The sequence below is a fragment of the Haliotis rubra genome, unplaced genomic scaffold (assembly GCF_003918875.1).
Source record: "Haliotis rubra isolate DU_JTF1 unplaced genomic scaffold, ASM391887v1 Scf200, whole genome shotgun sequence".
NCBI classification, from domain to species: Eukaryota; Metazoa; Mollusca; class Gastropoda; order Lepetellida; family Haliotidae; genus Haliotis; species Haliotis rubra.
In genome coordinates this window covers 38,511-165,309 of record NW_025766004.1, presented here as the reverse complement: position 1 = coordinate 165,309, position 126,799 = coordinate 38,511, and the positions used below count along the sequence as shown (strand labels likewise).

The 126,799-nt window shown below is 38.3% G+C and overlaps 3 protein-coding genes and 3 long non-coding RNA genes across 6 annotated transcripts; 2 read left to right on the top strand and 4 right to left on the bottom strand.

Moving 5' to 3' along the window:
* Positions 1–7,635: 7,635 nt before the first annotated feature.
* Positions 7,636–15,282, bottom strand: LOC124275638 (RCC1 domain-containing protein 1-like). The gene is made up of 7 exons (XM_046711244.1): positions 15,255–15,282; positions 14,476–14,676; positions 13,717–13,902; positions 11,297–11,492; positions 10,545–10,666; positions 9,299–10,024; positions 7,636–7,934 (listed from the first exon to the last, which is right to left on the bottom strand). Exons 2-7 carry the CDS (start codon positions 14,666–14,668, stop codon positions 7,756–7,758), a joined length of 1,602 nt encoding a protein of 533 aa, XP_046567200.1. The 5' UTR covers positions 14,669–14,676; positions 15,255–15,282; the 3' UTR covers positions 7,636–7,755.
* On the top strand, positions 14,341–18,665 carry LOC124275639. Its single transcript, XR_006898326.1, has 3 exons — positions 14,341–14,351; positions 14,763–14,764; positions 18,572–18,665. It is a non-coding gene; the product is annotated as an uncharacterized LOC124275639 (long non-coding RNA).
* Positions 18,666–23,265: 4,600 nt separating this feature from the next.
* On the bottom strand, positions 23,266–85,300 carry LOC124275634 (F-box/LRR-repeat protein 7-like). Its single transcript, XM_046711242.1, is given in 9 exon segments — positions 23,266–23,920; positions 25,513–25,567; positions 25,570–25,691; positions 26,805–26,881; positions 26,883–27,008; positions 28,130–28,296; positions 29,920–30,186; positions 33,829–34,309; positions 85,023–85,300. Coding segments are annotated over 9 exon segments (1,524 nt in total). The 5' UTR covers positions 85,080–85,300; the 3' UTR covers positions 23,266–23,748.
* On the top strand, positions 39,960–120,349 carry LOC124275635 (zinc transporter ZIP13-like). Its single transcript, XM_046711243.1, has 9 exons — positions 39,960–40,656; positions 98,793–98,897; positions 100,943–101,049; positions 106,460–106,666; positions 108,835–108,924; positions 111,136–111,249; positions 114,497–114,566; positions 115,823–115,922; positions 117,671–120,349. Exons 1-9 carry the CDS (start codon positions 40,359–40,361, stop codon positions 117,741–117,743), a joined length of 1,164 nt encoding a protein of 387 aa, XP_046567199.1. The 5' UTR covers positions 39,960–40,358; the 3' UTR covers positions 117,744–120,349.
* On the bottom strand, positions 47,459–51,853 carry LOC124275637. The gene is made up of 3 exons (XR_006898325.1): positions 51,753–51,853; positions 51,094–51,104; positions 47,459–47,482 (listed from the first exon to the last, which is right to left on the bottom strand). It is a non-coding gene; the product is annotated as an uncharacterized LOC124275637 (long non-coding RNA).
* On the bottom strand, positions 92,952–115,779 carry LOC124275636. The gene is made up of 4 exons (XR_006898324.1): positions 115,769–115,779; positions 113,498–113,507; positions 105,445–105,452; positions 92,952–93,154 (listed from the first exon to the last, which is right to left on the bottom strand). It is a non-coding gene; the product is annotated as an uncharacterized LOC124275636 (long non-coding RNA).
* Positions 120,350–126,799: the final 6,450 nt, after the last annotated feature.

Sequence of the window (126,799 nt, the reverse complement as noted above, 5' to 3'; positions counted from 1 at the left end):
CTCCAACTTCTAAATGCCTCTTAAGGAAGTATACACAAACCCTTAACCTACTACTAGTGTGGGCCATAGCCACAAATGAAACGAGGTGATTCATTCGTCGTGTTTTTCACACTGGCAGTAACTGGCGAACTGACAAAAACATCTACTTTTTTAGTTTTAGTTTGTTTGTGTGTGAATATACAAGGATGCTGCTAATACGCATGTATTCTTCTGATGTTGAAGACGCTATGGTTACAATAAGCATGATGGTGCAGTAAACTTTTAGCATCGGGTTATCTTCCATTTGGGCATTTGAGTGTGAGTGCGTGAGTGAGTTAAAGGTTTACATCACATCGACAATATTTCAGCCATATCGCGACGACAGAAAGTCAGCAGTGAGAACAAAATATATGTATACTTTATGAAAAGCTGTCATCGAAAGACTGTATTACTACTAGATTATCACATATAGTATTAAAACTAGTTTGAGAACATTAAAACATTAAACTATTCATTGACAAACACAGTATAAAAGTGGGCAAGATATCGTGGGGGGTTGCTTCCTGCAGGTTAAAATGTACAAATATATTACTATTAAAAACGGTGACATATATGAATATTCTTTGAATGATGTGGGCTTGTATACCCTCTGAGGGGCATTTGAATTTATTTTGTTGAAACACTTTTGCGTGGCTCTCTTCCATATTACCAATGATTACAGGCATAAACCACAGACCACATTGACAGGTGATGTGTCATATTAAGACAAACCATACAAGTAACATTGGGGCGGCTGGCTTAGCTAGCAGGCTTAGGCGCCAGGCTAATGATCCAGCGAGTTTGAGGTGCCGGGAGTCTACCAGACTCTTTCCGAGTTGTCACAACCCCTAGTGTACAGTACACAACCCTGTGCACTTAAAAGAACCCACGAATCCGTTGGTATATGACCAGATGGCGGCCACATGAATATGTGCAAACACCTAGTTGCGGGTACAGCAGCGTGCAGTGAACTTGGACAAAGTACTGTGACTGTGTCCCAGTCTACCCAGCTGTGAATGGGTACCTCGTAAGGATGAGAAAGCCACAATAACTCGATGCGCCTAGTGGCAGCAGGAGTTGTATACTCCACAGGGAGTTGAGATTGATAATAATATGTGCCGCTGAGAATGACATCCAATGATCGAGGGAAAAAATACCAGCGCCTTGAGCATGCACCAGTTGCGTGGATATGTGCGCTATATAAATATGCTATAATAAAAAAAATATATGCGATGGCCTTTTCGAACAGTTGAAACATTTTTGTATAACAAGACACCTTATTATCGTGACTAACGTGAACAGATGACCAGTTTCAGTTGAAATCTACAAAATATATTATTACAAAATGAAGATAGTGTTATGATTTATGAAGTGACTAAGTATGGTTGTCAGCAATATACCAGTAAAATCACAGCTGAGCACAACACAAATGAGCTTCACATTTTGTACCCACTTTGTTGTAGGGAATCGAACTCGCAATTCGGCGTGACGGGCTAACGCTTTAACCACTCGACTACCCCTAACCCCACAATTATTTACTGAGGACATTGCGGTAACATATAGAAAATATATAATTTATGTATATTAAAAACAATTGTTGGATATGTCAGGTTCCCCTCAATAGTGTATACTCTTCCGTTTACAACACAAGTCATTTTTTAAATAATAATATGCATTTTTCTTCTCGACACATCACAATTGTGTAACTTTAAATGTTACATTTCTGGATTACCATCAACTTCATGAACTGTTCAATAAATGGTTGTATAAGTATACTAGGTCATTGCAGTAGGTGGAATGGAACTACATAACAAAACCTTTGAACTTCTGGGGTACATTTTTAACGACCAGCCTTCAAAAGTACAGCGAGACATGCATGACAATCGATAGATATAACACACTGACCAGAAAGGTTTATTGGTATCCTACCACCAAATATAGACACTCCTCATATTGATCTGAAATGCTTAATCATACAGTACATTTCCAATACATTCCTTTTGATTGTGATAGGTGCTGTAATTTCCGATTCTTTACTAAGTTTACTTGGGTTCGAAATATGAATATTTCCTTAGGTGGGGAAACATTTGTGAATTTTTAAATTTTCAAATGTTTTCATTGCTTATACACGTTTCCTTCATTTGAAATCAAGGCTCATACCGATGAGGGCCTGGCTAAGAAAACATTTTTCTGCAAGCGGACAGGTTTCCATTGGGTCACCAGCTTACTCAGTTCACTTCACCTCATTGTCAGTTCTTTAGACAAATGAGAATGGGAGAAAATAGCTACAGATGTTACAGGCTTAAATGTTGTCATTCACATTGGGGTTTGATAGCTGTTTAGGTCATGCTTTATGTTATTAGTCTCTTCTGGTTTATTGGGTGTTAACTGACGACAACATTACAATTTGCGACATGTTTCGCATCCTTGCATTATACAATGCAGTTCTTGATTCATGATTCCTGTATTCAATCAATAACAAAATATACTCATGCCAATAATGGTTGTCACCCCCCTCAACACCCCAACACCCCACACCCCCTCTCCAATAAATAAAATTGAAGGGGGTGACAACCATTATTGGCATGAGTATATCTGTAAAAATACTTGTGATCGAAACCTGCTTAAAGCTGCATTACTCACTTACGCACAGAATTGTAAACTTTTCAAAGTTCTTTGAAGTATGCTTGTTTTCAAATGTATTGATTTAGCATTTTAAGCAACGCTGCAGGTTATCTGGAGGTCTGGAGACGTATAAACGTATCAACGCCTTGAACAGATACCTCCCACCTTTTCTCTAATTCCACTACCCCATGGATAATTGGAGAATGTAATCATGCAAATTAAAAGACCTCACATGCTCACCGTACATACAATGTACTTGGATTAGACTTTCCATATTGCATAATATCAAGCATAAATTCATTATCATAAATACACGTTGATCAGTTTACAGTACAAACATTATATAAATTTAACCATGGTGAAATATAGTGATTAGGATGTAGTTGTGTGGCATTTCAACAATAGGGAAAACAAGATATCAACATGACACCCATCATTATTTGAACTGTGTTTGCAGAAAAGCAAACCGAAACATGAGTCTCATTAACCTATTCAGACAATGACCTACTTTTCAGCCGATCCGAATCTTCCCGTGTGAAAGTGAAAAGAGACACCACAAACAACTATGGTTACACTGAATTCCAATTCCTTGTTTCAAAAGAAAATGGTATTTACAAGTAAATTTTAATTTTAAACTTTTATCACATCGTATTTCTATATTTTATGGCGAGGTGTAGGCAGCATGACCTTAACTAAGACGTCACAGACTGCCCCTGTTTGATGAGGTCGTAAAATGATTCACAATTCATCTGGCTCACTGGTTACACCTCTTATGTGTTTTTCGCGCTTATTCAGTGTAGTTGTGTAACGCACAATGTGATTGATATAATATCAAGTCCGTGCCAGACAGACAAATGCACGACGTGTTTGTAAGGATTAGAAGGAGCGTAGTGTTGCAATATACAAGTGCTTAGATGTATCAAATAATACTGATTAATATTTATGTATCCAATTGAATGAATTGGTCTCAACATTCTGGACTGATTATTGTACTCTGTTGCGCAATACGACGAAACTCAGTCAGCAGGAAACGAGACTGTTGTGTAATCAATGTTTTGACTTGTTAGTTCATTTTGACCTACCTTTAGTACCCGTTCTCAGGCAAACACACGCAAATCAAGTCATCAGAAAAACGGGAGCTTATGGTACAAACAAAACATAGGTAACTTCATTCGCTACTTCTGTGTTAGTCAGAAAATAATCAATGTATCCTGCATAGATGGATTTCATCTTGAACAGACCCAGCCCATACAAATGAAACAAGGAACAAACAAGCACATGCACAAAGTCCAAACAAATGCCATGAAAAGGCTACACAGCATGCAAATTGAATATGGGATCTTAAAACAGTTGTCTAATGTGGGAGAAATTCAGAAATATAGGTATGGTCTTGCAAAACCAATAAGCATATCCGGGGCATGTTTGGATCCATAATTACAGGATCCTGGCAAGTTATACAAAGTCTCTGAAAATAGGAAAATTTGATAGGAATAGATAACTCTGTTTATTCCTAATTAGCCCCAGACTTGCTTCAGTTTGATCTATTGCATTGCAGAAAGGGTTGGGCGGAAAGTTGAGACAGACAACTAGCATGTCTAAGGTCCCAGCGATACAGAGCGAATGTGGTCCTTACCAGGAGGGAAACGCATTTCAAAAAACCTAATCTCCTAGTAATATTAGTATTGGTGTTTTGGAAAAAACATGTAGATCTGGGGACGCAGAAGATTTCCTTCATTTAAAACACGCTCTGCTGATGACAGCTGGTGACCTTCTAATATCTGTCGGAACAACTCAGTTGACTACAGACGACTTGGTAGTCCTCATCTGGCTGAGGCTGTCAATATTTGAGGACTGACGTTGTATTGTTGACGGTCATCAGCTGCTGAAGATAGTGATTCATTTGAGCCAATTCCATGATGCGCTAACTATTGTCAATTTATTAACTCTCTGCTTGACTGACAACGTTGTCATGAGACATACTGAAATCGGGAAATAAACGACAGTTGGTCTTTTGGTATCCATCTAGTCGAGGTCACGCACTATTGTCAATATGTATATACGATTTCAAGGTTTTCCGCGCAAAAAATAATTCTTAAGCATCGAACTCGTCTGCCAACGTCTATGCCAACTTCTGTGCGTGTATTCAATAGCTATAGGGATTCAGTGTAACCTGGCAATTCCCTCTCTAAGGTACGGCTTATGCAGAGACCAGTTGATATTGGCGACAGACATTGTTTTGTCTATAATATTTGGAATGAGCCCTAATCGATATCATGAGACTGACTATGAATATATTCAGTAACCATTCTCACAGGTTCACAAATATGTTGGGCCTGTAAAACAGTCTGGGTCAAAATTGATCTTCAGCAACCCATGTTGTCGTAAGAGGTGAGGTGAGGTGAGGTGAGGTGAGGTGAGGTGAAATTGGGTTTAACGTCGTGCTTGAGAATATTTCGCTTATATGACGACGTGCATGCGTGTGTATGTGTATGTGCGGCTGCTTGTACTAGCCCAGACTGAAGCTGGTTTTATATTGCTAGCCCACTGAGATACCATGCCGCAGTGAAGCATGAATACCCCACTCAGACACATTATACTGACTCCGAGCCGACCAGTCCTTGTTGTACCCATTAATGCCGAGCGCCAGGCAGGGACCAACAAGTACCATATTTTAACGTTTTTTGGTATGACCCGGTCGGAGATCGAACCCGCGACCTTCCGCTCTCCGGGCGGACGCTCTAACCACTACACCACGGAGGCGGTCGGAATAAAGAGAGTAAATGCGTTGATGTGTGTTATATAAAATGCATGTCAGGAGCGGATCCAGAGGTGTGTGCGTGTGCGTGCGTGCGTGCGCGCGCGCTTTCCTTCCCACCCCCGTCCCTAACAAGCATTTCCTTATAACCTTTGGACTTCATGATTTATGTGCACACCTGTGAAATGCATGTGCTGCCTACAGGCACAAGGGGTCATCTCAAAGATATTTTATGCTTTTTCCATGTGTATTGAATATGTCACATCTATTGATTGTCATCTTACGTGTCTTTCATAACGTTTATGTTGAGATATGTAAAAGAATATGATACCCATAGAAATGCTTAAATCAACTATAGTATTAAATGTCTCTAAATATATAGGTGGCAAGACCACCCCAAGATCGACAGGACTGGATATTATTTGTTAATTGTTAAGACATGCCGTTTACTAACCCCAGTTTAATTCCCCTAAAGGATTATCTGATCTTAGCTAATATCTCTATCCCCCAGTACGACCCCAACCACCGTCTCTGATACTCGTCCTGGTTTTGCTTTTGAGACGAACCCTCCTACCTGTTTGTTTTTACAGTGATAGTGAGGCTCCATGGTAGCTACATCCTTAATAGTTTCTGTATTAAAATTAGTATTTTTTTACGTCAGCTATCGTTTATAATGAAGCTAAGTGTAGTTTCACAATAGGCATTTAAAACGTGTCCTTGGAAATACAATATCATCGCACACCATTTTGCATAATGCCATGGTCTGTTCTAAATAAGTCGCTTTGGACTTGGAAAAAAACCGCATTGCTCATTTCTGCACTTATCTCTCCTCAGTAAAGTCCTTTTTCCACGTTTCCTATCTCCGTACCACTGAGACTGTGGTTAGGCAGAACTTAGTTTAACAGATATTTCACACTTTCACATATTAACTTCATAAATTGTAGATATAAATGTGAAAAAACGGTTTGTTTTTTTCTATTTCCGACAGTACTTTAACAGTTAAACTTACAGTGAGAGTTGGTTCGTGCTTACTCTCTTCACGATCACCTGACGTTATTACTCACTTACAGTGGTCCATTAATGGGTACTTTTCATTATTAAAGGCACAATGTCACACCACATGTCTCTAAAAATACAAAATGCATTTCTCTCAATAATAATAACTATCAGCCCTCGGGGAAGAAGCTACCATATAATTAATTCCCCCCAAAATTACGTATTTAGATTACAATATTAAATTAAAAAGTTCGAATGAATTAATGCAACGCTGCTTTAAAACGACTCTCGCGCCCTCTACCGACCGAACATTATTTCAAGCGAACACCATAAAGCCATGTTCCCTGGAGCGCAATTTACAAATATCCTACCCACAACTTGTGAATGAAAACCACTTCGGCAAACACCGACAACACCGCGTACGACAGTTGTCAATGTACGGAGCAATTGTTTACAATCCATATATGGCAAGTGTTTCCGTTCGGAAGCTGTTCGCCTCGAAGTTTCAAATATCGATTCCAGGCAGGTCATAAGGCATAATAAGTCTTTTATTGCATCGATAGGCAGCAAAAGTCAGTGTATATGCCCCAATATATATAATATAGGCTAAAATGTTGTCGAAAATGTGTGATATTGTGCCTTTAATTTGCCTCTTAGGACTTCGGCTGATGTTCAGGACTAGTGATTCTCTGGTGTTGGCGTTTCGAGTTAATGTCTCTGCTCCCATCCACTGAGGAACTTAGACGACCAAACTATTTCCTGTTATTTAGAAAATAACTGCAAACAAAATATGTACATATTGATACAAGAAATAATCTTAATTATGAAACGGTAACTTCTTGTATACGGTGTGGATTCCTTTAGTCAACTTTTCATTCTCAACTTATATAGACACGATTATAATAGTAAAAATATACAAATAACGCTGTCGGTGAACAAATTAAAGACTCTCAGCCTTTGTGTCGAAGATTAATGGTTCCTCGACTTCGATTTAAAAAGGTTATGCTGTAATGATTTTCTCATTAACTTCGTTCATCATCAAAGGCCAGGCGCGCAGCAAGCCAATTCTTTCGTGTAAGCCCGATAGGTTGCAAAGCTTTATATTTAGATAGTATTGATGGCTTGCCCAACCTTTTTAGCAACAATCATGTGTAAGCCCGGCTTTTTTTAATAATGGTAGCTAGGCATTCGACTGTCGCTCCAGAAAAGTGAATGTAATCAACTGTAGTGAAAACGTAACATAGGAAAATATAAATTTTATATTTCCAAGCATTCCATGTGTCAAAGAACACAGTCTGTTGTCTTGATTCCCTTCTTGCAGTAACGATAACCGCAAAACGGCCAGGAGTGTGTTGTGTTTATCATGCAACGGATGAAGTCTCATTTTCTGAAAGGATCACAGTGTTCCAGCATCCACACTTCACGTCAATAACCTTGACTGATGTCAAGGACACAAGTTTAAAGACATCAGATGACCTTGTGTGACCATGGCCTAACTGACCGTACTTGTTCCATCCTGATGTATACAAAACACCGTCATCTGAAAGGTATATTACATGTTTGAAGTCAGTTACTTCAAGTAGGATGAGTTTGATGTAAGCTGAAGCGTGAAAGGACCCTGTGCTTATGTTATTGAACAGATAATTATTCTTAAATGGTATGCAAAAAGTAGGGCTGCGCAATATAACTGGTTTACCGGTATTTACCGATTCAGACATGAAACGATACGTATTGCGATACGCTGATCGAAAACCGGTATTTTGACTGGCATTCGGAAAACGTCGTAACACTCGGAAATCTTCGGATATGCTCCTTGTTTCATTTGTGCCAAATATTATTCACATTTTTATTTTATCATGATTAAAAGATGTTATTAAAGCTTAATCAAGTATAGTGATTTTGTTGTGTTTTTGCTCTATAAATCACGCAGTAACTCGATTATAAGTAGTTTTTTGTTTAAAAATACTTCATGCAATATATTGCAATACATATCGCAATACATGCTTTCGCATCGCAATATATCGCAAGATGAATATTCTCTGCAATACCCACCCCTAACAAAAAGGCAGTTTGGAACTATCGAACAGCAGTCATAAGAAGGGAAACGATTGATTGATTGAATTTAATTTCTACGCCACACTTTGTGCAATATTTCAGCCATATGGCAGCGATCTGTAAATAATTGGGTCAGAGAAGGGAAACGAAGGACCAACTATTTGAGTGAGCTGGCCCCGATTTCTGGAAACAAACTTAAGTCTGAGTTTTGAAATTTGAGGAAACGCAGGAAAATGCATTTCCCAGAATGGACTGTAATCGACATCAAACTCAAACATAGTAGACAATTTGAGTTTGGTGGATATATTACTTAAATTGTTTGCCATTTTTTTAATTCAAAAATGCAGTTGAGTTAAAACTTCAGCTGTTTCAACTTGTCAAACTCAAACTTGTGTGTTTCGAGAAATCGGGTCCTGGTGTCAACGCCACAATGTGAGTAGGCTTAATCTGGAAGGAAAGCCCGAAGTGATGAGGTATTGGAAATTTACAGGGGTCTGTGCAGACAAACCTAGGTCCGGGAATCCAACCCACGATCATGGGTTTCTGTCAAGCCCGAGGGAGGCAACTCTGTACAGCGAATCTTAGACAACTGTTTTCCAGTGTAAGTTAGGAACAGTTGAAAGCATACACTAACAGAATATATTAAACATGATAACACGTACAATGTACCTTAAAGTCAGGAATAGACACAAATCAAACTGAATTGTATCTTTGCCAGACAGATTCCGATGAACATAATCTTAAGCTTTGAATTTTTTAAACCCGACTCACAACCGAAAAGCTGATTGTGAGCTATAGCTGGATAAGGTAAACTTGCATATAGGGTTCTAAAGCACATGGCAAACATACCTGTGACAACGGCAGTGTGGCGAGATCCACACGACACCTTGACGGCCGTGTAGTCGTCTGGCAGTGACGTCACCAACAGCGGGGAACTTATCAGCGACAGTCTGGCCTGATCGACAAACTTCTCCTGTAGTTCATCAACAAACTTCCCCTTATCTGTCTCTACAATCTTCCCCGGATCCTCTTCTACAACCTTCCCCGGATCATCTTCTACAAGCTTCCCCTGATCCTCATCTACAACCTTCCCTGGATCCTGTTCTACAAGCTTTCCCTGATCCTCATCTGCATTCGTCCCTTGTCCAACTGTTGCACCATCTCCACATCCAGAATTGAGTTCCACTTCGTCCATGACGATGGAGTTCTGGGGTTCTGCTAATTGCTTACTGGCTCCAAGACTTGATATTTCTTTATTGAGGGGATCCGAACAGACTGGAAGACGTTGTGTTGGATTGGAACACTTGTCTTCAAAATTAAGGGAAAAGTCGTGGCTTTGTTTGACTATAACAGTCTGTGATAGCTGACGAATGTTTTGGTCTGCATCTTTCACTTGTACCGACTCAGGATCAGAAGTTTTGTTTGGGCAGATTTGCGCATGATTTGGTGTGTCTCCAGCCGTCCTTCCTATGCTAACATCGTGTAATGTAGTGGCATCTGCGCCGAGCACCTGTCCAGTCGAGTGGCCAAGTTGCCCACTTTCATTCCATCCCCATGTAAACAGATCACCACTTGCTACAAGCAAGGATTTAAATCAATCATCTGAATAAAACGCACACATCACAGAAGAGCAAAACGTAATTGCGTTCGTTGGGATACAAAAGGCAAAAATAATGCACACAAAAAAAGTACATGTAATTATTATAGACGCAAAAGGTCTGAAAAACTTAACAGAGCTCCGAAACACCGTTTCATTTGTTAATAATGGTGGTACTTAGCTTTGAAACTTAGATTTGGGAATCACGAATGTCACAACCTATCACCCCAGCACAGCCCCTATTTCTTACGGACAATAGCTATGATCAAAATAACAGAATAAACAAAACCAAATACGTTTTCGTAACAAGGTAAATTTTCATAGTCTTGTTGCGGTTCACGAGGCTCACGCTGCAGGCAAATAATTCAGTCTTGGCCAATAAGTGATTTGTACTTTGACCATGAACGGATAAATTGGAGTCACACAAACCACCCAATCCAAGATTGACAAGCAAAGACATTGAGATGAGTTGTTCTCTACAGTCAGTATACACAGTACCTGTGATGGCGGCCGAATGCCATCCCCCGGCTGCCACGCCAACAACACGGAGGCCGTCGAGAGAGTCCACCATCCTCGGTTCCGTCTCCTCTTCCACAGAGTCGTGACCCAGCTGACCACGGCTACAACACACAGTGGACCCGTTAGTCCGCTTCACCTAAGTCTGGACCCCCTCTGGTTGATTCACGTTAATCTGAACCACTAAATATGGATTATGTACGTCTGATCCGCGTTATTCCTGATCCCGTTAATCGGGACCACATTCGTCTTGCCACTAGATTCCAGACCTGTACTGTTTGGGTCATCCAGGCATGATAAAAGGAATACTAAAAACTGACTTCAATATGGAGGAATCTATTAAACACACTCTGGAAATACGCTATGATAAATATATACTGTGCAAATGGCTTTTACGTTTATAACTCCATAAAAATACACAAAAATTATATTAAGTAGCGGATAGAAACGATCACCACGGAATAACGCTGTTTCATTTAAAATTATTCCATCATATGTTCGTGAAATTGTGCCCAGTGAAAAACTGTCACAAACTTATACGTGACCTTAATTCATGACCAGTAACTGTCAGATGTAGTACACGTAAAGATATTCCCCATTATCGCTTGTCCATTTGAACACAACACGGGAAACCTTTCCCTGTCCTCACCGACTCCAGTACAAGTAGGAATACGGTCAACATTTATTGTAAAAAATAACAAATGGCATGACCACCGTATAATTCAACTACCTACCTCCCAAGTCCAAAACTGTAAACATGGCCGTGTTTCGTGAGGAAGACAACATGTTCTTTGCCACAAGACAGGCTGGTAACTGGAGAGAGTGTGAAAACTTGTCTCAAAAACGCAACCTTTCCATCCGAGGCTTCACGTGGGTTATCATCTGCACTGCCAGTGCCACCATCCACGATCTCTGAAAGTCTTCCGCCATCTGAAATTAGCAGTCACAGCATATATGTACCCCAAGGACGTGTCCAGAGAGTTCGTTAAGTAATCAATTCCACAAATATTAGATTGATCTGGCCCATTCATACGGTGACTGAATTTTAAATTCAAAATACTTGTCAGGCAATTCACAAAATGGGACCTGCCTATCTTCAAGACCTGATCACGCTGTTCACTCCCTCCAGAACTCTCCGTTCCCACCATCAGTTTCTTTTGTCCATGCCTACTTATAAACTCTAATCGTTTGACGCGGAGTCCTTTCAGTACGCAGCTGTTTTGAAACTCTCTGCCTCTCGAACTAAAACTAATACCAGATCTGCCACTTTCAAAACCAGACTGAAAACACACATTTTTCAACGCTATGTTTCATAAATCCTTGTATTTTCTTGTACATGGGAACTTTACTTGTCAGCGCTTTTAGCATTGGTCTTGTGTGGTAGAAGTCAGCGCTATACAAATACTCTAATTATCATATATCATCATTTGTCGGTTACACATTGTATGTTTGTATGTACACTTGTCCTTCCCTTATCGTCACAGCCAGCATCTCTCCGGTACCAAAAATGGTTCAAGATTGGTTCAATGCCATTTATATCACGGCGTGCCTGTTGGTGCTGTCGCTGCCGGAAGTGATGCAGGTCCGAGGTGTCTATTATCTTGGAGAAGCCATTGACCACGGGTATGGACCTGACAAACCTAGAGCCACAATCAGGAACCCATTTCACAAAGCGATCGTAACGTTACGACTATGGTTTAACATTGACCTACGACAGCGCTACCAAACCGAGACATAAGTCTAATTAACCAATTCAGACAATGACTACTTTTCAGCCGATCCGAATTTTCTCGTGTGAAAGTAAAAAGAGACACTACAAACAACTATGGTTACACTGAATTCGAATTCCTTGCTTCATAAGAAAGTGGTATTTACAAATTAATCTTAATTTAAAAGTTTAATGAAATTTTATTCTATATTTTATGTTGAGTTTTAGGCAGCTTGTCGTTAACTAAGACGTCACAGACTGCCCCTGTTAGAAGAGGTCATTAAATGATTCACAATGCATCTGGCTCACTGGTTACACCTGTTATGTGTTCTTTGCGCTTATTAAGTGTATTTTTGTTACGTACAATGTGATCGATCTAATATCAAGGCCGTAAAATACCGCCAAACTTTTCTAGCGGCCGAGCCTCGTTTGGAGATTTCAACGATTTCAAAATTTCCGTTTGTCAGAGCACGTTACGACAGAGCCCACTGCACGACGTGTTTGCAAGACTTAAAAGGAGCGTAGTGTTGCAATATACAAGTGAATAGATGTATCAAATACTACTCATTAATGTCTATATATCCAGTTTAATGAGTTGGTCTTAAAATTCTGGACTGGTTATTGTACTAAGTTGCGCAATAGGACGTAACCAAGTCAGCAGGAAGCGAGAGTTGTGTAATCGATGTTTTGACTTGATCGCTTTGAGAAACGGAGCCCTGATTCTAGATTCTGGCTTGCCTGACTGAGGGTCTGCAAGCGAGTTGACGATTATTAGACGACGGGGCCGCATATGACCACAACCACGATATGAATGACAAGAAAGTATCTGGACTTGTACCAGAGGTGGTTACCAGAAAGATACTTAACCCATGCCTTAAGACTGATGAGGGAAGTCCAAACGCTTTAAACAACCGGCTATTCCCTGGTGCCTTCAAGGCATTACATAGCATCGTAGTGAATGAATAATGAGTTTAGTTTTACGGCGCCTTGAGCAATGTTCCAGCAACATCACGGCGGGGGAACACCAGCAATGGGCTTCACACATTGTACCCATGTAGGGAATCAAACCCGGGTCTTCGGCGTGACGAGCGAACGCTTTAACCACTAGGCTACGCCCCCGCCCCCTTAGCATTATAGATAAATAGTAATGTGACAGTTACTTCATATACGATGGGGCCTCTAAACAAACGTGTCTGGACCAGACGATCCAGTGCTTGATACTATGAGCAATCACATCACGCAATCAATCAATTTAGAGAGCCTGGCTACTCAGTCATTAAGTCGCCTCTAAAGTCTGAGTTTGTAGTTTAGGGTTTTCTTGTCTAACAGCAGTATTCTAGCTATATTACGGCACGCCTCAAACAATCAGCAGACTTTGCCAGAGACCAGCTCTAACAGGGCCAAATAGCCATGAAACTGAACTGTTCTGCAGTATTACAAACGTACCGTGTATACAGTATAACCTGTCCTCCCCTCCTACAACATCGTCTACCCGAGAATCCACGTCTACACGCATTGGGTTGGGCACGTCAGTCCCGCCCCCGACGAGATATTGTCCTGCTGCTGTCCTGTAAACCGTCCTGTTCCAGCTTGCCGCCACGGGACAACATGAATCTTCCGTGGGAGTAGACTCTGGAAACAACACTGCCCCCCTTTATACGTACACTGTACATACTCATCAGTCGCCATGTTCGGCCACAATGACAGAACGTATCATACCGCCCGTCTCTTGACCGATGAGACTTGAATAAACCAAGCCACGCTTAGAAGTTGGCATGACAATAAATCCTCAAAACAGAAAAGCACAAGATACAGGGATAAGGTTAAAATGTGTCCAAAATGCTTATTTTCGAGGTTTGAATATTAAACAATGTATAATGGATCATGTCAAGACTTCCTACGTAAGTAAGATTACAGGCTCGATGTCATGTACATGTCATCTGAAAAATGTTTCAAATATTCCGAAAAAATTGATTTTAATATTCTCATTGATCAGAATGTCCCTTTCATATTTCTTGATTTCTCAGTTATTCTGGGCTCGTAGTTATATGAATTTCCCATTTCACTTGAGCTCGGTAAATGTCTATCAAAATTGCATATGTCCATAATTTCCCTATATGAATTTTTCTCGCTGTATCAGCTTGTCTGCATACATCTGAAATATTTTTCTCGCTGTCATATACATGTATATTTATCCTCTTTTACCTGAGTTACATCGAAAACGTAGTTTTGACCACGTGATCAAACAACTCGAGAGACAATCTGTTGTCACATGTAGTTTGACTGGGCTGTCAAAATATGGCTGCACATTGATCTGTGTGGATTCGTTTTGAACATCCCGTTCATGAAGTAGAGATATTTGTTGAAATCCATTAAATCCACAAGCGTATATATCCATAATAATTCCTAAAAATAGAAAGAAAAGAAAGATCATAAGTAAAGCAGTATAAGGATATCCTAAAAAGCTTGGTGTTTTAAATGATACAATGCAGAAGTTCAGTAATGTTATCTTGCATAGAACCTCCCTCTGTTTTTATATAGAAGTACGCACATACATGCACGTTTAACATCATCACAAAATGTCGATTGTTCTTACTGGTCGAGTTGATCGGTTTCATTTCAAATAAGTAAGCTCCTCGCAGTGAAATATACAGCAACCTCGTGCAGCGTTTGCCGCAAGCTTTGTGTTGGAGCTGCGGCAAAGATAAAGCTCCGCTCCGCGATGCGCCTGTTCTGAACGAGTTTTCTTATGGGGAAAACGCGGCCTATACACATGCGCTGTACAAGAGTGTGTATTCAGCGGCGGGCAGTAGTTTGTTAGCAATGCGATTGCTTGATTTATCTCTAGAAACAACCAGGTCAAACCTTTCATGTAGTAAATGTGATAGCAGAATATTTAAAGTATTACGCGATCTGTATTGTACACATGATCGGAGTACCATGGACATGTGCTAAGCAATTTCAGATCCAATACTTGCGCTTACATTCCGTTTCGCCAGTCCTCTGAGCGCAAAGAATAAGTCAACTCGACCGAGTCTTCAACTTTCATACATATGTGTACAACAATATTTTACAAAACGGTGACCTTAGGATAATATGAGTTTACCTCATTCTGTACCCAACACAGACATATGAAACCGACTCTGCGCCAACAGGTCTTGATTTATCCCCTTGTTGATGTTAGCTGGGCATGGCAGGGGTTTTGTCCTGAAAGTTTATTAAATGACCATTGAAACTCACGTGAAAATGGTTGAAAATGAACTGTGCACCCCCCTTTCTCAAAAAGCTGTATCCGCCCCTAGGCTCACCTTTACTTAAGTAGACAACAAAAGCAGGTATCTCCACTGAAGATCAGGAGATCTGGCACTCTTATGACCCTTGTCACAATATTACCTGTCCAGCGTTTTCCTATGTGATGATCCCTGGGAGGTGGTGTCACATGTGACAAGTTTGTATGTATTGTATATTTTAGCGAACCCGTGTTTGGGTAAGGATTGGTCTTCGGTAGCCCATGCTTGTCGTAAGAGGCGACTAACGGGATCGGGTGGTCAGGCTCGCTGGCTTGGTTGACACATGTCATTGGTTCCCAACTGCGTGGATCAATGCTCATGCTGTTGATCACTGGATTGTCTGGTCCAGACTCGGTTGTTTTCAGACCGCTGCCATATAGCTGGAATATTGCTGATTGCGGCATAAAACTAAACTCATTCACTCACTTTTAGCGGTATGTTTTGCGCAATTTATTTTAGCGGTATGCACTGCGCAATCTTCTGTGTCGCATCACACCGGAAGCAGCTGGTTTTAGGTTTCAGTTTTGTCATCGATCGCACACGCGATATTTTTTCATGAAAGTAATTTGGTTCTAAGGCATTGCATGCCATACTCCAGTTCCCCATGGTGTAAGTACACACTCAATATGTTTAATAATGTTTTGCAGTACAATTTAATCCATATTTCGATCATTTAATGTAAATTTGGTATGAATTTCTTTCAGACTCTTTTCAGAGTTCATGCCATGTGCTTTTCAAACTGAATGAAGCATTCATAAAATCTCTTTCTGCTAACTTTGGCTAGGAAAAAGTGTGTATTTTGGCTCATGTGTTTAGAACTTTAGATTGTAATATGTTTTGGCAATATAAGTAATTATCTGTTTTCTTATTGTAGCAATTTACCGATTGATGTTGATTGATACTCTCTCAGCAACTGTCAGCACGGAATAAAAAGCTTACAGCACGCTGACTTGGTTGGCACATGTCATCTTATAATCCCAATTGTGTAGATCAATCATGCTGTTGATCTCTGGATTGTCTGATCCAGACTCGATTAATTACAAACCACTGGCATATAGCTGGAATATTGGTCTGTGCAGCATTAAACAACAAACATTTAACTACATGACTTCATGTAAATTACAATTATAGTCAGAACAACTTTTGATTTTCCTGTCACTGTGGTAGACCAATCAATGGAAAATAGTTTTCAAAATATCCTCTCAGGCATCAGATAAACTTTCTCCCATTTATTTGGGGAGGCAGGGTAGCTTAGTGGTTAAAGCATTTGCTCATAATGCTGAAACGGTTGCTTCAGTTGCTCCACATTAGCACAATATTTGAATGTTACGGACACTTTGTTTTTATGGTCCCAGAAACCCATGCTTTTTGTATAGTGATGGTCAGTATCAGGTGTCAAGGCTCACGATAGGTCATAACGTTACAGACACTTTGTGGATATGGTCCCAGAAACCCATGCTTCTTGTACAGTGATGGACAGTATCATGTGTCAAGACTTACGATAGGTCATAACGTTACGGACACTTTGTGGATATGGTCCCAGAAACCCATGCTTCTTGTACAGTGATGGTCAGTATCATGTGTCAAGACTTACGATAGGTCATAACGTTACGGACACTTTGTGGATATGGTCCCGGAAACCCATGCTTCTTGTATAGTGATGGTCAGTGTCAGGTGTCAAGACTTACGATAAGCTGTAACGCTATGAACACTTTGTGGATATGGTCCCGGAAACCCATGCTTCTTGTTTAGTGATGGACAGTATCAGGTGTCAAGGGTCATGACTTGGTTGATGCATGTCATCCTATTTGGTTGCACAGATTGATGTTTATAATGTCAGTAACAGGATTGTCTTGTCCAGACTATTACTTGCACACTGCCTTCATATAGCTGGACGATTGCTGAGGATGATGTTAAACAACACAAACAGTCATATGTTTGACTCTAATGAGATCAACTGACAACGTCATGTAAAGAAAAGAGATTCCACATCCCATTCAAGGGTTTTATTTCCAGATAAAACATTCCACGTATCCAAAAGGACAGACTTGTGTGGTAAAAGTAAAGGTACATATTACTAAAACTCTGGCCTCCTAGGAAAAATCAAAACAATAAAATATATCTGATGTACAAGCTGACAGCTCCACAAAACTGCTCAAGATCTGGTGAAGGTTGTGACTCCCAAGCCCTGAGAAAGCTTGTGGGGACCAAGCCTGTCCACAGGATGATCACCCTCTCATCCATATGGTTAGAGGTGAGGTGTGTGACCAGGTGTGAAACACCTGAACATTCTGGGTTAGTGAGGACACCATGGGTTTAGTCCTTCAATAAGTGGGGTTTCGTACCACCATAAGGTTTTACAACAGAGTCGGTGAGGTTAAACACCAAAGAAAGGTCATGATGGTCTGTTGGAGTTTACACCACAGTAAGTGAGGTTTAACACCTTTGTGGGGTTTAACCATTAGTGAGGTTTTATAACATGCAAGTTAACACAGTCAATGGATCTTAACAGTACAATCAATGGGGTTGTACACCATGCTTCATAGTGTGAACTGAACAATCAAGGTTTACAACAATAGGTAGTGGAGTTACACTGTACAATCAGTGTTGGGTTTCATACTAATCAGTTGGTTTTACTGAACAATCGGTGGAAGTTTACACTACAGATGTAAATATTATTGTCTTTTACATGTTCTGAAAAACTCATATTGCTGTCACAGATGGCCACCTTAGATTACACCACAGTATGGCAAGGTTACTATTACACTGAGCATTGTCTTATGACAGTACAATGAATGCCATTTATGATACATTTTAGTATTTTTGCATGCCTGGTAGACATTATTGGTCAGTTACAACTTTGTTTGAACACTCTCTGTGAAAAGAGGACTTTGCAAAAAAGGCACAGCCCTCCAGCCCAGAGGAGCATCCATTTAAAATCTATGGGGAGGTGAACAAAATGGGTTTTTTTTAAAACAATTTTTGTGTGTGTTATTAGTGAAAACGAATAGATTGTTCGATGGTGCTCGGTAAAAAAAAATAGACTGCTCTAAAAATAACAATTTCCATCCCTGTACGCAATGGATGCTCCCTAATAGTGAGAATTACTGGGTTGGTTATTGATAATAAAATAATGTGTGCTTTGAAACTATAACATCTCTAATCAGTGTCCTGGATAGACAGATTAACGACAGGACTACCAGTGAAAACAGCAACCAAACCATGGAATATGCTCACACATTAAACAGAAATAGCCACACTAATTAATAAAAGATATAACCCCACAAAAAGTGCATCATAATGATTAAACCCTGCCACGTTTTCAAACTGTAACAAACTGAATGCATTTGCCCTCAGTTTGTCAAGGTCTGCCCAATTTATTGTATTTGGTTCCACTGAAAATATTGCAAGTGTTGCCCGATACAATGCATTCTTTATGGGGATTGTCTCGTTTTGAATTTGCTTTGCTATTTCCACTCGAAATAGGCGTCAAACCCAACTCCCGAGCTGGGCATGAAAATATATAAATGTTTCCTGATGGACAGGTTAATATTATTATGTTGATAGTACTGTACTGTATTAAGTAATATATGTACTTCACTGAGGAAATGTAATCCCAAATATAGTTATTTACACTTGTCCACTTTCCAAATTGCAGTGTATATACCGGGTACTAATAGGACTTGTGGGTTTTGAGTGGGGCTGGTGTGTCCTAAGAGTTATCAGCCCTGTGGTCTAGTTCAAATTTGGGGAAGTTTCATACGCTGCTATTTCTATTGTGCACATATTCCATAGTTTGGCTGCTTTTCGGTTGTTGGTTTTAGTGCATGTTCACTTTGGACACAACTGAATCTCTTGCCATTCCACAGTGCTGACTTCATATTGGGTGCATGTTACCGAAAGTGTCATCAGCACATCACATGTGACATAATCAGACTAAGGTTTCCTTTACAGTCAACTTGGTTGACGTCTCACACTTGAATATAATCTGGTATATATTAAAGTTATGATACATCATAAATCACAAACAATGTCCAAGAATAAATAAATAATAAATACTATCACACAGTAACAGACCAGTGCTACATCAAATAATGAACATATTGCACATTTGCTCAAAATAAGGAACAACAGTTTGATTTTGAGATTTATAGGTGGTGGGGTGTATTCTGGTTTGACATTTATAGGTGGTGGGGTGTATTCTGGTTTGACATTTATTGGTGGTGGGGTGTATTCTGGTTTGACAATAGGTGGTGGGGTGTGCTCTGGTTTGACATTTACTGGTTTGAGATCACAATTTTTCTATTATTGTTCAAACAAGCATTACATTACTTTTGAATAGAAAAGCACATTTTATTCCTTCAATGCAAGATCAGAGTCATATATTTGTTTTTCAGTTGTCAAACTGAAATGTACATTTTTTTTTTCAGAAAAAGTTCATTATAATACCCACATATTTGCTTGAAAGTTGATATCCACAAGCATTGCTGAAAGAGTGTATTTCAGTTTTCAGTTTCACTGGACCATCTCTTCAGTGTTAACTAGTTGCCATAACAATGCTACATTTATAACATCTGCAACTTTCTGTGACCAAGTACACCAGGAGATTTACATTACAACTCATAAATTCGAAATTAATGTTTCCAAATTATTGTTAAAATAGTAAAACAAAGGTTATGGCCTTGAAATGCTAATTTCTGATAAGAGGACCCATAAAGACGAAGAGGCTTTAATGCTTAGTTTTACTTTGTTGCACGGAATGCAATGTTAAAATACCTTGGAAAAACAAGCACTTTAAAATATCCCAAATTTGAACAAAATGATATTTTTTCCCGATTTGCCAGCAAAAGGAACTTTGACAATATTCCTAGATAAACCCTGTCACCTTTTATATGCTGAGAACACTGATGATTTCTCAGTTGAGGAAGAAGGAAATATCACCCAAATCAATTGTTCTAACAAACATTGTGAGCAATATTAAGTAATTATCACCTGGTTCTATAAAAACATAACTCTATATACAAATAATCAACTAAAATCAACAACTCCAACCCGTCCTTTCAAGGACTAATTTTATAGTACATACACTTACCAAAAGACTGTCAAAATATTTTTCTCTCCATTAAAAGGTTCACATAAGTGCCAATAAAATAGTGTAATAAATAACATATTGGGTTTAGTGGTGGTCCGATTAATTGAAATAATCGAAGATTGGTCGCAGTTACTAAACGACCAAGCAATCGATCATGTTTTCTCAACAATTCTGGAACACTTTTTGCATTAACAATATTTTTCACAAGGTTGGTTTTATCAGTTACATTTCATGAGCACTACAAGCTCGTTCCAAGTCATGATTGAATTTATCTTAACATATTAGTCATCCTTTCAAGATGTGAAATTTGCCAAAATATACTCCCTAACAACTACATGTTTTTTCTTTATGTTTTTGTGCATTAACAAAAATAACCAGGAAAAATTCATAAATGACGCTAACCAATTATTTTTGATGATTGATCGGTTGTAATGAAGCAATCACCAATTATAAGATTTTAACCAATTCCCAACACTAATTGGGTTACACAGAAATTTATTTCTCTGATGCCAAACGAGCGTCTCAGTCTATATTAAATACTATCGTAAAGTCATGATATATATTATTGAAATTAAGTTTTAAGAACTTATTTCCTGATGTTTCTACCATGAAACAAACACAACCAAGAACAATCAAAGTTTGTAGGTATTTGACTATATCCTGTTTCAAAATAATTTAAATGTTTCAAATATTTAAGATATTTATACCTAAAATAACATGAAAATAATTGAAAATATTTTCGCAAATTACACTGTTTTATTACTCTTAATTTATTTCTGTTTACTGAGCAATGCTCAGAAAACTTTCAACTGTCTTCCAGTCTTTAAAGTATGTTCTTAAACACTGATGAACACACAAGCTAAAAAAATATCTCAGTCCAATTTGGAGACAATGTGGAAAATAAATTACATGATAAATGATACATTTACAAATAAAATCATTCACACAAATTTCCCAAGTCAGTAAAAAATACACAAAAACAGTCTCTAAACTGAGACTACAATAGAAATATATATGAATGAAAACTGGTTGTGCAGTAATGAGTGCAAACACGGGTTAAAAAATGTCCAACCTAACCTACCAGGTACATGGCTTAAACAGACAAAAGCATTTTTGGAGTATCATTTTTTCCATGCAGGGTCAGTTCAACTTCTAAACACTGGTATTTTGACATTGTTTTAATCTTGTATTATTGCGATATAGATGAAACCTTTATCAACATAAACAATTTCTGTTGTCATCACACATCTTCGAGTGATTCATTGACCATGTGCATAAAGTCTAATTTCAGGTAGACTGACTGACTGAGTTTGGTTTTACGCCGATTTTAGCAATATTCCAGCAACATCACAGCGGGGGACACAAGAAATGGGCTTCACACATTTTACCCATGTGGGGATTCGAACCCGGGTCTTCGGCGTGACGAGCCAACGCTTTAACCACTAGGCTACCCCACCGCCCCTAATTTCAGGTAGAACTTCAGATGCAACTGCCAATTTCATTCTGACACAGGTGCAGTTGTTTTTGTTTGTGCGTTGGCTCAACAGAGTACAAATATTTATGGCAAAGAAAGACATCAAAAGAATGTATTCACGAAAGTTGTACATATAGTTTCGGTTACTGTAACTTAGAGCAACAGTGTTACTATTGTTTTGATGAAAAGATGAAACAGTACTTAGTCCCTTTCCATTTGTTTACAGATTTGTTTCTGAATTTGTGCTCAGAAAAAAATAATTGGCTTAATCAGCATTAGTTCAGTTCCCACACTGATTAACTTCAAAATATAGATTTGTCTCCTACAAATATAAGAACAGCACTTAACAAACATGTCTTGTGTCATACAGTAATCCTGTAGAGACATGCTTTTCATACTACAAGATTATATACTGAAAAACAAAGTTGGGGATCTTGGATATTTTGGGGGACTGAGTACACAATTTCATAAAATACCCCCAAAATATTCATAACTGTTTTTGTTCAGCACAAATGTTTCAGGTTAAGGTAATCTTTAAAAATTCATAAATCTTTGCACTGAATCCAGCAGTATTATGATGACCGTCCATTACGATTATCAGAAGAGACACTGTATCATATTATCTTACAACCATTATGGAATCACTTTGATCGTAAAATGAAAATGATGTGATATCTGAGGTTCTGCTCAACCTGCTCACACAGATCAGCTTTCATAATAGTGGAAGCACAACTTGAACCTTGATGTTGTTGATATTCTTATTACCACTTGACTGCCACAGATAAACACATCGATAAAGCAACATTAAAATTGTAGTTTACCTCAAGTGGTGACCTTCAGTCTAAAATGTATTGTGACATCACAATAGCCATTGTACCATCAATGCTGGATATATACTACTCAAACAATTTAAGGATCACCCGAATCTTTCACATTACTATTATCACAATCTATCATGGCATGTGATTATTTCATATTACCTTGGTAAATCTGGCATGGCATGGCATGATATTACAGATTAACTATAGGAATATGAAAGAATTGGGTGGCCCTTATCTTTATTTGCAATATATACTGGACAAAAATAGTTAGGGATATATGTAAATTTTGAAATTATGAATAATGATCTATTTATTCATTGACACACTGATAAAATATCAATCATAAAAATACCAATATCCCTAACTTATTTTGTCCAGTTTATATTTTACTGGTATTCCTGCATGTAATACAATCATTATTGATTCTAACTTACTTTTTATTTCAAAGATAATGATTGGTATTAGCAAAAGATTTTGATATTCTTGGGAACATTTTAAAAGTTACATGGTACATACTGATGTAATACATTACAATATCATCATCAATTTAAAGTACAATTTGAAGTTAATGGTAATTTAAGTTTGTATAAGCCTTAGTTAACATATGACCATATAATAATTGTTGACCTTCACAAGACATGCAAATTCTGTTCTCTGCCATGATCACAATACAATTTAATCGTTCACGACAACGTCAGAATTTAACTGTTTCAGGCTGAGGAGGGGGCTGGGCTCACTTTAAACAAACCCTGAATACACGTATAATGAAAGTCTGATCAACCGTCCCCTTTATCACGTGAATCAGTTGAACAACAGGTCACTGTAGTTAGCTAGGAGGCTGACAATACTTGTGCTGTAGTTGGTGGTTGTCCGAACAACTTTCAGGCGATCAGCACGCTCGAAATTTGACTTGACCATTTCGTAGTACTCTCCATCACTTAATGTAAAGGACTTTAAGTGGGGACAGCGCAACCTGAAATTTAAACAAAAATTTAATATATATACATTTTATGAATATCATCTACATATGTGTGCAGAGGTGTGGTATGTCCTAATCTATCCTTTTTGAAGAATGCAAAGCATTTTAGATCATAAAGTGTTATTGGTGATGTGGTATACAGAGTACAATTATTACAGCACAAAAACACGACTCATAAAATCCTATTTCTCCACACTCACAGATTTTCATATATATATGCAAGTTCAGGCCTACCAAACAAACCGTGAACAAATACTCAAAACCGAACTCATACACACCAAAACAGAACAAAAATCACCAAAATAGGAAAATAAACTTCCAAAACTGCAACAATTTCCTCTTAACCGAAACAAACGCATCTGTAATGGAAAACTAATGGAATGGAAACAAAACTTGTGTATCAGCCACAGTCACCGATCGTACAAAACGGCACTCATAGCATCCCCAAAAGGCATAAAACTAGAAAGTGTTTTTACTCGTAAAAACAGATTTCTCCCCCCTTCCCCTAATTCAACATTGAGACCTCAAACATATCATTTGATTCCTTCAATTTCAAAATCTGTAAGTGTTGAAACAGAAAAAAATAAAACTGAAAGAAAAGTTCAAACCCCCAACAGGCACATCTACATGATATGGATAGGCAGTATAGCAAATTTGGTGAAGATGGGTCAAATAGTTTCAGAATTTTGCTCTGGAAACGAACTTTACTCTTCAAAAAGTCCAAATTGTTGCCATGAAAACAGAAAATATGGATAGGCAGTATAGCAAATTTGGTGAAGATGGGTCAAATAGTTTCAGAATTTTGCTCTGGAAACGAACTTTACTCTTCAAAAAGTCCAAATTGTTGCCATGAAAACAGAAAAAAATATAATTGAAAAAAAGGCACATCTATATGATATGGAGAGGCAGTTTACCAAATTTGGTGAAGATTGTTCAAGTAGTTTTTGAGGAAACTCAACCAAACACAATATGGCTCCCGACCCTTCGGGGGGGAGACATAAATCGTCAAACGTGACGGCTTGGGGAGACGAACAGGCTTTGGTAAATAATGTCTTTGTCACTATGAGTCTTATCTTTAAAATTTGATATCGGGATGTAGCGCATCAACCCCCTATTGCAGTAAGCCTCAAACCTATGTTCATACTTCTCAGTGTCAGGTTTGCGATTCTGCACAATGCGGTCCCTCATTCAACCGAAGAGGGTTTGTGCTTTGTTGTCGACATGTAGGTTTGAAAATCAGTTAACGGTTCTCAAGTCATGGCCCTGAACAAAATGGGAACATCTACACCAACCAAGGGCAAAACAATACATCTCCCTTCCTTTCAGTTACAATGGGTTGAGTTGAATTAAAATTTTACGTCGCATCAGCATTATTTCAGCCATGTAGCCAAGAGACCAAATCTGCACAAGTTTCAATGGTTGATGAGACACATCTTCTGATAAATGTTCAACGTAAATGACAGGACCATCAAACACAAACTGCAACATAGATTATTTGCATTCATTTGCATTCATTCACAGTCTCGTCAACAGAAAATCTTTTCTAAAAAGCTATAAACTTGGTTCAAGTTAGAAAATAGTTGAACCTGAGATGATCTATGAACTTGTTGCTCTTGTCGCTGTATCTGATAGTGTCGGGTCCCACTGAATCTCCACACGCAGCAGCTTGGGGCAGTGTTGGGCGAACGCCTCCACGATCTGGTCCACATGGACGCGACTCGACATCTTCAGGAACCAGCCATTTGCAGTGCCAAGACAACACACTCTGTAAAAACAGGCAAAGATTCAGATTTGGAATTATGGACACTCCATGGCAGTCTTGAGACATCTCAAGGAAGCAAATATTTCTAGTACCAAGTATACATTAAAATTTATAGTGAGTATGGTTTTATGACGCTTTAGGGCCGTATTCCAGCAATATCATGACAGGGAATACCAGAAATGGGCTTCACACATTGTCCCCATGTGGGGAATCGACCACAGGTCTTCAGCGTGATGAGTGAACGCTTTAACCATTAGGCTACCCAACCACCCCTTAAGATTTATAGATGAAACAGCCTCATGCTACTGATCAAACCAAATTGGAAAACCTTTAACTATTTTTGCTTTCTCTCCACAATTTTTGTCCATTTCTTGGCACCACACTGATCTAACCTAAAACTTCCATTTCAAAGTGATTGAAAACCTACTACCTAACATCAATTTCCAGACCACTTTCTGCACTAGGTGCCCATGAATTGTCCCAAAGTCACCTAAGGCAACAAGTTCATTGGAAAAGTATGAGCACCAACTCCAGTTTCAACAAATTTGTTTTTGGTCTTACAAACTTGGCTTGTGCTTACAAGAATAACATGATTTGATGTTTTGACTAGTTCATATCATAGGTCGTTAACATGGACATGACCTTAAAGTCCTTAACATGATCTTACAAGTCTGTTTTGAGTTTGTTTTGTTTTGTAATGTTTATAATTTTAGGTTGTTGGCTGTGAAATGGCAAAAGGAGCCATGTGTAACCGAGGATAACACTCTCATGGCCAGTATCAGTAATATTTGTTTGTTTGTATTTATTTTTGCCCTGCACTCAGCAATATTCTTGCCAAAAGACGACAATCTGTAAATAATCAAGTCAGAACTAGACAACCCAGTGTTTGACATGAGCTAAACAACTGGTATATGATGAAATGGATCAACCAAGTCATCAGCCAATGATTCCATTAGTCACCTCTTACGACAAGCATGGGTTGCTGAAGATCCAATCTAAACCAGATCTTCAAGGGGCACAACAGTGATATAAAGCAGTTTGTAATTACAGTTCTGTTACCAGTAAAATTAACATCTTGTAAATATGGCCAATGTTGGCATGGCCTGAAAAACTTACTGCATTCTCTTAATGAATGGAATGACATTCAGCCAGAAGTTCTCTGTGAGTTTGGATTTCCCTGCCAACATCAAACCCACGGAGATTGGGTCCGTGGATCTGCAGGAATTGGTACAGTGTGTTCTCGGACAGTGCATGGGTGTGGCTTACATCCAGTGCTTGGAGGCGGTTTAACTTGCCTTTCTCCATCAACTTCTCCAATACCTGGACAGTGTTACAAGGAATGTCATGTCAAACCAATTAAAAATCTAAATTCCAATAATGAGAATTTCAACTAGCATGCAAAAGCCTAGCATTAACAGTGTATGAAATAAGGCCCGTCCAACCAACCGAGATGGGCTAGATTTCTGACGGACGGTCTAAATTTACAGCTAGCCAGCCAGATGGTCTGGTAAAAACTTTAGATGTTCCATACATCTGAGTAAATTCACCATATCTTGGTGTCTGGTCTGATTAAATCCATTTTGGGCTGGTAATATTTTGAAGTTACCAGCCCTGATGTGTGGCTGGCGTTTTGGCTTACTTCATACACCGGCATAAACAATGCAGAGATGGAACTTGTATCATTCCAAGTATGTCTTGTCAACATGGTAGATGACATCTTTGCCACTCAGTGAAATGCTTGCCTCTCCTATGTCATATTCTAGACCTTGACAAATGTGAATGAAGCATTCCTAAAATCAGCAAAAGCATCACATTATCACAGTTTCTGTGCTGTTTTATGCACAGAGGAATGGTCAGTCACATCTTCCACTAAGTTAAAAAAAAATATCAACCTTATTGACAGCTTTGCTAAATCTTACAATGCAAAGAAGAAAACAAACACTGATAATCCCACCCTTTCAAAAATGTGCATTAAATTACAAGAAAAATTGTCAAATATTTCATATAACGAAAGGATATCCATTGGTAACAATGGTGCTATCAATATTAGATAAATGCAATAAAATGCACAAATTAGATAATTGTATGTGTCCCTAAGGCCAGACTAATTATATTTCTTGTTTTACGGATTTTTGTCCTCAGAAAACCTAAATGCAGGAGGGAAAAAAATATAAAATTTAATCACCAGTCAAAGTAATATTCCTTGTAAATACTCAAGGTATTTTACTTTTGGCAATTTATGAAGTGTAAATGGGGCAAAAAAACAATCTAAAAAAAAATTCTTGGAAGTTTACATTCTTGGCTCATCAAAACATTAGGATTTTATTTTTTGAGCAGGGAAATTTTTTTTGTGTCTTATTCTTGAAAAAATATGACAGGCGGATCCGTAAAACAAGACATAAAATTCATCTCGCCTAATTATTAAAAAACATTTTCCGTACTTTATCTGAAAAGAACTCGCAGTGCCCAAGACCAAGGTATGTGAATCCAGGCATACGTGTGAGCACATTCTCCAAGCACTCCGCTGAAAGCTCTGTTGAAGTGAGATCGAGTTCAGTGACCGAGGACGTCTCCCATGGCACACTCTGCATGTGTGTGTCTTCAACACCTACAACAGCAACATCAACACTTTAAGTGAATAAGGTTCACAATTTTCAGCAATGCTCATGTGCATGACAGAGAGAATCTTTTCACATCATATATATCAACGCTCATCAATAAAAGTGTTAACATGTGAGACTTACTGAGTCGGTTTTAACTAGTATCAATGTGTCTTGTGTCACATCAAATGATACTTGAGTGAGATGCTGTGTACCATCCAAAATTAGTTGTCTAACTGGTCATAACCAGTGTCTTGAGAACATCCCAACAGCTCATACAGCAGAGAGATTAGTGATGCCATTCAATTGTGACATCATAGTAACCTATGACATCACAATGGTCTAAAAAGCATTGTGATGCAATTTCATAGCAGCAGTATCTCCCTTTATCTTCCTTCTGTGGTGGCCAGCTGCCCTTAAATTATTACTGTCAACAAATACTACCTGCTTTTCATCTTGTTTTGGATGGATTAACCCTGCTTGTTTAGTTAAATGTTAACATACATAAGACATTCATATCTGAAGGACAGATTATGCAAATCAACAAGTAGCATTTATATAATATATTTTCTGTTACCTATTACGCCAGTTTTACAAAAATGGCCAGATTGGAGACTGATTGTTGTTACAAGGAAAAGGTTCAATGTCTACAGAAACAAAAGAGTTAGCATGTCTTTAACCCAAATCACATCACCAGAATTAATTATTGGGTTTACATCTTTTGAAATACAGGCAGGTTTGTCAGCAAGATTGTTTCAGCTTCAGTCAGAAAATTAATCAGTTTGATACCCGGTATGGGAAGTTTGATATTATTGGTTGAAAAGCTAAAACAAATCTTTACACAGATGTATCATATGTATACACACTTTCTCAGCACATTCTAGTACTTTTTGCACAGAGATGTGCTGCCATAGAAATTCAGGGGTTTTTTTAAATCTGGTCAAGCGAACTAGTGTAAACCTTATCAAGCTAGTCAGCATGACATTTAGCTAGTTCTGCTTGAATGAAACAAAAATGTTGGTATCTTAATGTTGGTTAGATTTGCAGCAAACCTGAAGCATTGAGAACTGAAAAATAATGACAATTATTATGGATATACAACTTCTTTTATTCTGTGGAGGCGACGTTTCGACATAGGTTCTAATGTCGTTGTCAAGCAAGTGATGTTGTATAATGTTTTACGACATAGGTTCTAATAATCGCTTGTCAAGCAAGTGATCACTTGCTTGACAACGATGACATTAGAACCTATGTCAAAACGTCGCCTCCACAGAATAAAAGAAGTTATAGATGTTTCGACATAGGTTTTAATGTCGTTGTCAAGCAAGTCATCACTTGCTTGACAACGACATTAGAACCTATGTCAAACGTCATCCACAGAATAAAAGAAGTTGTATATCCATAATATAATAATTGTCATTTTTCTTCATCAACTCACCTTCTAAAATGCCATCAAAGAAGTCATTGAGAACTGGTTCAGAATTTTAGATCTGAAATAATAATGTCAGCCTATGTGGACACCATTTTGAATTTTACTTGTCCTCAACACTAATTAGTTGTCTCGGGCTAGCAGACTAGCACCAGTTTTGAAGGTTTGTTATGACCTTGACCTTGAGGAGTCTGTGATTTACCTGTGTGCTGCAGGAGGAGGGATTTCAGCTTCTTGCAGCGCTGTATCAAGGTCTTGAAGGATGATCCTCGCACTCGGAGACAGAAGTTGAGAGCCAGACACTCCAGATGGATACAGTTGGAGGTCAATAGTTCGATGTGGGAGTCATCAATGAAACCAATTCCATAAAAGTTGACAATCTTTAAGTTTGGCGTATGCGCTTTGATCTTACTGATGTTGATGACTTCATAGCTGTCTTCGTCAGATTCGGTTGACAGCTCAAATGTTCCTGAAAATATTACCATCACAATTAGAAAAGGAGGTATTTTCATGTCAAAAACACTGTAAAGCCAGACCAATTTTATTTCTTGTTTTAAGATTTTTGTCCTCAGAAAACCTAAAAGCAGGAGGGAAAAAAATAGCAATAAAATCACCAGTCAAAGTAATATTCCTTCTTAATACTCGAAGTATTCTACTTTTGGCAATTTATGAAGTGCATATGGGGCAAAAACACAATCTAAAAACAATTTTCTTGTAAGTTTACATTTTTGGCCCATAAAAGCATTAGGATTTTATTTTTTGAGTGGGGAAAATTAATTTTTATTTTTTTCTTATTCTTGAAAAAATGCGACAGGCGGATCCATAAAACAAGAAATAAAATTGGTCTGGCCTAAGTTTCATAACTGCTGAGTGGAAACTTGCAAATTTTCTTCCCAGTAGCTACAAAAACCCATGTCTAATAAAACAATTGACAGAAATGAAGTCAGGATATGCTTGATTGATGCAAGTTGGTTAATTGTGGATCATTGTACCCAACAGCATGAAAATAGTGTTCATGCCACTGGTTGCAACATGAAGCTTCAATTCAGTTCTGGTATTCCAGTAGGGATGGTTCTGACATCTTGTCAAGCAAGTGCCCCTTACCATTTGACTCAGGTTGCAAAGGGACACAACTCTGCACAGCATATTTGGATTTTGTGTTTCTTGTTTCACAGACTGTCATGGAGGTGTTTCATGTTGGTGAACTATCTAGTAAGAAATCTCCTAAACCTACTGAGTGATGTTTTCTTATATTAATGCTCTTGTTTATCATATCCAAATACATATTTTTTTACAATATTATTCAGATCGATATTATTTCGTACAACACCGTTATAGGAGGAGGAAACAGCTTTTAATGTTGTTACATTCAACATAACAGCACTTTTATGGTAACTCATGCGTGTGTGCATCCTACTTGCATCAAACATAGACATCCTACTTGGACACAGAATACTCACTCCAGGCCAACCATCCCTTGTTTTATTCCCTTTATGTCGATAATTAGACAGGGTAATAACAAGTACCATCTTTTGGTAAGCTGCATCCGGGAATCAAGCAGGAATCAACTCCCTCCAAGTACATGATCCTGTATGAGTGCATGGTAATACAGCACACTTTCTCCCTGAACTATTATAACATTAAAGCACTGATGGGAGGTGTCCTCGTATTTTAACTATTGCAATAGTTCAGGCTAAAATTTATGAACATAGTATGGTGGAGAGCCCTGTCCCTTAAGTGCACTGTTCATAAAATGTTGTGTGTGCTGACCCGTCGCGCCCAGGTTCATGTGTGTAGATATGATGGAAGCTGATGATCCCCCTACCCCCTAAAATTTATGAACAAAGCAAGTGACCTCCCCATGTCATTAAAAATTCATCATTCCAGAATTGATGATCCCCACCACCACACACAACACCACCCTCCCAAACCACCATCCACTCACCACCACCATAAATTATGAATGTTCCTCAGAAGAAGCATGTGTCTGCCTGCACTATTCCAGATATTTGCCTCTTTAGCCCATTGAGATACCAATCAGTTTAACACTGATGCCTTACTCGGACAAAGTAGACTTGAGCTGAGCTATATTAGTCATGCAATAAAAAAAATATAGAATAAGAGCGTGAACACCACAACATTTTAATCATGATTTTCAGAACCAACATGTAAAATGAATTCAGTCTCCCATTAATTTTAATCCTTTTATGAACACATTTATGCCACTTTGTACAAATTCAAGGAATTTCACAAGTGTTTTGGTGATTTTCACAGCCTTTCCTGGTTGACAGTAAAATTCAAGGACTTTTCACCCTGTATCAGCATGGTATAATAACTTTGTTTGCAGATCACAAGACAAATGTGGATTACATTTGAAAAATTTGAGAAAAAATCTTCAAACAAAATAAGTGAATTACCTTTGTATGAAAAATGCCATTAACAGGGTCAGTATATGGAGGGAAATAACACTTAACCTCCCAAAATTAGTTAGGTTAAATTTTCCACAAGCCGATCTGACAAGGTGTTGGAAAATAAATTGTCTAGGTTAATTGACCACCACCTAACACAGCAGTTGTAGAGATCAAAGTACAGAGTCATCAGCAAAGCCTCCAGAGTCGACAGATGGTTACTTCGTGTGTGTGTGTGTGTGGGTGTACCGTGTGTGCGTGTGTGTGTACTGTAGACAGCAGTCAGACCTACATTAACACTGTACGGTCTCCAGGGCATAAGCAGGATGCAACAGCAGGGCTGGTAACACAAAGCCTGATTTGTATGCTCATTTGTAATTGTCCAACCAGGCTAATCTGGTAGTGTAATTATCAGAAAAATTGATCCATGTATCGCAGGCACAGTTAAGCACATTTCACATGAAATGGGATAAAAAGATGTGGCCAGGTGTTCTTATCTTGAAGCCATGGACAGAGAATTACTATGAAGCTCTTGACTGAGAATGAACAAACACCTCATTAAACAGTCTCCTGGAAAACCACTACAACTAAAAGGCTCTGTAGCTCACCTGATTTTTATCCAGAGTGTTTGCAACATTTGATATAACATAAAAAGGGAAAACAAAAATCATAATATATTTAATGGAGTTTGGATAAAACCAACAAAATTGGCTAATTAAGGGCCACAGGAGCATTAAAAACAAATTAGGCCAAAAATCTATGGAGAACAGTAGTGATGTCACCAAGGTATCTGTGACATCATCAGTGGAGCCATGCCATTGTTTAATGTATCCCCATAAGTGATGACATCACAGACAGAATACGTCAACTATCAGGTGACGTCGACAGTGAACACGAGATACATATGCAAAATAGTTCAGTTTTTTGTTTGGTTGTTATTAAAAGCCATACTCAGCAATATTCCAGCTCTGTGTGGTGTGTAAACAATTGAGTCTGGACCAGACAATCCAGTGATCAACAGTATGAGCATCGACCTACACAACTGGGATACGACGACATGTGGGTCAACCAATTCAGCAAGCCTGACCACTCGATCATGTTAGTTGCCTCTTACGACAAACATGGCTTGCTGAAGACCAATTCTAACCCAGATCTTCATGAGCAGTGTGGGAAATAGTTTCCAAGTTTTGCTAGCCTGTCGCGCTTGCTATGCCTGAAAGTTACTAACCCACAAAATAATTCACAAGCCTGAAATTTGAATGTAGAAACTAAGCCAAAGATTACAAAAAGGTAAAATAGCATCATATATCAGGCCATAATCTTGCATAATTTAAAAGAGAATTATAACTTAACTAGTCGGAGAGAGTGATATATTTAAAAAATGACACCATGAAAATTCACTAGCCAGTTGGGCCAGTGGCTGTGGAGATTTATAGGCTCGACTGGATTTTTACTTAGTGGGCCAGTGGCTATTTCGCACACTGTTCATGAGTAAAACAGTTGATATGTTGCACACTGTTCATGAGTAGTAAAACAGTTGAATAAATGATAAACTGATAATTTCAATCCCCAACACATAACATATAAAATATAATAACATTCCGACAGTAAATGCAAAGAGATTCAATGCAGAGATTCTGAAGCTTATAAGTTAATAAAATAAAGTCCAAGAAATATGTTTGTTTTGCGACACATTGACTTACCTATTAAGTGCATGACTTCCAGCGATGATAGACAGCTATATATCCTGCGCATGAACCCTTCCAGGAAGATGACCTCCGAGAGGCAGATACAGAGACTTCGTAAATTGCAGGGGAAGGAGTTGAGGTCATTAAAGTCATGGAGCTGCATGGCATTCGAAAAGTCCAAGGTCATGTTTCGAAGATTTGGACATTTGTTTGACAGTTCATGTAACACAGGTGCTTGAATAAGTTCACTTGGCAGCTCAATATATTTGAGAGTGACACCGAATCGAAGACTTATCAGCGCCATCAGAGTTTCTATGTGGTTTACATGAAGACCTGAGAATTCTGGGCGGAGCGACACGATCTGCCATAGTCGACTGTCATAAGCAAGCAGACGCCATTTCCGACACACTTGTGCCACCCTCCCAAGCTCCTTGTGCTTCAGAAATGAGAAGGCATTGAGCAAGAGCTTGTCTGGAACTTTTTCGATTGTCACCGCCTGAAAGACATGAGAAAATAGGAAAATTGGCTTAAAATGTGAGTACAAGCTATTACAATATAGCTGGTAATGGAACACATGTTTTGATTAGATTTATGTTCATGAAAATGTGTGAAATATCTTATATAGGATTTTCGTGCATAATCATGATAATAAGTTGGTTGGTTGGTTGGTTGTTTAACATCGCACACAGCAGTATTCCAGCTATATGGCATTGGTCTGTAAATAATCAAGTCTGGACCAGACAATCAAGTGATCAACATCATGAGCATCGTTCTACACAATTGGGATACGATGACATTGTCATCCAAGTCAGTCGCCTCTTATGACAAGCATGGGTTACTGAAGACCAATTCTAATCAGGATCTTCACTTGCTTGTTCAGTGAATCGAACCATATCCCCTTATGAGTTCAATTCACTATTCAGGGTCATTAAAATCAAATATTTACAAAATATTTTTTTACCTAAAACTTGACTGCTATTTATTAAAGTGAGATATGCAAAATGGAATATGAACAAGCCATACAGCAGCAAAGGTCCCTTATGGTACTGTCATAAGGCTTAAAGCAGCATTGTCATGATGCATCACTTTTTGCTTTAGAGAAAATATCAGTGAAATATTTCAACTGAAGCAATTACATGACAAGTAGGTTATTTTAATTCCTTGATACTAAACATATAGAATTCATGAATAAATATTTATATTCAGTACCTTTATGTTTATAAAATTGTATTTACATTACAGTGTTGCAGACCTAATAATATTTAGTATCCAATATTCGTGCTTTTCATTGTTTTACATAGTGAAGAAATGTGCTACCAGTATGTCCTCCGATTTTGTAATTATCTAATTTTACAGCAATCCCCTGCAGGACCCTTATATTTCCAGAATGTCTTTTTACAGGTCCCTTACATTTCCTGCATGGTTCCTTTAAAATGATTATTGGGGGTCCCTGAACATCACCTTTTATAACCTAATGGTTAAAGCGTTATTCGTCACGCCGAAGACCGGGTTCGAATCCCCACATGGGCACAATGCAAGTATATTGAAAAGAAAACTAAATTACTTTTATAACCGACAATAACTTTGAAATAACAAGGCAATATATTCCAACCTTGGTCCATCCTCATTTATCCAGTGTATTATGTCACTATTCATATATATTACTGGAACCAGTGACACTATAACTTGGTTTTGGAATAGATGTCACCTCCTTAATCTCTCCCTTTTCCGGGCGGTGGGGTAGCCTAGTGGTTAAAGCGTTGGCTCGTCACGCCAAGACCTGGGTTCGAATCCCCACATGGGTACAATGTGTGAAGCCCATTTCTGGTGTCCCCCACCGTGATGTTGCTGGAATATTGCTAAAAGCGGCGTAAAAACCAAACTCAGTCAGTCAGTCAGTCTCCCTCTTCCCTGGGCATTGGGACAGCCCTGTGGTTAGAGCATTTGCTCATCATGTCAAAATTCCGGGTCATGTTTACATAATTTACCTAATCATGTGAATGAAATCTTTTAGGACTGTAAATACAATTACAAAGAGAAAGGTTTAAGTGTTAATATATACATGTTTCTCTTCTTTCCCTTCTGGACGGTGGGGTAGCCTAATGGTTAAAGCGTTGGCTCGTCAGGCCGAAGACCCGGGTTCGAATCCCCACATGGGCACAATGTGTTAAGCCCATTTCTGGTGTCCCCCGCCGTGATATTGCTGGAATATTGCTAAAAGCGGCGTAAAACGAAACTCAGTCAGTCTTTCCCTTCTGTCATTTGATGTACTAACTGTAAATAAGTATCCATGTAAATCTATGGGAGAGGCTCTTATATGTTGTCATGATTTGTTCCCAATTCTTTCCATAAGAATAAAATATGTTTAACCTAAACACCCATGAACAATAGGTCTGTATATGTCGGTGTTATGTGTATAACAAACACAACACTGTGTGCTTTTGTCAGTGGTAATTGTATGACATCATCAATTCACCCCGGCATATGCAATCTTAACACATGCTTTATTTGCTGGCATACCCCAAACTATATTGGCTAGTGACCAGCTTGAGGACCAATTATCACGACTGTGTTAGAATAGCATGAGATGATGTCAGGTTTACTTTCAGTTGTGTTCATACAAAAAGCTTATATGCAAAATATTTATGTAAAAATGATGAGCAAACTTGCATCTAGTATATTACAAAATGCCAGGAAAGTACCTAATTAGCTCAAATACAACTTTAGTTTCTTTCAAATAACCAATGGCAAGAACTGTCACTGTTACCATGGTTACAGAAGTCGACAGGAATGTTCTATTTCCACTGTTTTGATTCCCATTATTCATAGTATGCAACAATCAAAGTAAGTTGAATAATAAACTCATTTGTTTCTGAATACTTGTGATTAATGGTCTCAGGCCAAAGTAATACATTTGTATATATGTCCATGACATAGAGCTGTTTTAACAATATTGATATGCAAGCTGCTTCTTGAACATATTTCATTATTCAAGATTCATATCAATTTGAATGACATCAAGCACCTGTTCTCTGTAATCAATGAAACCACTCACCGATCTAAAATGGATCAGTGATATAAATGAGTTAGGCTGTATATTTTTAGTCAGTTTCACATAACTGCTATCCATACTCAATGTTAATATAATCAGACCTTCAGTTCTGTTACAATATCTCTGCATCTCAAATTCAGATAAGATGGTGTCAGGTAACCTCTGCTAATCAGAGTCTGGGCTTCCAAATTCTCAAAACAAGAGAGCATAACATTCAAACCAGCATACCATATGTACTGTATTTAAGTCGATCACATAGATAGGCCGAGGTCCTAACCTGACCATGAAAAACAGTATCAAAATGGTATGTCCAGTACATAAGCCGAACCACCAACCTTTGTTCACCTTCCCGTCGTGATAAGTTTTTGGAAATAGAATGTCCTGTTGTTGCACCATCTCGTAATAAAACATGTTTGTTGCATATCGCGACTTATGTTCGTAATCTAGTTTATTAATTTTACTCAAAATTTTAATTTTCGATTATGTTGAAAATGAGCTCCAATGACATTTCATGAATGTACATAGTAACGGCAGTGTCATTACGTCGATCTGGATATATCATACACCAATGGTCTATTATCTGACACATCCTTCAACTGGATTGGGCAGTCAACTAAGCTTAAAGGTTGCACAAAGTTCACTTGATGCAACCTACTAAGGAAATAACCTCAGGTCTTAACACAGAGCAGAATAGTAATATCAATGATATTTTGCTTATCTCTTCAGCTTTACATAATGTAAACATGTGTGTCATCAAATTAATGAATACACAATACACAAGTGAGTGAGTGAGTAAGTATGGTTTTACGCCGCTTTTAGCAATATTCCAGCAATATCACGGCGGGGGACATCAGAAATGGGCTTCACACATTGTGCCCATGTGGGGATTCGAACCCGGGTCTTCGGCGTGACGAGCGGACGCTTTAACCACTAGGCTACCCACCGCCCCAATACACTACAAATGTACCAAATGTTACTCCAAACTAATGCCTGAAATGTATGAAATTTATCCACCTTTAGAATTGAAAAATGTCCTCTATTAAGATGATTGCTATTTCCATACTGTAAGTAGACATGACATAGATGAGCAGTGTTTTGCTCCTGGCTATAAGATTATTCAATAAGACTGTGAAGAACAAACACACCATGATACACAATTGGCAGCTGTCATAAATGCTCAAACAACTCCTTTTGGAAATTAACTGACCACCCTTCACACATTACTTCGTGAGACAAACTATATACAGTGAATGTATGGCATTCTATCTACACTGTTTACACCATTTACACAGCTTGTTATAATAATGTTTATTATGTATACTGTTCCCTGACATGACAATATACTCCAATCAATCAGGACAATAATGTCTTCTTTATAATGCAAAGAAAGTAGTTGTATTTTATTCTTACATTAAATTTATGATTGAAAGTATATATTTTTACCAAGCCCAAATGTTGACTAAAATTACTTTGTTTCAAAGAAACCACAAGAAGACTCTTTTTCCAACCTGATACTACACATAATATGTCTCTTTTCAGATAACATTACAGAGATTTATGATCTTTTCTTTGACTATCAAATAAGAGAGCAGCACTTCTTTCCTTTACAATCTTCTTAAAGATTTTAGGAAACATTTTTATAAACCCGTTGAGAAAGCATATCTGCTATCACTGCTAAGGAGAAAGCCATTTTGTTTTTGCAACATTATCTTGTAAATGCACAATGGGACCTGAAGACTCCATTACCACAGCAGCATTATAACATGTGCATGCTTATGTAGGTCAGAAGCATGGGATACTGATTGGGGAAGACTGCCAAAACATGTATTACATAAGGAGCAATAGAGTACAACAAGGGTGTTGTCTGGGCCATGATTTATTCATACAAATTTATTTCTGCATCATGTCCCATGTGCATAGGCGGATCCAGAGGGGGGTGCAGGGGTGCGCACCCCTCCTTTTGTCCTGAAAGTTTATTAAATGACCATTGAAACTCAGGTGAAAATGAAGTGTGCACCCTCCCTTTTCTCAATAGTGTGCATCCCCCCTTTCTCAAAAAGCTGTATCCGCCCCTGCATGTGGTACAAATCCTTAACTGTTGGTAAATGATTTTATTAGTCACTGGGATACCCAACCTGCACCTTACACTAACTTGACCTTTTTCACACTCACATATCAACGCCATGACCTAAATCTTTACAGGGAGGTGTGAACCATATTTACCTTATCCACCCTGATGGTGTAAAGAACTGCTAATACTACCTTCCAGACATCAATATATGGTGCCAATACAGAACCAGTGTGTATATACCTGCTGAAAACCGTTTATTGAACATAGTTCCTGAGCTCCTCGCCTTGTCTACCCCAAGCAATCAGATATCATCTACGGTAAACCAACGACTCCCGGCTGATTACCAAAAACAACTCTCACAAGGGATCATCAGCGTTTAACATTTGTGCTGAAAATATTGCAGGATTGAATGATACTGTCGATAATGCATCGTAGCGGCCGGTCTACTCTCGTTCAAGACATCCTACAAAGCCTACCGTTCGTTATGAATATTTATACACCTTGTATGGAATAAGCAAGGTGGAAAAGCAAGGTCAACGCACCGGTCTGAGGAATCGCGCATTGTCCGTGTCGTGGTGACTGGCGACTTGGGAGGCGTCTTGAGCTATATCGTAGATTGAAGTCTTCAGAAAATCCATATTCTTCAGTTAATGACCTTCGCCCCGATCCTGCACCCTTCCCGTCTCATTCCCAGGAACGCCTCCTGTTTCTCCCTGCCTCCATCTGCTAAAGTTTTTTTTAGACATGTACATAGCCCGGATACATCCTTCCTCTCTATAGCATCTTCTCTGCGGTGTCTTCTCACTTTCCCGCGAGAAATGGACTGCCAGGAATAGCGCTAAGGTCAAAGGTAAAAATTCCGTACCAATATTTCAGGCCACAGTTTGGCAGAAAGTCTGAAGTTCTTTATTGAATACAACGTAAATATTGTAAAAGAAAGATTTTTCTCAACGTATACACTCTAACACAGCGCTGCAGTATAAGTTTCTGCTTTGTTCATTTTCAGGATACGTGATTCCAACCAATTCCTCAGAAGGGCAAGGTCGAATTCCCCCATGAAAGCATCGGCGGTCACCTCATCCTCGGGTATTTCCGTGAGTTCCCGATGCGTTCACGGAAGTAATTGAACTATGTGATTACTCAGCCGTGAAGATAGGATTGTGCTTATTCTGTGCAGCCATTGCAGAGTTCGATAACTTAACAGCGAGATGATTAACCACCACGAATAAAATACTAAACATCAGATTCTGAGGACGTGCGAACAAGCACCACAAAGAGATTTGTGTTTCAAGGGAGGCAACTGCAAAGGAGGAACAAGGAACATCGTCCATGTGGCGAGGTCAAAGTTGAAAGGTCGCGTCAATGTTGTTGTGGACTGTGCACATGTGTATTCAAAGGTGATAAGTCCTGTCACCTGCCGTAATGGCGTGCTATCAACATCTGGTGTATGTGATGATAGTTATCTACGCGATATACTCAGCTTATACCACAGCGGAGATCCACCGAGCAAAGCCAGCAGTATTGAAAAACGGTGTCAAATCAAAACGACCACCAGACGTGGCGCTCGATCCGGAAAGGCTGGATATGATTGACGAAGAGTCTCACAGAACTTATGAAATCTGGACTTACTCTGTTCTAAGTTCTGTTCTAGTTGGACTTAGCGGTATTTTCCCACTTCTCGTGATACCCCTGGAGTCAGGATCAGCTCTGAGACATGGAGGCAAGTTTTGTTCACGTGTTCCCTTAGGCCTGTATCATGTCGACTGAATACCTTTTTGTTATTAGATACAGTGATCTGTCAAAGGATGTGCATCTCATGATTGTTATTAAGCTCCAGCATGTTTTGTCTGTGGATGATGAATGGGAATGTATAGATGATGCTCTTTTATACTAAGCCACACACCATATTGTTATTTTTATCACACAGATGCAACACTGACCATTATGATGTAACAGCAGAACTATACACATTGAATAGCAGGCTTTCGCCCACATTTAACTTGGTTAACAATATTTTCTTTGTCTAAGAGATCAAGTGATGGTAATTTAGATGAGGGTTAAACATCTAATGATTAACACTCAAATTAACACCTGGTAAATATCAGTACTTACTACTTATGTTTTGAGTTAATGAAAATTGTGAAATGCTTCTTATTCATCTTAGTTTGTTCAATATTAGAAGGTAGTTGCACATTTTGTGACTATTTTAAACATGTACTACATTTGGTAAACGTTCATGTAGATATGATTTATGTCACAGTGACATGGGACATATTTACTGGCAAACGAATTAAAACTTTAACACAGATGATATTGAATTTATATGTGTTGATAATGACATATGTTTCAGTGTACTGTATTTGATATCAGCCAGATATTGACATGAACTCTTTGGGACATATTTACTGGCAAACTTTAACACAGATGATATTGAATCAATATGCACTGATAATTACATATGTTCAAACTTTCCGTGTACTTTATTTGCTCTCTGCCAGATATTGACCAGGGCCTCGTTTCACAAAACTCTCGTAAGCCTAAGATCTCGTAACTTTCCTTGCAGCATTCGTACCTCCCATACTGTAACATTGACTTACGATAGTCGTAGCGCTACGAGAGCTTTGTGAAACGGGGACCTGAACTCTTTGGAACATATTTACTGGCAAAATATTGAAGATATTGAATTCATATGCGTTGATAATGACATATGGTTCAGCGTAATGTCTTTGCTATCTGCCAGATATTGACATGAACTCTCCTGGTAAAATTGAAGTTAATCAGTTTCCTGTTTCAAGAGCATAATTCCACAGTGATGATGGTAACTTTAGTTGCAATGCTGTTTAAAACATGTCTCCAGCCTTAGAAAATCGTGAGATTTGTTTCAAGATTATTACAGCAGGCAGGTGTAAATGATGTGTCACAAGCCTTCCATTTCCAAGTAGTAGCTAGTTCTGCTTGAATGAGACAAAAATACGTTCTATGATTATGTACATGCATTGTGACAATTATATTAGGTATGTAAGCATGCACTGGATAAGCTGTTTAGATGACAGCATGGTTATTATACAGACATTGAACATCTGGCAGAATCTAACAACTACCTGTTTAGTTGCAACTAATCACAAATGCATTATATCCAGCTGCTGTCACTCCAATAAGTGACAAATGGTACATCCTAACCTGACTTTAAACAATACCATCTGCATCAAGCTCATATAATTTAAAGGGGGGAGATGGGCTTATATTCCACAAATCCGCATTCTGGAAAAGACTGGAGCAGTGCGGTAGCCTAATGGTTAAAGCGTTCACTCGTTGTGTCGAAGACTCAGGTTCGATTCCCCACATGGGTACAACATGTGAAGCCCATTTCTAGTGTCCCCTGCCATGATATTGCTGGAATATTGCCAAAAGCGATGTAAAACCAAACTCACTCACTCTGGAAAAGACTAATAGAATATGTGGGTTTTCCTGAAAAGAGGGATGTCTCATGTTGATGCAGGTTACTACACTATCTCTGTAAGTATCGGCATCAATGTTGACCATTTGTTTTTTAAAGTGGCATTGGAAGGGCCGTAAACATACTTTTCAATGTTAAAAATTTGCTTCATATTTTTTATCAAACCTGGGAAATGCAAACTTGTTTCTTTATTTTTACACGTGTAGATATACATTTTGAGAATATTATACAAATGGTTTAACAGAATACTTTGATTGGGGTCTCCAAGTAAGATAATTGATTTTGATATTATTAATTTTGTCTTGGTTGTTCCTTCAAACCATATTCAAAACTGTCTTATCAGATTTTGAGTTTTCCTGCAATCGTAGAAAAGATGTTCAAGTGTTTCTGGTTCCTCAGTGCAAAATAAGCAGTGGCTGCTGTCAGATATACAATACAATACAATACAATACAATACAATACAATACAATACAATACAATACGACGCGGTGGGGTAGCCTAGTGGTTAAAGCGTTGGTTCATCACGCCGAAGACCCGGGTTCGAATCCCCACATGGGTACAATGTGTGAAGCCCATTTCTGGTGTCCCCCACCGTGATGTTGCTGGAATATTGCTAAAATCGGCGTAAAACCAAACTCAGTCAGTCAGACAATACAATACAAACTATATCTATATTTATGAAACATTTCTACAAGACTATTATTGTAAGTGTCTATTGTTGACAAGTCAGTGGACATGATTGAGGGGAGATCTATCAAAGAACCGATGTCTTGATGAAGGGATGTCGCTGAAACCAGCAGAGACATGGGACCAGCCTTCTGTTTAACCTATCACGTCATTGATGAAAAAACCCTATCTCTAAACTAAGTTATGTGTAGATCACACAACAGTAGATAGCTACACTTATGTGGTTGTTGATGCCCCTACTTGTCATTTAGCCCAAAGGTCCACCCAAATGAAGTTATGTTGGGCCAAATAACAAAAATGTTTAGGTTCCGATTACATGTCTTTGAAATTTAGGGAAGGTGGGTAGGATTTTTACTTTATTTTTTTACACTTCTTTTTAGAAGTAAATTGTTTATTCAATCAAGCTTGAGGTCATCATGTTGACTTTCTCAATCAGAATGACCAATGTCCATCGATGCTGGGAAAAAAACAATGGTATCTGAAAGCTTATTTTATTCATACCGCTTAAAAAAATAGGGTCGGCACCAGAATTGAAGGGTTGGTCAGGTAATCGGAACCACAAAATTTTTAAAGGCCTTACATTAAAAACAGTCCAATATTAAATATGGACATGTTTTAATTTCCTCATGTGTCGAGTTATATAATATAGATTATTTTTATTTGAGGCATTAAGGGAAAATTATTGCAAAGACTTGCAGTTATAGCAATATTACAGTTATATCACAACATGAATGGGCTTTACACGTTACACCCATTTAGGGAATTGAACCAGGGTTTTCAACATGATAACGACCAACACTATAGCCTCTATCTCTCTCTCTCTCTCTCTCTCTCTCTCTCTCTCTCCCCCCCTCTCTCTCTCTCCCCCTTGCTTGAATTTTGTTTTGACTGTTTAATGCCACTCTCAGCATTATTCCAGCTGTACATTGACATCACGAGCATCGATCTGTGGAATTGGGGTATTTGGGGTATGATCTTGATGACAACATGCAGCAACCAGAATGTATAATAGACAGTAACTAAATACAAACAAGTAGATAAGGAAACAGACATCTCTATATGTCCCTGTATTTAAATACTTGGACAACCTGGAATACTATTTCATACTGGTTTGGAATTTCAAGTTGGATGTATTAGTTGTTTTAACCATTGTTGTATATGCATGGTATTCTATATAATTATTAGCAATTTGAAACATGAACAAAGTTTATCAGCCATATTTAATTGAAGAGTCATGGACAGTTAGGACTATAATATCTATAAGTAGATGATTAAAGTGTAATAGGCTTTTTATGTATGCTCCCAAATATCACAGCGAATATTTAAGTCTTAGTCATACACAGTGAGTATTTATAATAATACATACATATATAATTGTACATACATGTATAATTCTAAATCATAATACTATGCATAGTAATGCTATATCATAATAATTTATATAATATTTTAATAATGCTTAAAAATAAATATTCTTTTAAAAATATAGTTTTACTTATGTATTTATACTCTACAACATAATGACTGTAGTTATATATGACTATTGTATAACATTCTTCATGGTAGTTTACTTAAGCAGTAAATTGAGGACCAGAACAAGTCCCGATTAACCCTACTGTACATTGTGGAGAATTAGCATCTCAAGGCACTGAAGCTTGGCAGAGCATAAACAATTACTGGACAATCACAGGAGGAGCAGATCAATCAGGATATATTTAGTTACTAATTGCTTGTTTGTCCGCCCCTTGGGGGCAATGACCTAACATGACATGGAGCATTGTGGGAGGCCTAACACAGCAATTCATTAATCCACAGATTTTGATCAGTTTCTTGTATCTTTGATCTCAGTGACGTCTTGAGAGGTTATGCAGGCTTAGAAATCAGTTATTTTGAAGTTACTTTTAATTCACTAGTCTTCAGATTTTGTTGTAAGTTCTGTTTTAATGAAACCAAAATTTGCCATGTTTACATTTTTTCTGTTTTATTTCATTCTATTTTGTAGCAAAATTGAAGCATTGAGGCCTGGTTTAGAATTATAGCCCTTAAATCGTACATTTAGTGTATGAGACCACAGTCAATGGATTTTGTTTTGTCCTCATTGCATTTTTGTTGTCTTGGGCTAGCAAACTAGCTTGAATTTTGAGTTGCATATATTGACTCAAAATACATGCGTATGTGTTTGTGTGTGTGTGTGTTCGCGTGTGTATATATAAAACATATATGTTATATTTGGGATTACACTTTCTTAGTAAAGTACAAATTCTAGTACTTTTTGGGGGTTGAGTCCCATGCGGGATTCAAAACCCACACCCTCAGAGTCAGGCACCTAATCGCAAGCACACACAGTCAGCTGCCTAACCTGCTCATATTTATATATGTGCAAATGTATACAATATTGGGTCTGAATTTTCAAGCAATACTATATTGTATTGTAATTCAAGCTTTTATTGTAAGGTTACATAATCAATATCATGAAGCAATACATGCATTGAAACTTGAACACACGCTGTTTCATGTGTGAGTGGGTAATTGAATACTGCTTCCTGATGGCATATCAAGCCATTCTTTGGAGCATTGATTTAACCTTTGCAGTTATGCACAGATTTACTTTATAGTTACTGAGAGTGGTTCTTTTGTAAGTTGTTTAATTTTGAGATGGAAATTGCTCTCTAACCATGCTAATATGGAAATATTCAATTTTAATTTTTCATGTTATACAGTGGATGTGAACTGTTTAACTTTGTATAAGTATGAATTATGTTAAAGCTTGTGTGGCTGCTTTGTCATGACACACAGCACGAGCTGAATGACTAATGCTCTCATCAGGGTTAGACAAACATGCTGATCCACTGTGCAAATGTCATTAAGCTTTAAAACAGTACTAGCCATTTAAAACGCAAAAGGTCTGTGGTGATGTTTATTTTTTTACTCAGCAGTGCTGAAACTGAATGAGAGGGCAAAATAATAGTTAAGTGTGAGTGAGAGAGTGTAGTTTTATGCCGCTTTTAGCAATATTCCAGCAATATCATGACGGGGAACACCAGAAATGAGTGTCACACATTGTGCCTATGTGTGGAATTGAACCGAGTCTTCAGCGTGACGGGCAAACACTTTAACCACTAGGCTACTCTACTGCCCAGTTAAGTGTGAATCCTTTAAGCAGGTAAACCTGTGATTGATATAATGAACAGTGTCCAGCCAGACATTCTTGTCAAGTTTGTTTCTTCTAAGAACGCGTAGACATAGCTGGGGACCTTTCTGTATTTCTCAGTAAGAAAGATCTATCTGTATTTCTCAGTAAGAAAGACCTTTCTGTATTTTCTCTGTATTTCTCAGTATGAAAGAATAGGTCTTGCCTGAATAGGTGCAGTATTATAATTGTGAAAACAGATCGTTTCAAGTAGCAGCACCTCAGTTATGGAACCCACTACCTCAGAACATTAAAGAATCCCCCACCCTTGAGACATTCAAAACCAACCTAAAAACCTTTCTCTTTAGAAAGTTCTATCCCCACGAACTATCTCCTCCCGTGAACTTCTCATTTGTGACTATTGTAGCGCCTTGAGCATGCACCTCTGTGGATGGAACTCAGCGCAATATAAATAGACATTATTATTATTATTAAAAAGCATCTTTAATGTTGCTGAAATAGGATGACTTGCAGTTATCTAGTATTATCAAGTAAATAACTAAAATATCAGCAAATATTGCAAATAATTTTCTAGTTTTCATTAAACATGAAGCTATCCAGGACTGATATTTTTGTGGGTTCTCAAATATTAATAAAGAATAACAGAGGTTGTACAACAGATGCTGATGCCAGGTACATGGGTCCAGATCCACACAGTGTACATGGTGTTATGATTTGGGCTGGCTAAAATGATCGATAATTGGAAATATCGTCAATAGGAATTAATGCTTATCGATATGAAAATTGTTATCAATAATATAATACATTACATATAAAAAAGTTTTAATTTTATCACACAATATGCAAATTTAGGACTTTATTCATGGGCTGCTTCTAAATTATGTTCAGGATACTGTTTTGTTTATAATCCATGCTAAAACAGGTTGCCACTTACCAGTGATGTGAAATATATTCATTTCATAATACTTTCTTTTGCTCAAAGTTATGTCTCCAATATTTATCGATAACCGATTGATATTTAGTTAACGATTATAGATCTCTATGATCTATATTGATAGCCAGCCCTAGTTACAACTTATCACAGTTCTATACTCTGTCGGGTGGTGGGGTATCCTAGTGGTTAAAGCGTTCGCTCGTCACGCCGAACACATGAGTTCGATTCCCCATATGGGTACAATGTGTGAAGCCCATTTCTGGGTGATATTGCTGGAATATTGCTAAAAGCGGCGTAAAACCAAACTCACTCACTCACTCTATACTTTGTCAGGCTTCTCAAAGGTATTGTTCTGTGAATGCTTTGTAGATAGAGTCTCTGGACCTGAGTTTTAATGTAAACTGGCATTGATTGATGAATGATGAAAGTAAGTGATGCTGTATATTGCTAGTCTACTCTGTTTCAAAGTAACTAAATAACTGAGAGATTTTATTACTTGAAATAGCTAATGTAAAATGTGTTCACTTTCTTGTGATTAAAACCCCAAAGCCAAAGTATTTGTTGGTTGGTTGGTAGCTTAGCACTGCACTCATCAATATTATAGCAATGGGGCAGCAGTCTGTAAATAATCGAGTCTGGACCAGACAATCCTTTGATCAACATCATGAGCATCGATCTGTGCAATTTGGATACGATGACGTGTCAACCAAGTCAGTGAGTCTGACCACCCGATCCCGTTAGTCGCCTCTTACAACAAGCATGGGTTACTCAAGACCAATTCTAACCCGGATTTTCATGAGTTCAGAGCTAAAGTAACCACCCAAGACTTATATATGCTGAAACATCTTATCATTCAGGATGCTTTGTGTCTGTCTATTTGTCTATAAATCTGGAGGTTTTGCTTGAAGCTGAAACATTGGTCAGATTCAACATTTATGCAGTTTAGATTTTAAACCCCCTTGTCCCCATCCCAAGAACCTAAGAAAGGGAGATAACTTGTGCATGCTCAAACATAAGGAACCCACAGCTTCTTGTTAGCATTTGGTCATTGATAACAAGTAACGTGACTTCTTACTTTACATAATATGTAATAAAATTTACATAATTTTTTTTATTACATTTGTAATATTTTGTAATAAAACAGAAACGAAACGAATCAATTTGGTTATGCAAATATTCCAGCTTTGATTCTATTGATCCTGAAATAACACAGCTGTTTATTTAGATATATCCATCTAAAGAAAGCATATTTGCATAATTCGAATGCAATGTATACATATGTCCCTTGTGTGTAAACATCTGTTACTGATTGGAAAATTATTTAATTACTGAGATATTTGAGATAAACTATTCCAAAACTGTTGTAGCCTTATTCAATATTTTTTCAAATTGAATGTTTTCTTCATATACATGATGAAAAATATTGTTTAAAAAGCTGATCCATTTTCATTATTGTACCATTATTTTATTTATAATGTTTAATTGGACACTATGTATTAAACAACAATTAATATCAAATTGAAAATACAACTTATACACACTCACTAGTAATTTTTAGACCATCGTCTAGTCAAATGTGGGTGGTGGGGTGGCCTAGTGTAAAGCGTTCACTCGTCACGCTGAAGACCAAGGTTCGACTTTCCACATGGGTACAATGTATGACTCCCATTTCTGGTGTCCCCTGCCGTGGTATTGCTGGAATATTGCCAAAAGCGGTGTAAAACTAAACTCCCTCACTCATTCATTCTTGTCAAATGAATTTACCTTAATGAAATGTAATAAAATGGAGTCCAGAAACTCTCTGAAAGGATCCAACTGTAATAATCTTGACTTGCCAACTATTTGACACTTGCATGGGCAGTATTGGATAACTTCGTTTCAGGTTCTGTATCACTAGCTAGTGTTACGGTAACCTACATTTTGAATTCATAAGGATAAGAGAATAACCCCTGATTTGAACAGACATACCCATCAAGATTGTCTTGTCTTTACATTGTTGTGAGATAGTGCTATCTTCTACTCTGGTCTAGATTAGCAGCACATCATGCTGAGTGTTCTACAATGTCACATCTATTGTACTTCTGTATCAGACCACCTCCGCGGTGTAGTGGTTAGAGCGTCCGCACGGAGTGTGGAAGCTCACGGGTTCGATCCCAGACCGTGTCATACCAAAAGACATTAAAATATGGTACTTGTTGGTCCCTGCCTGGCACTCGGCATTAATGGGTACAACAAGGACTGGTCGGCTCGGAGTCAGTATAATGTGTCTGAGTGGGGTATTCATGCTTCACTGCGGCATGGTATCTCAGTGGGCTAGCACTATAAAACCAGCTTAAGTCTGGGCTAGTACAAGCAGCAGCACATACACATACACACGCATACACGTCGTCATATGAGCGAAATATTCTCAAGCACGACGTTAAACCCAATTCCACCACCACCACTTCTGTCATCATGGAGTCAGCTTTCTGCTACCGGTAATTAGAGATGTAATGTTATGGTTGGGTCCGATAAGATACATATCCCAAATCTATGAGTGCTCCAAGATACAGTACTTTTATCGAATAAATTTTATTTCTATTTTTGCAAGGGAATCCATACCCTGAATCATTTGTTTCTAAATTATGGAGATTGAAGATTAATATTGTAGGATAGAAACAAAATCGACAGGCACTGTGTATTTTATGCTATTTTTTTATACTATCCAACTGGATAATATTACAGAATCTGAGCAAGCTGGTTGTTGAAAAGTTTCTATTAGGCCAGACCAATTTTATTTTTTGTTCTACGGATCTGCCTGTCATAATTCTTCAAGAATAAGAACAAAAATACCTTACTTATTCCTGCTCAAAAAATAAAGTTGTAAAGTTTTTATTGGCCAAAAATGTAGACTTACATGAAATTTATTATTAGATTGTTTTGTGCCCATGTACACTTAATGAATTGCCAAAAGTAAAATAAATTTAATATTTAAAAGGAATGTTACTTTGACTGGTGATTTAAAAAAAGAAATTCCTCCTGCCTTTAGTTTTTTTGAGGACAAAAATCTGTAAAACAAGAAATAAAATTGGTCTGTCCGTATATATATTTCATGAGTTTTTAGGCAAATATAACTTTTATATCTACATATGTCATCCTTCAGATGCATTTTTTGTATTGTTCAATCAGTTTTAGAATTCTCAAGGGATGTCCTCAGCTGTCAGGTGTCTTAAGTCCTATATTGTAAGCTTATAATGCTGCCTTTATAGGTATATATTACTAAAATATATCAGATAACTTTCCAAGAAACCACTGCATAAATTCTGTGCTGGGACATTATTTGTGAGTTAGAATTACGGAAATGTGGATGTAGATTAAATTATCTGCCACTTGAGCCTCTTGTCTGAAGCCTGATGCTAGTTATTTTTTAAATGGATTCTGGCATAATGAAAAAAATAATTAAACTGATACCATGCCATTTAATCAGTGTTCTTTTGCTCAAACAGATATATGATAATATCTATTTATGTACACGTGTAAATGTAAAATAATATTAACTTTGTTTTCCCAAAGTTGACTGATGGTGTTGAACCTAAGCTCCACATCAGCACTGTGTACAGAACTCACTGTATGGTGAATTCAGTGATGGTGTATGTACCTGTTCAACTAATTGTACCTTATGTGTAGTGAAGCATAAATAATTATGTCATTGAACGTCAATGAAGTCAAAAGCTGAAAAAAAAGACAGCTATTCAAACAAGTTATGTCATGTCAAGACGAAGATTGTACAGGTTTCAGATGTTGTTACACAAATTAGTGCCATCCTTTGAACACGATGAGCAGTGTTACATATTCAACACAACTGCTTTTATCATGTTTATTCTACATGCATGGGTGAGCATGTTTTTGTCTATGTCAACTTGCCACCAAAAAGAATGACTCTGGTGACAGTCATAACTGCTTGTTTTAAACGCTTGCATGAACAAACTGACTGCGCCGGAAAGTGACTTCAGCTCTTATTTGCATTCTGTATTGGGAGCTTCGATAAGCATTTCACTGTCTCCACCCATGTGCAGTCAACCTGTAATACGTTGAGATCAAGAAGTTAGCGTGAAGTACTAAGTAGGCTTGTTGGGAAACGCCAGTTCGAGAGAACATCATTCCAGTTGAATGTTATGTGCAATAAAATGTTATATTCAGAGGTAAATATAGCTTTTTCATCACAGCTTTTAAAACTTTGAACCTTACTGGTTACTTTAGATATATAAAGCTAATGGTGCTTTCTGTTTGAGAATACAAGTGAGTGTGAATGAGTTTAGCTTTACGCCGCACTCAGTAATATTCCAGCTATATGGTGGTGGTACGTAAATAATCGAGTCTGGATCAGACAATCCAGTGATCAACAGCATGAGCATCGATCTACACAATTGGGAACCAATGACGTGTTATCGCGACGTTGTGAGAAGGTTGTAGATTGGTAACATCATGACGCAACGTTGTCTCAACATTAGTATTACATCCTTTTATAACATTGTCACAACATAATAACAACGTTGCAAATTTACGTTGATGAAATGTTAGGCTTTGGGCTCCTCCCAAAGTTAAAACATTGTTTCTCATAACTTGTCATGATAGAGTTTTCTCTAAAACTTTTCACTTTGAGATTCTTTCTTCACTATTCAGCTACAGTTTCAGAAAACACATGACCAAAACAACATGCAACTTGAGGAATAAATATTGAAGTGAATTTCTGCTTTATTTCTTATGTACCCAGTTCACTACAGGGAAAACTATTCAGCTATTAACGTTAAATAAACGTTAAGAAAACATAAAATACTTTAGTATCAAATAACTTTAGCTTGTGGCAACGTAGAACTGATGTATCACAATGTCAGGGTACATGGTTGTGACAAACATACATGGGAGACCACAGAATAAAGATATAACAACGAAAGCATGACGTTGCATCAACATTATGACAACAGGAAATTGTTTGCTGGGAGATACATCTGTCAGAGATCACATTGTTGATCACTGGATTGTCTGGTCCAGACTCGATTATTTACAGACCGCCGCTATATAGCTGGAATATTGCTGAGTGCGGCATAAAACTAAACTTACTCACTCAGACTCGATTATTTATGGACGGACGTGATATATAGCTGGAATATTGCTGAGTGTGGCGTTAAGCAACAAACATACAAAGTAACTGTCTAATAATATCATCCAATGTGTTGTGCCTGAGATTATTTCAACAACATATTATATTGCCTTAATTTGCTGGTACTCTGTCCAGCAGTCACAGAATATAGTAATTTAAACTTATTGTGTTAATGAAAGAGAATATAGGGTTTGGCAGCTGTAATTGAAAATATCGTCTCTATACAATATTCCCTCCAACTTCAAATATCGAATGGTTAGTCCCTTATAGGCCGTTAGTCTCAGATCAGAAGAACACGATATGGTCCCTGAAATTGAGTTCTGTATAATGTTTAATATAATACCACAACTGAAACACTGAGTCTCCTGTTTCCATTTGTGGAAAGGTGGGAGAGAATGGGATGGTAGATCTGAGAAGGTGATGAGACTGATATAGTTATATATGGACTGTGCTCAGGGGTCTGTTAGAGACACTATCAACGTGATCTATGTCAAATTAATTTACCTCCCTATAGCGATTCTGGTTGAAAATAGATTCCCAGCAACTATATAGAATGTTTGTCTTAAGGGTGGTCAGACACGGTATCCTTGTGTGGCCTTGTGTGTCCTTGCGTGTCCTTGCGTGTCCTTGAGTGGCCTTGCATGGCCTTGGCATGGCCTTGTGTGGCCTTGCGTGGCCTTGCATGGCCTTGTGTGGCCTTGTATGGCCTTGTGTGGCCTTGTACTCCGCTCATGATTATAATATGAGGAAGTAAACAAAAATATGTATCTTTTAACATTCTGGCTTAGCTGCTACTTTTAAAGTATAATTGTCCTGCCCCTAAATTTCAGAAAGAAATTTGAGCACTTATTAAGAAAACAAATTTAACTAAACTTTTGTTTTTGCACCAGGTTCTGACATTTTGCACATTTGTATCAGAAGTCATGCTGTACATAAGAATCAAGTTTCCAGTATAGATCAGTAACTTGACAAATAAATAAGATTAAAAATTACTAGAAATGGTTAGTATAACAAGTTCAGGTCTTCTAATCATGGTAAATAGCGTCAGAATTGGTTGGAATAAAAAGTTGGTCTTCTAATCATGGTAATAAGCCTCAGAATTGGTTGGTATAACAAGTTGGTCTTCTAATCATGGTAAATAGCGTCAGAATTGGTTGGTATAACAAGCTGATCTTCTGATCATGATAATAGAGTCAGAATTGGTTGGTATAACAAGCTGATCTTCTGATCATGATGATAGCGTCAGAATTGGTTGGTATAACAAGTTGGTCTTCTGATCATGATGATAGCGTCAGAATTGGTTGGTATAACAAGCTGATCTTCTGATCATGGTGATAGCATCAGAATTGGTTGGTATAACAAGTTGGTCTTCTAATCATGATAATAGCGTCAGAATTGGTTGGTATAACAAGTTGGTCTTCTAATCATGATAATAGCGTCAGAATTGGTTGGTATAACAAGCTGATCTTCTGATCATGGTGATAGCGTCAGAATTGGTTGGTATAACAAGTTGGTCTTCTGATCATGATAATAGCGTCAGAATTGGTTGGTATAACAAGCTGATCTTCTAATCATGATAATAGCGTCAGAATTGGTTTGTATAACAAGTTGGTCTTCTAATCATCATAGCGTCAGAACTGGTTGGTATAACAAGTTGGTTTTCTAATCATGATAACATCGTCAGAATTGGTTTGTATTACAAGCTGGTCTACTAATCATGGCGATAGTGTCAGAACTGGTTCATATTACTAATTGGTCTTCATGGCACTAAAAATGTGTCAGAATTGGTTCATATTACTTGTACATCATGAGTCCTGAAGCCTATTGGTCACCTCTCAATGGACGTTCACATTGAAGTAGATGCAGCTGGCTACGAGCAAGCTATCAACAAACAAGTGTCTACCGGGATCATCTCACAGTGATGTCAGACTGTTCTAACTATTGATATACTGGCACATGTTTCCAGTTGTGTTGCTATGGCGTTACACCCCCAGATTGGCCAGTTACCAGCAACCCAGATGAACAGTTTGAGATCATTGCAGTAAACCTGCCACATTTTGCAATTATACAGTTACTTTCATGTTCATAGCTCCTAACGCTCTGTGTCAGTTCCAGTTAAGTCTGATGCTCGCCCAGATACAAGCAACATAATAGATGGCATTGTTTACAGATTACTTTCAGACAGACATGTTTGGATCTGCAAGAATACTGTTGGTATCATGTAAAGTAGGAAAGATGAAAATGCAGGCATGGCAATAGAATAACGCTTTGTCTCTAATAATGTTATTTTAATTCAACCAAAAATGGCTTTGTTTACAGATTACTTACAGACAGACATGTTTGGATCTGCAAGAATACTGTTGGTATCATGTAAAGTAGGAAAGATGAAAATGCAGGCATGGCAATAGAATAACACTTCGTCTCTAATAATGTTATTTTATTTCAACCCAAAAATGACTTTGTTTACAGATTACTTACAGACAGACATGTTTGGATCTTCAAGAATACTGTTGGTATCATGTAAAGTAGGAAAGATGAAAATGCAGGCATGGCAATAGAATAACGCTTTGTCTCTAATAATGTTATTTTAATTCTCTAATAATGTTATTTTGATTCAACCTCAAAATGGCTTTGTTTACAGATAACTTACAGACAGACATGTTTGGATCTTCAAGAATACTGTTGGTATCAAATAAAGTAGAAAAGATGAAAATGCAGGCATGACAATAGACTAACACTTAGTCTCAAATAACGTAATTTTAATTGAACAAAAGAACTCCATTTAAATTGAAAAGGAGCTTTAGTGAGGTGGGAGATTCGGAACCTTAGTAAAATCTAGACTTGCTTCATTTAAACTTTTGCAGGACAGGTAGGACTGTATGGCAGGAAAAAAATATGGTTTAGGGACTGTGAGACAGGCTAGCATGGCAAATGTGAAAAGTGGTAGGGGGTTTATGTACAGCTTACAACTGTTGACATCAGGCTAATATTAGCCCAGCAGAGAAGCATGTGGCTGAGTTAACATAGATAATGCTGACAATGCACTGCATAATGTCAAATGGTGGAAGTCTTTCGAAATGGCATCCAAACATTGTTAGCTTCTTCAGTCATTTTTTCCCAAGGCACAGCAGAGCGAGTAGACATTATATTATGTGTGTTTGTATATTGAAATTTCAGATAAACTCTCCAGCTATTTCCTTTCTTGTCTTAAAGGTGCCATGTACAATTTTATCTCAATAATCATTCTTAATGTTCTTGCACATATTTACCTAAATAAAGTATTGGAAGGAGACATCTTGTGGGGCAGTAGGGTAGCCTAGTGGTTGAAGCGTTGGCATGTAACACCGAAGACCCGGGTTGATTCCCCACATGGGTACAATATATGAAGCCTATTTCTGGTGTCACCAGCCATGATATTGTTGGAATATTGCTAAAAGCGGTTTAAAACCATACACACTCTCTGAATGCTCTTGCACATTTTTACCAAAATACAGTATTGGAAGGAGACATCATAGTCAACATGCATTTCTGAAACACAAGACAAACGTAGGCATGCAAAATGGACAACAATTTCACATTATATAATAGCATTTCATATAATGACTGTGGAATTTGTGATGGCGGACACAATAGGCTAATGATCCTGTCTGTTTCCCCTGAAGTAACATTACACAAGCGTGCATCTGTCATGACGTGGGTATGTTTCCTGTAAGACTGAGTGGCATTTCAACCTGGCATAATCATACACATGATACAACACTGCCCTGTGCCCCAAGCCATTAATCACCACCTTGTGGATAGTACAGGCTTCTATAGCCTTGCTTCAAGGTTGTACTGAATAATACGTCCTTGCAGAGATCCTATACCATCAGTTATTGGTCTCTGGTCTATGGATGTAGAACACTTCTATCCTTAAAAGTCCTGATAAGGGGGCAGCAAGGCTGGCTTAATCAGGGACAGATTGTTCTTTTTTTAATCTAGGATTTACAACTTGAACTAATGATTGTTGCCTTAGACAGTTAGAAAGTGTGCAAGTCTACCACTTCTTTATAAGAGAGGTGTAAAGATGTCAGCCATACAAGGGCAGAAACTTGGTAGGGTGCTATCATAAAAGGTTTGTTGTCATTCGTGGTGAAGTAACTGACTAAGTCAGATGTATCTGTTTCTCCATTGTCTTTGTCCAGGCTTTGTGCCCTTCTGGTGTTTCTGAATGACAAGTGTGGAATATTGCTAAAAAAATGCCTTTTCAGCTGTGAGACATGATATAGAAATTTACTCCTGTGCATCCAAATGTACTGATTTCAGACAAGGCCCAGTACTTTGTGGCTATGAGAGCTGGTAAGAGTGTAGTTTGTGATTATGGTCATGTTTGGAACTCACATTTGTCATTCCACTCTGAGAGTAAGGATCAGTAGTGGTGCCATCTGGTTTATGTCACTCACTCACTCACTCACTCACTCACTCACTCACTCACTCACTCACTCACTCACTCACTCACTCAACTCAACTCAACTCAACTCAACTCAACTCAACTCAACTCAACTCAACTCAACTCAACTCAACTCAACTCAACTCAACTCAACTCAACTCAACTCAACTCAACTCACTCACTCACTCACTCAGACATCTTGTCAGTGGTAATGACCTGTCTATTTCCACATCCCGGCCACCTGTGTATGTGTTGAACATGCAGGTCCAACTGCAAGTACCCACCCAATGGCATTTGTGAATCACTAACACTGTATCAGTGCAGCATGCCAGTGTCAGCTATTTTCATATTTAACATTTATCATGCAATAAAAGAAAACACATTTCAAACATTATCTAGATGAGATATCGGTCATCTGCATAGTGTACGCACAAGAACTTCCAGATTCAGAAGAAAGGTGCAATAGTTTACATTTGATGATAAGGTTTAGGACTCTCACTTGCATATACACCATTATAATGGGTCTATTTTATCAAATGTCCCATCTATTTCTGTAGATTTCAATGCTCCGGCCAGGAGTAAGGTCCAAGTACCTGTCATTAATGAGAGGGATGGAAAGTATCAATTCCTGAATGTACATTGCATGCTTTTTCTTTGTTTGCTGTTTTAAGGGCCCAGTGCATCCCTAATCACCTTCTGGACCAGCCGGGGATTACTGTGTGAGGGGTAGTGTTGGGAATTGGTGTAAATCTCATAATTGATGATTGGTTCATTACAACCGATCTATCATCGAAAATAATTGGTTAGCGTCATTTATCAAATTTTCCTGGTTATGTTTGTTAATGCACAAAAAAATAAAGAAAAAACATGTAGTTCTCTCGGTTTTTTTCGCAAATTGCGCAAACTGCATTTGCAAATTTCACATCTTTAAAGGATGACTAGTTTGTTAGGAACATTCATTTCCTGGAGTTGTTAAGATAAACTTAATCATGACTTGGAACGAGCTTGTAGTGCTTATGCAATGTCGAGACAAAATCAACCTTTGAAAAATATTGTTATTGCAAACAAGTGGTCCAAAATTGTTTGTGTTCGATTATGAAAAAACATGATCGATTGCTTGGTCGTTTTGTCATTGCGACCAATCTTCGATTATTTCAATTAATCGGACCACCACTTAAAGTGAGGGGACCTCATAGTCTTATAAAGGTGTAGACAAATGCTTAGTCTCTGAATATATGATTTTGATGGAAACAATTAATTCCATTTAAATTGAAAAGGAGCCCCAGTGAGTTGGGAGATTCAAGAAATCTAGACTTGCTTCATTTAGGGTAGACTAACATCTAGTCTCTAAAATGAACATATTTTACACACACACAAAAAAAGATAAATAATGATAATTCAATATAATGAAAAGGAGCCCAGAGACTTTCTTCATTTTCAGAAACTGTGGAAATCTAGACTTGAAACATATTAAGACTTGCATGGAATTTCTTGGATATATTTGTTTCAGGGTCTGTATGGCAGACTACATATAGGTCTTTAACATTGTAGAAAGGGCTGGGCGGAAGGGGAAATAATGTGGTTCAGGGACTTTGAGACAGGCTTATAAAGGTGCTGTGATTTGTTGTAAGATGTCCATCCCTGGGTCAAGCCAGAAACCAGCGATCATGGGATCAAAGTCTTGTTTGCCCTTATCTATCTACGTTTGTCAGCACCATAATCAAACTCACTGGATTCACCAAAGTGGTAAATGAAACCTGTATCACTTGGGGCTTTCCTCACATTAGAAATAATCAGTGCCAAATTTAATTCATTTTGAAATTCAAATTCAAATAGCTTTATAAAGCATTGGACACAACTTAATCATACAGAGAAGTTTCATGTTGTGTTTGTTAACTCATAAGGGACTTCTGTGTGATACTGTTTTCTCCACAACAAACAATATGGAGCATCTTGATCTAAGCTTTCAAAAATCTAAAAATACAGGCAGTGTTATGTAGTGCTCCCTTGTCTTAACTTTATCAAAGATCGCTAGAACTGAAAGCAATTTAGAAGAAAGGGCTTTGAGTTGGGCTTTCAAAATAGCAAGCGATAAAAGATTGTGTGGAGATTCACCAGAGACAGTGTAGCACACTATGACGTCTTTTTTGTTCTTTCCATAGACCTATAACTAGTGCCAATCCATTATGGGTGCAGTGGGGTAGCCTAGTGGTTAAAGCATTCGCTTGCCACAATCAAGACCCGGTTCGACGAGACCAGCTTGTTCGATCTCCCACATGGGTACAATGTGAGAAGCCTATTTCTGGTTTCCCCTGCCATGATATTGCTGGAATATTGCTAAAAGCGACAAAAAGACTCACTCACTCCAATTCATTTATGTATCGACCCATGAAGATCCGGGGTAGAATAGGTCTTCAGCAACCCATGCTTGCAACAAAAGGCGACTATGCTTGTCGTAAGAGGCGACTGACGGGATCGGGTGGTCAGGCTCACTGACTTGGTTGACACATGTCATCAGTTCCCAATTGCGCAGATCGATGCTCATGCTGTTGATCACTGGATTGTCTGGTCCAGACTCGATTATTTACAGACCGCCGCCATATAGATGGAATATTGCTGAGTGTGGCATAAAACTAAACTCACTCACTCACTCCATTATCTGACAACTTAGCTTTTGCATTATCAGAAAACTCATGTATTTCATGGCAAAAGAACAGTATTATAATCATTATTGCTGTGAAAAAACACACCAATCAGCACACACAAAATTTATGTACCCGTGAAAAACTGTTTGATGAAATTTTGTACAGAATTTTTAAGATTGACACATTTATGTTCAGATATACAATATACACATTTAATGAGCAGAACTGAATATAACAGGATTTACTTACATATTTTCAGCATGTAATTATTGACAAGCTATCACTTTGGATTGGTTAAGAAATGTATCAAAATTCATCTTATGCATATATTATGCCAAAGCGTTACTAAACACAAGGATAGACAGGGCTAATTAGTGTTTTTGTCAGAGACTATTAACAATTAGACTGACAGGTTGTTTTTAGCCCCAAATCTAATTATTTTACCTTGATTATATAGACCTGCCAACTAGTTGAACGGAATTGGTGTCTACCACTCACACAACAGTAGTTTTTTGGGTGGGTGGGAAGGTGAGCGCCATACACAAGGAAATATGGTAATGGATGCTTGTGTCTGTTCCTTCTGTGATGAGTTTTGCAGAAGGTAGTTTTGCTTACTGATTAATAGTTGTTTGTAACATATGACTTGGTTTCTTGTGTGCACAGTGTCTCTGAAATAAGGTTGGAAGTTTGGTGTTTCTCTGTCACTGATAACATTTCATTACAGAGGTTTGGCAAGACAGGGTTCTGCTTGAAGGCTGCTCTTTAAAGGGAGTCTAGGCTTGGCCCATTTGGCAGCCATGGCCAGATTCAAACAAGGCTTGTTTCAAGGAATTGAAACCTGCTTACACCTGGTACAACCTTAGGTAATAACCTTGTGGCACCAGATAAAAAAGAGGTTGCACCAACTGCTCAATATAAAGTTGTAATGCTGAAGTGAGTGAGTGAGTTTGGTTTATGTCGTTTTTAGCAATATTCCAGCCATATTATGGCGGCGGGGGCACCAGAAATGGGCTTGACACATTGTACCCATGTGGGGAATCACACCCGTGTTTTCGGCGTGATGAGGAAACGCTTTAACCACTAGGCTACCCCGCCACCCCTGTCATGCTTAAGATTTTGGTATTGACTATAGGAAATGTCATTATAACAAAATTATTCTCGGTCTGATAATAATATTTTGTCGTACTTCATGACAAGAATTACCAGTTATCAGATTCACTGATTCACAGTTCCTGGCATCATTCTGTGTTCCAGCTGAAGTCTGTGTTCTTTGAACACCAAAATATTAACCAGACATCCATTGACCAACAGCATGGGCATTAATCTGTGCAGTTGGGATGACCACCCAATCCTGTTAGTTGCCTCTTCTGCTTTCAATATTTCACAATGGATCAGCGTCTTTCTTCTACCCTCTTTTAGCACTTATGGTAATCTCTTGAAATGGTCCTCAGCAAATATTTCTTAGTTTTATGTCAATGACCAGAATCAGATGGTCATGATATTAATCAATGGATTGTTTGGTCAATACTTGTTTAGTTACTGACCGCCATCATAGAGCAAGAATATTGATGAGTGCATAAAACCCCCCGAAACTTTCCCCTTGTAGTGTTTGGGATTTCATCTGTGGAATAGTCTCAATATACGTATCTACACTTTGAGTCTATTGTAATGCTCTGATCATTTTACAAACGCAGCATCGTGTTACATGACGCCAACCTTTCAAAACTCCTAACAGAGACCTAATAGGATGCCCTGTAAGCCTGAGGTTATAATTTACTAGTGCTAGTAATGTGAGGAGCTAATGTACACTGCCAACAACAACCAGCTTCCTAGATCCATGGACAGACATAACTTAATCTGGTTCCTGACAAAACTAGGTTTACACTAAGAGTCCCACTGTTAAATAAGTGAGAGGTATAGCCCTCAAATGCTAACTAAACAGTGACAAATACCTGTCCTTGCATTTTCTTGTCTGAGCACAATTTAGTTATCTTGGGAAGGGGACTTATAGTATGAATTTCAAAGGCTGTATCACACATTAGTGTACATAGTGTACATAGAGCACATTTGTCATATTGGCAATCTGTTTCAAGGTAATGTTTGAGAGTCACCAAGGTCAGGAGCAAAGGCAAAATGGAAACAGAAATCGTACAAACATTCTTATGCTGCAAGTTTCATCATCCTCATTATTGGGACAAGTGGTAAACTCATTAATTGTCAAGGCGGAAAATGGTATTGCTAAAATGCTAAGAAAATCTCGACAACTTAATTATCACAAGTCACATTACATGTGTTTTTGTTCTCAGGAAGGTATAGACATGATGAGGCATGAAAAACGGCATTCTGAGAAATGTATTTTTTCCTATAATCAGCTGGTGTTGACATCTGGAATATACGACAATGGTCGTCATGGAGATGGACCATATGGAACATTATACAATGTTATATGTTTATTCACATGAAATTAGCTATACATTTAGTTGTTTGTCACAACAATAATGCATTGGTATATAGAAAGATGAACGTTATAAATATTTATAACAGACTGACCTCATTCTTCTGAACAGCTGTCACTAATAACAATTTGAAAGTTTTTGGCTGAGTTCAAAACTTGAATCAATATATCTTTTATCTAACAGACAGTGACTTACTTTCCAATACAATAATCTGTTTATCAGTTTCTAATTTATTACAGGTTTGATATTTCCGGCATAATGAGATGTGTGAGAAAAATATGATGAACAAAAAGGGCCAATATGTTGAAGAGAAATGTAGTTTTATTATCAACTGGTATACATCTAGATTTTAAGACGATGGTTGTCATGGAGAAGCTACGAATGGAGCAATAATGGATAATAATTATGGAAATAAATTCTTGTTTATTGCATAGAGTGATGTCTCGGTGCAGATTCTTTAAACTTAAAACTTTAACTTGATAACGGTGTAAGGCTCTATACCGAAATGTCACTCTATGCAATAAACAAGAAGTTTTTCTCCATAAAGTCATATGCTTCATTATTGACTCACAACCACAAGAATGCCAATCAAACAAACAATTACCAATGTGGCATTATCTCAATTCTTGAGATCCACCTCCATCAACAACCTGCGACAGGAGCAAGGTCTGTCTCAAGGTTGCTGATGTAGGCCACAGTAAGTTGCATAATGGTGCATCATTTCATCCTTCATTACCCTGATAAAGACGTTAACAGGCCGCCAGATACAACTAATAATGTCATTATCTATGTTTGAGTGGAGAGAGTGACTCACTATTGAATAACATCAGATGGAATGTCTTTGATCGTGGAATATTTACCATGTTGTATCATTCCTCTTGATGGTATCCCAGCATTCCACTGGTTATAATGTTGAATAGGTTAATCGCTTCAGCAGAGTTAGAAGTGAATAGTTTCTTAGCTTTTAAATATTTGGTAATTAGAAAATGTAGGTCCCCGGGCATTTTTGATTCTCATTAGAGTGAATGAGTGAGTTTTAGATTAACGCTGCTTTTAGCAGTATTCCAGGAATATCATGGTGGGGGACACCAGAAATGGGCTTCACACATTGTACCCATGTGGGGAATAGAACCCGGGTCTTCGGCGTGATGAGTCAATGCTTTAACCACTAGCCTACCCCACCGCTCCTATTAGAGATGACTAAATGGATTGGGTGGTCAGGCTTCGTTGATTGCATTTCATCATATCACAGTTTTGTGGACAGATGCTCATGATGTCAATCACTTGATTATGTTAATAATCCTGACTTGATTATTAAGAGACCTCATGATAGCTGGAGTATAGTGTTAAAAGGAGTGTGTCAAATACACACAAACAGAAACAAATGTCAAGGTCATTTGGGAAAATGTGGAAAGACATGCGTCAGTGAACAAGAGAGTGAATTAGCTTCAACACTACTTTGAACAAACATTTTGGTTATATCAGGCATGAGTGGCTGGTAATTGTTATAGGGTGGAGAAGGGGCAAAAGCGGAGAGGGGATAAGTTCTCAGGGGTCATGTTTTGTTTGTTTGTTGTTTACCTCCGCACTGAGGTGAGGTGAAATTGGGTTTTACGTCGTGCTTGGGAATATTTCGCTCATATGACGACGTGCATGCGTGTGTATGTGTAAGTGCGGCTGCTTGTACTAGCCCAGACTTAAGCTGGTTTTATAGTGCTAGCCCACTGAGATACCATGCCGCAGTGAAGCATGAATACCCCACTCAGACACATTATACTGACTCCGAGCCGACCAGTCCTTGTTGTACCCATTAATGCCGAGCGCCAGGCAGGGACCTACAAGTACCATATTTTAACGTCTTTTGGTATGACGCGGTCGGGGATCGAACCCACGACCTTCCGCTCTCGGGCAGGACGCTCTAACCACTACACCACGGAGGCGGTCACCTCCGCACTGAACAATATACCAGCTATATGGCAGTGGTGTGTAAATAATCGCATCCAGACCAGACAATCCAGTGGTCAACAGCAGGAGCATCGTTCCAGCATTGGAATATGATGACGCGTCTACCAAATCAGCGAGCCTGACCACCTGATCCCGTTGCCTCCTACGACAAGCATGGGCTGGTTAAGATCAGTTCTAACCTGGATTTTACTGGTCTATCACAGTATGAGTATTTCTTTTAGAAGGGTGGGTTGGATATAAGGTCTCAAGTGTCATGAAAAAATGATATAGCAAGGGAGAGATGTTGCCAAAATTTGTTTCAACTTTCTAAATTTGAACATTTTCTTGGGACTGGTAATGTTTTATATTGAGGGTGGCATGAAAAGAGTTGACATACAATTTAGGGATGTCACGATACATAAGTTTCATGAATCGATACGTATCACGATACCCATGTGACGATTTGATATGTATCACAATACCTATTTTCGCGGCATTATTGCATAAATTTAGTTACATTTTGAACATTAATATTTCATATTTTATAATTGTCCATGAAAAGATCAACATTTTTGATTCTCAGAGATTAAAGAGTTCTAATTTCCCATCTTTGTACATGAAAAATAATCATTTATAGCTCTCATAACATCAAAAAACAATTGCAAAATGTAAACAATACATAAACATATTTAAACCGATACTTTCAAAACTAAATATCGATACAGTTTTGAATGTATCGGTAATTGTATCGTCTTAGAAAAAGTATCGATGTATCGTGGCATCCCTGATACATTCTCTTAATTAAACTGTCATACAACACTGTCCTGAAACCATTACGTCAACTCTTTGTGAGTCTTTACATCATGTATCCCATATATGGTGCATCCTTCTGAACCTGCTTCTAGAACTGAACCAATACAGAAAATTGGCATTATTTATTATCTTACTTAGTAAGTATTTCTCATGAAAGTTAAGTTTTAATAATTCATTTTCAGCATATTATTCCACTAGTATAGAAAAAGATAGAAACTGGATTGCTTGGCAGACCTCAGACTAACAGTCTCTGGAGGAATACAATTTTGATGGAAATAAGCTACTGCATTTAAATTGAAAAGAGCCCTGGTGAGATGGGAGATTCAGACCAGTGGGGAATCTAGACTTGCTTCATTACCATGGTACCATTAGAGTAGTTGCCGTTAGTTACCGACTTGAGAATTATTGCAACGGCTTGGCGGAAAAGAAATTATTATGGTTCAAAGACCTTGAGACTTAGCCAGAGTATACTTTACTTCTTGAACACAACCATTTTGGAAAATGTGCCAGATTCTGTCAGAATGATAGATGAGAAAAGTAGTGATTATCATATGGGGGAAAATTCAACTTCAATAAACAAAATGTCCTTGTCATTCTTTCCAGTTTTCATTAAACATGGGAAATGTGATCTGTGAGAGTAATTGGAGTTATTGGGATATATTCTATTTCTTTACTCCCTTCAACTGTCTTTCTTCCTCATGTTGTCATGAAACGCAGTTTCTGTGGTTCAGTGTGTCAGAATGATGAATCATGACAAGTGATACAGTGTAATTTGTATTGGGAGAAATGAAACGTGCTTGTGTTAGGTTACAATGATGCCTGTGGTCAGTCCTCTCATTATAATCCTAACCACCTGATGATAAGTTGGTTGGTTGTTGTTTAATGCCGCACTCAGCAATATTCCCGCTATAGTGTATAGCGGCGGTCTCTAAATAATCAAGTCTGGACCAGACAATCCAGTGATCAACATCATGAACCTCTATCTACGCAGTTGGGATATGATGTTGTGTCAACCAAGTCAAAGCACCTGACTACCCAGTCCCGTTAGTCGCCTCTTACGACAATCATAGGTTGCTGAAGACTAATTCTAGGCTGTTCGTTATAACTGTCACATCTGGTTATGGTAGTCAATCGTGTCTTCTGTTATGCACGTCATTTGTTTATTGTCTAACGCCGCACTCAGCAATATTCCAGCTATGTGGTGGCAGTCTGTAAATAGTTGAGTGTGGACCAGACAATCCAGTGATCAACAGCATGAGCTGTTTCTACACAGTTGGGATACGATGACATGTGTCAATCAAGTCAGCTAGCCTGACCACCCGATCCTGTTAGTCGCCTCTTACGATAAGCATGGGCTGCTGAAGACCAATTCTTACCCGAATCTTCGTGGCGAAAATATAATGTTCTGAAATATATAACAGGTTTAAAGAATCTATTTTCGTTTTAGAAATCTACAAATGTAGGTTAAAATTATGATCATATGATTATTTCCATTTTCAAGTCAACACTTTTTTGTGATAAGAAAATTGTTATTGTTTTTAATATGCTACTTAGTACTGTACATTGAATGGAAAAGGCTTCAAATAATTCAGGCTAGTTTCTTAATGTTTTGTTGTTGCCTCTTTGAGTGGTACAACAGCATGGGCCTAGATTTTCAAAGCTCTCTTAGTGTTAAGCTAGTCTTAAGTGCCAAACATTAACATATACTTACGGCACAGCGCAAAGAGTCTCACTTCGAAAATCTAGGCCCTGGGTTTTAGCAGTTACTCATCACAGCAACTCTCTGATTTCAATTCTCCACAGAATAACATGGATTCTTATTGATTCAAGCCATGTTATAGCTTGTATTAAGTGCTAACAGAAGTGAAATCACATTTTCACTGGTTACTTGTCTAAAGAAGCTGAAGCAGACTGTAATCTATTTCTGTCCGTTTTGTGTAAGTTTTTTTTGTTCGAGAACGAATAGGACTTCATTACTATGCTAATTAAAGGTGATTGTTTCTATTACTAGTGAAGCTGGTAAACATAATTATCAGGACGTCAGAAGGAAAGTCGTAACTGTACATGTGTCTTGCCAGTCGGCAATATTCCAGCTTTTCCAGCCAGTAAATAATGAAAGCTGAGCCAGTGTTTAGTTAAATAAGCAATAAGCAATCAAACCATCCTTTAGGATATACTGATAGCGATCACCCAGGTCTGTAAATGTTACCCAGTCTTTCATTTTGCTGTCACTGAAGATAAGGCTGCGCAGCTCTACCATGGAGCTCTCTTGTGGAGACTCCCAGCTGAAATGAGCAGGAAAAGACCATGGTATACCATGGTAGACCATGGTTCACAGACCATGGTTGACCATGGTGTATCATGGCTTACCACATCCGGTAAATGGCACCACAGTTTACCATGGTCAAAAGAGACCATGGTCTACCATGGTGAAAAAAAGACCATGGTGTACCATGGTCAAAAGAGACTATGGTATACCATGGTCTACCATGGTAAAAAAAGACCATGGTCTATCATGGTTTAACCACGTGCGGTAAATGGCACCACAGTTTACCATGGTAAGATAAGACCATGGTCTACCATGGTAAAAAGAGACCATGGTGTACCATGGTCAACCATGGTATACCATGGATTACCATGGTAAAAGAGACCATGGTGTACCATGGTGTACTACTGAAAAAACTGAGACCATGGTCAGTATACCCTGTTCGGTAGATGGCACATTAGAATACCATTATTTAGACTATGGTAAGAAACCAACCGCGCCATACCACAATATATACATTGTAGTCACATACACCATGGCATAGAGATCAATTAGAATATTGGGTATTGAAGAATTAACATTAAACAAACTCATGCACTGAAAACAAACTGTTCAAATTATAAAGACACATTTTATTGCTGACACTGACAGATTTAAATGAAAGACAACTTGAGGACAGTTGTTGGGAAACTCACAGGGATTGAGGGATATTCTGTGCAACAAGTACAAGTCTAAAGCAAACTAGAATTACATATCCAGTAATGCTGCTAGGGACAAATGGCATGTGGACATGTTCATCATTTTTCAGAGGATATTCTTATCTATTATTTTATTCTAAAAACATCTTTAGGGCAGCTTGGATGTCAGTCTATATCCAGGAAAATTAACCAATTCAGAACACCATTTCATGCAGTAATATACAATTTCAGAAAGAGAAATCACTTTAGTCTATATGGTTTAGAAGTAGACATAATAAATGAGAGTCACAACCAACAGAGAAATTACAACAGGGCCCAAAATCATCTACCTGGAAGTTGTACAAGGGGCATCACAATTTCTCTCAGAAGAAACAGGATATACACAAGTCTGAAGAACCTTCGGAAAGAGCAGTGGTGACATCACCGAAAATGTCCACATTGGTTCAGGGATATTGAGTGAGTGAGTTTAGTTTTACACCACTTTTAGCAATGTTCCAGCAATATCACACCGAGGGACACCTAAGGGGCTACACACATTGTACCCATGCGAGGAATCGAACCCAAGTCTTCAGTGTGATGAGCAAACGCCCGCACAGGAATAAACTCATCTTGTAGAACTTTATCTTCAGTGTTTCAACATTAGGACCATTTCTTCAGAATCGTCCAGTCGAAATCTGAAAACACACCAACATTTAATCACAATCATTCTATTTCAAACAGTCTTAAGCAAATATCAAACAAGTGTTGTTGTTTTTTTTTTAAATATATATTTACAGTTGCTCAAAATGTTATGTATTTTAACATATTGCAAATATTTTTCACCAGACTCTAATTATATTGTTCAAAATAATTTCTTTACACTGATGGCAGATGACTTTAAAATATTTTTGTAATATGAAGAGTCTATGCCAAGTAACACAACATGTATTAGAAATTAAAACACCAAATTGGCTTCTAAATCACTAGTCTACATTCATGACCAAATATAATATTCTGAAATGTTTACATTCCCCATTATTTATAATAATCAACATATCATAACATAGAAAAACGTATCTTACTGTAATGAATCTATTTCCGTTAAGTGAATAGCTAAGCGCTTTGGCACAGTCATTTTGGTTTACAGTCAGTAGTTATTCCAAAACTGAATACAAATACGATAGAAAAGAAAAATGAAATATCCATAAACGTGCCTGTAGCAATTATCTCCCTTTTTATGACCCTTTGAATTTATTTTGCTGTCTGTGTAATCTAAGCAAACAAACTGAATCTTTCAGGCTGACCTCTACAAGCCCCGTGAACTTTGACACCATTCGATCACTGATAACTTAACTAAAAAAGTCATAACGGTTTTGTTTTTTTAAAAAGTACCGTTAGATATTGGTCGTGTGTTAACATAGATATGTAGAATATATTGCACAAAACCCAAATTAACACTGACTTTCCGCTTGAGGGAAGTACATTGTTTATAAAATGAACACTGCTATATCTTATATCGCTCTTTCCGTCATTCTCCTCAAAACTGTTGTTTACTTCACGCCACATACGCTTAGTATGTGCGTATTCCCGAACATCAAAACAATTTCAATATATCTGCACTCAAAATAATTTCAATATTGCTGTTATTTACTTACCGCCATGCTTATGTCCACTGGAATTCAACTTGAGATGTATCCATCGGCACTAAATCTAGTCTATTCCTTTATCATGAGTTCTTGACATATCCATCGCTGGATTATCCTCGAAATCCGCCATTGCTAATATATTAGGGATATTCTTCGCTTGATCGTTGTAGTCTATTGCCAGTGTTGACAAAGTTGTGTTTCTCAGCCTATCACTGGTTTTGGCGCTACTCACAAATGTCTACGCGACAAGTAGCAGCTATGGCATCGGTCGTCTTGAAACGGAAGCGGTCGCGTGTCTCCTCAGATCGTACTATCTCCATTCGGCTTGTCCCGAATGGTGCGAAGTTGGAAGTTGAAACATATTTTTTAGAAAAGAAAATTAATTAGTACGACCAGGGATGTATCGTAACTATGTATGTAAAAGGCTGTATGATTAGTGCTATCCGCTCTTGAAGTCGCAATAAGATTACGTAAGCACGAAGGGCGTGGCCGTGTTTGCAATCACGCGATCGTGGGTACTTCATAACAACACTACGTAGTCAACAGTGGATAATTTCCATCTTATTAACAAATAAAGGCAAGAATTACAATATCAAGGCATCAACATCAAAATTAGAATTCATAAACAATAATATTGTCAACGGCGGAATCGCAAAAAAAGATATTCAGTGCACACGTTCCTTCGCCGGGTCATAACGTGGAAGAATAGTTTTTGCACATATCCCCGCAATAATTTAAATTTCATTAATCTACTTTGATGTAATCTCTTCCGGGTCATATTGCACGTGCTGAACAGGAAGTGACAGTGAAATGTGTTCTAAAATCGGAGCTTCACCATTAACATTGCGCGAAAGACGTGCTTATAACAAGTTTTAGGCATCGTTTGCCGATCGTGATCACTCACGGAGAAATTCAATGAAATGAGACGATTTTGACATTGTACTTTCAAATTTTATTTTATGGAGTAAATATGAAAAGAAAGAGAATTAAAAATCTTCCAGCACTAATTGGTTACGCTGTTATTGACAGAAGGTAAGTTTTACGCAGAACTGTCTATGTTTCTAAACGGATCGTGTTAGGCACAGAATATTGTTTCGCCTTCTGTCGCAGCATTGTTTATGTTGTTGCTGTATTTTTTTTGAAAAATCAAAAACTAAAGGCAACCAGGCACAAAACTAGTAAGACCACGAGAGACGGGTTTACAGAGTTTAATGGACAACTTTAGCAAAGGGCTGGGGCAAAATTATTTTATTTTCAAATGTACGGAGGGTTAATTTTGTTTTGATTTTCAAGTGTATAAGACGCCCTTTGTTCCTTATTTGTGTGTGTGTTTCTGTAGCAACAATGAGAAAGTTAAATTACGTGAACTGTTCCCGCTGATAATTGTTTTTATGACATTGTGTTCTTGTATTTTTCATTAAAACACACTTCATTTTTACTTGTCTCTCACCGAGTGAAGTGTTCAATTTTAGTTGTTTAATGCACACAGACGTAAAAACATCTGAGATGTTTTACACACGTCCTTTGTAATGCTATTAGTATAATGCCTGTGTAACACTTCATTGAATGCTCCCGCTATTTTGTTATTCATAAATGAAACACAATGTCATGAAACAGTCAGGATTTCAATTTTAATTTTTTTATTTATCACAGTTTGAAATGTAAAATTGGTCTGTGATGACCATGGTCTACCATAGATTTGTCTGTGATGACCATGGTCAACCATTACTTTGTATGAGAACAACACCATGGTCTACCATAGTTTTGTTTAAGATGACCATGGTCTACCCTGGTTTCTGGTGACCATGGTCTAGAATGACCATGGTCACCATGGTATACCATGGGGAGAAATGTTGGTGACCATGGTCTACCATGGTTTCTGGTGACCATGGTCTATAATGACCATGGTCTGCTGTGGTATACCATGGTGACCATGGTCTACCATGGTCTACCATGGGGAGAAATGTTAGTGACCACGGTTTAGCATGGTAAACCATGGTAATACCATGGTTTACCGTGGTAAGCCATGGTAGACCATGGTCAACCATGGTGCCTTTTCAGCTGGGCATGCAGATGGAGCTGCCATCCTGGTACCTGCTTCAAAATACCAATCCCAAAGGGGAGACAAGCAGCTGGTGCTAAGCATTGGTAGCTTATCTGACATGGATTATCCTTGTTACTTTCAAAATCCCATTCGTGAGGCTAATCCTTTGTATGTTAGTGGGGTATTATTAGTGATGTTCCGATGATCGAAAATCGATCGAAAGGAGGATTAAATATAATTATCGATTGTAAAACAACATATTTTCGCTTAATCGGAATTTTGTTGTTTTAGTATGAATGTATGAATGAAGTAAACTGACCATTAAATTGAATATTCATTGAATATTCACAAACAACAGCGTAAAGTAAAGTTTCGTATTCATCACGAAATATTACTGTAACAATTTTTTATATATTTTTTTTAAGAACCCCCCGCCGATGTAAATAAATCCAACCTTGATCTAACAATGCATGCATTTCATTGCATGACAGTATTATATATGAGTTATAAAACACATTTATTAGACAAAACCTGGTGGAAAACCCTTAAAATTGGTGATTTATAATAATGATAATAATGTGGGTATTTATATAGCACTACATCCAGGTACTAATACCGCTGATGGTACTACAATACTATAGGAGAAAAATAGTTAAAAGTATTTACAGAGAGACAAGTGAACATAGAAAGTCTAGTAAAAGGCAAGACGTAAAAAGTGGGTTTTTAGAGACGATTTAAATGTGTCCAAAGATTCAGCATTCTTGATGTGAGTGGGCAAGTTGTTCCAGAGACTGGCGGCTGCATGTTGGAATGTTCTTTAAAAATGTATATATTTCGATTATAATCGATAATTGTTCACCACAAGTCCTTTAATAATCAATAGTGGATTTGGTTTCCGATTCCCAACACAAGGTATTAACAACATATTCTGATCCAGAATCACATGGGAGACATGCAACTGGTGCTTGGTACCTCATCTGGCATGAAAACCTTATGGAAAGACAAGCAAATGGCATGGCCAACTTAATTTCTGTTCAGAATCCTCTTAAGGAGGATGGCAAGGGATCCTTGCTTTGTCTTTATCGAGAGACAAGCATTGGGTATTGTCAACTATTCCTCCCATAATCCCCTCTGCGTGACAAGCTGGGTTTTGTGTCAACCCATTCTGTCCAAGAATCCTTGAAGAGGAAGACAAGCAAGGGCTACTGCCAACGTCATTTACCCAAGGATCCCATCAGCGATGTTTGGGAATCTCACAGGAACACAAACAACAAGCACTATCTATCTCCACAACCCCCTCAGGTTGACAGGCAGGTGTTACACCAGCTTCATATGACCTAGAATCTCCATAGGAAGGCAATCAGATAGAATTGTCAACCTGAAGTGTCCCAGAATCCGAAGGGGAAACATGCCACAGGCATTGTAAACCAAGGGAGACAAGCAGATGGAATTGTCAACCTTCATTGTCAATCCTTATGGAGAGACAAGCAAGGGTTTCTGCAACCACATGTGCCTTATATGGTAGAATAACAACTAGTCTCTGAAATGAACATATTTTACTGAAAAAAGTTTATAGTAAAAAAAAAATATATATAATAAAAAGGAGCCTAACCAACATCCCTGACAAGCCAACACTCCAACTACTACCCTACCCCACCACCAGGAACCAACAGCCCTGACAAGCCAACACTCCAACCACTGTCCTAAAAGCTGAGGAAATCTAGACTTGCCACATTTTCTAGACTTGTGTGGGCTTTCTTGGATATATTTGTTTCAGGGTCTGTACGAGAGACTACTTATATGGTAATATGGGAAATAACCCATTCTATCCCAGACTCCTCATGGGAAGATAAGCTATAGATTCTATCAAGTCATGCTCCTCCCAAATCCACAAGTGGTAAAATCCAAGGGGTCCTGTCAAACCATTCTGTCCCAGAATCTTCTGACACAGATGAGGAAGTGGAACTGTCCCATACTCCTCCAGAATCACCATGGGAAATCAGTTTTTGGTTAACTTATAATTCACAAAATATTTTAGAGTTATTTGTGAGGATAATACGATGGAGTTATTCAAAAAGGATAATGAAAATAATTCTATTTCTAAACTAACCCTCTCTTAACTTCAGGGGCAGTGGGGTAGCCTAGTGGTTAAAGTGTTTGCTTGTCATGCCAAAAATCTGGGTTCAATTCCCCACATAAATACAATGTGTGAAGCCCATTTCTGGTGTCCCCAGCCATGTTATTGCTGGAATGTTGCTAAAAGCGGGTTAAAACCAAACTCACCCGCTCACTCATAACTTCAGGAGCTGGACAGGGGATAGCAATGGAATAAGATGTTTGTTTGATGAAATATATACCATAGGTTTTGTAATAGAGACAACATTCTTGACCGAGGTACAGCTGTAAGCTACTTGACTCTGACCACGGTCAGATGACCTCCTGCAAATCTTGCTCACTCAGGAAATCTCATCAGTATTCAGGCAATGCGTTTGTGGGAGGGAGCATGTAATGGTGGGTATGGATGACACATGCCAGATGAAGGAATGCCCTGGCAGGAGGGTTCAAGCTACTGGCTACCAGCTATCAGGGATACCACATCAGCTGACTACATCCATGTGGTGTTATGAAGAGCATGACAGGCATGTGCTTCCAAAACATCACCAGTGCAAATCAAAATGAACTCTTCTGTCCAGTATGCACAGAGGGCTTGCTATATTTATAGGGGCGGTGGGGTAGCCTAATGGTTAAAGCGTTCGCTCGTCACGCTGAAGAACCTGGTTCGATTCCCCACACGGGTACAATGTGTGAAGCCCATTTGTGGTGTCCCCTGCCGTGATATTGCTGGAATATTGCTAAAAGTGGCATAAAACTAAACTCACTCACTCACTCACTGCTATATTTATACAAAATATTTTAGAAACAAGTTCAGTGACTTGTGGTTTTACAGTTATATCCTTATGAGCTGACTAGTTTCTCTTGAGAATTAATTACCCATGGATGTCCTTCAAAAGGTTTTTAACCTCAGTGTGGAAGGGCACGATCAAATATTGTTTGTTTGTCATTTAATGCCACACTCAGCAATATTCCAGCTATATAAAAATTGATTGGACCAGACAATCCAAGAGCGATCAAAAGCTGGAACAAGATTGTTACCAAAATTTCAGTATTACAAGCTAAGAAGCTCATTTCATAACATGTGACATCAGTTTAGTCAATATTCTCTTTGCCATTTTTTGGCCCTTCATGCCCAATTATGATAATCTTTCAATACTAAGGTCAGTATACCACATACAGGAGGACAACTCAGTTCTTTAATGTTAAAGGTGAGGTGAAATTGGGTTTAACGTCGTGCTTGAGAATATTTCGCTCATATGACGACGTGCATGCGTGTGTATGTGTATGTGCGGCTGCTTGTACTAGCCCAGACTGAAGCTGATTTTATAGTGCTAGCCCAGTGAGATACCATGCCGCAGTGAAGCATGAATACCCCACTCAGACACATTATACTGACTCCGAGCCGACCAGTCCTTCTTGTACCCATTAATGCCGAACGCCAGACAGGGACCAACAAGTACCATATTTTAACATCTTTTGGTATGACGCGGTCGGGGATCGAACCCGCGACCTTCCGCTCTCCGGGCGGACGCTCTAACCACTACACCACGGAGGCGGTCCCTTTAATGTTAAAGAATCAGGTGGTCCTTGGCATCTTTTGAGATTCATTTCGTTATGTAATTGGGTATGTTTTAACGAAATCACCGGGGAACGTGTGCACAGCTGATTGCTATTTCCGTCTCTGTGTACAAGACAAATATACACATGGTAATCTTAATCCCTGCATATAATACAATGCCTAGCAAAAACAAATTAAAACTGAGAAGGTACATAATCTTGTCGAGTGATGTTTAATTGCAAATTTGACATCTTCACTGACAAAGTTGTTTTCTCTTGTTCGTTCACTCGAAGCGATACAATGTTGTTTTCTTACCAAATATAATGTTCGATGAAAGTGTAACCTCTAGATAAGCCGACCCCCTTGTACAGACTGCTTTTTTGGGTCCTCAAACTTTGACTAAAGTAATATACGGTCGTAGAATATCTTGATCTCTGTTATGACATGCAGCTAAGGTTGCTGGGTAATATATAAACAGGGTATATTCCTGCCATAAAAGACTAATGTGTTCATGATAATGTCCTGAACGAATGTCTCTAAAAAGACATGAATTTGTGAAAGGACATTTCTTAATGTCATATTTTAATACATTATTGATAAAGTTATGAAGCTATGTATTATGATTGATAATTGCAGATAGATAAGCATCAAATATATGTCAATTGATATTATCAATCCAGCTATTAAGTGGGCAGGAAAAGATGAGATATAGAATTTCCTCCTCAGCTACTTAGATGTATGCATCAGTTGGCTTACTTTGTTAATCATTTGCACTCAAACAGGAAGTGAAATTTAAAAATATCAGTTTTAAGTGACTCCCTTGAGATTTGAAAGAGGAGAATGTGAATTCTTCACAGAACCTAATGTGTTTCTTATAGCTGATCACCATGTTTTGCTGCTGTGAAGACAATGGTGTTGATTCTATGTAGCTTTGTCTTACTCATCTAACAGTGCCCTACATTGTAGACTTAGCTGTACATTATACAGCTCACTGAATACCACCATTGTATATATATGTGTCTAAACTGGAAAGTGAGGTAGCCTAGTGGATAAGGTGCTTGCTGGTCACAGTGAAGGACCAGGTTCAATACCCCATGGGTAGAAGGTGTGAAGACCATTTATTGTGTACCCTATTGTGTAAATATTGCTGGAATATTGCTGAAAGCACAAAAATACTACATTCCCTGACTTAAGATGTTAAACTAGACAGTAGGGGGATTTATGACAGGATTATACAAAATACGATTTTCTCAACCATGCTCCATACCCGTGAACATCCGGGTTGAAATTGGTCTAACCCATTCTTGTCGTAGGAGGTGACTAATGGGATGAGATGGTCAGGTTAGCTGACTTGGTTGCCACGTATGTCATCGTATCCAATTGCTCACGCTGTTGATCACTGGATTGTCAGGCCAAGACTCCATTACATACAGACTGCCGCCATTATGGCTGGAATAATGCTGAGTATGGGGTTAGACAACAAACAAACATGCTAACAACAGCCAAGCTCCGTGAAAGTATTACAGATAATTGTGTAAGCTTATATCCATTCCTATCTATGATAAACAGATTTTTTCTGGTATCAGTGATCAAAAAAAATATTTTGTGTTCTTAACCAGTGGCTTGAGTGTTATGTTATCATGACTAAGAATTTGCTCGACATTCATTTGAACTTTGTAATATGACAGCACCATCATGCCCTGACTCATGGCCTTTTGTTGACATTCTATTGACTTCAGATAAAACCCTCATATGATGTGTGATCTTTTATACCACCTGTTTGACCTTCAGTAATAACTGATGGTTCATCATCATAATATTTTTTGTTCAAAAAGGTTGAAAAATTACGTATATCTAATGTAACAGAATTTATATAGAATTGTGCTCAAACCGCTTTAAATTAGTTTAATATGCATAATAATGAAAGTTAAATATATATCAAAATGTATTTTCAATACAGTATGTGGCACATATCATTATCAATATCTGTTGTACATACACCATTATAAGATAGATGATTTCACAAAGAGAATCAATACTAACAAAATCCTAGTAATTATATCAATGAGATGTCACACACATGACAAAACAATGTAAATGACAAATCGTCAAAGAAAGACGATACACATGTATTTACTTACCATAATTGCACAGATAGAATCCAATTTTTTGGGTAAAATCCAACACGCATCTACTCGCATCCATGGACCACGTAACAAATAGTCTTCACATGTTCAACACAACCGAAGTAGCACTTGAGACTGGTCTTGCTTCCAATAAGCACCAAAGGTACCCCAAATTCCCGCCTGGCGTTTAGAAGGTTAGGTTTGCTATCATAGTGAACTTCAAACAGGCAGGGATTCTGCGGCCCACGCTAATACACTGACTAGAGCAAGCTGAGTCTTGCTGTCATCTGAGCTAGTAGGAATCTTCATTCAACAGAACTATCATTGCCACCATTCTGCCCCACGCCACTCATCCCTTGTCGAGTTTGCCAACAAAGCCGAGGAAATGACTCAAATGGATCATCCTTGTATTTATCATAGACATGTAAAACATACACAGTATATAAATCTCCATACAAAAGTATTTCTTTTGATGTTTAAGAGATGTTAATTTTTACAATATTGGTTTTAATGTTTGGTTAATTATATGTAATAGTCATGGAATGTTTGACTTTGGGCTTCTGAGTCCATTGGGCCCAATAATTGATTTCAAGGGTTCCTACAGGACATCTTAGGGCCCTTAAAGTAATGATGTCTTGTAGATACGTTTTCTGTAAGATGAGATAATTATTACTGTACTTAAAAGATGTTTGTCAATACTTGACTCCAGCCTATGGAACTTGATGTACTAAATGTACAGTAAGGTCAAGGCTGTCCCCCAGGTGGTACCCAAGATGCACCACTCCACCTAAACCAAAGTTTAATGACATTTTCATTTTTTGTAACAAAGTCTGTTCTCATCAGTCACTGTCTGTGTCGACATTTCTGGTGTCCCCTGCCGTGATATTACTGGAATTTTGCTAAAAGCAGTGTAAAACTAAACTCACTCACTCATATGAAAATGATCCAGCTTGAAAAGTAAGTGTCAAACCCAACTCACTCACTTACTGTTTGAAAACAATTGTAACTTATCGTGATGAAAAGGAACAGCTCCAAATTGCTCTCTGTCCTAGTAACTGTTTTACTTACAATAATGCTACCACTTTCCACACAACTCTTTCAGAATCGAACACATATTTTGTGATAAATTTCCTCCTCCCCAAATTGCCTACAAATAGTAAATCCCTAGATTGCAATTATCATTTGGATAAGACAATAAAATGTCATTCAAGAATATCTCCACCTTCACATTAATTGACTCCCTGCACTTCATGCTGCCATATTTAATATGTGCTGTACTGTTTTTAGGAAACAGCATGTGTTCTTGTAACTGATATGTCGGTGTTTCTGACATGAGGTGCAATGAATGGTTTGACCTTGCCATGGGATTCTGGGAACTCTCCAAGATAATATGCCATGGTTAATGAGTAAAGCCCTGTTCCTTAAACCGATCGTAAAGCTACGCTTGTGATAAGTCAATGTTAAAGTATGGGAGTTACGATCACCTTAGTGCTACAACTGTCGTTAGTCTATGTTAAAGTATGGGAGTTACGATCACCTTAGTGCTACAACTGTCGTTAGTCTATGTTAAAGTATGGGAGTTACGATCACCTTAGTGCTACAACTGTCATTAGTCTATGTTAAAGTATGGGAGTTACGATCACCTTAGTGCTACGACTGTCGTAAGTTTATGTTAAAGTATGGGAGTTACGATCACCTTAGTGCTACAACTGTCGTAAGTTTATGTTAAAGTATGGGAGTTACGATCCCCTTAGTGCTACAACTGTCGTTAGTCTATGTTTAAGTATGGGAGTTACGATCACCTTAGTGCTACGACTGTCAAAGTCAATGTTAAAGTATGGGAGTTACGATCACCTTAGCACTACAACTGTCGTAAGTCTATGTTAAAGTATGGGAGTTACGATCACCTTAACACTACGATCGCTTTGAGGAACGGGGCCCAAGTGAATACAGATGGAATCAAATGAAAGTATAAGTGTTTCTTTATATGTTTACACATTTTCATCCACAGCGCAATACAAAGCATGCAAAGAAACCTGGAAAGAATATAGGAGCACTTGTATTTTCATGTGTTCCCTTGTTCATTTCCATCTGTTCATTTACATGTATTTTTGTTTGTTTGTTTGTTTGTTATCACCGCACTCAGCATTCTTCCAGATATATGGCAGTGGTCTGTAAATAAACGTGTGTGGACCAGACAATGCGGTGATCAGCATCATGAGCATTGATCTATGCAATTTGGATATGATGACATGTGTCAACCAAATCAGTGAGCTTGACCACCTGATCACGTTAGTCACCTATTACAACATGGGTTACTGAAAACCAATTCTAATCTGGATCTTCACGGGTTTTGAAGTATTTTGCGTTTTCATATGTTCCAATTTTTTTTCCATTTTCATTTATTTAATTTTATTATATTTAAATCTGGATGAGGCAAACAAGTTAACAACAATGAAAGTAAATTTTTGTTTTGGTACAACCAAGACAGAGAGCTTTGTTTGTTTCTTAATGCTGCACCAAGCAGTATTCCAACTGTATGGAATCAGCCTGTCTGTAATTAACATACCGGTGATTGATATAATGAGCAAACTATTGTGGTACACTGATGATCAAACAAGTTGCAGAGCCTGACCACCCGTTCCCTTTTATCCCTTCTTACGACAAGCATGTGTACCTGGAACCAAATATAACCCAGAAGATTCGTTCTGCTAGTTGATATTATCAGCTGCAGCACACGTGATGGGATCCATTATGGTATGAGATGCAATATAGTTTCATATGTCAAATCCATATAGTGATGTTACACATTGACCGGTCTGTCTCCCAGATGCGGAATCATTTGGCCTTCTGTCTTGCCTATATTATTCTGCAATAGTCCGATGTGATGTAAGTCTATATTAACATAGGAATCTCCCATCTGACCAAGGCTTCTTTTCAATTTTGATATATCTTTCTTAATATATCATTTTTGGGTTCAAATCCTATATTTTCCGGGATCAATGTTAGTCTGCACATGTCGCCATTATTTTTTTTGTCCATGTGGAGATCTGGAGGTAAACTGGGTGAAAGTTTAAGATATATCACAAACTTTTTCACTGATTCAACAGGCAGGGATTGATTTGTACATTGTAACATCACTTCCTCTGGAAAACAGTTCTGTTCTTGTCTTTGTCAGATGGTTCCTTGTGTTTTCTTTATGTTTAATGCATTGCAAGATGACATGCTGAAGACTTCGATTTGATGCCAATGTCAGCCCCATTCTTGATGTCCCTCGACGTCATGCAAAACTATGAACTGCCCCAAGTGTTCTGCATTTGTTACAAATTTGCAACTAAAATACAGTCTTCTACTTAATGCATAAGAATAATATACCTGTCTATGAAAACAAAAACAGCAAGCTTAAATTATATAGTTTTGGAAATATATCTTTTTATAAGAATAATATGCTAGTCTCTGAAAACAAAAACGACAAGCTTAAATATATAATTGTGGAAACATTTCCTCTTTTAAGAATAATTTGCCTGTCTATGAAAACAAAAACAACAACCTTAAATATATAATTTTGGAAATATTTTCTCTTCTCACAGATTTATTGTGAGAAAGATTCTAGTTGCATGGTTACAAGCATGAACTTTTTATGCACCGTTTGTACATGTGTGTAGCTGATATCAGTTTAAGTGGCGACCTTGGAGACTGAGGCGCTCTGTCTTCACTGGCATTCATCCCAGACATCTCATAGTCAGCAAGCTGAGTGTAATCTTAATTGCAAATGACATTTATTTGGAGTCACTGACATAACACTATCAAACTGATATATTAGACATTTCGGGATTAAATTTGAAGTTTACCGGTTGACTTAATATTCAATTTTTCGACAAAGTAAACATTTTGACTGATTTTGTCTATCCCTATATTCACAGGCAACAGGTAACAAGGAGACTGCACTCCAGATTTTACCCAAATTTTCTAACGCAATAGGGTTAGAATATGAGTACTTTCAAAAGATTGTTGGCACTGGTTCGCACTTGCCTGGCATTGTCAACCTGTGAAGACGATCTGGGATAGGATAGGTCTTCACAAACCCATGTTTGTCTTAAAAGGGACCAACGGGTTCGACTCGTTAGGGTTTGCCAATTTGGTTGATGCATGTCATTGTATTCCATTGTATTTGCAGGGATCTGTGCTCATTATGTCAGTCACTAGATTGTGTGGTCCAGATTTGTTTATTCACAGACCATTGTATTGCTGAGTGCAGGTTTTAACAATGAACAAAGCCTAACTTTAGGCTTACATCTCACATCAAGCTGACATGACTGACTGTCAGAGTTAAACTCAACTCACTCACTCATTCTGTCACACAACAAAAACAATTGAAATAAGAATAATGAATAAAATGACTTTTTGCCAAAAATTTGGACCAACTCAGTAAGGTATGTGTAATGAAAAAATGATGTTATTTATCACCACTCTTGTTAAGAAATGGTGAATGATTCATGTAATTCTTTTTCTTCCAACAAAAACAACAACTGTCTTTTGGAATCAAGGATGGTGACCTTTGAAATTGTTGTTCATTCATCTGATGAGTAGCGGTACTAATCAAAAGTGGGGCGGTGGGGTAGCCTAGTGGTTAATGCATTTGCTCGTCACGCCTAAGACCCGGGTTCCAATCCTCACATGGGTATGTGTGAAGCCCATTTCTGGTGTCCCCTGCCGTGATATTGCTGGAATATTGCTGAGAGTGGCGGAAAACCATACTCACTCACTCACTCAATGATCAAAAGTGCAAGATGAATTATTTTTTTTTGTCTTTTTTTTACCACATACATGAAACTTTAGTCCAAATATTAGTCATATATTTCAGGGGATGTGTAAAACTGGCTTACTTCAAATCAGTTTTAACCACCAGGGCCCTGGGCCTCCTTTCACAAAGCACTTAGGTGATCGTAAGTCGCTAAGGTAACCTTAGTGCAATGTTAAAGAATGGAAGTTAAGGTTAACCTTAGTAAAGGTTGCTTCGTAAAAGGAACCCCAGATCCACAAAGCAATTGTAGCATTATGTGCTGTCATAATTATACAGTTTATCGTAGATTACGAATGACGTAGTTCTACGAATGCTTTGTGGAGCGGGATCCAGGTCTGTCTGTCATAGACTGGATCATAAGGCTACACGTATCATGCATACAGCAATATTGCCAACTGTGGCATGAAACAACATTCATTCTTTCAGTATTGTAATTTATATTTTTAATTGAGTGTAGATTTAGTGTCATATTGTACCCCTGGATGGTCTGGGGTAGATTTGACTTACAAGCTACCACGATGTTGTTGTAATACTGTTGACAAGTTAAACAAGAAAAACAGGCCATTCAGGCCTACGAAAGAAAACTTTCCCACTGTGCAGAAAAATGCAGAAAAACCCACATTAATCATGGAAATAGCAACATAAACACATTACCTCGCTACTCATGCCAAATAACACAATTGAAATAGTTAACAAGGAATGTCCAAACTGGAAAATGTCAACATGCGGTCGAGACTTCCTCTTCCATGTGCGCATGTGCAAAATCGAAGTTGCGGGCTCCTCATTTTATGATGCAGTGTAAGCGATTTAAAGTTGCCGTTTTTACTGTTTCAGTAGCGAGGTATTATGTTTATGTTGCTATTTCCACTAATTAATGTGGTCTTTTCTGTGTTTTTCTGCACAATGGGAAAGTTTTCTTTGGTAGGCCTGACATTGCTCTTTCCAAATTGCTTCTCCGATGAGTAATGACTCATGGTAAAGTAAAACATACTGGAAGAATGGTTTAATGCTGTCCTGTGATGAGGTTTATCTAGAGCAACCCATGAAGATATGGGTTAGAATTGATCTTCAGCAACCCATGCGTGTCGTGAGAGGCGACTAACAGGATCGGATGGTCAGACTCGCTGACTTGGTTGACACATGTCATCGTATCCCCATTGCGAAGATCGATGCTCATGATGTTGATCACAGGATTGTCTGGTCCAGGCTTGATTTTTTTTATAGATTGCCGCCATATAGCTGGAATATGCTGAGTGCGGTGTTAAACAATAAACCAATTTATTTCAAGCAATAGACTTTTGCACTTCATGCTCTTCACCATTGGTGAAAGATTTTGTAGATTTTTACGCTGTTGGTTTGATCAACCAGAGCCAAATACCATAATCAGAAAATACAGAGAAAATGATTTAGATATATTTCAAGTAATGTTATTGTATCAATTCCCAGGAGAAATTCCCCTATAGATATAATTATGTATTATGCATTGAATATGTATGACTGATCGATTTCTCTAAATACGAAGTTGGAACGAAAGTTAGGTTTGTTGGTTGATGGTTGACCTAAAACCATAGAGACTTCTAAATATTTTTTTCTGCATCAGATATATGAGGGAAATGTATATTTTTTTATAGAACTTCCAGTTTTACTAAAAAATGGATTCAGTGAAGACTTACCTGGATGTACAACTTTAGTTTCGTGGATCTGTGATCCAATATATATACAGTAGGGTGAGGAATAAACATTCTCAGTTTGTGACATGGGAAGTGCCATTTCTGTATCTTAAAGTGAGTGAGTATGGTTTTATGCTGCTTTTAGCAATATTCCAGCAATATCATGGTGGTGGACACTAGAAACACACATTGTACCCATGTGGGAAATTGAACCTGGGTCTTAGGCATGACGAGCGAACGCCTTTACCACTAGGCTCCCCACCGCCCCTGCAGGACCAGATCATTGTATTCTCGCTGTCTAGGTTGATGCATGTCATTGTACTCCCACTGTGTAGTCCGTGCTCATGATGTCAATCACTGGAATGACAGGCCCAGACTCAATTACTTACAGGTTACATTCACAGCACTTGTGTTATAAGAAGCAAAGAAACTGATCCTCATGTTAGTTAGTTTTTGTTCTAAGATAAACCTTTCCATGAAATAACGCCAATAGAAATTTTGGTAATAATATAGTTACCCAAATTATGGCTGTTTAATTTTTTTTAGATAATTATAAAATGTTCTCGTCACGATATGGCTGAAATATTGCCGATGTGACGATAAATATTAACTCACTCACTCACTCACTAAAAAAATTTAGATGGGTACACATTGTTTGAAATTCACAGACTGGTTAACTACATGAATATTCTTCTTACGAAATCTTCACCTATTAGGACCAATGAGCATGTCAGACATTGCCGCAAATATTAAACACCTTTTCTGTTTATTTGTGAGAGAAATGCTCTATATTTGTTGTTTCATCGCAATATGTTTATTTATTCTTTCACCATGTCAGACGATTGGGCATTAAATAGTACCCAAGCTTGGCAAGCTTTGCATTCCCATACAGATAGACTGACATATATAAATAAACCTCCTGTGAAGCAACATGCCAATGACATAGACACTTACATTGTGTTTATGGTTGTCGAGGAGGTGTACGTTAATACAAGCCTTGAACTATCCCGAGATATTTGATATCATTTCTTTTTCGTAATACATGTTGCTGCACAAATAATGTAATTTCTTTTTTATGATATACATAATTATGGAATACGGTTAATTTAGATTGTGAATTCATGATATCTTTTAGGTGATTATGCGTTACTGACAAAAAACGAATTTGTCAAGGTTTGTTTTGGTAAGTGTTGGCGCTCATATACAGAGACTCAGTTCCACAGAACAAACTGCTGATTCAGCAATAATATGTTTCATTGCTTGACAGTTATAAGGATATATGTTGATAGCTTTCATATGTTTAATATTATATACAAAGATTAACCATGTGACAAACGCAGTAGAAGTAGAAACTACTTCCTAAGAGTAAAGTTTTAGGTCTGAATACAAACATGATGCCAAAATGGTTACGCATGTGCATCATCACTGATGATGACGAACACAAAGAACACCCACCCACCCACCTACACACACACACACATGCACACACAAACACCCCAGTTATCTTAACCTGTGTGCACTTACCTTCATGCTGATGCTAGCATCGTGCCGCCTATTGTCATCCATCACTTCTCCTGGCATTCTGGTATTCCACACACAGGGTATAAACTCTTTATCACCGGGTGTTATTCCTGGCTTTGTTGGTCACTCCAAGAGATGTCCAGTCAGCCGGAAGATTACTTTCTGCTTCTCTGGCCACTAATTCTGCCCATGTGCCGTGCCAAATTTGGCTGCAGGATTCTGACGTCTTGGGATACAGTGGGCAGTGTTATGTACGCTGCAGCTGGCTGCATGCTCTGTGGTGGAGGAGTGTGTAGGTTATGGGTGGCACAAGAAACCATCCAGCCATTAATTGACTTAGATGTGATAAGCACCTGACTTTATCATTAGGAGTAATGTATTGATGTCTGTTCTTGGGCAATTAGTGAAGGTGGGCATTTAATTGAGTTGTAAGGCTGGTTCAAGGTTGGCTCGTTTTGAAGCAGTTCTTTGAGCCGGCGCTGTCCCATGTGGTTGGTTTTACCATGTACATTTTCTATAGACTTCCTGGATTGTAAGGAAGTCTACTGGATAAAGTGTTGGCCTGTCTCACCAAAACCCTGGGTTCCATTCCATTTCTAATAGTCTTATGTAAGGATGTTTCAGATGAGCTAAGAGTAGTGATAAATTCATCTCCAGGGCTCTTTTTTTATTCATTAAATACAATAATGTTCAAAGCATCACTAAAACCCAACTCAAACACTGTATATTGTTTGGGGGGGTGGTGGGATAGCCTAGTGGTTAAAGCGTTGGCTCGTCACGCCGAAGACCCGGGTTCGAATCCCCACATGGGTACAATGTGTGAAGCCCATTTGTGGTGTCCCCCGCCGTGATGTTGCTAGAATATTGCTAAAATCGGCGTAAAACCAAACTCAGTCAGTCAGTATATTGTTTGGGTAATATTTCGCAATCCATTTCATATAATTCATTTCATTTTATTCATTAAAAACAATAATGTTCAAAGCATCACTAAAACCCAACTCAAACACTGTATATTAATTGGGTAATATTTGAATTTGAATTTCATATATGTATGGTGAATTTTTTTTTTTTACTCCTTTAAAGAACCACTAAACTTTGTTTTTTGTTACTCTTTTAACCATTACATATGAAAGATTTGTGGTTAGTCTTATGCGGAACACCAAATTTATTCTTTAAAACTTGTGGTTAATTAATACCCGGCGATTAAAAGTGGCCAAAAGTCGCCTGCTTCCCTCTCGCCCCATAGCGAAACCACAGACAGGTTACGTAACTCTGTCGCCAGAGCACTGCAGTGGCGTCATATGAGGAAGGATTTTCAGTTAGTTGTATAGAAAGTGTGTAGCACGCTCATCATTTTGATGATTTCTCGACATGAGCGGCGACATGCCGAATCGTTGCTTTGTCGTCAATTGCTCCTAGAGGGTCGGGTGATGGTGTCACCATGCACAGATTTCCACAGGACCCGCAGTTAGTGCTAAATGGGTTATGTTTGTGAGTCTTGAAGCTGGCGTTGTGGAAGCCTGAAGCGATATCTTACTTGTGTTCAGATGCGGCTTCCACGGAAGTTAAAGAATCAAAACTACTTACTAGTTATAGTAAAATATGTATATGATTGATGACCATAAAGATTTTCCATAACACAACTTGTAACATAACAATTTCTTCCTCGGAAGTGAGGTTGTGGTCGAGTAACAATAATATTGTAAGTAGTATTATATTGACACCCACCTGGCTGCCAGGAGAGAAATTGTTATGTTATCGCTATGTCATGCAAAATCCTATTGGCCATCAATAAAATACATATTTTACTACCAGTAGAAAGTAGTTTTGATTTTGTAACTTCGGTGAAAACAAACCTAAATAGCATTTATCCACAGACTGGCGGATGTTCCCGACAGAGTATACCATTTTGAAAATCGTAAAGTCTGTTAGAATTAATGAGATTATAGTTTGTTTTCATCAAGTTAGAAAATCAAAACTACTTTCTACTCGTAGTTAAATATGTATTGGAATCATAACCAAAAGGATTTTGCATGACACAACTTATAACATAACGATTTCTTCCACGGAGGCGAGGTGGGGGTCGAAGTCACAATACTCTTGGCGATAAATTTCTTGCTACATTCACATGGTTAATGTCCACTCACCAGTATGTAGATACTAGTCAGTAATGCGTCTTTATATTTGGTCTTATAATCCTAATTAGTTTATTATCATACTTTTATGCATTTTGAAACTAAATAAAAGCTGACGATCTGCTGATACTTATAGTGAATTTATAACAGAACTGTAATATCTAGACATTTTATAGTTTGCCAATGTGAATCATAATTAGCACACACACCCTAGTGTATGTTGTCTGTCTCATTACACTTCACGGCGAAAACAATGATTCTGTTGAATGCTCACGACAAATGAATAAAAACAAAATGCAAATATTAAAATTAAAACAGATTAAAGTTATAGGAACAATATCAGGCCATTACCTTGTTTGAGGAATGTATCCATCAATATCCACAAAACTGTTCCAAATGATGTGTCTTTTAACAGTTTAATATCTGAAAAAGTGATAAATCTTTTCAGGTATTGGTGTATAGTCTCATTGGTCACCCAAGATAGCACACCTGGCAACTAATTGCATAATGTCCGCCTTTCATTAAAAACAGTAATTTAGTTAGCCAATAATGGGCAATCAATCAATGTATTGCGGTTAATCCTTTGAAAGAAGGGCGTTGTTTTTACGCAGACACCGACACGGCAGAGTGTATTCAGTATAGATTAGTAAATCTACATACATAAACACTACCTTTTGACAATTCCGCTGTGTAAGATAAAAGTAATTAATCAATCAGCGTGTTATCGGTTAATCCTTTGATCGATGTTTATAATGTTGAATATTTACTCCAGACACAAGAAATGCCAAATGGGAACCTTTGTCGGGTAATCTAAGTGTGTTACCACTAATTATACCTGTTATAAATTCATTAACTGACCATCAAGTGAATGATGACAAATAACATGTGTAGGTTTATACCACCTAACACGGGTTACAACAAGGGAGTATTAATTGCTGTATTGCATGTGAAAACTTATGGGCCGACACTGTTTTGAGAATACAAACAGATTTTTACATGACATGATTAAATATCGAGATAAAAAAACACAGAAATGGGATCAATTTGGATCAGTCATTATACAAATAGGGCCTAACGACACCAATCAATTGTGACAGAAGCGTCTATGAAAACAAGTTGTAACTTCGGAAACTAGGCAAAGCAGGAGACAAAATTAAATGACAGTAGATTGTGAGAACATATAGCTTTCATTTTCCACAACAATTGTCACGATTTCAGGTTTATACAAGCCTGTAAACAAGATAATTTACCCCTAAAATGTAGATGAATTCTGCATCGGCCCTCAAAGCTATTCCTCATATGACGTCACAGAGTTACGCCGCTCTGATTGGTTGAAATTTCGTTCGCGGGTGAGAATTGTGCACTGTAGTCAAAAAGGTCGATTTAAGTCAATTAAAGGTCGAAATGAGTAGTTTTAATGACGGGGTTTCATTTATAACGATGCCAGTTAGTGATTTATGTATTTTTACCCCCTAGGGTTTATGTGACCTTTAACTGAACGTTCAAAGGGGTATTTTAACCCAACTCTGTCACTATATGGGATTTAGATATTTACCAATTTATGCTGTATTTCATTTTCAGTTTTAAATGTTTATTACAAATATTTTTTCTTGTTAATGGTTGCTTTTGATCCCAAACCAACATGGTAAAGTTGAGTGTAATATAAAATGAACACCTGCACCAGGCTCTCTGACCTCTACCATGAAAACATATAATTCAGGTGCCAGTTTTTTACCCATTTACATTAGCCGTGTTAGGTTAATAAGTTCTTGAACCTGAGATGAGTGAACACGAATAAGAAATTATTTCTGCCTTTAACCTTGCCTTTTGAGTTAGTTCATGAATTATATGTGCTGACATGAATAAAACTGCCATGTTGTGTCACGGAAACACCCGGTAATCCAGATGTCATCACTTCCATTGTCAGCCTACATGTGAAGACAGCTTCAGTCGTTATCACATGTGGGTCATATTTATGTGAACTATTGGAGATTATTTGTTTGTATATTGTTTAATGACGCACTCAACAATATTCCAGCTATATGGCATCAGTCTGTAAAATATTGGGTCTGGACCAAACAATCCAGTGATCAACATCATGAGCATCTATACAGTGACATGTGAGGTGAGGTGAAAGTGGTTTTAACGTCGTGCTTGAGAAAATTTCGCTCATATGACGACGTGCATGCATGTGTATGTGTATGTGCACCTGCTTGTACTAGCCCAGACTTAAGCGGTTTTATAGTGCTAGCCCACTGAGATACCATGCCGCAGTGAAGCATGAATAACCCACTCAGACACATTATACTGACTCCGAGCCGACCAGTCCTTGTTGTACCCATTAATGCCGAGCGCCAGGCAGGGACCAACACTCATATTTTAACATCTTTTGGTATGACACGGTCGGGGATCGAACCCGCGACCTTCCGCTCTCCGTGCGGACACTCTAACCACTACACCACGGAGGCGGTCACAATGACATGTATCTAAATGGGGAATCATTGTATTTTTATTGTTTTATGCCTCACTCGGCAATATTCCAGCTATCATGTAAATGATCAAGTCTCAACCAGAAATCCAGTGATCAATAGCATGAGCATCGATCTACGCAATTGGGATATAATGACATGTGTTAACCAAGTCAGCGAGCCTCAGACCACCCTATCCTGTTAGTCGACTCTTGCGACAATCATGGGTTGCTGAAGACCAATCCTAACCCAGAGAACTATATGAGTCAGAGGAGTTGTTTTACAGTACTGTAGTATGAAATGTATATCATGGCCTGTAAATCATGTCTGTCCATGGCAAACTAATGGTTGATAGCATGAGCACCAATCCATTCTTGGTATTACATAGTGATCCACGTGATACAATGTAACCATCATCCCATGAAGATCCACGTTAGAATTAGTTTACGAGAAATCACCAAGGTTTTATTTGAAAATGTAAACATGCGGAATAGAATCTTAGAGGACAGCTTCAGTTTCTCATCAATCTCATCATAATCAGAATCAGTGTTTAGGATGCAACAAGTCACAGTCAATTTCTTTGTCTCATGTGAGTCAGTTCACAGTCTTTTAAGTATCTTGTTTTAGAAAGTTTGCCAAAGTGTAAGAGTGCACAAATATTTCAGGGACAATACTTGGCACAAGTTAATCAGTGTTCCTGAAATAAGACGTTAATTGCTTTTCAGAAACCATATGTATCGCCATGTGGTCATGAGTTGATTTAGAAGGTCTAAACCAGCACTGCTATCTGTACTGCACTTGATTTATGTGAAAGTTGCATGTCGTTGCAGAAAGAAGTCTTCAGCAGAAGAAAATGAAATGTCAAGGTTTAACGGTTTAGTTTTGGCGCTGCAGTTGTGTGAATACAACTGTACTGACACTACAGTCTGTAGCTGCCAAAGAAAAGATGACATTATCTAAAACTGGAAAGTTAAGGTTGGGATACTGATAGTCTGTCTCACAGTCCCTGAACCACATTATTTTCCGTAAAGTCTAGCCCTGCCTGCAATGCTAAAGACCTAAATGAAGCAAGCTAGATTTCCCTTAGTACTCACTGGGTCTCCTTTTCAACTTAAATGGGTTTATTTGCTACTATGAAAATTAGATATATTCAGGGACCAAGCGTCAGTCTAGGATACTGACTGCTCAAGATTTTGAATTAGTCTTCTTACAGTCTCTGAATGAGATTATTTTCCCTTCATGCAACACTTTCTTTGATGTAAAGAGGTGGTGGGGTATCCTAGTGGTTGAAGCATTTGCTCGTCACGCCAAAGACACAGTTTTGATTCCCCACGTGGGTACATTGTGTGAAACCCATTTCTGGGGTCCCCTGCCGTCATATTGTGGAATATTGCTAAAAGCGGCGTAAAACCTAGCTGACTCACACACTCACTCTTTGATGTAAAAGCCACGTTACAACTGAAGCAAGTCTAGATTTTACATTGGTCCAGGTCGGACTCTCCCATCCTACTGGGGCTCTATTTTCAATTTAGACAGAGTTAATTGGTTCTATTAAAGTCTTTATGTATATTTTTCAGCAGCGATGAGTAAATCTTGGTTCACCTTGTGTTTGAGAAGAACAGGTCACAATGTACCCATCTGCATGTGTTACAGAGTATAATTACTTTTTCACAGAATAGATCACGTATATCCTATCTTCTTGTGGTATAATAAAGGTATAAGTACAGTGTACTCTGTCAATACTGGCATCACTCGGGACCAAATAAAAGTGCCGGTTTGACAGAGTGTCGGTTTAGGCAGGTTGCAAGTTTGCTTATGACGCCATCGCACATGGGAAGTTCACTGTCGTAGTGTCACTTTAGCATTAACAACATGTTTGAATAAGAAACAAGGCAGTGTCTGAATGTACATTCATGTTTATTCATTCAAATAAAAACAAGGTATATTTTGTTTACTTTGTGAAAGAGTCACTGATCTTACTTTGCATTTTGTGCGCCGATGCAGTCTAAGTAAACTTAGGCTCAGTATTATTCGTTACACTGCTATACTGAGTCTAACAAAACCTTGTGGAAAGTCTCGTCAGCTGACCTTTTCAATGGACCAATCAGAACACAGCTTACCAAATCGTGAAAGTTGATATTCGCACATACCTTTTGAACTTTTACCTCGAAAAAGTTCTTTACCCGAACAATTCCGAATGCTATTTTCCGTACGATCGCTTCCGAGTGATGCACATAAAGCATGCCACAAGAGTGAGTAAACAGTCGCTGAAAATAGCGTTTTGTCAGTATTCAAGGATGTCAGCTTTCGGAAATATTAGCTAATGATAGCCATGTCAACAGAAACCCCAAAGCAGGTCATATATCTGTGTTCTATGCGGGTTTTCATTTGTTATGAGATCAGTGTTGGCGACTGGGGAAGAGAAAATCCATTTTGTAAGTCCCGCCAAACCCTAAATAGTAGCTGTTGTCTGATTGGTTAAATCCGTTCGTCCATATCTTGTTTGATTGGATGGTCATAGGTCGCTCAAAGGCTACCAGAGGCGACCTTCCACAAGGTTTTGTTAGACTCAGTATATAGCAGTGTAACGAATAATACTGAGCCTAAGTTTACTTAGGCTGTGTGCCGATGCCTCGAGTGCAATGCCCTCAGCGGCACTTTCCAAGTTCTGCACATGATACAGAAGTCGTGTTTCCGAATAGTGTTGTTACAACATACGATTTACCTTAAATACCCTCGAATCAACAACATGTAAACTCTTGCTCGCTTTTACAGTCAGACTGCCGTATCCATTGCCGTAATATGATTGGCTGCCTTAGAGCACGTCTGATTTTGACCAATCATGATCCTTATAGCAGACTGTGGTGAAAAAGCGTCATTAGAAACCAATCTTTATCCAATAAAATCGCTTCTTACAAATGTGAAAATACTCTTGGCAAGGGTACAGTGATATTGTTGATGTTCAGAGCTTCAAAAACAGAGGTATTTTCCATTGTTGTGTCATGTTACCGAGCGGAAAGCCACTGATATCGGGAAATGGGCGACCATACATATTATGTAAGAAATCTTTTTATAATAATTTTCTTCATAAACATAGGCTTCATCTATGACCTTAGAGTCTATGGGAACTCGGTGTCACGGCAGTAAATGCCTCTGGTTGACTGGTGTTGAAAGAGTTAATTACTCTATGTAAGTGACACGTACCACTCACTATTTAACAAGAAACTGATTGACACTTCCCGTTCCTGAATAATCTCGGGAGTAACCATGATTTGTGTTGTTACATCATTTGGACCTAATTGCACCAAAGGTTTGCGCAATCCTTCATGTGCCGGTTTTTACAGATTCGTTTTCATAACAACTTGTTCGTTGGGACTGAAAAACAATGCCGATATCCTGAGTAGACAGATGCTGATGTTTACAGATGTATCTAAATGATAATTAAGTGCATTTCTGCCGGGACTGAAACTTTGTGCTGATGTAGGCAGAGTGCCGGTGTTTATAGAGGCCGATATTGCCAGAGTCCACTCTACTAATATTTGGAATAGGTCCAACAATATGAAGTATAAGCTTAAATATGTTGTATAGGCATCTTTAAAAGATGGGTAATAACAAGGTAGCAATTGTATGGATTACAGCTTCTTTAATATATATATAGTGACATTTCGATAGAGATCCATATACCATTAAGCTAACGGCTTGATAAAGGTAAAGGTGAGGTGAAATTTGGTTTAACGTCGCGCTGGAGAATATTTCGCTCATATGACGATGTGCATGCATGTGTATGTGTACGCGCACCTGCTTGTACCAGCCTAGACTGAAGCTGGTTTTATAGTGCTAGCCCACTGAGATACCATGCCGCAGTGAAGCAAGAATACCCCACTCAGACACATTATACTGACTCCAAGCCGACCAATCCTTGTTGTACCAATTAATGCCGAGCACCAGGCAGGGACCAACAAGTACCATATTTTAACGTCTTTTGGTATGACACGGTCGGGGATCGAACCCGCGACCTTCCGCTCTCCGTGCGAACGCTCTAACCACCACGGGGGCGGTCGATAAAGGTAAAGGATATGTACTGAAACTTTGACATATTGACACCGGCAAATCATCTCACAGTAGCTGTCTAACTGATGTATTTATCAATAACGTAAACCTGTTAAAAACTAATATTGTGGATGACAACTTCTTCGTTATTGTATGTCACAATGTTTCTGGGCTAGGAAACGTTATGACATACAATAACGAAGAAGTTGTCATCTATAATATTAGTGTTTTACTTGAATACCAACTTCTACATGCCTCTCAAGAACCTCGGCATAAACCTGTTACAAAAACATATAGCCACTAAGAATGCAATATATAACTGGAGATGGTACTTTGAATGACTTTAATCACCTTAGCTAAGACTGCCACTTGACTGTCATGAGACAGTGACCAGAAATTGCACTCCTTGCCACAAGAGTGAGGAATGTGGGTTTATGCCACTTGTAGCAGGTGGCATCAGACATGGGCTTTACCCATGGGGAATCAAACCTGGGTCATCGACATCACAAGTGTACACTTTGACCACTGAGCTAGCCAACCATCTTCTATTGCAACATGAAATGACTAAGCCACAAGAAATGAGAAAGCTATAACAGCTGATCCCGCATAATGACTCATGTTGAAGGATTCTCTGTCCAATGATTTCCAAGCAGTCAATGTTTGATGCCCCTTTCATAAGTGCATCTGCTTTAATAGTCCATCAGTGTGTTTAAGAACCTTCCCCATAAACAGTTTACAGGACACTAAATATGATTACCTTCAGCCCAAGACACTTCTATAGCAACAGTTGTAAGTCTAAGGTAATGTGTTTCCTGCAGTTCTGAAGGCAATTAAGCCATAGGTTCATCAGCAGGCCAGATGAAGGCTCTTGCCTTATGTCCACTGAATATAGGGAGACTACTGGCTGTAACTTGTCTGGGGATCTGTGTGGATTTGAGTGCATATATTTATCTGTTCAAAGGTCCCAAGACTTGCATGTTAAGTAGTGTAGGAGATGGAGACTTGTACTTAGAGGAACTGTGAGATACATGGTCTATGTATGTGTAAAATATTGAGGCTTGCAACATGCCTGTTTATAGAAACTGTGAGATACATGGTCTCTGTGCAGATGGAGAGAGACTAGACCCTCTTTAAGCCCTTGTAGCCTGTTGAATACAAGAGACCAGTCTCATTCTGAGCCCTTGTAACCAAGTGACCAGTCTAATTCTGAGCCCTTTGTAACCAATACAAGAGACCAGTCTCATTCTGAGCCCTTGTAACCCAGTCTCATTCTGAGCCCTTGACATAGCAACCTGTTGAATACAAGAGACCAGTCTCATTCTGAGCCTTTGTTACTTGTTGAACCAGTCTCATTCTGAGCCCTTGTAACCTGTTGAATACAAGAGACCAGTCTCATTCTAAGCCCTTGTAACGAACACAAGAGACCAGTCTCATTCTGAGCCCTTGTAACCAACTTATAGACCAATTTTCAGCCCCCTGGAACACAAGAGATGAGAGAAACTTCAAGCAACTGTAACACTTTCTAGAGCCAGGTTACCCTTCTCATTACAGTAACCAGCCTTCAAACCTGTATGTGAATACAAGAGACCAGTCTCATTCTGAGCCCTTGTAACCTGTTGAATACAAGAGACCAGTCTCATTCTGAGCCTTTGTAACTTGTTGAATACAAGAGACCAGTCTCATTCTGAGCCCTTGTAACCTGTTGAATACAAGAGACCAGTCTCATTCTAAGCCCTTGTAACCAACACAAGAGACCAGTCCCATTCTGTTGTAACCAACTTATAGACCAATTTTCAGCCCCCTGGAACACAAGAGATGAGAGAAACTTCAAGCAACTGTAACACTTTCTAAAGCCAGGTTACCCTTTAAGTTACAGTAACCAGCCTTCAAGACCAATCTTTCAGCATATGTAACCAATATAAGAGACCAGTCACAGACTTCAAGTTGCAGTAACATACCCTACAGACAGTTCTCCTTTAACATGTTTAAGCCACAGTATCCAATATATGACACCAGTCCATCTTCCACCAATGCACCGCCACCATATTGCTGGAATATTGCTAAATGCGGCGTAAAACTCACTCACTCACTCACTCACTCACTCACTCACTCACTCACTCACTCACTCACTCACTCACTCACTCACTCACTCACTCACTCACTCACTCACTCACTCACTCACTCCACCAATGCAACCGCCACCAATGCAACTGCTAAATGTAATTTAAAAACTGAACGAGTTCATTGAATTCATACGCGATCAATCAGTCACTTTAATTAGCGGTCCTTAAACTGCCATTTAAGTATGGTTTTGATGAGCTCTCAACCAATCAGAATCAAGTATCAGACAATGTTGTGCTAGAATAATCGATATGTCAAGACATGAATCGATACTAAAACAAATGAATCATGTATGGTATCGTGCAAAGCTTGATGCATCGGTGAATCATGACATTACTAGTAACCAACCCAAGAGACAGGTCCCAGTTTCATATGTTTAAGCCACAGTAGTCTGTCGTACGGACCCTGAAGCAAATATATCCAAGAAAGCCCACACAAGTCTAGAAAATGTGGCAAGTCTAGATTTCCTCAGCTTCCGAAAATTAAGAAAGTCTCAGAGCTCCTTTTCATTATTTTTTTTTTTTTTTACTATGAACTTTTTTCAGTAAAATATGTTCATTTCAGAGACTAGTTGTTAGTCTAAAGCCACAGTAACCGATATATAACAACAGTCCATCTTGCACCGATGTAACCAACTGAAGACACAGGTCCCAGTGTAACCCACACAGGCAGATCTGTTGAATAAGGTTACATGTCACCCAATGCTCATCCCCAGTAACATATACCACAGGGAGGATGGAGAGCCAGCTGCTGGCATTTGGTCTGTCTGGGATGTGTAAGGTGTGCCCCTGCAAGACCTCAGCATCAAATAAACCTACCAGCTGTGACAAGGGCAGGTTATCTCTGACTATTTGTTCAGCTTGGCATCGTCCACGCCTCTTTAGTCATAAATGATGTGCTTTTGGGTCCACTCAGCCTATTCTACTTCCTATGTAACACCTCAGTTAGCCTTGGAGTAGTAAATTGTGGATTTGATTGGGATCTGTCACAAATCTGGTAGCTTTGGCAGTCTATGTAATATTTCACCTTGATCACCTGAGAAGCCTTTTGTGAGAGTCACTATTTGTCTGCCTGACATGTACATGCTATTTATTCTACTCTGAATTTTATGCATATTTTTACCTTTGGACATAATAGCACATATATTGGAATTTTTATAATGCACAAGAGATAGTTTCAAAGGGAGAGAACTGATGTGATGAATCATGTAAGGGGTTGTTGTGTAGGTGTATTCTTCAACCCATTGTTAACTTGGTTGGTTGGTTGGTTGTTTCATAATGCACTCAGCAAAATTCCAGCTATATGGCGGCGATCTGTAAATAATCGAGTCTGAAGCAGACACTCCAGTGATCGACATCATTAGCATCGATCTATGCAATTGGGATATGATGTTATGTGTCCATCAAGTCAGCGAGACTGACCACCCGATCCCGTCAGTTGCCCTCTTACGACAAGCATGGGTAACTGAAGACTAATTCTAACCCGGATCTTTACGGGTCCATTGTGAGCTACTGACTGCACTATTCTAAGACAATCTGTGGGATGTGGACATTCCATATGTTCAAACTGTGCAATATTCCCGAGTCAAGAGATATGGCACCTTGTATTGGTTGATTCAGCTACAACAGGCCACTAGTAAATGTCCTTCACAATAAACTTTCTCTTTAAAACCATGCTTGTTTGGAAAAGGTAAAATCATAGATTGTTTTTTGGCGTTTTGTCAATAGTTTAGTGTGTATACATGTATTATTTGTTTTATCATGGTGTAAGTGCAGTGACCTTGAACACAAATGTTGTCAACCCTTTTTCAACTTACACTTCACATATTTTAAAGAATTCATTTGATTTGTTTTGTTTTTGTTTTTGACATAATTCAGGTTTGGAGTTTCTAATACACTTTGTTGACAGACTCAGTGAATTAGCTTTGCTTTTTGGTATAGTGCTATAGGTTATCATCCCACAAGGTATATGGTTGTTCTGTATTTGTTATGAGCATTCATAACATAGGACCGCCTCCTTGGTGTAGTGGTTAGAGCGTCTGCCCGGAGAGCCTAAGGTCGCGGGTTCAATCCCCGACCGCGTCATACCAAAAGACGCTAAATTATGATACTTGTTGGTCCCTGCCTGGCGCTCGGCATTAATGGGTACAACAAGGACTGGTCGGCTCGGAGTCAGTATAATGTGTCTGAGTGGGGTATTCATGCTTCACTGCGGCATGGTATCTCAGTGGGCTAGCACTATAAAACCAGCTTCAGTCTGGGCTAGTACAAGCAGCCACACCTACACATACACACGCATGCAGGTCGTCATATGAGCGAAATATTCTCAAGTACAACGTTAAACCCAATTTCACCTCACCTCACCTCATAACATAGCTTACCTATGAAGATCTGGGTTTGAATTGGTCTTCAACAACCAATGCTTGTCGTAAAAGGCGACTAACGGGATCGGGTGGTCAGGATCGCTAACTTGGTTGACACACGACATCAGTTCCCAATTGCGTAGATCGATGCTCATGCTGTTGATCACTGAATTGTCTGTTCCCGACTCAAATATTTACAGACCTCTGGCATATAGCTGGAATATTGCTGAGAGTGATGTTAAACAACAAACAAACCAACAAACAATAACATAGCCTAGTGGTTAAAGTGTTTGCTCATCATACCTAAACCCCAGGTTCGATTCACCACATGTGTACAACATGTGAAGCCCATTGTTGGAGTGCCATGATGTTGGTGGATTATTGCCGTAAGTTGGAAAGCCATACTCATTCATTCATTCTAGTAATTGCAATTTGCTGGCCATTAATTGTATGCTTTTATTTCACACTTTCTGTTAATTATCCAACCTTGATATTGAGAGAACTACTGTGAGTCTATATGATAATCTGTTGTTCCTTACAACAAACTGTTCTTGACCATGAAAACTATTTGCACTCAGCCTCCATGTCATGTTTACGATGTTTACGCCAGTTTAACTTGTCTGTTTATTTTTCTCAGCTGCTGCATCTCGCCTCAAGTTGATGTTGAGCTTCGCAGTTGGGGGTTTACTGGGAGATGTGTTCCTTCATCTTTTACCGGAGGCGTGGGCGTATCTCGATAAAGGTAGATCTTTATCTGTTGACAATCGTGATGTGCATGTGCAACTCTAAATAAACAGAAACTGCTGAACGATGAAGCCTGTGGCAATTTCAGCACAGGATAATGTAACCGCCAGCTGCAGCTTAATTGGTTGGCGTGATAAAAATATAATAACTAAGGGTTTATGGTTAATCATTTCTGTTGTTTATGAGCAGAATTATTTGTTTGAATCCGAATAAATTGTTTTTGTATAATTTGTTATCATACTTTCCATTTTTATATTATTTTTCAGAAAAATCTCCATGCTTTTGAACAACATTGTATTGATACAAATGAAAAATGAGAGCATCTCAAAAACTTAAGCGTCAGCAAAAATCATTATTAAAACTGATGATACATTGAATAGATATCTGATAAGGGTTTTAAGACTACATATATCTTGAATCCTGATTAGTTAAGTCTGATATATATATATATATATATATATTAAGCATTTTCTTTGTCAATATTTTCCAAGAGGTAGGACGGAGGAAGGCAGTAAAGCCACAATAAAATGGTTCTGTCTAATATTGGTAATGTTCTGATATCCAACCAGGATCAAAGTTAGAAATTTCGGCAGTGGTGTAGTTTAGTGGTTAAAGCAGTGGCTCAAATCTGTACAATGTGTGAAGCCCATTTCTCATGTCCCCAGTTGTGAGATTGATTTAATATTGCTAACAGCAGCATAAAACCATACTCACTCACCCCAAGATAGAATTGGTCTTCTGCAACCCAGTTTAATAAGAGGCAACACTGCATTCATAGATCAGTTGTTTAAACCTGCTGACCGGTTGTGGTATTCCGATGGTCTAAATTGATGCTCATGATGTCAATCACTGGATTGTCTGGTCCAGACTTGTTATTTTAAGGGTCACATGCAACCAAAAAATCAAACATAATTAAAACACAATTATCACTTATTCATGACATCACTGATTATGAAAAAACATATAAACAAAATTATCAGCGTACAATCGCAAATCAAAAGTGCAATATTTTGTACTTTGGTTTACTTCCCTCGAAACGATGCACCCGGAATACCAAACCCAGTCAGAGCGGGTGGGTGTGCACTCAAGTGTAACGAGGACTTTCATTGGCTGATTCATTTGCTGATGCCGTCACGGCTCATTGTGTGTGTGTATATAGAGATGTTGGGTTTTGTAAATACATGCTCATTTTTTGTGTATAACATTTTGCAATCAACAGACATCATAAAATGTCATGTGTACAAGTATCACACCTGCCTGTCTGTACTTACATTATGTGACAGTGACGTTGCATGTGACCTGAGTGTAGCTTTACACAACAAACAAGAAATGTTTCGATTCATCATTAGATTTCTGTTGGCTTTCCTGAGAATTGTGTAAAGTTCAGTCGTATTCTTGATAGTTTGAGCACAAATGGATGTTTCCCAAAGGTTGCTATTGTTTAGATTCCAGGACAGAATTACGTGTGGATCAGATATTGCAATAAGTAACCAGTTTCAGATTTTGTAAACTAACGTTTAGCATCTGATTACCATTGATTGAAACAAATAATTCCTTCTAAATTGAAAGGGGCGGTAGGGTAGCCTAGTGGTTAAAGCGTTGTCTCGTCAAGCCGAAGACCCGGGTTAGAATCCCCACATGGGTACAATGTGTGAAGCCCATTTGTGGTGTCCCCCGCCGTGATGTTGCTGGAATATTGCTAAAAGCGGCGTAAAACCAAACTCAGTCAGTCTAAATTGAAAAGGATTCCCAGTGAGATGGGAAGAAATCTAGACTTGCTTTGTTTAGGGCTTTAGCATTGCAGAAGCGCTGGGCGGAAGGGGAAATAATGCAGTTCAGGGACTGTGTGACAGATGACAGATTTGTAACATTATACCACATTGGCTAGAACAGATGCTCATGTTATCAACCACTGGTTTGACATTGCGATACATCAACAGTTGTTGAATAGCCTAGACCTTCACACAGTTTCTGGACATATGTAAATGTTATATTCAAAATTGATAAATCAAATTAATTACAAATATGATCTTTAATTTTCAGATGACCTGCACAATAGCCATTCAAGGATCGGCCTTTGGATCATCAATGGCCTGTTACTGTTCCTTATTTTAGAGAAGACATTTGGAGATGAAAATGAATTTACTCCAGTAAGTAAAACCATGGTGAAATGTTAGTCAAAGTATTATGTTGCCAGACAGTCTGTTTTTATCTTAGTTATTACCTACTGATTAATATGAAAATACTGGACTGAAATATAATTCTTAATTTCTCAAATGAGATGTGTATATATACTAGTTCAGATAAAGAGAAATTTTATGTGTGTGTTCTAATTTTGGTGCATTAGGGAAAAACTAAAGCTGATTCTAGCTCACCTTAGTTCTCATACCTTAGTTCTCATACCAGAGACCCATTCTCATACCAGAAACCCATGAAGGTCTGGGTTAGAATTGATCTTCAGTAACCCATGCTGTCGGGTGGTCAGGCCCTATCCCAATTGGGTAGGTCGATACTCATAGGGTGGGTGGATGGCTTAGTGGGTGTGTGATTGTGTGAGTGAGTGGATGGGTGTGTGAGTGAGTGGATTGTGTGTGGATGGATTCATAAGTGAATGAGTGAGTGGCTGATTGAGTGAGTGAGTGGACAGCTTAGTTGGTGTGTGATTGAGTGGGAGAGTGTGTGAGTGAGTGTGTGAGTGAGTGGGAGAGTGTGTGAGTGAGTGGGAGAGCGTGTGAGTGAGTGGGTGGATGATGGGTGAGTGAGTGGGTCAGTGACATGGTGGGTGGCTGATTGTCTGTGTGTGAGTGAGTGGGAGAGTGTGTGAGTGAGTGGGTGGATGATGGGTGAGTGAGTGGGTCAGTGACATGGTGGGTGGCTGATTGTGTGTGTGAGTGAGTGGGAGAGTGTGTGAGTGAGTGGGTGGATGATGGGTGAGTGAGTGGGTCAGTGACATGGTGGGTGGCTGATTGTGTGTGTGAGTGAGTGGGAGAGTGTGTGAGTGAGTGGGTGGATGATGGGTGAGTGAGTGGGTCAGTGACATGGTGGGTGGCTGATTGTGTGTGTGTGTGAGTGAGAGTGGGAGAGTGAGTGGGTGGATGATGGATGAGTGGGTGGATGACATGGTGGGTGGCTGATTGGTGTGTGAGTGAGTGACATGGTGGAGTGGTGGATGATTGTGAGTGTGTGAGTGAGTGGTGAGAGTGAGTGGGAGTGAGTGAGTGGGTGGATGATGGGTGAGTGAGTGGGTCAGTGACATGGTGGGTGGCTGATTGTGTGTGTGGAGTGAGTGGGAGAGTGTGTGGAGTGAGTGGGTGGATGATGGGTGAGTGAGTGGGTCAGTGACATGGTGGGTGGCTGATTGTGTGTGTGAGTGAGTGGGAGAGTGTGTGAGTGAGTAGGTGGATGATGGGTGAGTGAGTGGGTCAGTGACATGGTGGGTGGCTGATTGTGTGTGTGAGTGAGTGGGAGAGTGTGTGTGAGTGAGTAGGTGGATGATGGGTGAGTGAGTGGGTCAGTGACATGGTGGGCGTGTGGATTGTGTGTGAGGAGTGGGTGGAGTGGGTGAGAGTGAGGTGGGTGGATGATGGGTGAGTGAGTGGAGTCCAGTGACATGATGGGTGTGTGAAGTGATGGTGTGTGAGTGTGAGTTAGTGACATGGTGGTGAGTGAGGCGGATTGTGTGTGTGAGTGATTGCATGAATCTACTAGTTTGGTTTTAACACTATTTTCACAGTATTCCAGTTATATCCCGGCTTGTCAAGTTATATGGCAGCATTATTTAAGCCCAAAGTGATGCAGTTCCCAGATGTTTACCACTTTGCTGAAACCCATGAGCAGGGGATAAAATTCTGCTTCACGAATTAAGCATCCCTTTCTATCTCATTCCTGTCGTATACAACATCATAGAGTGAGTGAGTGAATTTAAATTTACACCGCACTCAGCAATATTCCAGCTATATGGCGGCGGTCTGTAAATAATGGAGTCTGGACCAGACAATCCAGTGATCAACAGCATGAGCATCGCTCTGTGCACTTGGGAACCGATGTCATGTGTCAATCAAGCCAGCGAGTCTGACCACCCGATCCCATTAGTCGTCTCTTACAACAAGCATGGGTTACTGAAGGTTCATTCTAATCCGGACCAGGCTACATAACATTTGTTTGTTGGGGTTTATGTTTAGATATAAATGTAAAAGTCAATATTATTATGTGATATCATACGACAAATGACCTTTCCACCTTTGGCCTGATACTTCTGAGACATAGATCAGAGGGATAGGATAGACAAATCTAAACAAACATACAGGCATGTATGTATAAATATCCTTTGCCCTCTCCCACGCCCACCCCAACACCCCAACACCCCAACACTCCAACACCCCAACACCCCAACACCCCAACACCCCAAGACTAAATATACATAGAGTGAGAGTTACCGTGAGTATGGATTTATGCCGCTTTTAGGAATATTCCAGCAACATCACGGCGGAGGACACCAGAAATGGGCTTCACACATTGCACCCAAATGAGGGAATCGAACCCATGTCATCAGCGTGACGAGCGATTGCTTTAACCAAAAGGGCTACCCACTGCCACAAATAAGGGAGTGTTATAAGAAAGGGATAAGCTGTAGCCATGGTAACAAATTTGATATTTTTTCTTTGAAACTTTTGAAATAAAAAGAACTTCTTCTTCCATTTTCACCGAAACAGCAGCTGCGAACCCTATCACGGAACCAGATAATCCTAATCTCGGCTGACAAATGCATGGCATATTCCCATGCTCCCTTGGCACATCATTGCTCACACCCCAGTAATCTCAGGGACATCAGATACGAGAGTGTGATAGTCGCTGAAAAGAACAAACATTATCTAGAGTAGATTCGCATGTAATCTCTAATCCTGTACTATCTCTTTCTGCCATGCCATGTATAACTTTCCTGAGACGGCCATTATTCTGTTGTCATGCCCCAGTCAGACTAATCTCTTGGCGGTGTGAGACCAAGTAGGATGGTTGTAGAGCCAGACCTTTAAAATATTCCAAACCAAAATTTCATGACATTTTCTTATTTACCGATTATGTTGAAACAAATATAATTGACAAGCCAAGTGAAGGTGCAGGTGATAATTAGACAGGGCTCCAGATAAGGGTCGTATCGGTGTATGTACGGATAAAAATATGTACAATATGATAGGGTATAATGTAGAAAACATAGGAGATCCACAACACATCAATGTTGTACTGTGTTAGAATCATTTACAGATGTATACATCGAAAACATATCAATCTGATTTCAAGCAGTGTCCATCTTTGATTTTACGTGAAGAAACCACGTACCCCAGTGAATCATCTCGGTTAAATTTGATTGGTCAAAATTGTGCACCTGTATGTAAACATGGCGGCACAGAAACAAATTACAAGTTTCTTTCACAAACAAAACTGTGCCTCCTGAAAAAAAAAGGACTATGTACTCCTGAAATTATCTGGAGCCCTGATTAGACTACCCACATGCTTGTTGTAAAAGGGAATAAATGTGTTGATGTCAGTCAGGGTGGATGTCTTGGTTAATGCATGTCCTAGATGATGTCAATCACTGAACTGTCTGGTCCAGATTCGATAATATACAGACTGCTGTCATGTGGTTGCAATATTGCTGACTGCTTTAAACAACAAAACAAATGTTGATAAAAATCAAATATGATTTTCAACCCGCCCAGAAAATTAAAGGGTAAGTTCCTTAAAACCATATGTATTCAGTTTTCCAATGGGTTTAAATATGTTTTAACATCCGTTTTCCCAAGTATAATTGAATAATATATAACAACTTTAATTTAATTTGTAGTTTGCTGGTATTTTCAGTTAATAAATTAAAACACATTATTGACATGACTGATATCTTGCAACTACTCTTAGGTTCCTACGGGGCAGCGGGGTAGCCAAGTGGTTAAAGTGTAAGCTCGTCACACTGAAGACCCGGGTTCGATTCCCCACATGGGTGCAATGTGTGAAGCCCATTTCATGTGTCCCCCACCATGATATTGATGGAATATTGGTAAAAGCGGTGTAAAACCCAACTCACTCACTCACTCTTGTGGTCCCATATTACATTGCTGTAATATTGCTAAAAGCGGCGTAGAACTAGACTCGCCTACTCACACCCACTCACACCCATTACGTACGGGAATGTCCCTGCAATCACGATCTCTCATGAAGTGACATATTGGATAAAATGTTAATTGTGATAAAATTATTTCGAGGCATCATTTACTGTTTCAGTTGCATTTGATATATGATTAAGAGATTATGATTACCATAAGTAATTGTCTCATGAACTAAATTGGGAAAAGCAATTTCTACAACTGATTAACTACCCAGTATAATAAACCAAATATAGTTTTTTATGGTTATCTGAATTATTAGTACTTTGTACATTCTATTTAAGTTTTATATGTTGCCATTAATCTATTCATAATAAAAATTATCAGAAGTTTAGCACTTCCAAATATGGTATCTTTGAAAGTAATTTTAACAAATGTGAATGAAACTCTAAACTCTTTATGAAACATTTATAACATCTGGGATTACATTTTCTTGACAAAGTACAGACCCTGGTACGTTTTGGGTGTTCCATCCTGGATTCGAACCCACACCCTCAGAGTGGGACACCCAGCACACCCTCAGAGTGGGACACCTAATTGCCAGCACACAAAGTCTGCAATCTAACCCACTCAGCCACAAAAATGAAAGTCTGACAACTGGTGATCTGGATCACATACTTTGTGTACTCCACAGACAAGTGTGAACCCTTTATGACAAAACAGCAAATAGTGACAGCATATGTGCCAGCTGGAAATGAAATTTCTCTGCCCTGACTGACTGAGTTTGATTGAGTGAGTGAGTGAGCCGCTTTTTTGAGCAATATTCCAGCAATGATCGTGGTGGGACACCAGAAATGGGCTTCACAGTTTAGTTTTATGTACCCATGTTCCAGGAATTCAACCCAGGGTCTTCAGCATGTCAAGCGAACCCTTTAACCACTAGGCTACCCAACCACCCCGATGCATATTGAGGCTCATGATGTCAATAGTGGTTTGTCCAATTCTGAGTCAATTTGGGGTGGTAGGGTAGGCTAGTGGTTAAAGTGTTCACTTGTAATGCCAAAGAGTAGGGTTCAATTCCCCACATGGGTACACTGTGTGAAGCCCACTTCTGGTGTCCCCTGCCATCATATTGCTTGAATATTAATAAAAGCGGCGTGAAACTAAACTCACTCACTCATTCACTGAGTCAATTATCTACACACTGCCATTTGATTTACAGGTGGGGCAGTGGGGTAGCCAAGTGGTTGAAGTGTTCACTTGTCTCGCCAAAGACCTGAGTTCGATTTCGCGCATGGGTACAATGTATGAGGCCCATTTCTGGTGTCCCCCACCATGATACTGCAGGAATGTTGCTAAAAGCGGCATAAAACCATACTTACTCACAGATTTGCAAGAATATTGCAGTGTTGAACAGCAACAGCAATTGCATGCTCTAATTAGAAGCTGTGATATGTTTCAGATCAAAGATACTTGTGAAGAGGAGCCTAGACCTGTCAGTGCCCCGGTGAAACAAGAGAGTGAAAATAGCCACAAAAAGCGGAGACACAAAAATAATAAGAAAACCTCCGAGGCTGTGAATAATAAAAAAGTTGTGAATAGAGACTCTTTAGCAAATACTCAGCAGAAAAATACACCTGAAAGTAGTTCGGGCAAAGAGCATATAAAGGTGAGATATATTTACTGACTTCAACTGTCCATATCTTTTTCCCATTTCGCCAATCCATTCGGAATTTTCATTCTGACATAAAATGGTTTCCAATCTCAATTCTCCCTGCCGATTTTGAAAGTTTTGTTCTGACAGGTCAGCATAAGTATATTTTGTGAAAGAAAGGAGTTTTAGCTTTGACTTAAACATATAAGGAGAAGCAGAACTTTTGAGCCCATTTTGGAGACAGGTGAGGAACGACAGTATACGAATGGACTTTGTCCAAAGCAAGAAATAGTAAATTTGGATAGAATACCTCTGCTCATTTCTAGATTTAGCTGTTTTACAGATTTTATACATACTTGCAAACTTTTTATGCCCCCGCCATATATGGCTGGGGCATATAGGGTTACCCTCGGTGTCCGTCCGTCCGTCCGTACGAAACAGGGAATGTATTCTATCCACTTCTCCACCATAACCGCTCTGTGGAATTCAATGAACTTATACATGGGCTTTCTTGGGACTCTAATGGTGTGCATCTCATATTTTGTTTTTGTATTTTATTGTGTTTTTTTTGTAAGTTTAGAGACATTTGAACTTAAGTACATTTTGCTGAATTTCTCTATGATGATAGTGTAATAGGGGATGAAGTCTATCCAGTTCTCCACAAAAACTGCTCAACAGCATTGAATGAACTTCTACATGTCTTTTGTAGGGACTCTAAAGGTGTGCATTTCATAACTTTTTATGCAATTTCTTAATTTTGTCACTTTTACAGATGTTTGAAATTAGTTTAATTTTGTTCTATTCAGCCAGTTCGTTCCATCCAACAGGGGGGTGTATGTTATCCCCTTCTCCTCAAAAACTACTTTATGGAATTCATTTAGATTACACATGTGCTTTATAGGGACTCTAAAGGTGTGCATCTCATATTTTGATTTTGTATTTTATTTATTTTTCCAATTTTAATGCCGTTTGAACTTAGATAAATTTTGTTGAATTTCTCTCTGAATATAGTGTTATAGGGGATGAAGTCTATCCACTTCTCCACAAAAGCTGCTCAACAGAATTGATTGAGCTTCTACGTGTGTTTCATTGGAACTCTAAAGGTGTGCATCTCATACCTTGTTCATCCAATTTCTTAATTTTGTCACTTCTACAGATGTTTGAACTTAGTTGAATTTGGTTCTATTCGTCCTGTTTGTCCCATACAACAGGGGGTGTACTTTATCCACTTCTCCTCAAAAACCACTGCACAAAACTCATTAAGTTTACATATGTCTTTTAAAGAGACTCTAAAGGTGTGCATCTCATATTTTGTTTTTTGTATTTTATATTTTTGGTATGTTTAGAGACATTTGAACTTAGATACATTTTGTTGAATTTCTCTCTGATGATAGTGAAATAGGGATTAGGTCTATCCACTTCTCCACAAAAACTGCTCAACAGAATTGATTAAGATTATACGTGTGTTTCATTGGGACTCGAAAGGTGTGCATCTCACAGTTGCATAGATGTTTATTGAACTTGTTCGTGGATTTGGTTCAATTATTGATCTTTATATGATAATAGGTTGTGTTATCTAACCCCTCAACACATTGTTTTTAGTGTTTTCAAGTACTTCAGTGGGACCCTGAATGTGTGAAGTCTTCCTACAGCAGCGGGGGCATCCGTGTCCCTGGACACAATTTTTTCTTGTCTCTTACTGGATATGTCCCTGTCTGGGCTACTCCATAGACTTTTCAATTACTGTTAACTGAAAGTTTGGTTCAAATGAAAAGTCACGGAAGTCCTGTATTTACGTCACATGCTTAGCTGACATGACATGCTGTTTCTGATATCAGTGCATGCATTTGCTTTGGATGTATGGGTTATAAGTTAATAACTGATAATAACTATAACTTTCAGGAAATCGGAATGTAAATTTTGAAGTATTTAGTAGTGATAATCTATTGATAGTCGGGACATGAATGGCCCAGTGGTCTAAGGTGTACAGAGTTGCTTCCCTTGGATACTCCAGAGTTGCCTTGGTTCCAGGTTCAAATATTTGCTTTTGATCTTTAAAGTAATGCTGACAACATCTGTACCTTTAAAGGAATCAACATTTGCATATAGTTATCAAAGATAATCAGTTGATGATGAAGTTGATGATTAAGTTTCACCGTATCCTGCATCACAACATGTTTCAGGTCAGCGGTTATTTGAACTTGATGGCCAACTGTATAGACAACTTTACCCATGGACTGGCTGTAGCAGGGAGCTTCATCGTCAGCACAAAGGTGGGTGTACGTGCTAGGACTGACTGACTGAGTTTAGTTTTACGCTGCTTTTAGCAATATTCCAGCAATATCACGGCGGGGGACACCAGAAATAGGCTTCACACATTTCCCCATGTGGGGAATCGAACCCGGGTCTTCGGCGTGACGAGCCAACGCTGTAACCACTAGGCTACCCCACCGCCCGTACATGCTAGGAGGGTACATAGAGATCAGAGAGGAACTGCCTGGCGGTTGTGCTTAGTGTCATGATGGAGTAGATCCCAAGGGTTCTTCAACTCTTACAATGTTATTCTTAGCGTCTTTAAATTAAATTTCCTTCCAGCTTTGCACTTGTTGAAAATATGACAGATTTATTGGAGGAAATCCTTTTTCTCTTTGTAGGTGTAATCTTATTATAAACATGTTCTGACTGAAGTTTGAACAATGTGCAGTGATGTGTAATTATTTTATGTACACCTGAAATGTATCAATACTTTCAGTCATTGTTGCACCCCAGGGTCATACATTGATCAGGAAATGCTACAGAATACTATGGCCATGACTTAATATCCTCATGGGGATTCTGGGTTCAAATCCCACCAGGTCCTCAACAACCTGTGCCAGACTAAAGGGGCAAACAAATGTTCTAACCCAGAGTTCATACATTGATCAGGAAATGCTACAGAATACTATGGCCATGACTTAACAGAAATATCCTCATGGGGATTCTGGGTTCAAATCCCACCAGGTCCTCAGCAACCTGTGCCAGACCAAAGGGGCAAACAAATGTGGCCAGGGTGCCGTTGTACAAAGCGATCTTAGCGCTAAGGTGACCGTAACTCCCATACCTTAACATAGACTTAAGGTAGTCTTAGTGCTAAGGTGACCGTAACTCCCATACCTTAACATAGACTTAAGGTAGTCTTAGCGCTAAGGTGACCGTAACTCCCATACCTTAACATAGACTTAAGGTAGTCTTAGCGCTAATGTGACCGTAACTCCCATACCTTAACATAGACTTAAGGTAGTCTTAGCTAAGGTGACCGTAGAACTCTCATACCTTAACATAGACTTAAAGGTAGTCTAGACTTAAGGTAGTCTTAGCTCCTAAGGTGACCGTTAACATTGAGCTCCCATACCTTAACATAGACTTAAGGTAGTCTTAGCTAAGGTGACCGTGAACTCCCATACCTTAACATAGACTTAAGGTAGTCTTAGCTTAAGGTGACCGTAACTCCCATACCTTAACATAGACTTAAGGTAGTCTTAGCGCTAAGGTGACCAGAACTCCCATACCTTAACATAGACTTAAGGTAGTCTTAGCTTAAGGTGACCAGTAACTCCCATACCTTAACATAGACTTAAGGTAGTCTTAGCTCTAAGGTGAATGATCCCATACCTTAACATAACTTATAGTCTTAGCTACTTAACCTTAACATAGGTAGTCTTAGCTAAGGTGACCCGTAACTCCCATACCTTAACATAGACTTAAGGTAGTCTTAGCTCTAAGGTGACCGTAACTCCCATACCTTAACATAGACTTAAGGTAGTCTTAGCTCTAAGGTGACTAAGGTGACCGTAACTCCCATACCTTAACATAGACTTAAGGTAGTCTTAGCTAAGGTGACCGTAACTCCCATACCTTAACATAGACTTAAGGTAGTCTTAGCCTCTGGGTGAACTTAGCATAGACTTAAGGTAGTCTTAGCTCTAAGGTGACCGTAACTCCCATACCTTAACATAGACTTAAGGTAGTCTTAGCTCTATACCTTTAACATAGACTTAAGGTAGTCTTACCTAAGTGACCGTAACTCCCATACCTTAACATAGACTTAAGGTAGTCTTAGCTCTAAGGTGACCGTAACTCCCATACCTTAACATAGACTTAAGGTAGTCTTAGCGCTAAGGTGACCGTAACTCCCATACCTTATCATAGACTTAAGGTAGTCTTAGCGCTAAGGTTGTTTTGTACAACGGCACCCAGATTCCTAATTTGATTGATGCATCCTTGTACCCAGTGGCATTCTTTTGTTGTTCAGATTATTGATCACTGGATTATCTGGTCTAGAATCGAATATTTACAGTCTGCCATCCTGTAGCTGGAATATTGCTGAGTTTGCAGTACACAAAATACGTCACTACTGTTCAAAAATATTTTTTGAAGAAATTCTAAGAAACTGACAAACAATGAAGAAGAAGTTTCATGTATGCATGTTTTTCGTATTTTTCCAGGTTGGGTTCATGACAACTATAGCAATACTCTTACATGAAATTCCCCATGAAATTGGAGACTTTGCAATACTACTACGGTCAGGATTTGATCGATGGAAAGCAGCAAAGGCACAAGTAAGTAGCCGAGACTGTTATTGTGTGCAGTAGGGGTGAAACGGTACGCTCATACCATGGTGCGGTGCGTATTGCGGTACAAGGCCTTCGGATTGGTTCGGTCCGGTTCGGTTCGGTCCGGTTCGGTTCGGTATATGAGATATGATCATTATGCTGAACTGGTCTTCAGGAACCCATGCCAGTCGTAAGAGGTGACTAACGGAATCGGGTGGTCAGGCGCGATGACTTGGTTGACATATGTCATTGTATTCCATTTGTGTAGATCGATGCTCATGCTGTTGATCACTGAATTGTCTTATCCACATACATATTTACAGACTGCTGCCATATAGCTGGAAAAATTGCCAAGTGCGGCATTTATCATCAACAAACAAACTTGGATTCTTCAATGTGTCAATTTCTCTTGCTAAAACATTGGTCATGCTGTTGGTCAGTTGGTGACAACTCAAGGATTGATCTGAAATTTATATGATTACTGTCCTGTAGTTAGATGTAACTTTGATTCTGAAAATGTTACTTCACGTTCCACAACACAAGCAAATGGTTCAGACTACAAGTCTCCCACGCACTGAAACTATTGTTTAATTTCACTGATCAGAAATCTGAATCAATCTTTCTCCTCATCATGCAATTTCAGCACTTTACTGTATATGAAAATATTAGCATCTATTGTCCAGGAGTTTCCATGGTTTTGTTGATGTGACAATCCAATTGATTCCTTCTGGGCAATCTATACATTAACAGGGCTGGTCCTGTATCATTGTAGCTTATCATCTAATAGGATATTGATCAGTGAGGGTGTAAAGGGGAGGCCATCATTTCAGGAATATGTTTCAGTAAATAAAATCAAAGCCAAAGTAGGGGCTAGTTCTTTTTGATTGCAGAATTTTACAGGCACAACTCAAAGAGTTTTTCTGTGAAAACTAACTGTTAATGTCTTTAAAAGGGCTAAGGATGAACCCCAAAGGATTTGAAATCTATATGTAATTCAGATTCTGCCTTTCAATTTATGCATTCTTCATGCAGTTCTGATAACATGTACAGAGAGGCGATTAAGAGGCAATAGCCCAGTAGTTAAGGTATTCACTTGTCTCATTGCATGTCAAGGTTTGATTAAGGGGTAAACTCACTCACTGAATGAATCACTGACTGACTCACTCACCCACTCACTCACTCACTCATGATGTCACTCACTCAGTCATGATGTCAATCACTCACTCACTCATGATGTCAATCAATCGCTCACTCATGATGTCAGTCACTCACTCATGATGTCAATCACTCACTCACTCATGATGTCAATCACTCACTCACTTTATCGCTCACTCATGATGTCAATCACTCACTCATGATGTCAATCACTCACTCATGATGTCCATCACTCACTCACTTTATCACTCACTCATGATCTCAATCACTCACTCATTTTATCGCTCACTCATGATCTCAATCACTCATGATCTCAATCACACACTCATGATCTCAATCACTCACTCATGATGTCAATCACTCTCACTCCTTGATGTCAATCAATCTCACTCTAAACACTCAATCACTCATGATGTCAATCACTCACTCATGATGTCAATCACTCACTCACTCATGATGTCAATCACTCACTCACTGATAATCACTCATGCTCACTCATGATGTCAATCACTCTCACTCACTCATGATCTCACCCATGATGTCAATCATGCTCACCTTGAATCACTCACTCATGATCTCAATCACTGATGATCTCACTCATCTTAATCGCTCACTCATGATCTCAATCACTCACTCATGATATCAGTCACTCACTCACTCATGATCTCACTCACTTAATCACTCACCCATGATGTCAGCCACTGGTGTGTCTTTTACTGACTGCCACAGCTGGAATATTGCTTATCTTAACAATAAAACAACAATCAAACTGATGTCATGAAGGTCCTAGTCATGCCGAAGCCCATTTCTGGTGTCCTATGCCGTGATATTGCTGAAATATTGCTAAAAGTGGCATAAAACCAAACTCACTCACTCATCAAGGTCCAACAGAATATAATTACATTCTTGTTCATTATTCATAAGGAATCAAGAAAGTGGGTTTTTTAGATTTATGATGTTGAATAATTATTTTTGATGCAAGGACCACCTGTTTAACCCTCACTGTGGCCAGCTGTTAAATCTGTGGGTGTTGGTTGTCTCTTTCAGATGGTAATTATGTGTAACATGTGTGTCGCTAATATTTATATGCTTGAATGACTTATTGACAACTTGATAGAAAAGGTTAAAAAAAATGGAACATGATCAATTTTTAACAAGGACTAGCAGTTTTGAATATCTTTTCAAATGTATAATGATATATGATTTAATGTCATTGTGCCACATTTTTTTTCGTTGATTTGGTATTGAGAGAATATGATTTGTTTGTTTGGTGATGAACTCAAAACTGATAAATATTCAATGTCTTGCATAACAGGTACTGCTATTGAATTATCATGTCTAGTGATGTTTGATTGCAGGTTTCCAATTTTCATTTTAAAAGTTTGTTTGTCAACATCTGAAAGCTAGAATATTGCTGAGTGTTGTGTTAAACAACAAACAAACCAAACGAAATCAAGATAAATAAACAAAACTACTTAATCATATCCATCTACACAGGGTAAACTTGGGTAGAATACTTCCCCATGCTTGTCACTGATATTGGATCAGTGAGTGAGTGAGTTTAGTTTTACGCCACACTCAGCAATATTCAGGCTATATGGCAGCGGTCTGTAAATAATTGAGTCTGGACCAGACAATCCAGTGATCAACACCATGAGCATCGATCTACTCGATTGGGAGACAATGACATGTGTTAACCAAGTCAGCGAGCAATACCACCCAATCCCATTAGTCGCCTCTTACGATAAGCATGGGTTACTGAAGATCAATTCAAACCCAGATCTTCACGGCTGTGATATTGGATCACAAAATGTCAGTTGCCCTTGGTTATGCAGCTTGTTGCTCATGCTATCAACCACTGGTTATTTAGAGACATCATGACGTAGCATGACCAGTCCAGACTCCTCTGTACAACAACTTTCACTCTGTACATGGACACAAGGTGTGAAGCTGAGCTGTAGTCTACATGGGCAGTGCTATTGCTGGAATACTTGACTGGGATATAAGGTTGCATGCCATCATATATTCATTGACTTGAACATTTGTAAAACATTCAGGAAGTAGGATCAGATTCAGATAGTTTCATATGTCTTTGCAGCTCCTTACAGCAACAGGGGGTGTCATAGGAGCTCTTACTGCACTTTTGTCAGACTCTGCCCAGGCAGCAGGTATGTGATGTCAGTACAACAGAGAGTTAACATTGTGTCATTACAACAGAGTAAAATTGTGTCATTATAACAGTGTAAACATTGTGTCATTATAACAGTGTAAACATTGTGTCATTGCAACAGAGTAAACATTATGTCATTACAACAGATTATCAACATTGTGTCATTACAACAGAGTAAACATTGTGTCATTACAACAGAGTAAACATTGTGTCATTACAACAGAGTAAACATTGTGTCTTTACAACAAAGTAAACCTGGTGCAATTATAACTGAGTATCATCATTATGTCATTACAACAGAGAGTATCAACATTGTGTCATTACAACAGAGTATCAACATTGTGTTATTAGAACAGAGTATCAACATTGTGTCATTACAACAGAGTATAACATTGTGTTATTACAAATATAGTATCAACATTGTGTCTTTACAACAGAGTATCAACATTGTGTCATTACAACAAAGTATAACATTGTGTCATTACAACAGAGTGTAACATTGTGTCATTACAACAGAGTATCAGCATTGTGTCTTTACAACAGAGTATCAACATTGTGTCATTACAACAGAGTATAACATTGTGTCATTACAACAGTATAACATTGTGTCATTACAACAGAGTATCAACATTGTGCCATTACAACAGAGTATCAACATTGTGTCATTATAACAGAGTAAACATTGTGTCATTACAACAGAGTAAACATTGTGCAATTATAACAGAGAGTATCATCATTGTCATTACAGCAGAGTAAACATTGTGTCTTTACAACAGAGAGTAAACTTTGTATGATTACAACAGAGTAAACATTGTGTCATTACAACAGATTATACCTTGTGCAATTATAACAGAGAGTATCATCATTATGTCATTACAACAGAGAGTATCAACATTGTGTCATTACAACAGAGAGTATCAACATTGTGTCATTGCAACAGAGAGTATCAACATTGTCATTAAAACAGAATATCAACATTGTGACTTTACATTAGAGTAAACATTGCGTCATTATTACAGAGTATCAACATTGTGTCATCATTGTGTCATTGCAACAAAGAGTATCAGCATTGTCATTACAACAGAGAGTATCAACATTGTGTCATTGCAACAGAGAGTATCAACATTGTGTCATTACAACAGAGAGTATCAACATTGTGCAATTACAAAGGAGAGTATCAACCAATTTTCGTCAATTTACAGAAATAGTCAAATGCCTGAAACTTGCATTTATTCATCCTTCTTTGTTTAACAGGGGAGAGAACTGCATGGATTCTACCTTTCACCTCTGGAGGATTTCTATACATCGCCTTGGTAACTGTTGTACCTGATTTGCTACAGGAAAAGCATGGATGGTAATACATAGAATCATTTGTATCTCTTGGCCAGTCTCTGTTAGTTGCAGATCACTGAAACTAATTGAAATACTTTGAACAAGAAAATCACAGTAACTCGTACTCTTTGAGTAAGACTTGCACTGTCACATGAAACAGTATTGTTCATACCTGTGGGGTTTCCAGAGATGGAATTGGTCCCCAGCAAATACGTGCAGGTTGTATGAAGTGACTTAATAGATCAGGCCCCGATTTCTCGAAACAAACTTAAGTTTTTACTCAAATTTCAAACTGAGTTTGACAGTTTGAAACAGCTGAGTTTCTAACACAGTTGCAATTCTAAAAACAAAAATACTCAACTCATCTACCTATCTACCGAACTCAAATTGTCTACATTGTTATCCCCCGCAACGCGTTTTGCAGGGGGTATTAAAATGGACTCCGTGCGTGCGTGCGTGCATCCGTCCGTCCGTCTAAAACCGTTTAATATTTATTCACCAAACTTGGCACATAGATTGGTCTGGTGGTGTACTGGTGCCTTTTGGTAGTTTTGGAATTCTGAATAAAATATTTTTGGCGTTTCCATGGCAACAAGTTTGACTAAAACTGAAATTAGTGGTAGTGCACTTTTCCGGAGCAGAACTCTAAAACCGTTCAATGTTTCTTCACCAAACTTGGCACATACATAGATCTGGTGGTGTACTGGTGCCTTTTGGTAGTTTTGGATTTCTGAATAAAATATGTTGGGCGTTTCCATGGCAACAAGTTTGACATAGACTGAAATTGGTGATAGTGCTCCTTTCTGGAGCAGAACTTTAAAAACTTTTCAATACTCTCCTTCCACTTTTCTATATACACACCTAAATATTTGACATAATCATAACTCGTAGACATAATAATGTAGAGTATTTTGCCATTGCGGGGGATATTGATGACTTTGTCTTCTTGTTTGAGTTTTATATCCATTTCAGTTTATTCTCGGAAATACTTTTCTTGCTTTTTCCCAAATTTGAGTAAAAACTTAACTTTAAGTCAAAACTCAGACTTAAGTTTGTTTGGAGAAATCGGGGCCAGGTAGTTAGGGTTATGAAGTCGTGTCATCGTACTATGATGGCATGGAGGTACACACTGCAGGAATTGTCAGACTCTGTTATTTTCATGCCACTCGTCTTGTTGAGGGCAGTGTTACGCACATGCATGCAGGAAACATACACACACATTATGCACACATACATGCACACAGATAAACAATGATGCTGTGTACAAATGCAACCATCACATTGCAACGGATGTACACATTGCATTGCAACAAATGTACTCAACAAATGATAAGAAGGGGAAATGTTTTGTTTGTGGGCAGATAGCCCCTTTAAGGTTAATGTTGTATATAATTGTTGTAATATTCAGAGTTTCAAATGTTTCAAATATCATTTTTTACTCGTATGTCCATTATATGATAAACTACGTAGAAAGTACCTTAAAGAATTTTATTATGTCCATCCATCCATAGATAAATTTTATTCCTTATTAAACTGCAACAACCATGATATGATTCCGAATGTTGCTATGTTTATATATCACGCTATGAAATTCGCCAATCAAGCATCATCTGAACGCCATAATTGTATGAAAACATAATATTAATATCATATATAAAATTGTTCTATATAGTACTACTATGTATTGTACTATAAACCTGTGGCCTTCGAGAATTGAATAAAGATTGATTGATTGATTGATTGATTCTGAACCTTATGTTTCTGTTTCAGGGAGTCTGTGAAGCAGGTGCTATGTCTGATAGGAGGTGTTGCCACCATGTGTATTGTGACTCTCGTTTGCTGATGAAGATCCTGTTCCTCTGTTGAGGATGAAGCAGAAAGATCGAAAAGATGATAGAAGACTGTTATGTAGCATGCTTAGATTATTACACTGTTCACTCAATGAGGCGGCCATGGTGGCCAGAGGTGCTGGGTGTGTGAATCAGTCATTGATTGAACACCCAATGTATGGTCACAGGATGATGAATCAAGCAATGATTGAGTGCCCAGTTCATTGTCACAGAATGATGAATCAATCAATGATTGAGTGCCCAGTTCATGGTCATAGAATGATGAATCAATCATTGATTGAGTGCCCAGTTCATGGTCACAGAATGATGAATCAATCACTGATTGAGTGCCCAAGTTATGGTCACAGGGTGGGGGTTGTACTGGTAGTGGGCATCTGAGGGAGTTGTGAGAATATTCTACTCAATAATCTTTTCTTTTGTAAACAGCCACAGGATGAGATAGGATTGCAAAACTCAAAATTAACAAAGATCAGAACAACCAGATAAGACCAATACCTAGTCTAGTATATTTGTGAGAGCTCTCAAAGGGGCGGTGGTGTAGCTTGCTGGTTAAAGCGTTCGTTCGTCACACTGAAGACCCAGGTTTGATTCCCCTCATGGGTGCAATGTTTGAAGCCCATTTCAGGTGTCCTCTGTCCTGATATTGCTGGAATATTGCTAAAAGAGATGTAGAACCATACTCCCTCACTGAGAGCTCTCAAAAGATGGGATAGTATATGCCTCAAAGATGCTATATTTAGCAGTGTAGAGCATCCCTTAAAAACGACCAGAGTCTGTAATCATGGATTTAATGGCCAGATTCACCCTGATTGTGTTTCTAGGGTTGTCAGGAGTGTGCTCATGGGTTTTTCCAAAATGGTTGTCAACTTGTAACCTCACATAGGTGACTGTTATCTTAGTTACCTCCATTCACATTGAGAGTTATCTCCCTTAGCCTGTTTTTGTACAAGTAATATTTTGGTATGTTCTGGTACATTAACATAAAAAATAAAGACTTTCAAATATCAATGTGAAGGTAAGCGTTGTAGATATATTCACATGCAGATCTTACAAGATGCAGTATTTCGGTCACTCAGGATATCCTTCTCCCTTACTCAAAATATCTTTCTGGTTGATGTGTATATCACTCAATCTTTGGTAGAGATACTCAGATTTGTCAAGCTATATACATGATATATGAAGTCATATCTTTGAAGTATGTTATAACAATAATATTGCCACGTCTGTAATATCCAAAGCACTGTCACCTGTAAAGTTCAGGTTAGAATTGATCTTCAGCTACCCATGCTTATTTTAAGAGCCGACTAACGGGATCGGGTGGTCAGGCTCTCTGACTTGGTTGACACACGTCAATTGGCGTAGATCGATGCTCTCCTTTCATGGACGTTGGATGTGGTCATTGATATAGATTACACCTTTTCCTGCCCTTATACAGAAAATATCAGTTATCTACTTCCAGTAACGCGGGATCGGGGGTCAGGCTTGCTGACTTGGTTGACACGTGGCGTCGTATATTTTTTGCGTAGATCGATGTTTATGCTGTTAATCACTGGATTGTCTGGTCCAGACTGGATTATTTAAAGACTGCAGCCATATAGCTGGAATATTGCTGAGTGCGGCGTTTAACAACCAACCAAAGCACAGGAGTATGTTATTATTCGAAATCACTAAGATTATTTAAAAATGCCCTTCAAGGCAGAGTGGTATATCCGAATTTATAAAGTCTGAATTTAAAAGCAACACATGTGGTATTAAATTCAAATACTGTTTCCTTTATTATCAAACTATCTGCATTGTTGTTTTACTGTAGGACACAGAGTCTCACAATAATGGCGAGCATAATGCCAATCACTGGAATGTCTGGTCCAGACTTGATTATATGCAGACTGCCACCATATAGTTGGAAAATTGCTAAGTGCATCATTCAACAATACCAACAAGGATGAAATATTTCTTTTACAGTAAGAAATAGTCATATCAAACTCCAAGGGATTGGTTAAATATGTTTTATCCGTACTTTGTTAATTATGCAAATCTTAACTGCCAGTTTGGACTCTTACAGTGTGTACATATTTGATGTATTTGAAAAAAGCTCTTGAACTGAAAATAAAGAGAAAACTATAATTAAACATTGTTCCTTGGAATATAGTTACATTTTGTATGATGCTAATGCCCGCTAAATTCTGGAAGGCCTATTTGTAAATATAAACAAAGAATGATTTAGTGAAGAAAATCAGCAAGCTATATACTGGTATGTGGCACTAATGTTCGACACATCTGGTGTTTTCCAGAGGTGCTTTTACTAAAACCTACCCTTGTGGTCAAAATGAAGTGTATAGACTCATTTCTATAGTACTCAACATTTGCTAAGGACCACATCTCTAATGACTAATTTCGTCCTTAGCAAATGTTGAATAGTATGTTGGGTGTGAAATGTAAAGATGTTTTTTAATACTCTGGTTGAAGTCTTTCAGTCACTCACACTCTGATACAGGCATAATAGCTTGGTTGTATTCCCAATACTTACTGCCAATAATTGTGTTTAGATAGGTCTTGAAAACTTTAAGATCAGGAAAAAGAATATATCAGTGGCACATTATTGACAAAAATATGCAACATATTATATTCTGTTATTATGTTTTGATGTATTTGTTACTGTAGCAGATTTTAGAAATGTTTTTCATCTTCAAGAATTCTGTTTTATACTATTTCCCCGAAGTCTGTCAGTTTGAGTATCATGAGTTCAGCAAGTCAGATGTCAGAAAAACATTTTGTTTTTTATGGTATCTTGAATATGTATTTTACTACGGATCAGTATCTTGTGTTGAAATACTAACAAATACCCAAGGAATTCTCTGGAAAAGGGAAACATGTAAAAAGGTTCCTTTTTGTTGTTTTTTATTAAAATAAATAAATACTGAGGATTCATGATGTTTGATATTAAAAACACCAGGCAGAGATTTTAATAATCGTCCCAAATCGGTCTTCCAATTGTAATTTGTAAACAGTGATCGAGTGTTAAAAGTACAGCTGGCAAAAATATTTCATATCGAAGAGATTAATGATGTCATTTGATTATGATGTCAAGGTAACTCTATGCATTGTGATGCAGTTTCATCAAAATATTTTCCTCCTTACTAATTTCCTTTTTTTGTTGTAGTACCCATTTTTAAAATGCCTGACATTTTCAAAGAGTGATTAGTAAAGTGTTATATTTTTAATAAATATCAGATAGATATTTAACTGAGTTCTGATATTGCACCTTAAGATAACAAACATAAGTCAAATGTGTGTGATAATGCGAGATTTTAGAAGTCAGTTTTATGTTATTTTCTCTTCTTTGCATCAATTATTATGGTGAAATGAAGACAGTGGCCAGTCTAGCCAGGTCATATGTACATTGACGATTCATATACATGCATGTTGCATAATGTGTGAATGGATTCCGGGTGTCTTTGGTCTTTCATCAGGGTACGTCATAATAGCTTGAAATGTACATAAATATATTGATATGTCACTGATTTTAGCCAGTTTAATCCTTGATAATCTCCATTGTTTATGTTCCGATAAATATCCACAAGTACACTGGATACATCTACGGCTCAGTCTGATAATTGTATTACCTCCCTTGGCTGGCTTTTTATCCAATCAGGTGTCTACGCTGGGAAGTTGAGGGTACAAATCACAAGGCTTCTATCATAACGATTAAACTTGGCAACACAATTGTTGCAGAGGTACCCTGAAAGAGGTAGAAGGAGTTCTTGCATATATTTTTAAGGTTTCAGACCTGTCAATTTGTGTGTAGTATTTTTTCCCTAAATATGAGTCGCACAGCGAGCAAATCTTCACAGCTGTGAGCGCCATCTTTGTTGACACTGGCAAGCTCAGATGTAACGGCTTATCTGATTGGCTACTTTGAGAAGGAGGAGCCATCAAAGGGCCGTTGATGCATCCAGGGTACTAGTGGAGATTTATCAGAAAGTATACCCTAGAGATTATCGAGGATCAGCCAGTTTGTATTTATAGATAAATATATGGATATATATTGAAGTGAATATGGAATGTCTAATTCCTAACATGAACTGTTTTATGTGCATCACATGGTTGTATATCCTGGAGAATATCTCCAGTAACGGACATTTTTCTTTATGTTTGTAAAAACAACATGGTTCAATCCCTTTACATGTTGGAAACAATGTTAAGAATTATCAGAGGTCATGAAAAAGATAATATTTGTTATGTGTGATAATTAACTGAATGTAATCCCATAATCAGAACCTGATATTAAGGGCTCTTTATATTGTGGTAAAATTCAACTTATATATTAGTCTTCTTTGAGAGGCATTTAGAAGTTGGATCCAGAGCAGTTACGAAGGATAACAATGCATGGATGAACAACTTCTTAACTACAGTGAAAGTGATGTTTCAGTGTAGCTTCTAACACGGCCTTTACACGGCAAATTAAAGTTTGACAACACATGTTGTTAAAATTTTGTAAGTTGTCAAACTCACGTTTTCACACGTCAAACACATGTCGCCAAACTTACGTGTCATTTGAGCGCCATGTTTCTATCGGTGTGGTCACGTGACAATTACGTTCACTGCGATTGGTTGTCTCTGAACAACACGAGTTTGACAACGCTTCACACATAAAACTCGATTTTGACAACACCGAATGTTTGATGGAAAAGTTGGTGAGAAGAGAGACATATCCTATTTCTCGACAACAGATTGACAGCTCTGAAATTGGTGTTGGAGGCGAGTTGTTGGAATGTTCACACTCTCAAACTTGAGTTTAACAACTTAGGTTGAGTGTGAAGGCCGCTTAACACTGTTATCACTGTTACCAAGCAAGTGACGAACAGAATGAGGATAGAGAAGCATATATACAAGTATGAGGAGATGTTTGCACAGTACAACTGGTGTTAGGATTGCAATGGCATTGGGAAGTCGGTAACAATAAAAACACATTGGCTAGGTTCATCACTTGATAACGGTGTTAGAACCTTCACCGAATAATAATAATAATAATAATGTATTAAAGAAGTTGTTCATCCATATTGTTATCCTTCCTTATATATTAATCTATCTAATACCTTGATGTCAAAGATATTTTTATGGATTAAACTTCTTTATAATTTCCCTCATGACATTTCGAGACCATTCCAGGTCCCTTCATCAGGTGAACTCGAAACGTCGTGAGGGAAATTATAAAGAAGTTTAATCCATAAAAATATCTTGGACATCAATGTACAACTTCTAAATGCCACTGAAGGATATCTAATACCTTGTTTGGTGGAATGAAAATGTAAACATGTTTTGTTCAGAACTCTCCAGATGATTTCCATCTGAATTGTTTTGTTGTGTATATCTCAAACACTGGTTAGAATATTCCTTATAATTGCAGAAAGTATATTTATTCTAAGTGTTTTCACCTTTCCTGTTACCGACTGAGTTGTGTATCATATTCTGTTCATACCAGTCATTTTATGTATGTGAGAAAAATGGTATTTTATCAATTATCAACATAATATTTCATCATCAAAAAACTGTATGACTATTGATAAAACATGAAGTCACTTTCTGTATTTGCTTCTGGTAATGCTTAAGCTCCAGTTAATTTAGTTACAGGGAGAAATTAATACATTTCCTTATCAGAATTAGCTGTTAGACTAGATTTTGTATGTCACTTAGCTTTGTCCATTTTTATTACCAAATATCCGTCCATACCAACACAAACATCCAAACCAACAGTGTGTTGCTTGCCAAGTAGTATTAGGAAACCAACTAGTTGAAGAAAGATAACTCAAGTTAGCTTATGTTGTCATGGGTGATGTGTATGAGCCATTACAAAATACTTTTCAATATAATTTGTACGTTAACTTGAGGTGTGTACAGTGAATGACCTGGCCTTTCATTTTAATTATTCGTTAACTTATAAAAATCCGTAAAGAGCAGAAAAACTGCCTCATTCCTGTTACTATTAATGTACTATATGTCTACTACTAATTGAAATCAAATGTACTGGCAGTTTAACAACAGATCTTAGGCTGTGTATAAAAAGAATGAATGTTTCTCAGGCACATATTTTGTTTTCAAATTAAAGAGGAGTTAGGAAATTATATTGTTTTTAAAAAAACTTTAAGGGATTAGGGAGGGAAATTATTCTTTACTAACCAAGAATAACAACACACACACCTGAACTCACTTAGTGGATAAATTGCATTTTATCTCACAGGCATTATTCCAGCAATATAGTGATGAAGTCATTGAAAACATTTAATGTATATCTTAAACATCATGTCAGAATAATTTGTATAGATGCCCAAGTGTTGATATGACTCAGCCATAAATTATGAACGGTCCCTAAAGAAACTTAGTTGCAACATGATAAAAACTGTTTGCCTCCGTTCAGAGGAAAACTTTCTAGTGTGTGTTCAAGAATATTTAGAATAGTTCTGAAAATCAAATAATCTTATGCCAGTAAATGAATATTATTACGATTGTTGTTATATTTATGTAATTGTGTATGTGGAAAATACCAATGAAACCAAATCATGGTTACAAGGTCTTGTTTATTATTGTATATTTATATAAACAAAGTACTAATGATATTTTTATTTCTTCAACCAGCCATCCCTGACAATGACTTCAATGTCAGTCATTGATTCAAGATTTCTTGCATATTGGAAAACAATATATAGTGTCATCAGGAAATTGAAAACAATCTTTTAATTACATATCCAATTAGGATAAAGTTTGTAGTGTCTCACGGAAATAGGAATAGATTGTACAAATATAGATGCATGTCGGCTGAATCTAGTCATTAAAGCATTGTGTGGTTTGAGATATTTGCCTGAAATAGAAGGGTGTTTGTATGATATTCAAGTTTATGATAATTATATTTTTAGAATCTTGTTATTGTGTATGCCAAAGATGTTCTGGTTACCAATGGTAATGTGCAAGATTTGTGTGAAACACCACTCTCTGACTGCCTCTGTTGAGATTGGACCCATGAAGATCTGGGTTAGAATTGATCTTCAGTAACCCACGCTTGTCATAAGAGGGCGACTATAGGGTGGTCAGGCTCGCTGACCTGGTTGACACATGTAATCGTATCCCAATTGCGTAGATCGATTCTCATGCTGTTGATCACAGGATTGTCTGGTCCAAACTCCACTATTTACAGACCGCTGCCATACTGGAATACTGCTGAGTGCAGCGTAAAACTAACTTCACTCACTCCGTGGGGATTGAGGGTTACAACTCGACCCAAGCTACATATGGTGCTGGCAAGGGGTGACATAATGGATGTTGTGGAAGACCTTTTGGTTTGGTTGATGGTACATAATCCTGTCCCAATTATGTGTTCATTATATCAGTCACTGGTTTTTCTGGTCCACAGTATATTTACAGGCTACTTTCACATAGCTGGAATGTCGGAGGAGGAGATAAACTAACCCACACAACACTGTCTGGCAGCCATATTTAACCATGTGAGATCAAACCATGTGTATATTGTTCATTATTAATACATAAACATGCTTTCAATGGAGGCATGTTTATAGTGGGTTGTTGGTTGGGTAGCCAAGACAAATCCTTCACTATAAACACTGAATCCGTGAAGATCCTAACCCTAACCCTGAAAGAATTGATCTTCAGTAACCCATGCATGTCGTAAGAGACAAATTGCGTAGATCGATGCTCATGCTGTTGATCACTGGATTGTCTGGTCCAGACTCGATTATTTACAGACTGCCGCCATATAGCTAGAATATTGCTGAGTGCGGCGTAAAACTAAACTCACTCACCCACTGAAGGTCAAGGCCGATTTCTAGTGCAATGTATCAGTTATTTATTCTCAGAAAATACAGAGCGTATAAGCCTATATTATGTACACATCCTTTTCTTCTCAGTGCCATGATGCAATTGGTCATCAGGACCCCATAAGAGACGAATAATAAGATCATGTGGTCAGACTCAGACTGTAGTCGCATCCAAATTACATAGATCAATGTTCATTCAAGTCACTTGATTGTTTTGTTCAGACTCGACGTTCACAGACCACGGTCATCTAGCTGAAATATTGCTGAGTGCGGCGTTAACAACAAACAAACTGGCAGGCAAACAAAACTTGGCTGCTCAGGTATTTGACTATGAGCACACTTTCAGACCTTAATTTCGTGGCCAAGAAAGTTCGAGAAATTTATTTAAACGACATGCACTTCTTTTGACTTGAGTATGTTGAGGTGAGGTGAAATTGGGTTTAACGTCGTGCTTGAGAATATTTCGCTCATATGACGACGTGCATGCGTGTGTATGTGTATGTGCGGCTGCTTGTACTAGCCCAGACTGAAGCTGGTTTTATAGTGCTAGCCCTCTGGGATACCATGCCGCAGTGAAGCATGACTACCCCACTCAGACACATTATACTGACTCCCGAGCCGACCAGTCCTTGTTGTACGCATTAATGCCGAGCGCCAGGCAGGGACCAACAAGTACCATATTTTGACATCTTTTGGTATCACGCGATCGGGGATCGAACCCGTGCCCTTCCGGTCTCTCCGGGCGGACGCTCTAACCACTACACCACGGAGGCGGACTCTCGAGTATGGTTGAGAAATGTGATACATGATATCTGTATGGGCCAAAATGAGACTAACGTTTTAAATAATTGCCAAGTTCTGTTTTTATTTCGTGCCATCATGATGGAGTAGTTTTTAATTCATGTCATTGTTTTTGCGTGCCATGTACAGTAACAAATCATTGAATTATTTTCTTTAAACATATGACAGCGATGATATATCAGTTATGTTAACAGTGTGGAAGTGTTGCAATTGTCCATTGTGTATTCTCAGAAGTAGGTGAGGGTTTCTCAGCAATTGTTGAAAGTGGCTTGATACTTTGTTAACGACTTGTATTGGGATGCTATAGTGTAAGCATGTATGTTACTGGAAAGAATTATTAAAATTGTTGCAATCATATTTCAATAATTTTGTTTTGTTTTTATACCTTTCCTTCATCATATTCATTTAGCCATACTCTTGCA

Excerpts from the sequence above, each read along its gene's own strand:
- LOC124275638 (XM_046711244.1), bottom strand. The coding sequence starts at position 14,668 with ATGGATATATACGCTTGTGGATTTAATGGATTTCAACAAATATCTCTA. Across the intron at positions 10,025-10,544 it reads GCATTCGGCCGCCATCACAG|CAAGTGGTGATCTGTTTACA; the intron begins GTACTGTGTATA and ends CCTTGCTTGTAG. Across the intron at positions 7,935-9,298 it reads CCACACTGCCGTTGTCACAG|ATGACGGTGTTTTGTATACA; the intron begins GTATGTTTGCCA and ends TATACCTTTCAG.
- LOC124275635 (XM_046711243.1), top strand. The coding sequence starts at position 40,359 with ATGGCGTGCTATCAACATCTGGTGTATGTGATGATAGTTATCTACGCG. Across the intron at positions 114,567-115,822 it reads AGACTCTGCCCAGGCAGCAG|GGGAGAGAACTGCATGGATT; the intron begins GTATGTGATGTC and ends TTTGTTTAACAG. Across the intron at positions 115,923-117,670 it reads CTACAGGAAAAGCATGGATG|GGAGTCTGTGAAGCAGGTGC; the intron begins GTAATACATAGA and ends TTTCTGTTTCAG.